This window comes from Seriola dumerili, unplaced genomic scaffold, assembly GCF_002260705.1.
Source record: "Seriola dumerili isolate Sdu_G_001 unplaced genomic scaffold, Sdu_1.0 BDQW01001731.1, whole genome shotgun sequence".
Lineage (NCBI taxonomy): Eukaryota > Metazoa > Chordata > Actinopteri > Carangiformes > Carangidae > Seriola > Seriola dumerili.
Genome location: NW_019175986.1, coordinates 337661 through 469267, shown reverse-complemented (window position 1 = coordinate 469267; position 131607 = coordinate 337661). Strand labels below are relative to the sequence as shown.

The following is a 131607-nucleotide window of genomic DNA, read 5'->3' as shown; positions in this document are numbered from 1 at the left end:
CACACCTTAACCATGTTTGGATCAACTTACAGCTGTGAGACAGCTTTCTCTACAATGAACATTATTAAAACAAAGTACCGTTCCAGACTTACCAATGAGCATCTCCACATGAGCATGAGAATGGCACTAATCCCATTTAAGCCAAGATTCAAACTGCTGGCAGGAAAGTTACATGCCCATTTCTCTCACTAGGAAAGGAAATTGGAAAAGGAGGAAGGAGAGGAGAGAGGAGAAAGGGAGCTGTTCAAAGCTCTGCACTTTTCTTTTGCTCAGTAAATTCTGCCCTGTTCTATTTTACTTGAAATGTAGGCATTAAGGTTCCTGTGTTATTTTATTTTAAATGTAGTTAATACATGTTTAAAAAAGGGGGTGGGCAGCTCAAAGGTCTTTTGTTTACATTTTTTCTTAAAGATGCACTTTTATTTTATTCAAAAGATTCTGAATGTTTTTACATTACTCTAAGTTCAGGCTGCTCAAAGCTGTGTTTGCACTTTTTATTTATTTTATTCAGAAGAAATTCAGTTACTTGAAATGTAGTAAAGACAACTACAGTAATGTTTTCCATTCAAGTGCCATAGAAGTTCAGACTTATCGGTATGTTTAAAGTATATTGAAAACACTTGAAATTTGACAATAAATGATATAGAAAAGTGCGTATGTTGTTTTTTATTTACATCAGGGTACACTATTTCAAGTGACAATATAAGATTCGGACCTTTGCTGGGAGGACATTTTTGTAACTGGACCTCTTTGAATTTTAATCGAATACCCCTGGTTTAAAGGGTCCTATTCTAGTTTTAGTAACCAGGTTGGAAAATCGGATAACTGGACACCATTCTAGACGAATTACAAAATCTTCTTCATTTAAGAAATAAGGGAAAATATTGACAAAGTAATAGTAAGGGTGAGCTTAAAAGAAATTGATCAGTATCACTGAAGCAAACTAAGGCAGTAGACACATATATTGTCTGCTTTATTTTAGTGTGCTTATGTTGATCAAAAAGACTAAGGGTCCGCATGAGTGCATACAGTATGTTTGTGGCATGTCATAAAAGGAAAGTAAAGATGGATTATTGAGCTGGTGATAAGCTGTAGCGATACACAGATCATTAAAGCCACTGTTCAAGCCACCTGCAGACTCAGAAGCAGTGGTTACCAGCACAGTTTCAGATGGGGAAAATTTTTGTTAGAAAGTTTTGTTAATTCAATTTAACTCAAGAATTGCATAGATTAACTAAATTATGACAGAGGGAAGAATCATGGACTCACAACTGTCTCTCCTAGCTCCTGGACACTGATGGTATCAAACAACTGAGCAAATATTATTTATCTTGTTGCTGTTGCTTGTCAGGATATGTCACTATGTAGGTAAGGCTGGACCCAAGATGCAGCCAACACAAGGGAGACGGTGCAGAATGTTTAATAAACAAAAGAACTTACAGCACAAGCACAGGGAACCACAAGGGATGACAACAGGAGACATGAACAGGCAACATGAACAGCTCGGGGAAACCCCAGAGATCAACAGACGAACCGACACAGACAAAGGGAAGCACAATGACTATATAGACACCAGGGAGGCAAGGGTGATTGAACACAGGTGAAACACATTAGGGTGGGGCAGACAATCACCACACAGAGAAACAGGACCATGACAGGAAGTAACATTGAGACACACAAGGAAACCAATTACAAAATAAAACAGGAAGTGACAAAAGTCCAAAACAAACTAACAAAAAGTGCAATGGCAAACCATGACATTGCTTAGCACATTAAATTGATTTACAGCACACAAAGAAGAAAATCCATCTGCAGCCTTGAAAAGTGACAATGAAGAAAGATTTCTCATGCTGCTGCCTATCCTGGATCCCGAGCAGGGAAACTACTTGTTTCTGTCTGCTCGGTGTGCTCATTGTTCTTTACATGCTGGCTGGCGCTGCCATATTTTCTTTCTTGGAGAGTCCAGCAGAGTTACAGGCACACCAGCTCTGGGAAAGGAGGTTAAGGGACTTCAGTCATGAGCATAAAATTAGTTGCGAAGACCTGAAACATCCGTTGCGCCACTATGAAGAAGCCAGGACAGCAGGTATCCAGACAGAGCAAGGCAGAGCCCTTTGGGACATCCCAGGTGCTTTCTATTTTGTGGGAACTGTAGTCTCCACCATTGGTGAGTCAAAATTAATGGTATATTAACCCACAAGCCGCAACTACTAACCTAAAACAGAATACATTGTCATTTCCCAGATTGTCCCACATAGCATAAGGGTTATTTTAGGGTAATGTTCTTCAAATCACACCACATACATATGCAGTTTAGCAGATTATTTTATATTACCATCCTGTCAAGTTGCAACTTGAATTCTAACTTAGTCATGATTTTATAGCTGCTGTTGATTAGCAACATTTGATAACTTAATATACTCATAGGTAAAGTAGTTTTCACAATCGATATAAAACATACCCCATCACCCAGTGAATTCTGTATCATTCTGACTGTGACAAATAGAAACAGATAAAAATAGAGGTGAGTTGTTCAGTGTGTCCAGATACAGACAGGATCCCTTGATGATCAACCAATACCATGTCCAAGAAACATGAATCTATAACAATTAAACACAATTTAACTAATCATAAAAACCTAATTATTCATATGAAGCCAACAAACTCCACAATAGCCTAAAAATTTAAACCAGCCTCATCTCTGAGAATCAATTTACAGCCTTTGTATTCTTTACACTATCTTTTGGCACCCTTGGCAAATGGCACTGACCCAGATCAATTTCCTCTCCATAACAACTTCTGTATTTACTGACTGTAGGAGCCATACATGTAAGTTTGCATATTCACAGGCGTGGTTTGTGTGGGCACACTGCATTGGCACTTTGGTGGAGGGTGTGTCACTGTGGGTTGTACTCCGAGATTATTTCTAACTCCACTCCACCTCTTCGTTCGGCTTTGGACCATGGTGTGGGGTGAATGTCGGAAGTGAAACTCTCTGTTGACCGCTTCGCTTTGAAACATTACATGATGTAATCTGTGTGCTTTGCTTTGTTATCTTTAATATTGCGTCTGTAAGTTATTGGAGCTGCATCGCTATGATGAAGTAATAAATGTGACAGAGCCTCAGAAACAAGAATGGATGTTTATTGTGCGCGTCAACAATTATCTTCCGTATTTAGCCCACTGCGGCTCATTGAACTTTAAGTGATCACCAGTTTAGCCGCAATACTGACTGAAGTTGTTTCATAATGCAATTCCACATCTGGGGTTTGTGACACTGAAAAGGATATTCCCAAGGCAAAACATTTAATACATTACATTACTCACAATGACTCCTGTCTGTGTGCCCTAACTAATGTGCTGCCTTTCCTTCCTCTTATTCAAAACACTGTCCCAAAAACATTACTTCAACATCTTTGATGTGGAACTCACATCAACCAAAACATACATCAAAGCACTGTTTTTTGTTGATTCTCACTTTCAGTTCAAGAGTGGGTCTATGATAAAGAGTCCATCCATAGCACCATGCCTGGCTTGGCATGGCTAAAAGTTTGGAGGTTTTCCAGCACTGTAGTGATCTATCCTGATTGATGTAAACGGCGGAATCAATAAATGGATATCCTATATTTAATGCTGATTTATGAGATCTTATTATATATGAGTGAGGGAGAGAGTACACTGTGTGCTCAGTGTGCTCTGACTAAATAAATGATTCCAGTCAAAGACAGCAAAGTGACCCTATGACTAAGGCAACCTTATTGTCTCATCTAGGATGTATCCATTTTCACCCCTTCCACAGGATCTCAGAAATCTGAGAGAAAATAGAAACCACAGGAAGATTACAGAGGGTGGGTGGTAGACATTAACAGCACTGGGAATTGGGTATTTATCTACATGACACTTTTTGATTATGTAGGGGAAGTGTGAGTAAGCAATAGTGAGTATATTAATAGCAAGCATCTGTGAATAATCAATTGCCTGCTGTTCAGTAAGGTGACTGCACTCACAAAGATAATGTAGCCTAACAAATGACACACTTCTATTGACACCTACAAATCTTCCCAAACAGCTAATTACTAACACTAACATTTTTATTAATATTGTGTGAATGTCAAATGCTGTACAACAACTGCTGAAGTGTTACTAGGGAAAAGTCAAGAGTTCATCAGCATTAATACATTTCCGTAATTTTCTCTCTCTCAAATTAAATCGAAGGCAACTGGACTTGTATTTGTCTGTGGAAGACGTTTCGCCTCTTATTCAAGCCAAGAGGACAGATGGTTTGAAAGGGGAGTCAAGGAAGCCATCTATGTAAAAGTGGAGAGGCCATCGCTAAACAGGGGAGGGGGTCTGCGACACCATCTATCCCCCATCTACAATGTCGCCCTTTCATCGGTTCCCAGGAGAGTCAACAACATAACCTCAGACGACTCTCAACGATCGTCATCCACCAGGGGCTCACCTGACCCTAACGACGGTCGTCCACATGAGACCACAACAATGGTCAGGTGAAACCAGTACTTTCACAGGTACTTTGGTGGACCCACCCACAAGAGGTTCAATACCTGGGTCCTCTCCACTTTCTTGGTCAGACTAGTGCGGACTAGAGAGACCAATACATGATGAACTGATGAAGCAACTTGGATAAGAGGCGAAATGTCTTCCACAGACAAATACAAGTCCAGTTGCCTTCGATTTAATTTGAGAGAGAGATAACTATGACCTGGACGAATGAGAACATTCACAGACACATTTCCGTAATTTAGGAGTTTGCTCATCAAATTGTATGTGGAAATGACCACATGTTTACTCATACAAAGGTCACAGTATAGTTTAAGGAGACTTACAGTAAAATAATCGATACATCTGTGGTCAAAACCCCAGACTGGGCTTTAAAATCGTGGCGCCTCAAAACTGAGGAGGTTCAGCTCAGAGAAACGCCGCCTCCTGCTGTACTGACAGGAGGGACTGGAGAGAGGAAAGCACTGCCTCCACTATGTTTAACGTGATGATTACCTGATGCGCGAATACAGTATAGGATTATTAAAAATATATGTACTGTAGGTTAATAATAATTGTGCCCTCCCATGCATTTCCCCTGCTAACATTATAGCCGCATTTTGAACAAAAAGTAGGCCTACCTGGAACTTTAAGTTAAGCAAAAGTGTTACTTGACATTACATTATTCACAGCACTTGAGGACATAACATGAACGAAAATACGGGACAAATTGCGTCCTGTATATATTCAATAGTCTACAGGACGCAGCATTTTATTTTCAAATACGTGACGATCCCGTATGATACGTGACCGGTGGTAACCCTAGCCACTCCGGTTGTTGTGGTCCTTTATTTTTTTTGAAGTCCTGTTTCAGTTTTTTTACCTTCTCCCGGACCTAATTGTGTGTGGAAAATGTGTTTGCTCTCTCCCTGCAGACTTTTAAACATCACAGTACATCTGTGTACTAAGTAACTCTCGTCCTTTTTGTTGCTGTCCTGCTGGTTGCATGTGGGGCTGCCTCCCTCTGTTCAGCCAAGGAGGGCTGGACTTACTTGGAGTCCCTCTATTTCTGCTTTGTGGCATTCAGCACAGTGGGCTTTGGAGACTTTGTAAGTGGCCAGAAGGAGCACCGTGAGGACACATGGGCCTACCAGGTTGCTAATGTCTCCTTATGCTCTTGGGAGTGTGCTGCACTTACTCCCTCTTTAATGCCATCTCTGTGATCATCAAACAGGGACTGAACTTGATGCTGAAGACACTGGCCTGGATATACAGCAGTATCTGCCACTATAGACTTCAACTCAGACCCCTATTCAAACTCTGTTTTTCTGACTCTGAGTCACCTATTTGTTATTGTTAAGATAACCCTCTGCATAGTCAACAGCTGCAAGCCATTTCCAGTTCAGCCCTGTAGCACTCGTGTGGATGATTATATCCAGTGTTGTGTGCTTCCAAAATGAGTGACTATGCCTGTGGTTTGGTTTTTGGCACATTTATGCGTGGAAAATTCCGAAAACTAAGACACAAAATCATCAACAACCGGTCCATGTTCTGTTTCATCTACGAGTATAACAATTACATCACTTTCAGCCATCAACAGTTTTTTGAACTTGCTGATCTAAAAAAAGATTAGAAATGAGGCAACAAAAATTCCAGAGGTGCAATTTCAAGGATAACGCATTACTGAGCCTAACACACTAGAACCTCATAAAATATACTGTCCAGCCAAATGAGATTTTAATTTACATTAAAATCAAAGAAGTTTATCCGTATAAAGATATGGCCGGTTTTTGTTGAATGCTGTGGGAATATCAGTGGCTTAAGTTTTGTAACACCATTTGTATATACAGGTACAGAACATAACTTTGGACCACTCAGCAGCAGTCCAGTCCTTTTTGTCTGTAGCCCAGGCGAGACGCTTCTGACGCTGTCTCTTGTTCAAGAGTGGTTTGACACAAGGAATGCAACAGCTGAAACCCATGTCTTGCACACGTCTGTGCGTGGTGGTTCTTGAAACACTGACTCCAGCTGCAGTCCACTCTTTGTTAATCTCCCCTACATTTTTGAATAGGTTTCGTTTCACAATCCTCTCCAGGGTGCGGTTATCCCTATTGCTTGTACACTTTGTTCCACCACATCTTTTCGTTCCCTTCGCCTTTCTATTAATGTGCTTGGACACAGAGCTCTGTGAACAGCCAGCCTCTTTAGCAATGACGCTTTGTGTCTTGCCCTCCTTGTGCAAGGTGTCAATGGTCGTCTTTTGGACAACTGTCAAGTCAGCAGTCTTCCCCATGATTGTGTAGCCTACAGAACTAGACTGAGAGACCATTTAAAGGCCTTTGCAGGTGTTTTGAGTTAATTAGCTGATTAGAGTGTGGCACCAGGTGTCTTCAATATTGAACCTTTTCACAACATTCTAATTTTCTGAGATACTGAATTTGGGGTTTTCATTAGTTGTCAGTTATAATCATCAAAATTAAAAGAAATAAACACCAGAAATATATCAGTCTGTGTGTAATGAATGAATATAATATACAAGTTTCACTTTTTGAATGGAATTACTGAAATAAATCAACTTTTTGATGATATTCTAATTTATTGACCAGCACCTGTATTGCTATGTAGCAGGGCAGGATAGTGAGTAGGAAGTGACATCACACACAAGAGGAGGAAGGAGGGATTACAAATTGGAGACACCTGACCTGGGAGAGGGGGGAAGCTCAAACAAAGGAGAACAAAGGAGGCTGAAGCAGAAACAGTGTGAGAAGTGAGATAAGGAAATGAAGGAAAAGAAACCAGTACTGGGATCTAGAACTAAAAACTCTGAGTAAACTGGAGGTGGCAAAAGAAAAAGAAAAGAAAGGATCAAAGGATCGGTTTAAGGAGAAGAGGATTGAGCTCCGGGGAACAGGCGACAGTCTCAGGCCGGTTTGGATCTCAGCGAAACTCCTCTCTCTGTCCAGGTCAAAGGCCGCGTTCCTTCAGATAAGTCCCTTCACCCCTCATTCTCCAGGCTTCTCCAGCTGACTGCCCAACTCACCTGCCCCCTCACATGCCCACAAACACTTACACTCATCCTCAAACCCCCCCCCACTGACTTCCATTGCATTCATTCATTCAATTGCCTTCATTCTTCCATACACCCTCTCACCCCATCCTCATACACCAACACCCCACAGAACTCCTATGAACTGAACTGAACTCTTTCGACCTGAACTGAGCTGAACTGCTCGGTGTTCATTCATAAACCACACACCTGGCCACTCACACTCATTCCCTTGCACACACACCCTCTAGCCTTTGACTATAATTATTATGAGCCTGATTACTGAGTGAATTTAATTTCTGTGAATTAACTATTTAATTTCTGTAAACTGATTTCTGAAAACCGGTAGTGATGATTAACTTAAGATGATGATGATGAATTGTTTTAGTTGCTGACTGATTTCTGAAGACCGGTATTGATGATTAATTTCAAATGATGATGATGATAATCGTTTGTGGTTGCTGACCAATTTAACATAAGAACAATGAGACGCCTTTGGTGATGTTATTTTTTGTAGCACTGAAGTAAGCAAGCAGCTGGGTTTTTGTGCTCTCTCCAATGGAACTTAACTAATTTAAACATTTGATTAGGTTTATATGTGTGTATATATATATATATATATATATGTGTATATACACATATATATATATATACATATACATATATATGTATATGTATATATATATATATATATATTGGTGTTTGGTAGTGTATTTAGGATATCTGCCAGAGAGGGCAGTAGGGGGTCTGAGTGATCACCTTTTCAGACATAGAGTAAGCAGCAGCAGCTTGATTAACCCGTAGGGAGCACCTGGGCAGCCCTTTGTCTGCCCTGGGTGTGATGTGGGAGCAGAAGCACAGAGATGCCATTGGTATGTATGGATCTCATTCATTGTCTTCTAGGAAGATATGAAATTATATGATTGATTTGGTTGAGGATTTAATTCAATTTCATTTAGAATGGGGTGTGTATGATCCTGTATATGATTTAAAATGCTGATACTAATTTCTGTTTATTTCTTTTAAGGTTTTCAACCTAGCTATCTATCCACTATCTACTACCTACTTCTACTATCTAATGATCAACTGATTTGGTTTTGAGAAATGGAAATAAAAAAGGAAAAGTGGAATGAGTTGACTCCTGCGTCCTCCGCCTGGTCGAGTTCAGGCAGTTTTGAATTAAATAACTCGACATTATCCCTGAACATACTCTTACTCATGTCTGACAGAACAATGCACATTATATCACTACCAGCACATCTCTTCATTGGGAAATAGTAGAGTAATGTCTCCATCTACTGGAGTGCTTTGTCACTCACATTCTTCATTTGATGCTTTCTTTATTTCTCACCGTCTGGATCTTTAAACCATGCAAGAATCCATTACTCAGTGCAGATAAAGTCCATACAGCTTTGTTCACCAAACAACAAACAAACGTGACAGCAGCGGAGCAGGGCGTACCGTAGCGGTCGAAAAACTGTGTGCTCCTTCCGTCTAGCAACACCTGACACCTGCCAGAAGAATCCCACCCATATGGAATCCCCATACGGTGAGAAATAAAGAAAGCATCAAATGAAGAAGCGAATCCGGAAGCTGTTTGTTTCAATGGACACAAGTTATAGTCATGCAGTAGCAGCAAACGCGTCGATTCGTTTTAGCCCGTCTATGCAGCCCCTCAGTGGCTTTAAGTTTAGGGTTAGCCGCTACACTAAGTCAAAAACCTCTGTGCTCCTTCCGTCTAGCAACACCTGACACCTGCCAGAAGGTTCCCACTCATATAGAAATTCACACAAAATACAATGAGGACACCTACTGGCCAAATTTGGTATCTACATATATTCGCATAGAAATGGCTCCTACAATAATAATGCCATTATCCTTATTATCATCATTGCCACTACACTAAAATAAAATAAAAAATAGTAGTATATAATTTAAAAGCAGTGGAGTAGTGATTACAGATTATATTCAAAAGCAAGGCAGCAGTACTGGCCCAGAACAGAATCACATGGCACTCCAATAGGACTTTGTTGTGATGAGAAACTTTGAAATTATACAAAAATGTTCATTACTCAGTGCTTTTTATTTGAAAATTGTGTCAAATACAATATGAAGGGGTCCCATAGGTGGGTGTTTTGCATCTGTGCCCAGGGGGCCATTGTATCATAATCCATCCACAGTGAGTGGTCAGCAGTAAATTAGGTTAAATTTTAAATATCCTCTCCACAATTGGAACTCTTTTCATGACTCCTGCCCTAGTCCTCCTTTTGGCCATTCTGCCCATCTCCTACCATTTTTCCATCCAGCCACCAGATGTGTCCAGGCTTTCCCTCCTGTCCCAGTCAACTGACACCCCTCACCTATCTGTTCACCTGTTCACCATTTCACCATTTCCAATCACCAGACCTCCCTCACCATACATACACACCTGCTTCCATTTCCATCATCAGCTCCCTTGCATTTATATCAGTCCCCTTCCTCTGCTTCTTGTTAGTTCATCGGTGTGTGTTCTGGCATGTACTCCTAGCGTCTGCTACCTGTTCAGTGCTTCCTTGTAAACCATCTACCTGTGTCTTGTATTCTCTTGTCTGTTCCTGCCAGTTTGTCTGTCTACTTGTCTGCCTGATTGTCCACCCATTCCACCTGTAAACCTGTTTATCAATTCAATTGTTTAATTAAAGTATCTCCACTGCCTTTGTGTGTCTGTATTTGGGTTGAGAAAAAACCAAACCAAGACAGACAAGAGATGTTTGTAATTATAATTTGTTTCTGATGTTTTGGTTTTTTTTCACAAAAGCTAGATTACTTATGTAAATATATTACAAATTCTTAAAGTTGCATCTTCTGCTTCTCCCTTATTGAAAACTTTTAAATTTGCAAATATTGTTATTTTCATTTCACTTCTCAGTGTGTGTACACTGGAGGTTTCAAATTTTCACATTACACTTGGGTAAATTGCATATTGGACCACCACTTGCTTCAGGACTATTTATGTCAAAGTGCTTGTGCTGCATGTCTTAAACTCAGATTAAAGGTGAGCAAAACCCTCTATTGTTTACTATGCACGTACATCTTCTGCACCTTTGTATCTGATAAAGAGTGGGACAGCCCAGCTAACCAACAAAATTAACAACACAGGTTAATGACAACAGCTGTGCTGTATTGTTGGCTATATCAATATTTAAAATGTGTGATTACAAGTTAGAGATCACTGAAAGTTATCTTAACTTTGCTGTCACACAGCCCCAGTCTGTGTGTTCAGTGCCCTTCTGCTCATTAGTCACCTTCACATGTTTTAATGCAGCTTAACTCACAATATTGGCTCATTTACACATTTTTGTTTTTCTTGTCACACAACTGAACAAGTAGGCTATGATATAGGGATTTATTTGCAGCCCATAAACATTACATGTTAAGCAAAAGTAATTCAGAGGCAAAAATGTATCTTAAATCTTGACTTGAATGTATCTTATTATAATTATAAGCACATATTTTAGACATGGTCTTGACATTGTTAATCTTCCATACAGTGTCCCCTCTCGAGACGGGGTGGTAGGGTTGGTATCTATGCGCGCTTCGTTTATATAGAGCAACAAGAAATGTGGTTTTGCTCTGTGTTAAGTGTCAAATTGACATTCAGCGATAAATTATAAATGTGGATTGCAATAAAAACACTTTCACTATTCAGTATTTCAACATTTTCACGATGCATTGTGTGGGACGGGCCATGATGTACCGGCGGAAGGATACGGTACTCAAACTGAGGCATAGTAGCACGCCGGCTTAGCTGGATTGAGGTTTCCGGGCAACTCTACTGCAACGCAGGGATACAGACTCCACAGATTCTCCTGAAGATATATTTTATTAAATTTCGATATCATTTAAATACTTCATTGGAGTATCAATCTCCTAAATAAGTTAAATACAGAACCATACATTGGGCGTTTTGTCATCTACACGGAGCTAGATAAGTCAACGGGACAATGGTGAGTACAGGCTAACGTTACCGTGAGTAGCACTCCCAGCAAGCGTTAGTTGTGTATGGTTAACGCCGACTGTACTGCTTTGGTCTGGAAGTAGCTAATTGTTGTTGCATTCAGTCGAAAGCATGAACGGAAATCTTCTACTCATCTAATAACCCTATATAAAATTCCATACGAGCTAACCATAGCTTTCTGACGTTTTACAAGCTAGAAAACTGCCGAGGTGCATTTAACTTTACCTGCAATCACTTAACCTAGTTGTCAGTTTACCACAATTATGCTCAGTGGTTTTCTGTTTAACGTCCCAGAGCAGACGATCAAAGAAAACCATTTTCTTCATTAGTATCAGTCAGTTGCGCAGCATGCACGTCATGTTGTGAGAGGAAACATGCGGTCTGTTCCCTGCTCTAATGTAGTATCAGTCATTAAACTCATTTGCTCAAGCGTGTGTAAATACTGTGGTTTTAACCTCAGTGCTTTGATCAAGGTTTGCAGCGTTTTTTTAACGTTAGCTTTGAGTCGAGAGTGGGCGTGGTGGTGGTGAAAGGGGTGCTGTGTAAAAATAGACTGTCCAGTGTTAACGTGATCTTGAAACCCATCTCGTTAATCTTGCAAGACAGATATCAGAACTCTGGCTTGAACTGTCTTGCTAATTACAATTTTGCCATACCACATAACAAGTTGCTGCTGCAACATGGGTAGCACCTCCTGCAGGCACATCAGCAGGGTAATTTGAATGTAGTTTGACATGCGCAACAAGCGAAAAAAGGTTGTAATCGCCACCAATTGCGATTACATAAGAATACAGCTCACAGGTGGTAGAATGCCGCTCGCCTTTAGCAACAATTGTTTGTCATATTGCAAGGAGTTCAGGAGGGCGGTGTTGCATCTTTTCTGGACTGTGTGTTCTCGCAACAGCACCATGACAGCATCTTCTCCGTTACGTATTGCGCCATAGCGTTGAACCGCATTCTGCTCCTGCTGAATGATCCTGTTTTCCACCCCTCCTTCTGCGCCTCCCTTCCCCCCGCATTGAACCAAACCATGCTTGGTGCAGTAGGCTGTAAGGACCCGCAATGCACCCTCCAAAATGGGAACTAACTATATATATAAAAAAAAGCCCTGTTGTGGCATTACAAATGAATCCTCTCTACTGTTCCTTATCCTTTTATTTTTCACTACTGTTATTATCTGTATTGTAAAAGAACAGACACATGGTGTGTGATAGATATTGTCCTTTGCCAAGTAAGGAAACTTGGATCATGCTACAGTAGCCTATCAGTCGCATGCTGCCCAGACAGAATGTGCTTATCTTGACTGTGTGATTGAATAAAGAAAACAACAACCTGCAGCCATTGTAGTTCTCTGTTCTTGACTTGAGAATATGTGATACGATCTCTTATTTACTGATGAGTTGAAAGCTAGCAGTACTGTCTTGCTGAGCACTTTTCACAGCAGCCGTATAAATCCTCTAACATACAACTGTGCTCTGCCCTGATCCAGACACTGCTTGCTTCAGCACCACCAAATTGGCTGGATGAATACTCTGCAGTCTCTCTTGCTCTGTTCTTTTTATCCCCCCACCCCCAAACCAACATGGAGACTCATTGAAATCGACTCGAAGAACACACAGCGTTACCACCACCTCGAGCTACAGAAATGTTATCTTTAATCTCTTTGGTTTTGAAAAAGGCAAAGGATAGTTAGAAACTTGTTTTTCCTTCATATGTGATGCAACATCATGTGGACACAGTGGAGGCAAGAGTTTTTTCTTGTTTGGTGCATTAGCTCTGGAGCTACATGTTTAATTGCCGCTTTTGATTGAACTTGGAAAAAAATAAGCCCTTGGGCATTATGATGATATAACACAATCGGTTTATCTTCATCACTTAGCTAACATCAGTACTGTAATGGTGTAGACTTGCAGGATTTATTGTGTGCAGCATTTAATTTACTGATCATGCCAGTTGTTTCCCAGTCATCTGAGAATCCTATCTTGACAATATGAAGGAATACACACAGACACAAAGCAGTAAACACTGTCAAGCAACAGTTGGCACAGGGGTTAGTCTATGGTAATGAGCCGAGCCTCATGTTTGTTCAGTAAAACAAAAAAGATATAAAGAGGTGGTTAGTTGCAGTGATATTCAGTGTGCTACATTGGCGACCCTGTTCGTGTCTCACTAATTATAGCAGGCGTGTGTATTTCGGGCTGTGGAATATTTATACCCGTCCCTCATCACACTTTCTCAGCCTGAAGTGGGCATGTTGACTGACTTAGACAGGCCTGGTAAGACCTCAAGAGGAGGACAGAGTGACGTCTCAGATGAAGTTGAAAAATGTGTTGGGTTTACGACTGCAACACATTCATTTTTTGTTGCAAATAAAGGTGGTAAATCTAAAAGCAGCAGGTATAGATAGTTGTGTTTTTCTTAAAAAAGAAACTTGCATCTTCTGTGAGGTTTTCTATTTGATGATCTCACTCCAATAATGCAACAAGTCTTACATTTTAGTTTAAATAGAATACAAGAGGCCCTTTCTTGTATTGTTTAAAAGACCAGCGCAGCCAGCAATTTATCCTTTACTAAGCGCCAAACTAACAAAGGACAGCGAGGTTAAACAATAGTTTAATCGTTTTTTTTCTTAATTTCTTTGTATCTCTAAGCACAGTCCTTAGCTAGGTCATAGGCAACAAGTAAGTCCAGCTCTCGGATCATATATCCAGTCTGTTTTGAATTAGTTTGTTTTGGAGTGCATTTGCATTGGCAGATTTGTTTAAGTTGTTTACACAGTGGAGTCTGCTGCAAGTGCTCTTCATTGGCAATTAATTTATATCTATATTTTTAAGTCACATCCACCCAAAATCGTTTTTTATTAGTATTAAGTATTAAACATGAAACACTCAACCTCTGTAAATGTGAAAGTTGGCTGTAAAAAGTGTCTGTAGTTTCCTTTTTCACAACCAACAGCAGCTCTGAATTGTCCTGTTATGTGTTGAGTTGATGCAATAAAGAAAAAAATGTCTGGTTCATACTGCAGTATACTCACAGTCCACATCTTAGCGCAAATGTAACATGCAATTAAAAGTGAATTATGAAGCTTTGGCTATCTGTAAGTTTTTGATAGCAGTCTGGTTATCCCTGCCTGTGCTGCTAGTATCGTGTTATGGTGAATTCAAACGAAACCCCAGATCTTGAGGAGATCGGGAGTTTTATGGTTTTCACAAGATTCAGAGCAAAACTAGACAAGGAGTAGTGAATTGGATGGAAACAGTGTGTGTCAACAGTTTTCTGAGTCAAGTTGGCTAGTGCCATGTGTTTGGAAGTAGCTGGTAGTGAGACTTATGGTTCTCTGCCAAAGTGTTCTAGCTGTAGATGCCATAAGTGAAGGAATCAAAATCGGTTTTTCAGCTTGTGTGTGCAGGTTTTGAACTATTCACAATGGGGTGTTTTATTTTACCCTGAGAACAATGGTCTGTATAGGTTTATGTAGCCAGTGCTCACTAATGAAAAAACGTTTTGATCTTTTTCAGCACTCAGCCAACAAATCTTGTATAGGGTTGTTAAGAGGGTCAGGGCCTAGTCTAAGACGGAGCGCAGGTGGGTCACTCGTCTTAAGCAATTATAGCAGAAACACTATTGCATTTCATTACACTAATATGGTGTAATTTTATTGCTGACAGCATGATATATTATTCAACTCTTGCCTGTATAATGTGACTGTATGTTGCTTACAATGTCATTTTTAGATGTGTATCATTTTAGGTCTGCCCTGTCTTATCATGCTTTCACACATGCACTGCAACCCTGAACCTATCTAGACATTACCTAAAGGAGCTGTATGTGAAGACGCAAATTTCCGAATCAGTTGGACTGGACATTAAATGGACCCTGCCAGTTCCTTCGTACAAAGTCTGTGTAATGGCCAATTGAGCCCATGTGAGAATAGAGCAGGTCATTGTTTGGAGAATTCACAGCAAGCGAATGGGCGTGTCGATACTGGAAGAATACAAACATCCAAGGGTGAGGATGAAGGTCATTTACATGAAGATGAAAATGTCTGGCTGGAGAGATGATGAGATTTGGGCTAGCAGACAAATTCAAGGAATAGTAAGATACTCGGTTGTTTTCTCTAAACAAAACACTGTGACTTACCTAGCTTATTTTTGTGTCATATCCTGCCTCCTGCACGCTCTACCCAGGCGCCACCCCATGCCTAAACCAAACAGAGCACTTCCAGTAGGTGAGAACACATCTGACACGGACAGTCGCTGCTTGTGGGCTGCGTGTGTGAAAGTGCTCTGTTGTCCGAAGTTCATATGAGAAGCTATAGTGTTAAATAAACTCACATTCTACTGCTTTTTTCAAGATTGCATCAGTCTAAAGAACCAAGTCTGTCCTAAATATATCCTGGTGATTAAAAAAGATTAACATTAACAGGGCTTCCAAAAAGATTATTTTCATTATGGACCTGTCAGTGCTTTACCTGTGTCTTATTCTTTTATTAACAGGCTGATCAGCTGACTGAGGAGCAGATTGCTGGTGAGTGCATACCTTAGATGTGTTTGATTTCTTTCCTATAGTTTTAGCAGGTCCTTAACACACCATCAAACCAAAAAATCAAAGGCATCTAAGAGTATGAGGATGTAAGCTGGTGGTTCAGGCCTGGTTCTGTTTATGGTCCTATCCTGCTTACTAGTTAATTACACACACATGAATTCACTAGATGCTAACCAGATCCCAGTGATGTGGTTAAAATAAAAAATTGGCATGATTTTGAGTCCAGAGTCTCAGAATAAAACCTCACATGAAATGCTCCCACTGAAAGATGGATTTCTTGTCAGACTACTTGAAAGATTAACTGCAAAGTGTTTGTCTCAACCTGAATGCTGATGGCATACTAACAGTTTTATTTCTGTGAATGTACAGAATTCAAGGAGGCATTCTCGCTGTTTGACAAGGATGGTGATGGTACAATCACTACCAAAGAGCTTGGGACTGTGATGCGCTCTCTGGGACAGAACCCCACTGAGGCTGAGCTGCAGGACATGATCAATGAGGTGGATGCTGATGGTGAGGACACAAAAAATGATATGTGTTAAAACCTAAAATTACCTACAGTTATCTTCTTCCAGCACACGTAGAATGGAGATATTTTTAGGGTACTTGTGCATTTTCTCTGTTGACTGCTATTGCCCATCATATCAGCCCTCTCTGTTACCCATGCAAAAGGCCAAAATCTAATTAGATACATCTGTGACATTTATTTTATGCCAAATGCACAAAACCAAATTACTTCGATGAATTTCCCAATTAGAAATTTTCCAACCCTGCTGCCCCACAATGGCAGTATCAGAATGGAGGCTGTGGCAGCAAGTAGGCCTGTAGCGTTTATGAATGACCTTTGTTATGTAGCATCTTCTCAATAAATTAAATTTAAAGTGTTTGAAAATGTAATCTTATCTAATTTATGACTTTCCTCACAACTCTCACAGTCCTCTTGTAATTCACTTAAATCACATGATGCCATACGATGGAAGAGCATACCTCATTAAATTTGGATGAAATGTTATACACTGCTGTATGGTGATTGTGCTTAGGACACAATCAAGGCGATAATAAGGACATGATGATAAGTCCAGCCAAATCTGATGTTGATACTTGAGTGTAAAAAAAAAAAGTGATCCCTCACATTTTGTAATGAATACAATAAAAACCTCTTTCTGTGTAGGTAATGGTACAATTGACTTTCCTGAGTTCCTGACCATGATGGCCAGGAAGATGAAAGATACAGACAGTGAGGAGGAGATCAGAGAAGCCTTCAGAGTCTTTGACAAGGTATATTAGGATTGAGCTGACTGAAAATATCAACTGGTACTACTTGACTGAATTAACAGCTGTGTGTTTTGCCACAGAGCCAATTTGTGTATCCATTGTGTGCTTGTGATGGCAAGACAAAACGGGTTCAAAACGTCTCACGTTATGCATTCTTGTATGTTTAGAGAGAGACTGTTCAAAGTTGATTTGTGCATGTTGTTTGGGTGTCACACAAGATTGACGTTTTATTTTTCCTTTGACCGTCACTTTGGTTCATTAAAAGGCTTTTAGTCGGTGTGCAACGATCGTGTTTAGCATGCAAACAACAAATGTTTAACAATCACTTCTAAGTACAGGTAATGCAAAAGAACTGCAGTTCAGCCAAATCATAAATGTTACTTACACCACAGGTGAAGACAAGCGTAAACTCTTGTCTCTGGCACTGAGAAAACCGCAGAGATTATCATAGTATAGACACTGAAACTGACCAGTGGTATTTGAGGTACTTATGTAAAATGGTAAATAAATATAATAACCGATGTTCTTCTGTTGCTGTCTCCAGGATGGTAATGGCTACATCAGTGCAGCAGAGCTACGGCATGTCATGACCAACTTAGGGGAGAAGCTCACTGATGAAGAGGTGGATGAAATGATCCGCGAGGCTGACATTGATGGCGATGGTCAGGTCAACTATGAGGGTGAGATTCTTTTTGTTTGAGTCATACGTCTAATTCGCAGATGTTAAAATTAACAGTGATGCACTAATCTCTACCCTGTAACTACTTGTGTGTTTTTTTGGGGGTTTTTTTTCTCTTTGCTGCTTGACTTGTTTTCACTAAACACCTTTGTGTTTTTGCTTCAACCTTATTAAAACGTATGTATTGTTGTATTAGTAAAACAGAGACCTGGAAAATGGTAACATAACTTTAACAATAGGCATTCACATAATTTTAACAGTGTCTTGTAACAAAAGTGTTAACAGCTTCCAAAATGTCACTATTTGTTTTGTTTCCTGCTCTTTTCACAGAGTTTGTCCAGATGATGACTGCCAAGTGAAGAGAACACTGAAATTTCTCTCAACATTGCTTGTCCTCCTAAGATCACTGTCTTTAAGAACCAAAAAAAGGAACAATTATCAAATGATAAACTAACTTACCCCCCAGAATCACTTATCTGTAGAATTTCGCAATTTGTGCTTCAGTACATCCAACTACTTCTAAGGTATCTGTTTAGCAAACACCAACAGAATAATCCCTAGAGAAGTTAATGGACCAAGCTTTAAGAGGGCCGAAGCCCCCGTACTTCAGACCAAGATTCTGCTGAGTCACCCAGCTCCTGATTAATTTAGAGGAAAGAGCAACACTGAAAAGGCAGAGGGATAGGAACCCATGCCACAGTTCGTAAAGAGAAGTTGGCTATTTAATTCTTTCCAATTAATCTTCAACGGTGAAAATTGACTTTCTTGCACCAGTGGTGATTCTCCAAACACTGAATTGAGTACTCTTCTTGCATGCACCCTTTCTGTGGCTGTCTCTTGTCACAACAAGGAGGCTCTGATCCCACTAGAGGTAGTGGTCAGATTGTGTACACACTGGAGGTATATACATAAATATATAGCTATATATCTGTAAAATTTGTGTCACTATTGATTATTGCAAGAGCAAATAGTTGCAATGTAGGGTGTTCATTGGTGCTCGGTTTCAGATGAGAATTCTTATACCTTGGAGAGTTCGGACAAGAATGAGAGACTGTAAAGTGCTGAAGGTTTTTTCCCCCTTGGGGATGTTATATTGTCTTGTTTTGAGTCGTGGGCTTTTCACTGCCTGCAGCACTGATTGGAGACAGTAGTATGTTGTATTGCTTCAGGACGATTATTGTGAAAACCCACTTGAGGACTGCAGTTAATACATTTGTTCTGCAAACAGATATCCTGATGATACAATATTGATGTAATGCTTTATAAATGTGTTCTCAAATATTAATGTATTGATGACAAACTTTGGTCACAAAATATATCTATATATATTAGTGTATCGTAAAGTTTGCATTGCCTATTGTTGTAGTAAATGACCTGTGACATGTTTTATCTTTGGTTTTGAAATGTGCCATAATACTCTAAAAACGCCTCAACCTTCTTGCAAGACTCGTAGTTCATTAGAATATAATAAATCTACTTAATATAATAACATAAAAATACATGCAGTTGAACATATTTGCACTTTGGTATAAACCATGTGGATATTACAAAGGATTTGTTCTAAAAGAAGAAAAAGAAACCAAATGTCACTGTTGCTGCTGCTATAACAACTCATATGTTTCACTCATTTCTCGTCCTTGTTGGTGTCTGATCTTCAATTTGTAGTCCAGTGATTCAAACTTCAATCTGCTTGCTGTTTTATTGAACAGAATACATATACTGTATATTCACAAATAACTACTTGTAGTGGGGGTGCTGTGTTTCATTTGGGCTATTAGAACGGGGCATTCAGATGGGGATGAAATAGGGGTTGTAGCAAGGAATTCAGCTTGGTTTCAGTGTTAGGTTTTTGAACAGTTGGCTAAATTTGAAAAGAAGGTTAGCTGAGGTATCTTTGATTCCTCAAAGTACTGAACTTAAATACCGCTCTGTTTGAGGCATTTTAATTGGTTACCTTTGATTAAGATGTGTGGAAGAAAATGGTAAATGGACTGTTAACTTTTGAAGGTATCTCAAAAATGTAAAGATGTGATATATTTTCCATAAATCAATAAATTGACTGAGCTTTACTTCACCTACATTTCATTGTCATGTTTCATCTTGCTTGAGTCAGTTTTACACAGGCATACACCCTGTTGGTTTCCAGACAATGACTGAAAAAGAGATTCACTGCCACTGCCACTTTATAATATTGCACTATATCCTTTCTCTGCCCGTGTCCCTGTGCCAGAAAGGCGCACTAATCCCATCCAGACAGCCTCAGATTGGGTCAGGGCAGAGCAGGTCACCCCAGCCTTCACTGGAGAAACTATCCCAGGCACAGGCTATATTTAGCGGCTCATGAGATTGCTACAGGAGTCTGGTAATCCAGGTCAGAAAGGGTTATGACCTCTCACCCAAACATACTAAATGCAAACAAGGCATGCAGGTGTTGTCGCTGACAGGCAAGATCAAGAGCCAATGGGATGAGGTTGTAACTGGAGCAAGCAGCTGTGATTGGATGTGTGTCCATATGTTAATCGTGTGGTTAAGTAGATAAAGTTAAATGACTTAGGAAACAGGAGCACACTCAGCAGGACAATAAGAACGCCAGCATCACAGGCACAGGCAGGTGTGATTATCCCTGTCTGGTTGTGTAACTCTAACAGTGTTGTGCAATAATGGACGTCTCACAGACGGCAGTGAGAAAGATAATGCTTTTTAAGTGATATGCTGGCTTCATCAGCTGTACTTTGAATATAAATCAAATATGTAAGTGTCCAGTGTTAATATTTGGGTCATAAAGTACAGAAAAACACAGATCTAGAGTATTTTCTCCAGTGGTGGAAAACAAAGTCTATTTACTCCATTTAGTCCATTTAGTGTATGTTACAATTTTTTGTGTGTTACTTTATACTTCTATCTAAGTACATGTCAGAGGAAAATGTACTTTTAACTCCACTATATGTATTTGACATCTATGGTTACCTACCTTTCAGATTACAATTGTACAAAATATATCATTGTGCAAAATATATTATCTTTACAAAATACAGTATGATGAAATATAGATTAAACTACAGTATACTGTCTAATGCTGGTAAGTAAAGTTGTCTTCACCTCAACTACTTAATACTGCTTAACTGTTACAGTGGATATAAACACCCCTGTTAAAATGGTCGGTGGTGTAAAAAAAAAAAAGAAGATCAATCTTTTCAGGACTTTTTATGAGTCACTGTCAAGTGTGACTAGTAAACGTGGTAAAATTCAAGTAAAAAACAAACATCACACCATAATAATCTGGTTGCATAATTGTGCAGATCCTTAAAACACAAGTTTAAAGTTTTTATTATCAACACAAGTTGTGTCAGTTCCCAACACAATAATGTATCTATATAAGGAAAACATATTTTGTATTACTTTTAACACAACTACTGTGTAGAGAGTTTGACATTTGCGATGAATTTTCCAACACAGTAATTGTGTTAAATGTGAAACAAGGTGTATGGCCTTATTTAGACACATTATTGTGTTAAAAAATGTGTTAATTTTATTCCTAAGGATTTGATTTTAAATATGTAGACGCCCAACTGAATAAAAAAGGTTAACATTTATTGTACAATTTATTTTACCAATGCAGACATGAACATAAAAGATTTCATCAGCAAAAGTTTAAATGCATATGATCATCAACTTTAAATCATTCTAAAATTCCTCACATGCATCATTACCATGACAAAATACATTTTCCCATTCTATACTAGCATTTCTGAACACATTCATTAGGGGTCATTAGGTTTTTAGTATAAAATAATTCCATATAAAATTGCTTGTTCATAAAGTCTATTAAATTATCAACACATTTTCCCAGTCTAAAATTTCTTCAAATGGGTCATAAGCAAATATTCTGTATGAAATTTGTTCTCATACTGTATGCATATGGTCATTAACATAAGAAGCACATTCTGTAAGCAAAATGTGCACCAGATCCTAAAAGGTGCAGAATGACCCTACACAATTTTTACCTGGGATTTAAGAAAACTGTCTTCCTGGAAAAAATGACAACAGGCTTAATGGTCTGAAATTTACAAGGTCACGCATGCTAACCACTTCAAATACATCTTTTTTGTCCACCACATAATCATAGTAATGATGGTCTAAAACATTCAAATAACAAAATTCTGACAAACATTAACACTTCTTCCTTCTCACATTCTGGAAGAATGTGAACAATTTCACATATCCTAGTTATACACTAGTATAACTATATACACTAGTTAAGTGTTTCCTAGTTGCACTCCTTGTTCTGTATGTCTGACCCAAACACACTTACTGTGCGTGCAACATATAGCGCTTAAAATGCCAAGATTTCCATTCTTTGTATGTTGCTCTTCATGGAGCAGCTCACTAAGTTACTAAAGATCCTACAATGACAGGAAAGGCACAAGGAACTCACATTCTCCGGTTGGATTCTGACATTAATACACATTTTGTTAAACTGTCCAACACATGAAGTGTGTTACGCCTTTTTTGTATTTTTTCACACAAAATGTGTTATATGTATAGCAACACTTTTTTGTGTCATTTTTTTGACATCCTATCTAATGTATATAAGTAAACATAATGTTATTAGTACTGATGCATTCATCTGAACTTTAAGTAGCATTTTACTGTTGTAGTTGGTAATGTAGTACCAATTTTAACCTCACTGTGTAGTTTAACAATATTTTTGTTTATTTGATCATGACGTTGACCAAAAAGTACAATATTTCCCTCTGAAATGTAGTGGAGTAAAAGTAGTGGCATATAATTTTAGCTCTTAAGTTTAAGTACATCAAAACTGTTCAGACTTACAGAGCTTAATTAAATGTAATTAGTTACTTTCCACCACCGTTGGCCACAAAATTCAACAATTCAAAAAATTATTTTTGCCAAGTATCCTATACACACTCTTATCTCTAACCAAATACCTTTGACTTATTATGAGAATATAAATCAACTTATTCAAGTTCTAGACACCATACAGACTGTGGCCCATAAAGATTGCCACCACAAACATGATCCTAGTTGGAAAGGATTTTACCACAACTTCAACACTAGATGGTGTTGTTTCATCAAACTCAATTTGCAACATCGGATTTGCTTCAAGAGCAACACATAAACTCCAGTGTGACTAACACAGGAAGGAGATAAGACACTGTAAAACTTGAATGAGCAAGTGTTTCAGTGAAGTCTTCAGTTAAATGTGATTAAACACAGCCTGCTTTGAGACAGCATGTGTCGATCAAAATACAGAAATGTGTGTGTGTGTGTGTGTGTGTGTGTGTGTGTGTGTGCGCGCGCATGCATGCAGGAATTGTATGGTAACTCGTTCATGTGTTTGCCTACCACACCCACTACCCATAATTGTGTACTTTGCAGTTGTCGTTATGCTTAGGGGAGAGAGGGTTGTGGAGCATTATGTAAACTTTACTGTGCAATGCAGCCTCCTGACTAATGTAACAATTTTAGAAAGAACATGTTTGTATAGCTCATTTAATGCATAGACAAAATCCCTCCCCTTTCAAAAATATACCCACTGTAGACCAAATCTCCCTTTCTGTCATCGTCTTACGTCTCCTTCCCCTGAAACCATACACTACCACATGTTTGATGCCACCCTTACTCACTTTGCATGTGACCAAACAAACACTGTCAACCCTCTTTGTTCTTCTCTTCAAAGTGACACGACATCCTACAGCTACCATTACTATGCTTTCTGGCTGTGAATATTTGGGCGTTTGAAAATAGGCTTTTCTGAGTTGCACCTGTTTGGCATGACAAATAGAGGTAAAGTGAAACAAAACAATGCACAGCACTGTCTCTGCTCAACTAGCCGCAGGCTGATTAATCACCACGTTCATGTTAAAAACAAACATACACACATAGTAGTGTTTAAGGTGTGGGTATGCCTTGTTTCACCTGTTTAGTGCTAGCTCTCCTCACATTTGCAGCCATTCTTGAATCGCCCCTGGTGAGATATCTTCCCAACATGTCCCATACATAACTGAACTATTTAAACAATGTCTTCTACAACTGTGATTCCCACCCTTTTCGGCTTCTGATCCTGATCTTTTTTTTTCTTTTAAGATTTTGGCATTTCCATCTTTTTTGGACAGTTGATGGTACGACACAGATGGGGAGATTTGCAAGATATAGTAAGTTCCTGCATGGCTGGGATCAAACCATGGAAGCTGTGGTTATACAGTATCCGTCTTAGCCCCTTGAGCACCAGGACACACCCTCTTTTAGTGGGAATTTTCTCAAGAAGCACATAAAAAAAAACGCATTTATGTATCACATTTTCCATTACTGTAAAAACAGATGTTCAAGTAATAAATTTGCCAGTCAAATTTTCAACTAAATGCAACTATCTGATAACTACAATGTGTTCATGTGATATTTACTCATCTTATAAGTTGGTGAAGAATACCATTAACACACAAAGTAACAAATTGTGGAATAATCCTCCAGATTTTGAGGTAACTTTTCTAATTTTACACATTTATATGCTAAATTGTAATGACTTAGCTGATTATCTTATTTGTAAATACATGACTAGTACAGAATACTGTTACATACTGTGAACTTTATGAACCCCTTCTCTTGGTTTTTATGCTATGTTATATTGTATGTGTTCATGAAATTGTGAAATATTACACTGGGCTAAAAAAAAAAAAGCTTGTCATTCAAAATTGAACTTCTCAACAACAAGCTTTTACTGTTACTTCAAAAAATGTGTCACTTTAAACAGACAGGTAATCAGGCAGGGAAAAAGGCTGAAAAGCTACGACAGATAAGACACAGCAGACAAACCGGGCAATTATAACCAGTGTGAGGCTAATGAGGGAATGGAGAACAGGTGAGTAGGTGGGTGTGATAATCAGGTGGCAGGGCCTGGAGTTACAGTAGAGTAAATGAAAGGGACAGGATCTGGAAAGACAGAAGAGTTAGTAAATGGGCAAAAATATGCAGAGGTGGATGACATAACTAGATAAATGAACAGGATCTGTGACATCTAAGACATGCTCTTGGGAAGAATCAGTAGTGTATTCCAGTCACAACTTGACTGAGAAGATGACTAAATAGATAGATATCAAAATAAACCGTAACATGTATTGATATCATGGTACATGCTTAAATATGCTTGTATAATGATGCCTCTTTGCCAACATTTCAATCAACGTTATGTGTCATCATCAACATCGTCTGATGTTATGACTGAAGCTCACTATTGTACAAACAATAAATAAACAATAATCTGAGAAACATGTTTTCCTATCAGTTTTCAAAATTAAAATCACTTATTTAAATGTAATGTTAATAAAAGATAATGTGATGATAGTCACTGTTTAGAGAATGATGATGGTATCTAATGACATTATGGATGAGTCACCCTTGGAAAACTATGCGTTTGACTCAATAAAAGAAATTAATATTGGATGCTCAAAGAAACCATTATGCATGAGAAAATTCTCTCTTGGCCTGATATGGTTGGTTCTCAGAACTTTTAATCTATCAATACAACAATGAAGTGGTTTTAGATGGGAAATTCCAACCAGGACCCTTTTTGTAGTTACAGACCGCACTGGCGCTCTGTGTGGTGTGTGTCCAGTAAAAAAACCACACAGGTATATTTTAACAGAGGAAACTTACTGGATGCTGAAAAATGCTTAACTGTAGTGATTGTTTGGTGTTTGATCCGAATTCACTTGTGTGCTCAGCACAAACACGAAAACACATTATAGACTCACGTAGTTCACTGACAATATCATTAACCTGTTAACTTTAAAGACAAGATCTGTGACCTTTGGTACAGAATACATGCAAATACAAATATAAATACCTACTCTCTGCAAGATGTTGGTGTTAGAAACAATATCTGACACAAAGAAAATGTGGAAATGCGTTTTTATGGTGGTGTGTCCACCATCACAAGAGAATGGCACAAAAATCTATCGTGTTTTCATCCACAAATCAGAGCCTGTTTCTGTATTCTGCTGAAATGGACACTGGGCAGTGAGACTTCAATTACTGTCTGTTACTGGTGAGATTAAGCAAAAGAGAAACGAAAATGTCTTACTTTCAACACTACTAGAAAGGGGAACTCCAGTGTCGTGCACATAGCCGTTCCTTTTTCTGTCTTGAAGAGCAAGGAGGGATTAAGTGATATTTCACTTTAGGCTGACTGCTGTCACTTTCACTTGGTGGTACGTAATGTAATCCTTGTTTTACTTGTGCGTGCAGGGGTAGATTTTCCTGGGTATTATCTGTTGTATGTCATTTTTCATTCTTTGGAGCTCACAATACATAGATTTGCATATGTGTAATGGTCACAATATGCTTCAAACAAACTAGATCCTGTACCACGTGTGGTCTGACTACATCAAATGGGCACGCTCAATCATCATACATTTTCTCTTCCCAAAGAATTAAGTGCCTTTTGTGTGTCTTTGTGGTTTTGATGCAATGAATTTTTCAAATGTGGATGCTGGGAAACAGAGGTCACTTTCGACAGTCTTTCCTCCATAGCTTTCAAGGAGCAGCATTTGTGTCTGCACGTGAAAAGTAGCTGTATGAGGACTGAAACAGCGAAAAGTTCAAACCCTGTTTACTGTCACATCTCTACACACCTAGCCCAGTCAGTGCATGAGGACGCTGTGTTTGTTGGATTTTTTTGCTTTAGAGTGTTACAAAAACTGTCGCAGCCCCTCCGTTTCCAACAATGTGAAGCGGATTATAGACACTGTTAGCTGATTTGACAAGACGATGTCCATGCCAGCTGAGGCCTGTTTAGACAGAGACTACAGCAAGGGAAGTCTCTGTTAGCAGAGAAAACATCTTCAAATTCCATTATGGTTTGAATTACATCAAACAAGGTAAGCCAACACAGGCCTGGCTCATTATTTCTGCATTATAGGTGTCTGTGTATTGTCTACAGGATTGGGAAAGCCCATTCTGTTTTTGAATTTCCACTGTACCATAACTGTATCTGTGGCTGTGTTACTAAATGACTCAAGACTAAATCAAGAGTTTGTAAACACTCTGTATTCTACCATTTTTGGGGTAAATAGTTCAATCTTCAAAACTCTATAGATAATATAAAATATAATATTGTATATCTAATATAATGTACAACACAAGAAAATGTATATACAGTTTGGTATTCTTTATTTTAAGATATTGACTAAGCTAAGCATTTCATTGTACTCTTGTTCTGTTGTGTAAGAGTAACCCTTGAGTCTTCAGTATATAAGATCTCTGATGGAACTCTTAATTAGCACTTTATTAAACGCAGGTGTGTTTGAGAGGTCACCCAGCTGCTGCCTCTTCAAGTGATTAATCTGTTGGGACGTTACAAATAAATTCTGCATATGTAAAGATAAAGTGAACATGAACAATACAAACATATATTTTGATACTTTAAATATTGTTAAGTAAAAATATGAAGTCACAACTATAAATGGACTTAAGCAGAACTGGTGTATATTAGAAGCTCTAATACAGCCAAAGTATTTTTTCCCTGTGTGTGTGTGTGTGTGTGTGTGTGTGTGTGTGTGTGTGTGTGTGTGTGTGTGTGTGTGTGTGTGTGTGTGTGTGTGTGTGTGCATTTGTATGTGTGGTCTCCTGTCATCAGCAGCATCTCCATCACCATCTTTCACTTAAGTCTTTAGAGTCGACATCAGCTCCGACTCACTGAACAATGTTTACCGTTAATGGATCTTAAAACCAGTTTTGCATTGCTGATCTTCTGAGTGCAAAAACAAACACAGAGGAGGAACTGAGGCCCTGGAAGGCATAATCTCATGCCTTCCACGACTTCATGATATGCACAGCTGAAAACATGTGCTAGCTAATTGAATAATTTGGTTATTAACATTTCCATGACTTAGACATTTGATACTTATCAATCAATGAAAACACATGGTAGTGATGACAGCGGACATGCCAGGCTAATATGGCAATCACCATCATGAATAAAAATAGAAAAAGAATATGCAAAGACATGGAAACTTCTTTTGTTCTCTTACGCTCTTTCTCTCACACACATGCTGCTATCTTTCTCCTTAGGGTGAGGTTCTTTGTGGGGTTGGACCTATTTTGAAATATGATAAATAGCCCATACACAATATACATACATCAAATGTAATCCTTTTCTTAATCAAATCAGAACATTGTGGGAGCTTTTTCAAATCTCTATAGATTTGAGTTAAACCTCTACTTTATATTTAGCTGTCATCGGAAACATTCAATTAGGAATGAGAAGGTCACACAAAAATATCCAAGACCAAAATTCCCTGAGCGCTATATTTTTGTAATTCTGGTCATGGCAGTCTAAAGTTACAATTCCATTATCCTCCAGTGAGTTATGAATTATGGTAAATGTTTAGGTTATTAGAGATTGTGTATGAGACATTTATGTCAGTAACTTTGTTCCATGCTGCAACTCTCAAATGACTTTCCTCTGTGATTCAACTGAAGGAGGAAATGATGCTTGCTAAATCAGGCATATCCATATGTTGAAACAGCTTCTATTCCTGTTTAGTCAGTTCTTGAATGTAATTGAAAGTAGCTGTATCGTGGGTAGTTACTGCAATCAGTTCAGTAAAACAACAGTCATCGGGACTGTCGATCTCCAAATCTGCCTTCCAGGAACATGTGCAGACAGACCTAAGACACATAAAAGTGCTTTCAATATTATGTAACATGTTTTCGTGTTTCACTCCAATAAAGACATACCATGACGGAGCATGTGAGTAGTTAATGTATTTTATGACCTCCTGGTTGTTAAGCCGCCAATGTTTTTGGTAGAGCATCTTATCTTTCCTTCTGTGTGTCTGTCCATCCATCCATCCATTCATCCATCGATCCATCCATCCATCCATTCATCCATCCATCTATCAAGCTCTCTACCATTTTTAATTAATCAATCCATCCATATACTTATGAATGATCCATCCATCCCATTACTATTAGCCATTAATTGATCCATCCATCCATCCATCCATCCATCCATCCATCCATCCATCCATTCATCCATCCATCCAGTCATTACTCTAATGTGTCTTTCTGTTCATCCCTCCATCAATTTATTAATCCATCTACCCAACCATCCATTAGTCATACATTGATCATTGACTATTAATCTGCCCATCATCCATCTCCTTCCATCTATACATCTTAATTCTTCTGAGTATCCATTTCACTGGAACTGTGTGTTTGGCCTGTATGAAACCTGAGTCCCCACACCTATCCACTCATGAATTAACAATATGCACATACAACCAAACAACAGCAGCTTCTATTGTAAATCAGTGCTTCACTGCACTTGTTGTCATAACAAAAACTTGTGTAAATTTACCAAGTGTTATGATCTCTGTGTCTCAGTTGGTATGTTCACAAACTAGACTCCTGCTTTGGGGAAAGTGTGCAAGTATGTCTGCATTTGTATTGAGTGTCTATGTCTGCTGTATATTTAAATGTGCCAGGCTCGTTTGTTTTATGACCAGTGCAACTGTAAACACCCTGCATGCCATCCATGTCTCAAGCTACCCCGTGGTAGTTAAAAGTAAATGAAGAGTTTTGTTTGTCAGTGAAGAAGTGAGGGCTGGAGAGGTGGAGTGAGAGTGAGAAAAAGATTAAAAGACAACAACCTGCGTGTTTTTGTTTAACAATATCACAGTAGCCCATTCCAGCAATCTACTACCCACTAGCAGCTGTGCAACTGTGCATCAACACTTTCATTTACAGAGTGTAAAACAAGGAGGGACTTGATCTCCATTACTCCATCCAGAAATGAAGATTGGCACTTCACTGTTATCAGTATACTCATTTACAGAAACAGGAACCAGTATTGAGAGAGGAAACTGAGCCACAAAATTTAATTACTCTGCAGCAGTTTGTACATGTCTATTTTCCTGGTTGTGATGGTGTCATTAGTGCTACATCTTATTTAAGGTGTCATGAAAAGAAACCATTAGCAAGCATGGAAATGGTTCCACATGATTTCATCCTGCGTCTGGGGAAATGGTGACGTCTTTGTGTCATTTTATGTTCAACCAACATATCATCACAGCAATTTTATTTGGTTTTGTGTTGTTCTGTAATTTAACCGATTGTTGTATGATCATACTTGAGCTTGTTTTCTTACAAGGGTGTAGTTTGCGGGACACAATTAAGAAAATTCTTACTATTTATTTCCTGCATTATATATATCAAATTAATCTAGCAAATAAACAGCCCAAACAGCATTCACCAATAAAGTGGGACAAGCCTTTATGGTGCCTGAGAGGCAAAAACTCAGGGCTAAAAAAAAAAAAAAACCCAAAGAACTCACTACTGCTTGTTAAACACATTGCTTTGAGCAACTGAAGTCAGCTTAAATTAGTGAATCAACAATTTTACATCAGACTGCAAGTGGCTGGACTGTCAGAGGACAATTGGTCCATGTTTACAGAGACTTCGGTAAGAAAATCAACAGTGAGTGGGGACAAAATTAGGATTTTGAACAGTGAGGGATAAATGTCCCCCAGTGCACATGCTCAGGTGTTTTTACTTATCGTACCTGATTTGACCAGCTTGTTTTGAAGTTGTGTGGCGATGCGTGCTGCGAGTCATGTGTGTTACATTTACATTAAACAAGATTTACTGTACTAATAGGAATATCAAAGGTGTGAAAAAATGAGACGAACAATAACTATAAAGGTGTATGTTGTAACTGGTGAAACAATGCTAACAGATGGGTGGGTTGGGGGATCAGACACAATCTGCGTGCACAGTCCAAGTGATGAGGTCTAATCAGAAATATTACACCCCTACACCCCTGTGTAGGTGTACCATGGCACGGTCTTTAAAACATCCACATCGCGGCCTCCAGGAATTAAGGGTTTATCACAAAGAGCAAAATGTGAATCAAATATGATTAAAATCAACACAAACCAACAAAGCAGCTGCAGGCTGTAACTACAGCATCTTCTCTGGGTTAAAATAAGCATGAACATCTATCAATGGTTTTTTAGACATCACACATGGGTGAACATGATGTCATACCTCCTTGGGGCCAGACTAATTAATTTAGAAAGTGACACAGCAAAGCACCAAGTCATCCTACCCTTGCAGTAATGGAAAGCACATTTTGTCAGGCACTGTGCTTAAGTAGTTTTTTTTACTTTACTCCAACACATTTTGGTGGAAAACTTTAGACTATCTGACTAAACTTTATCTGTTACTTTGTAGATTTTCCTCCAAAACATATGGTGATCTTAAAAATGATTCATTACTGTTTATAAAATGACAAAACAAAATAAACTCCACCACCAACACAACATTAAACTACATTAAAAGATTAAAATGCAACTTAAAGGTTAATGTTTAACAATAAAAAATACAAATTAAATGATAATACTACTCTCTGAAAAGATAACTTTTAATTAAGTCAACTTTTGAATGCAGGACTTCTATTTGGAGTTCGAGTGTTTTTTGAACTGCTTCTCTCTTTTCCACTTTTGTCAGGCACTCAACTTGTTCAAATATTTGATAGCATATTCAGTATTCTTAACCCTGGAGGCTAAATCAAAGCCATGCAATGCACACACACTCTCACACACACACACACACACACACACACACACACATACACACTGTTGGAGAATTCACCTTTCTCTCTGCCTCAGGTATTTTTTTTATATTTTTAGGGCAAGAGAAGCAAAAACAAGTAAGGAAAACATGCTTTCATGACATTAATGTTTAGCCAAAGCGCACTGGTTCTCCCTTTCTCGGTTGAGCTGTACCAAAGGCTGCATGAAATGTAAACTAGCCGAGATTAAGGCTATTCAAAACACCTTTATAAAAAACCAAGAAGCGACACTGCCAAACAAAACACTTACACAAAAGACAAATTACATTTTTTTCCTGAGCTCAGAGAACAAGTCAATACTAACCAAAGAGTCTGTGTCAGTACAGCTGGGCCCTATATGAAACTTAATTATAAAAGTTCATTATAGGTTACCTTTAAAGTAATGTGGTTTGAGTTTTTGTCTCTTGAGAAAAAAAGATTATGAGATTATTATCAGATAAAACTGATTATGGGGTATTGGATATTGATAGTCAGTGTGCTCATGATGCAGCTCCGTCTGCTTTTATTTCTGTGTACATTGTATTGAATCAAGAAATAAAAGGGCAAGTTAACCTACAGAAATCTCATTCTTATTCACGTCCAGTAGAAAATCACTACAGTTCTGTCACGTTTCTAGCTTTAACCCCAGCTACCACACGACTTGTTCTTCTGAAGACGATAACGTCAGCGTCTTTCGGTGTGTCACAGTGGTGGGTGGGACTCTGCATAGAGAGAAAGTCAGCTGAGGAGAGGCAGAGTTTAAACAGTCTCACTCTCTCTGTCAGTGAGTTCACTGTGTGTTTGCCTTTCACGATGCCGGCACGTTACTGGCAGCGGCAGGTTTAAACCATGTTATCCGAATCCGTGGGATAAGAAGAAGAAAAAGAAGAAGAAGAAGAAGAAGGAGGAGTGGGAGTAGTAACTTTGTTTGGTCGCTCGTTGTATTGCTTCTTTCCGGCAAAAGGTGAGTAATTACTTCTAAAAGTTTCACAGTGTATCAGAACAGAACATGAGCAGAGGTAGAAAGGTATTAATTTATCAAAAAGAAAAAGTTTAACATGATGCCACGTGGTGGAATGAGTTTCGTTTTTCTGTATTTCGTAAGGTGAGCACCTGAGCACTAAGTAGCTTTTTTTTCTTTCTTTTTTTTTTTAAATCCTTGTGTTATTTGTTCCACAGAAAGATTTCAAGACACTCAGGAGAGTGCAAAGAAGACAGACAGACAGACAGAATCATGTTTTAAGTCAAGGCATCATTATGGGTCCCAGCATACATCCCTGCCTTCTGTGTTACCAAATGATGGCATCAAGAGGTCAGGATTCCCTTTTGTTGTCTTGGAGTTCCATATTAATTCCACACTGAGCCGGCACGTTTCTTTTTCATTATGTTAGACATGAACAAAAGCATGGTTTCAAACGAATCATGTCACAATACCACCTGCAATGATGTTCTGGCTGTGAATGAGGATGGCAAGCCAGCGACTAGCATCATCATGTTTTTGGCTGGTGTGGTGGGAAACCTCCTGGCTCTCTTCATCCTCGGAGTGCACCAGAAGGAGCATCGCTCTCGGTCTTCTGTCTTCTGCATCCTGGTGACTGGCCTGGCCCTCACCGACCTGCTGGGCACCTGCCTCCTCAGCCCACCTGTGTTCATCTGCTACGCCCGCAACATGTCGTTGATAAGTCTGGGTGGCAAAAATCTTTGCAACCTCTTTGGCTTTGCAATGAGTTTCTTCGGCCTGGCGCCCACGCTCATCCTTTGCGCCATGGCTGTGGAGCGCTGCCTGGCCATAAGCCACCCTTACTTTTACTCTGTCCACATCCGCCGCAGCTTTGCCAAATTTGCTCTTTTCTTTATTTACTTCTTTTCTTTAGCCTTTTGTCTCCTGCCATACAGTGGCTATGGCAAATTCAGACAGTACTGTCCCGGGACATGGTGCTTCATCGACATGGATGCGACAGGGGATGACCAGGTCAACTTGGTGCTGGCCTTCTCTCTGTCCTACTCCTCCCTCATGGCACTGCTGATCTTTGCAGTGTTTGTGTGCAATGGTTCAGTGATTGTCAGCCTGTGCCAGATGCACCGCAGCCAGGTGATGCGGCGCGGCTCAGTCGGGTCGACGGGGAGAAGGAGGCGGCTGAGCCTGGCATGGTTTGGACAGGGAGAAGAAGAGATGGACCACCTGGTGCTGCTGGCGCTCATCACTGTCATCTTTGTGGTCTGCTCCCTTCCACTCACTGTAAGTTTGACCCTCCCTCAATGTATGTGTTTGTGTGTCACACAATTCCCTTTTTAATATGTTCGCTCCTTCTCACTCTCTGTTTCACCTCTACAACACATTTTGAGGCCCATCCAGTCATCTTTTTTTTTTTTTTACAGCTTTTACTACTGAATCAGAGACATGACGAACTGATGTGTCATTTGAACCAGACCTCCCAGTGAAAGAAGTTAAAGCTTTAAAAAAAACCCAAAAAAACCCCCGAAAAGTTTGTACTGAAAGAGTAACAGAAAATGGGATTTTTTGTGGTGCAGGAAAGCTTTAGAAGTTGTTATCTTTAGCATGGGTCTCTGACTGACTGGATGTATATCTGCTCACTGTTCAGTAGAGGGAAGAGTTTCCAGCATTTAGTGGGTTTCTTTGGGATAACAGAGTTCCCTCACCTCCTGTGTGTCTGCACCAGCAACTTTAATTCCTTCCCCTCATTCTTTAGTCATTATGTACATAGAAAGCTCAGCTGGCATAGCGACCGTTAATCTTTTTGTTGCTGCGGTATGTGTTTGTGTGCCCTGTTGGAGTCTCTCTGACTGTGGCTTCGCCTGCGCTAATAAAAGGTGTGCCTGAAAGTGCAGCCTTTGCCACACAAGGCATGCTGTCACTGTGTGTTTGTGTTGTGCTCGTGTCTGCTTAGTTCCATATCTGTCCGTTCTGGCCTGTCTGTTTGAGAGGAGTGTGCCAAACCTGACAACCCTGGAGGACTGGTCTGGCCCTGCCTCTCCCGGAGGGCACAGCTCCTCTGGCAGGACTCCACGTTTAAACCAGCCTCCATCTGTGCCCCTAAACATTAGCCAGAGGTCCTGAGGTTTGGGAAATAACCAGTTGGAGGATGTGATTAATGTGATGTAAATTACAAAGGCATGTCTGCCTTTATATATTATAAAGTTGACGTATTAAACAGCGTTGGTCTGATGATCGAGCAATTTACAGGAAACAGTAAAAAGTGTTTGTGCATGTTTTCACTCTTCACCATCTACTCACTGTCTGCATCTGGATTGTTTGTGGTAACGCTTGTCCTGAAGGTTTGACGAATCTGCGGTGCATGGCAATGGTATTTGGCCCCGGGGGGAATGTACAGGGATGACGATATGTACCTGTCAACGCTCTGAGTAACACTTCAGGAAACTGAAACCCCAACTTCACCGCTTGTATACGATACAGTCCTCATTGCTTTTTCAATACGGTTTAGTTTAAAAATAGAATTGAAAAGCTGTTACCTCTGTAGTAAAATGATTTAGAAATGGCACTTTGTTTTTTGGGGTTTTTTTTAACTTCCACTTTGCTCATCTAAAACCAATATTTGTCCTATAAATTGATTTGATTACTATACAACTCAAATGTATCAGTATTCATAATTTACTTGTCTCTGCTGAATAATCTAGAGTTGCAAGCCTGATCTGTAGCATATCATTCTGAATAATTGAAGACCCTGTTAAGTGACTAACAATTCATGCATCATCTCAAAAGATGTGTGTGTGTGTGTGTGTGTGTGTGTGTGTGTGTGTGTGTGTGTGTGTGTGTGTGTGTGTGTGTGCGCGCACTTGACTCAGATGCATTGATGCATGTACATGCTTGTGGTTGTTTTAACCGAAAGAACTGAGACAGAAGTGGTGAAGTATGTGAGTGCATGTCAGTAGACTTACCATGTTTCCAGACAGATGTTGCTTCGTGATTAAGATCGCTTAGTTTGCCTGAAGCACAACAGATGTGGGGGGGCAGATTGTGTTCTACGTTAGAAATAATGTGACGCAATCGATATGTAGTTGATGCTGCTCTCAGTGGTGACACAGTTCAGACTTTTGCAAGCTCTCTCCTTTGCATACACCAGTATACAAGCTGCAGTCATCATTCTTGCATATACACAACGATGTGCAAACACAAACCCTCAAGCACATGTTTCCGGTCAGTCTCCGTGTACTCAAAGCACTTTCATGTAATTGAATATACCCTGGAGAATTATGCTTTCAGGCCCTGAAGACTGAACCCTGTCTGGCTGCATGCTGGTAGATGTGGGTGAGATGCAAAGTAGGTGCTGGGAAATTGATGCTTTGGCAGAGAAGATTAAAAAGTAGTAGAATCAGAAAACATTCATTGTTCTCCGTGTTTTTTGCCTCACGGGAATTAATAATGTTGTGGCCTTTGTATTTAGAGATCAAGTTGCAAGATCATGTATTTGCTACGATGAGCAGTGTTTGCTCTGAGCATTTCTGAGGTGTGACTCTTTCTCCAGTCCAGCAAGGAGGCGGAAGTTCACATGTGGTGGTGGTGGTGTGATTGGAGAAGTGGTAAACGATCCTGAATCGTTTTGTTTTTTTCTTTTTCAAGGTGGTGGGCTGACATAATTTCTAAGAGAAATCCATTGGCTGTGAATGTTTGTCCTGTTCATTGTTACCTGAATTGCCAGCTTCTCAGGCTTGTCACACTACAGCCCTGGCCTCGGATGAAATATGTCACCTCCCACTGATTTAAACCGACAGTACAAAACTATGCAATTACAGTCGACAGCTGAAAAAGATAAGGTGCCATTAAGCAATAGAACTCGTTGTGATGAATATCACTGTAGCTGTTCTGTGAAATGACGTTTGATTTGTTTAATCTAGCATGAAACATGAGATCCTACTTGGTTTGTTCTAGGACGGACTATTGACACATCGCTTGAAATTTAGTGCCATATTGAAGATACGCTTACTGCCTGTTAAACACTTTAAAATACAGCTACAAAAACACATCTCCAGCTGAAGGATGGGATTTAAAGCCTCTCCTCTCCCAGTATAATCAGAGTTAGAGCTACATTATGTAAAATTCCACCACAAAATTTGCAATAAAATTAAGATGCATTAGATATGAATATAACAGTTTGAATTGATAGCACTGAAACAGTAAGTTGATTAACATGACATTTCTGTCAAAAATAACTTCAAGTCACTTCCTAAAAGCCCTAAAAGGACGTACTGCCCTTTCAGTTGATCACATTTGCCAATGAGTATTTAGGGTCAGTAAGTCAAAACCTTGACAAAAGGTTTCCCTCTGAAAGAGAAATCAACAACTTCTCCATTAGGCCTTTCTTCGCTCCTCTTTGTTCTGTCAACCTCACTTTATAAATGGTCAAAGCTGTCTCCTGAGGGGGACATCTACAGACTGAGAGCTTCCTTGTGATGATCACCATTATCCCTCCTCCCTGCTGTTCCCATGGGAACCACAGAAGTTGCCTGGGAGCCATATGTTGCTGGTCAATACCTGGATCAATAAAGTGCTGCACTTGTATCACAAGCTATTCACAAAACTGTTAGTGGTTTAAATTCTACATTTTCATTATCATATTAATCCATAGTTGGGACTAGGAAAAGAAAAAGTGTCGAGAAGATCTCAATAACCTCAGGGCAGGTTTATTTTAAAGTGACTGTAGCAACTTTAATCTGCAGCAGCAGCACAGATGATTTCACTTAATGAAAAAATGTTTCCATTAGTATAGCTGATGTGTGTGTGTCTTAGTCAGCAGATTCTTATTGGCTTGTGTGAGTGAGGTTACATGACAGGAAGTACAACAGAGATCCATAAACTTTGCTGCATTGTTGAAAGTATTGCAGGCATCAGAATAGTAGCTGTAATGTGATTTACATGTAGGGTTCAGAAAACAGAGTAACAAAACAAATTATTTTTGAATGAAAAAGTTGTGTTTACATTCAGTGTTTCCCACCATGTGAGGAGCCTGTGTGTGTCTGTGGGCATGCTTATTTGCATGCACAACATAGTAGTAAAATGGAGACCTGCTCTTAAAAACATTGCTTCATAGCACAACTATTGGTCAAAAACTCCACAGGGCACTTTTAAAGAGGTGTCACAGTCAGGTTTTCAACTTGATTGAATTGGTATATATATATATATATATATGTTTAGATGTTCCATGATTTTGTAGTTTTGTTTTTTGTTTTTTTTAATAAAAAAAAATCTACTTTTCATTTTTTTTTTTAAATTTAATTTATAACTACTAGACTCTGATGGATCGTAGTAACCACTAGGTTAAGTACATTAAAGACTTTGTGATCAAGTCTGGACATTGTCCTCTTTACTCAAGCACAAAGTACAGCCTGGGATTTGGAAAAAGAAAAAATGAAAACACCAAACCACTTCCAATACTCCTGAGCCAACTGGGCAAGAAGCCTGATTATCAGGAAGAAGATAAACAACAGCACGTAGCTCTGACACATCTGCAGTCACAGGGCATTGTGCCTCTGAGAGTCACTGCAGCACTTCATAAATCTGGGCTGTCTGACAGAATGGGAACTGGGAAACCACACTGGAACAAAAGCAGATGGAACAACGTTTGAGAAAAGTTATGTGAATGAGCTGGAGGCAAAATATTCTTCCGTTTGAAGGTACAAAACCTTCACCCGTTAATGAACTTGATGAAACTTAATAAAGATTGAGAAACCAGTTATACCATATGAAGACAAATTCTAGATGAGATCGTGCTTTAAAACCTCTTAAACATTAAGACTCCGCAGGACTTTAGCCTAAAGCATAAAACAACAGCCGGGAGCTCTCAGGTCCCTCGACAGGCCCAGTCAAGCCCAGGCTCAAATGCCATTGAAAATGGGCATAATGACAGAATGATATCTATTCATGGACACTCCCCAAATCCAACTGGATCCACACTGTGTGGAATAAGAGGGGAACTCCCAAAATCCAGACGTATCTAAGATAATTGTAATGCTTTCCAGACGTGGTCTCAGATGAGTCAACTTTTGCAACATGTGGAAATAATAGTTGAATCCCTTTTTGAAGGCAGACTGGTGACATGACTTTCGCATGTGAATGAGGTGTCAGATGATTCCACACGTCATGGGAGTGGTACAGTTATTGACGCAAAGACCCACATGCTGTGACAGTCAAGATAGGAGGTAGCTTTGTCTCTCAAACTGTTATTGTGCTACAGGTGCTCCAGGTGCTGCTGGGAGATAAATGTCATTGTGAGCTTTGTTCAGGTTTCTATAAGGAAAGATGATGCTCTGCAATCAGCAGCTGGCTTTGTGGACTGAACAATGAGGATTCCCTTTCTTAGTGGATTGAGGCTTAACCTGCATTCAATACATACACAGCACACACTCGTTTACGTGCACACATTTACTTTCATTACAGTAGTCACAAGGCTGCAGGCTTGCTAAGCCTGCTCTTCATATCCTGCAGTTTCATCCTGGATTGTTGTGCTTCCTCACATTTTACTCGGTTTATAGCGGGGAAAGTGGACATCAATTGACAGAAGATCCTGAAAGTAATGAGCTTCAGATATTGGACCCTTTTTTTTAAAGTGTCCTTGTAGTGTGTGGGAAAACATGGCCCCAGGCTTCAGTCGGAGCACAACAAGGGGAGAGCAGCTGCTGAAAAGATTTTTAATAGCTGAGGCACAGAATGATGAAAAGAGGGTAAAGACGGATGTGGAGGGCAGAACACAAACAGGAAAAACAACAGCGCAGATCATCGTTCCATGATGTGTTCTTAGGTATCCAAATGAAAAAATATGCATGAGTCAATGACCCAGTAACAGAGTAACTGTAGTTTGCATCCTTATCGTAGCTCAAATAGATTCGACCACACCCTCTGCTGTCTCATGTCAAACTAACTTTAATGCCATTAATGGAGATTTTGACTTAAACCTGGAGCACACAAGCTATAAAGAGCTGTAAATACTAACATATCATCTTTTTAAATTGATAAAGCAAACTTTACAGACAAGCAGCTGCTTATTTAGACATCTGTCAGATATGGAGCAACATTAGCATTCATTTGAAGTCATGTTTCTGGTCACAAGATGATTTTGTGCAAATCTTAACACTCTTTTGGCTCTGATTTTGCTTCTCCACCCGATGGAAATATCTGGCTCCTTAGCAGCTAAACGCTCCAGTATGTTCACCTGATTGTTGCTATGCACGCCTGTCTGCCGTTTGATGTTGGAGTGGTAAACCACAGCAAGTTTTTTGAGCTTCTTCTACAGAAAACAGCTGAAGTCTCAAGTTTAGTCAAAAATGAGGCCATGAGAGTGGTGAGAGTAAACCAAAACAGTAAAGTTGTGGGTCAAAAAACGGAAATGATGAGCGGAAAGATGCTAAAATGCTCCTTTGGACTGAGGCCAACTGCATAGACGGGGGATAATTCTCTGTGGGTTCATCACCACAATCAATGTCTCACAGTCACTTGGACTGATTAGAATTGGATGAATTGATTAGAATTTGGTGGTCGAAAGTCAAAGGTCAAGGTAACTGATTTCACAAAACATAGTTTTGGTCTTAATTCAATTCAAGAATTCATGCGCCAATTACTCAAAAGCAAATTTCTGATAAGAAATTTAAGTAATGACATTTTATATCCAAATCAAAGGTCAGCTTCACTGTGTCTTCATCATGATGTTCAAAAACACTGGCCATCATCAACTCTAACTCAAACAGAAGCACAGATTGTGATCATATTTCTAGCAAGTTTCTCAGTTTCTTACAAGTGAAACAGTGAAAGGAGACCTTCTTAGATTATTCATAATGCGTCACAGTTTTACTGGTAAACCTGCGGCAAAATCATTGTGGATTGCATTGGATCAATACAAGGTTAAAATGAACACTGACATTGCAATGTTGAGCAACATCTTGTTTGTGTGTTCATGTGTAATGCAGTTATACCCCGTCCCTTGAATGATCTGTCCTTTTGTGGTCAGATCGCTTGCCACATATTTTCTCTGAAGCTGTTGTGGTAAAACTCGGGCATATAGATTTGAACTGCTGAACTCCCATTAACTCTTTAAATAACAGGCCCTTGGTTGTGCGGTAATACCTGATAATAATAGATAATGAAATACATGTAGATACGATTATATATGTTCGTTGGAATCTAACAGTCCTTCGTATGTGTCCACGATAGATCCATTGTGTGTTTATGAATAATTTCCTTTGTCCATTTTGGAAGTATTGCATGTAGTCTAATTCATGATTTAAAAGAATTGAAAATAGCCCCACCTCCTGCAATAAGCCCAAATATTTCTTTGATGTGCATTCATACTTTGACTTTCATCTTTGAACAAAAGCCCAGCAATGTTGGCTATAGATGTTTATTTTGCAGCAGGAAACATTCCTCAATCTGTTGCTGGCATTTCCCGGGAGTGAGTGTTCAGGAGTCCGCTTCACGATTTGGCCGACAATTTAAAAGAGATTTATTTTATTGTGTGTGTGTGTGTGTGTGTGTGTGTGTGTGTGTGTGTGTGTGTGTGTGTGTGTGTGTGTGTATTAGCAAATACCAGTTTTTCTAGTTATCACTGCATAATGGCAGTTGTTTTAAATGTTACCTGAAAGATTTACAGCTAGAATTAACACCAAGATTTAGCTGTGTACTGTAAAAAAAACAAAAAAACAATAGTTTTTTCTGTGTCAGATGGTTTCATGACATGGAAAAGGAAAGATGTAAACATATCTGGATAAATCTCTCCAGACAAAAGTAGAATCTGCACACCTGTAGCTGAATGTGTGTGTGCCTTTCAAAATTGTACACATCATTAATCACTCTAGTTAGTCATATAGTTGATGAGGTTTCTTTCCTGACAAACATCCATGTCAGCTTGGAGCAACAGATTATTGAAGTTACTATGGAACCTACTGGAATCTAATGGAGGTTACCAGTGGGTTTATAGCTCACATCTAACGGTTTATTACATTGACTCAATAATAAAATCTTATTGATCCTGGCAAATGGTGTTAGTTGTGGATCTAGCTTGTTTCCTCAGGAGACACAGCAGCCCAGAATAAACCTGTCTTCTCCAATGGATATATATCCATTATATATCTGCCTCCATATTGTTTAGTTACAGCGGGCTGCTGTCAGGACCTGCATGTTGTTAAGCAGTAGGTGTTGTTGTAGAGACATACAGGTAGTCTTCCTTCAAATGCTTCTATTTGAAATACGCCTTTTCAAATGATTTGATTGATCCGGCTTCTTTTAAATGATCTTAGATTATTCTTTTCAGACAAATTTAATTCAGTTTCTCATCACACAACATTGTATTTTCAATATGAGTAAAAAAGGAGAAAAGTGAGACGAACAACATAAAAAATGAAATCCCCATGAAACAGAACAAGGACCTTGATCTCACGTTTAAGCAGTTCTGTTAGTTTTTAGTCTGTTTGTCTTCTTCATCATCATTTATGTGATTTGAAGTGTATATTTATGTACAACATATATAACCAGCAGCTTTTGTTTTTCTTCTATATCATTTGCTACGTCCCGGTTGAGCTCCTCTTCTTTTTCCTCCTTGCATTTTCACTGACTTCTCCTCATTACCTTTCTTGTTCTGGTTAAGGAAATTAGGAAATGTGTTTCTTGCTGATCTGCAGTTTTATTGATTTCTGTGCAACAGAAGCTTCAGTGAATATTTTCACTCTCTTCAAGGCTCTCCTAAGCGTTATTTTCTTCTTCTCCTTTTTTTTTTTTTTTTTTTTCCAATGCCGGTTGTGTTTGGAGGATGATTTCCCTTTGAGTAGTTGCCAAGACATACAGAATATGTCAGCAAACCTTTCTCAACCAGCCGTTTACTGTATGCACAGTTGCATTATTTAGTGCTCTCCATATTTGCCGCCTTGGCTTCTTGCCATGTGTGTCCACAATTATTTGTCCATCCATCAGCAACTTTTTATTGTTCACACAGCAGTTGCATGAAAGGTGCTCCACACCCAAGTGTAGAGTTTCTCAACCTTAGGGTTGGGACCCCTCATGGTATCACTTGATATGCAGAGACGGATATTGATGTTTTTTGTGTGTATTTAAGATACATTTTTGATCATAAAACCTGTTTTAAATAGGTTTGAAAAACAGGTACAGGCCTAGTAAGATTTCCTTATGATCAATTTGGAGCTCCATTCGTGCTTTTGAAACCGTAATATATGAGTATACCATGCTGACATTTACACAACGACTATGTGATCAGCAGACTCACTTTGAGAAATAAAGGGTTTTGATCAAACAGAGAGTTTGCAAGCATTTTAACGTTCAAATTCAAATCCACATGAAAACAACTTAACATTTGTAGTTTTTAGAGTCACTGTAACTCATGTTCACAACCTGTGGTTACAACTTTAAAATGAGATGAGCAGCGTAATATATGAAATGTTAATGACATGTATCTGAAGATAAGCCACTCTGTTGGTCCCTGTTTAAAACACAGTCCGGCTGTTATAAGCCCCTTTTCAACAATGCACATTGACTTTAATCTGATGGCAATTTAACATGGCGCTCTCTTTATCTGAATATGGTTCACAACAACAATGTTTCTATGTTGGACCTAGTAACATATCACTCTCAGCATGACACAAGTCTGAACTGAATGCCTCAGATTAATGTTAAGGCTGCAGTAGCAACACAAGGTGAAGAGTAAAGATCACTACAGTAAATGTATTACCTCAATTTTCATCTCGTATGCACAAAGGAAATAAAATAAGTAATAAAACACTGTGAAAGAATCACTTTTAGGTTTAGGCTTTTTTAAAATCTGACCAGCATTTTCTTTCTCTAAATTTTCACTTTTCATTTGTGCCAAGGTGCATGGATACACAAGTCTGAAAAGAGCTACAGAGAGATCTCCTTTTTCACTCACAAACAACCTTGGGCTGAATACAGACACCAGTTGCTCATTAACCAAGCAGCAGAGCATTAATGCCATTAAGGAATTAATTTAAATCAGATAATCTAATTTGCCATTGGTGATGTCCGTCATTCTAACCAGTGACAGTTGGCTACAGATGAGGGAAAAAGTAAAGAGAGGTAAAGGGTTTGAGAAGAAATAATGAACCTAGGTATTTTCATCAACTAGATATCGGATCAAAAATTATAACCTGCTATCCAAACCCATCCCTGGTGTTGACTTAGTGATGACACCTTCCAGTAAATGTATAGATACAGAAAGGAAAAAATGAGATTCTTGCTTCATATACCTCACCACCAGTCTCAGGAAATTATATATAACCTAATCAAACCTGGCTGAGATGCAGCGGTGAGAGACAACACCCTCACATCAAACAAAAATGAAGTGAAGCAGAATGGTGTCATCTGTTGTTGGGCTGAGGGACTCGTGAAAAGAGAAAACAGCTGATATCCAGTGTGACAAAAACATACTTGCTGTGGCCAAGAAACGTTTAAGAATGACATGGGATGAATGCACCCCATGTGGTCAGTCACAAATCTTTCATTAGAAGTAGAAAGATGTAATTAGAAGGTTGTAATTAATCCACCCACACGCTTCTATTCACAAAATGACATCTTCTCTGGTGTGACGGAATCACTGAGTAAAGGAAATGTGCATGTTATTGGGGTTTTCAGTGGAGTCATAAACGTCCCCGTTCCTCTCCCACAAAGGTGACCTTAACTTGCATCAGAAAGGTTATGATTCATCATTAATCTTAAAAAAAACATATTAGATGGCCAACTGTTCTATGGCCTGGTTGGGTGTTGACCCCTCTTACACAAGTAGCCAAGAAATGTATCGAATACTGATCCAGCTGATTAAGCTTGACTAAACGGCACATTAATCACCCAGCTTTGTTTCAATAGCTGATCATTCCTGCATGTTACAACAACAGAAAACGTTGTAAATAATTTTTGGGAAGCGGCGTCAGTAAATGTTCTTTGTGAACTTTCAAAATATGTTTTACTGCTGCGAACAATTGATGTTGTTCCTTCAAACAGCGTCTTAGCCAGAGTTAGCAGACAACAGGGACTAAACAAAATGAACAGGATAATTATAACCAGGCAGCAGAGAGCAGATTCTGCGGTTTAGGATTTTACAGAACTCTATCTGTTGTTTACACAACAGCAGAGCCTGAAAATATGTTATGGCCAACAAGAGAAAAAAAGTGATGGGAATAATCCCACCCCCACGCCCACCCCAAAGTTAGCTCTCGCGTTTAGAGGTTAGAGGTTAGGGTTAAAAATACCTGTAGAAACGTACAGTATGTATGGAAGTTGATGATTGGCTTTGTATAATACTTTGGGCAAATGCTTAGTTATACATTTTTTGATATGTGCAGCTCATATGAAATTGGTTACTTGGAAAAAAAGAAAAAAGGTGAATAAAAATCAAATGAACCCAAACTATCAATCTGTTTAGTAATCAGTGAACAGTTTACTATACATATATGTCATTTGAAATTATATAGTATAGTAGTATGTACAGTATGTGTTACTGGTAGACGGATATTTCTGATGTTTTTTAATGTAGGGGTGTATTTTAATGTAATGTTGGATGGGTTCAATTTTGGTAGGACACAAATAAAATGCGCTGAAAACTGAAATGATATTTTTGTTTATAAAGCCCAAATTCCTCCTTGATGGATTTACAGTCTATTTTAGGTGTCAGCTGTTGTGTATAGGAAGCCTCTGTGCACCTGCCGTAATCCAGGTGTCCATCTCTGAGTTTGCGAGCTGGCAGATAACTGAAGATAGAAAAATAAAAACCCAAGCACAGGTGCATGTGCACTTACTTATAGCATTCACTTTTCATAATGAAAGTGCTATGTGGTTGTCTTCAATTCAGATTTACACCATAAAGAGGAAATGGGTTTGTTGAAATATGTAATCCTACACAGTCACGTTTGTTTTTTAAATTCCCAAAACAAAACACAACCATCGACAGACCCTGTGTGAGGCATCCTGGGAGAGTCATAAAACTACAAGCTGGCCATGCGTGGCAGTGACTTGTAGTTCTAATGTACTGCTGATTGTTACAGTACGTATCCAGTTATCTTTGCCAAGAGAAAATGATCTGGAATATGAAAAAAAAATAGAAATAATTACAGCAGTATTATGTTTTGATAATTTAAATGACTGACATGCAGCAACCACTTAATCAGAAACTTGTTTTCAATATAGTTATAATTTTGTACATTTCCAAGAGGTTGAAGTGTTAATAGTGTTAATAGCAGTGCCACAAAGCTGAATGCAGTTACTATCAGATAGAAGCTGAAATATGCACATTTGGCCATTATTACTACATATTATAATAACAACAGTTAATTTCTGAGAAATCAGAACAGGGTGAAGTCCATGAAGTCTAGGATGGCAAACAATACGAGCAGTCAGACGTTTAGACAGGTCTCCTAATGTGGTTGAATCACCAGTTCAGCTTCATTATAAAAGCTGATATAAATGTCTGTTTTCCAGCGCTTTGACCAATTGTAATTATACACAGTTTTCTATGCAGTGGAAAACTTTAATGTACTTTTTTGCTACAGTTTTAGTATTTTTTGTGTTTTAGAGAAATATAGTATTTATCTAGGAATTTCTTTACAACCCATCTGACCCCTTGTATCGCTTCCCCAGCTAACAATGTTATTGCAGATGTTATCGCATCCCAGAACTCGGTAATGAAGTTGTTGTCATAACCAACTGGAGTGATGGATAAACCTACAAAAATAGGACACAGGCTTTAAAGCAACACAAGTGGACGTTGTTCATTGCCAGTGAAAATAAAAGATGAAATTTATAATGCTCAGTTGTTGGCAAATGAGATGATATATTGTGCACGTGGCTGGGAATTAGAAAAGTGGTATGTGGTCATTGTACTGGGGCCTCTCTGTGAAAGAATGTGTGTTACAACCAACCTAGAATTGGCTCTAATGGTGGAATGAAACACAAGTACAAGTCAATGATAATACTTCCATTCAAATTACTAGGTTCAATCTATCAAAAGATGGTCTGCCACCAATTTCAAAGTGTACACATAGTATCATCAACAATTCCCCACCAGCAGCATGTGTATAATAATCAGATGGCTCTTACAGCTTTATTACTGTTGAAGGGAACCTGTTGTTGAGCTTCTGTTGCAACCCCTATACAGTCTATGGTTACAACAGCTGCAAGGTTTTGCAGTACGACCAGTGTCGAACTGTTCTTATCTCGCATAGACACCCATCAGCCAACTTCATATTTTACACAATTTATGAAAGTGTGTTTTTCAGTCTTTCACAGTTGCTTCCACTTCCTCTTTGGTGTTGCTAGTGTTGCTTTGTGTGTGCGTGCATGCGTCTATCATGTTCTTTTTTCGGTTGTCGAGCAGACAGCAACTCCTTACAGCTCCGCACCCCACGCATGTGAGACAGTTTACTCATCAGACAGCCCACAGGGACAGTTTTAGTTTGCCCTACACTTTTCAACGTAACACTCCTCACGAGAAAAGGAGGTGATAATTATATATACCAACAGAATAAAAGGGAGATGCATAAAACAACATGGATGATTTATAGCAGGAAGCAGTTGTGTGAATGTATGTGTGCATGTGTGCGCACATAAAATTTTTTTGTTATGTTACCACTGCGGTCACTTCTCCTTCCACATAATTGTCTGAATTGAGTGACAACAATTGAAGTCCATTTTGGAAAATGCTGGTAAAAGTTGGAATAGCTGCAGGTAACTCACCGCAGCCTGAAGCACGTTTTAAAGAGGGAACTCACTAATGGACTTTCAGACAGGATAATTCCCCTAATGGAAGTTGTCTGAAGACAGACACAGACTTATTAATGTTCAATGTTTTCCTTTCTCCTGAGACTGAATCCATTTACATTTATACGTTGCCTGTAGTGCTTCCTAAATTAACAGCTTTTTACTGACGGACTTAAAATGCTCAGGAGGCTTGAGATCTGTTTTCTGTGTTGAAAAAGTCACAAAACAAAATCAAGGGAGAAATCAACACATTGAACAAACTGATTGCATGCACCAGATGCACATGTGCTCTTGGTTGCCCACGCCCACCAATCTTTCCTCTCAGTATCTTTTTCTGTCAATCTCAGATGACACAAACCACCTCCTCACTAACTTCCTAACTACAGATTATGTAAAAGTGAAATCCCCCTCCAATGTAGAAACACTGTGCTGATACTTACATTACATATCTGCACCGTGTGACTCATCACACAGGTCCTTCAGGAACTAAATCTGGGGCAGAGGTCACTGTGGTCAGACTGCCCTGGGACAAACATGTATATTTGATTGCTGTCGTTAGTGAGAAATTACAGCTGTGGCTAGAAATCCATTCAACTCGGATGCACTTTATTGGACTGCTCACCGTCATAGTGTCCCACAGGAACAAGCTGCTACACAGCCATACTGTGTGTGTAATACCTTTTTTGTATTTGTGTTGAATTTTCTCTTGAACTGCGCCCTCAGGCAGTAAAGAAATAGGGCAGAGCCACAGTGGAAAGACTTGATTAAACTTGAGGTATGAAGATAAATCAGAGGTGAGAATTTAGAATTAGATGATAACATTGATTTTAGTCTCATGCCTTTACATTAAGCACAGGAAGTCGGGGTGTGTTAAGCCATAAATCATAAAGCCTGTATAAGCAGGGAGGAAACAGCTGTAACCTAGCGCTGTCCAAATACACCAGAGGCTCTCAATCTCACGAACGAACATGGTGCACGTTCAACTGGTACATAAAACAGAAATAGCAAAACAACATTTTTTGGTTTTAGGACAACTTACTATTTGTAGCTATTTCCTCCAGCTGGTTGTCAGTCAATACATGCAACGTCCTGGGGCGGTGTTGTCATAGCATTGGCTTAGATGTGGTATTGGGTAGACAATGAAGTCAGGAAAATGGAAGTGCTTTGTAAATTTGTATTACACTAACCCTATAATCACCTTTAATTTCCTTAATAGAGACCTGATACTTGATACTGTGTTAGATAATGTTAAAGAAAAGAGGTTTAAAAAAAAAAATAAAAAAAAAACTCAATCAACAATGAATCTTTAAACTCAATAAAAGAGCACTTTCCTTTCTTTCTACCATCTTTTTAGGAGAATTACCTGTAAATAAAAATAAATGAGATTTTTTTTCTTTTGAGAAAACAGAGGAAGTGCATAACATTTTCCAGATCTGATTAGTCATTAGTGTCAGCAGGTCTTCTTTCAATGCTGCCTACAGAACCAGGAAAGTAGGGCAGCTTATATATAAACATTTAGGGTGGGAGTCTGCAGATGACTCACTGTTGCATGTAACGGTTACCTGAGACCACATTGTAATACTGTTGGCAACTCAGGCAAGCAAATGAAAAAGTTTGGGCACTTGTGGGCATTGCTTACTCTGTTTTTTCTGTTTGGTGCTGAGCAGATAGAGTACTGAAGGTTTTTAGGGCTTTTTTTTTTTTTTTTGCTGAACAAAAACATCTGCCTGCCACATACGAAAACAATGAGCTGAAAGTCAGCGTAGACCTCTGTAAAACAGAGGCGAGCTGCAGATTCAGGTGATAATGCTATAGGTCCCTTTTACATTAACACATTGTCATTTGATCTATTGTCAGCTTTAAAGCTGCTATAATCAATACTTTTATATTTGCAATGTATCAAATGACAATGTTTAATGTTAAAAGTGACCACACAGAATTACCATCTGCCTTTACATGTCCTTTTTTGGCTCATTGTCAGTCATGATTCACTCTCAATGCTCTCATCAGCGTTTTTTCCAGATGCAAGCTGCTGTTTTCAGCAAAAAAAAGCTCTAAGAACCCACTGTACGCTGCCTGGCCATCACCAAAAGGCAGAATTTCTGACTAGCCCTTAAACATAGCGGATTATTTAGCCTGTAAAGAGCCAGATATTGACTTCATGAGTTTGGAGTCTGCTGGATGTGTAAATAGGCAACCGTTTCCTATTATGTCCTCCATATCAACTTAACCGATTATATGTCTCTGTTGTATTTATAGCCCATTTCCACTGCCTCCAAGTGGAGACACACATGAGATTGATATTGATCTTCTCATCTTACTCTTGAAAGCCTAATGATTAAGAATATTTCCCAAAACATTGAACGACTCCTTTAAAGACCTGTGCAGCGCTGCATCTTTTCTCTCTCTTTCTCCCTCTTTCCTTGCTCACTGGTGTAAACAGTCACTCTCTAAAAGGCCAGTAATCTCTGCTCTGCCTCCTCTCATCTCCATGTAATGATCCTGCAGTGAAACAGGATCAGGAAGAAGGAGTTGGGAACAGTCCTCCAGGACCTCGAGATGGAAAATAACGGTTCATACAGCGTAGACATCCATTAAGTGGTTTGTTTCCTGAAAGACGCAGCAATCATCAGCCCCAAATAGCATCTTGTGTGTCTCTGCCAGGATATGCACATTTACACCAGTCGGACTGGGTCCAGGTACATGAAGATCCTCATTCAGCAGGATGTTGAAGCTCTAAGTAAAATTATACAGACCTGAAATAAATGGGTGTTTAATCAATTAGTCAGCCCGCAGAAAAAAATTCGACAACTATTTTGATTATTTATTAACCCTCCTGGTCAAAAATGCCAAAACATTTCCTAGTTCCAGCTTCTGTATGTTTAGGTTTTGGACTGTTGGTCGGTAAAAACAAACAATTTCATGATGTTAGGTTTGGCTTTGGGAAATTGTGATGCTTTTTTTTTTTTTTTTTTTTTTTTTTTTTTTTTGATGACTATTCTTTGTCAATTCTTAGACAAAGCCTTCTTCTGTTTTATTCTTGAAGATATTTTTCCACTTGTTTATGTGACAAAGACAGGTGAACAGTCCAGTTCCCTTTGACCCAGTTTTTGTACATACAAGCAGTATAGTTTGCAGAGCAGTAGATGTTGATGGATGAATGTGTATGTGTTTACACATGTACAACGTGCAGTGTACTGTATGTGCATCTGTCTGTGAATGTGCTGCAGGCATCTGTTTATACAGTGAATGTGTGGACATGCTTGCTTTTGCTGGATTTATATGCCGATAAGCATGCTCCCAGTCCTTCAAAGCTTTCATGCACCGGCACAATTCTCTGTTCTCCTAAATAATCACCCCGATCCCCAACTGCTGTATAGTGTCTCTGGCGTGCTCTTTAACCACAGACTGATACATTAATATGCTTCTGTTTAAGGAGCCTGACATCTCATCAGTTTTGGCCCCACAGCCTGCAGCACTTGGAGAAGACAGCTAGTGATTTGTGTCTATCTCTGCGGGGCTTAAGGTCTGCTAAGAGGACCATAAGAGGCAGGGTGGCATGCAGGAACAGAAGCAAGGGTGAGATTAGCAATATGGATTGAGACAGCAAGGGTGAGGACGATAGCAGAGCGTATGAGAATGCATGTCTGTTTGAAATGTTTCTGGCAAGGCTTTGTGATGGATAAGGTGTATGATAACCGCACGATGAGCACAAGAGATGTTTGTCATTGTGTTTGTTATTGTGTTCTATGCCAGTAAGCCTGGGATTCATTTTTACCTTGAGTATTGATTCAAATAACAAATTGTTGCCACCATAAGGCCTGTTTAAAGCCAAGGCAGTTAATGCTGTTGTGATTCTTGTCATGAAAGAAGGTCCCAAAAGGACACGGTTATTTTCAAAGCTTCTGAAACATTTATTGGATCCGCTGCCGCTTGCCTCTACTGATATCATGGCAAAAACCCCTAATAGATCTGTAGCAGGTTGCACCAGCTCTTCATAAACTCAAATTTAGCCAATAATACCTTGTGTTAGAGATATATGCATCACTGGAATGGAACTATATGCAACTGTAATTTTTGGAAGTTATGTTACAGCTTGTGATGCTATAGGGACTTCATGTTTACAAAGTTGATCATTTTTTATTGGACTGTGCCACAGATGTTTCCTGGCAACAAATTTGCACATTACTAAGATCTTTACTTGCTAAAATGTTCCTTAACTCCTAACCTCATTTAGTAAATTACTAGTTTAAATTATGCAGATGAGTACAGTGGGGGGAAAAAAGAAAAATTGACAAAGAGGTGGCATCAGGTCAAATTGTGAAATGTTTGGTTGGCCTTTTGCAATTGCTGTTGCAATAAGCTGTTTTAAAAAGGAAACATCCTGTAAAAGGAACACAACACTGCCTCTTATGTGTGTATTGTGGCCATGTGTGTGTCTTTGTAAGTATTATCATAATCAAACTGACCCTTCATGTATTAAGCCTGTGAAATCACTGAGAATCCAACAGTCATTCCCTCATGATCGGTTGCGCAATTCAAGAAAAATTCACACAACATTAAAAGTAACATGATTACTTCCTAAAAAGTCAGGAACATCTGGACCTTGTTTTGTTCTACTTTGGGTTGTAACCACTTCTGACACACCTAAGATGACAACACTTTTCCAGGATTGATGAAAACTGTTGTGCCACTGAGCTCAACATCTTAGACACATCATAAGATAATTGCTGTTGTTTTGGGTTTGCATAGACTTAACATCATCCTCTCTCTGTCTTTCTCATGGTGTATTTGTAGATCAATATCAATGTGACCACATCCGTGCGAGCTAGGGTATTGTCAGCCTCATGTCTGGTCCCTCTGGTAGTCTGGTTTGGCCTGGCTCTGGACTTGCTCCCAATGGCCCCTCTCACTCTGTCTCTTGCTTATTAGTGTTCTGTCCAGGCCCTAGCAACAGGGAAACATTTACACCAATGCACAAAAGCACTCAATCAGCACAGGCCATTAATTAGGCCACTGTTTGTTGGATATTTAACGGAGGAAATGGAGCATTGTTGATAGAGAAGAGGAGCAAGGTGACAAAGACGCTTCCTGGGCCAGCTGCTGCTTCTCTCTCTGCCCAGGATGAATAAGCAGCCAGCTGCTGCTGTCTGCAGTCTGTCATACCTTAAAGGTCAATGCAGAAAAAAGTTGTGGTTTTGTCATGTAGACTTGTCATCAACATCTATATTCAGGACACTTTGTACATCTGAAAATTAAATGTGTACTCTCAGTGAGTTTGTTTTATTGGTACAAAGAGACGGATGTTGATATTTGGTAAAGCCTAACATTAGAAAGATGAACCACAGTTGCAACTGACACTGATACTAAACACACAGTCATGTGTTCGCATCTGGTTAGAAGACCAAAGTGCCGACTGGTCCATTACGTTCTGCTCTTACAGAGGTTTGAATCAGGTTTGATTTGGCGCCATCCAGCAGACTAAATGTTTAATCTTGTGGGATACCAATTCACTGAAACTCTATTCAGTGAACAAGTTACCTGTGAATATTATTGATTAATATATGAACTTTATGACGAATCAATTGTTGTTTAATCTATATGTTTAATCTATATGTAAAAAATAATGACAAATGTTCACCACCATTTACCAGAGGCCAAAGCAATGTCTTCTGGTTGTTCATTTTTTCTGATGAATATGTCATCAGTTCAGTTCAGCTCAAGCTCTGTCAGGTTCAATGGGGACCGTTGGAGGACCACCATTTTCAAGTCTCCAGAGATGTTTGATTGGGCTCAAGTCAGGGCTCTGGCTGGGCCACTCAAGGATATTCACAGACTTGTCCCTAAGCCACTCCTGTGTTGACTTGGCTGTGTGCTTAGGGTCATTGTCCTGTTGAGGTCCTGAGCGCTCTAGACCAGGTTTTCATTAAGGTTATCTCTGTACTGTGCTCCGTCCTGCCACTGAAAAACTCCCCCACAGCATGATGCTGCCACCACCATGCTTCAACGCTGGGATGGTGATGAGCAGTGCCTGGTGTCCTCCAGACATTGAGGCCAAAAAATTGATTTTATCAGACCAGGGAATTTTATTTGTTTCAAAACAAAGGGCAAATCCCTTGCTGCAGCGTTCACTGTGACACTGCATGCTTATTTCTTTGAGCATGGTAACGGTTTTCATCAACTCCTCTCATCTCTCATTTGATCTGTGGTGGCTGGACACTTAGAGAACAATCCCTGGAGAGAAAAAAAAAATCAACCTGAAATACAGTGTTAAAAGTGAGGGGGCATGCTTCCAAATTACAGCCAAGGGCACAACTTTCTAGTATTTTCTTGACTTTATATTTTTTATCAAGAAAACACTAACCCCCCCTTTTCTGTCTTCAGATTGCAGGCTTTATCAACGCCATTCACCCATTTTGTGGTGACACAGAGAACCTAACAGCCTTCCGCTTCTACGCCCTCAACCCCATCGTGGATCCATGGGTCTTCATCATTTGCCGCAAGTCTGTGTTTCGCCACCTTTGCTCTCTGCTGAGTTGCAGCTTCAGCAAAGGAGCTGTGAAGACAACAGCACACTGCGCTCTGTCTTTACCCCTTGACAGTCACATACAGTGCAACCCGCCAGACAGGCCAGTTTCACAGACCAACATGTACTCTAATTTACCTCTGTGACCCAGAGGAAACCCTTGGCTGTGGAGGGTCAGGGACTGGAGGCCGGGGAGACTTTCGTGTCTGAAATACATTGGGGCAAAGTTGTGAAATGAAACTTTTAACAAAGAAGTATCAGACTTTGAGAAAGAAGTATCCGTCACAATGGAAATGTTCTGTAGATGGTCAATTTAAGTTTCTCTTGGAACTAACTTGATTGCAATTGGTCTCAAACTTCCACTGACTGATGGAAATGTTTAAAGTTGCAGGGAGGGTTATGCCACAAAGCAAAAAGCACTGTAACTAAGCACTAAGGAACACATCAATCCACATCAAGCCTATGGATAATATACTTCTACTCAATACATATATGCACTATGGTAAAGCTATATGGGTAAACAATATGCATGAATGTATACTGTCTTCTTTTTTCCTTCAATCAGTCGGCCTTTTCTTTAAGACACAGCCAGGTGACTCTTGGATAAACTGTCCACAGCATCTTGACACTGTTGACATGAAGATATTATTTCAATACCTGTCACCGCTGGGGTTGATTACATGTTTATCCATTTCACGTGACCAGTTATAATGTGAGTGTGATCTAAAAGAGACACACATACAGTACCAGTTAAAAGTTTGGACACGTTGTCCGTGTGTCTAAACTTTTGACTGGTACTGTATTTTGTAAGGACGAGTTATCATTATACTGTCACGTGTAGCCACTGATATTTTCATATTTGTGATATGTGTGTACAACAAGAATTAGCATAAATTAAACCATTAACGGGCCTTAATGCAGAATGATCAACCACTAAAACTAACTCTACAGCAATGCTAGAGGTCCTTTAACGCTTTCACTTTGGCACAGCGGTACTTTGAGCTAAATGCCAATGTTATCATGCTAACATGCTTGTGTTTAGCATGTACAGTATTAACAATGATCACCATCTTACTTTTGTGTGTTTGTTTGCTAACATTTGCTAATTAGTACTAAAAGAGTAGAGCCGAAGCTGATGGGAATGTCAGTAGTTTTAGGTATGAGGTATCATAAACCAGAGAAATGAATGCATTGAGATTTTGACCTTGTGATGGTGTTAAATGAAAAGTAAAGGGGCTATCAAAGTGAACAGCTCATACAGTAGATCACTATAGAGCACTGCACCAAATTTCATGGCAATCCATTTAATTGTTGTCGAGGCATTTCACTCAAAACCAAGAATGGTATTAACGAAGAGTCAAGGGGTCACCAAGAGTCAGTAATAAGCTTCATCCTCCCTGGAATATGAATGTCTGTGCATTCAATGTCATTCTGTGGCCACTGATCAGTCTCGACCAAAGTGGTAGGCTATAAAGTCTCTAAAGTGACACCGCTAGTGTATCTAAAAACAAGAATGTAGATTTTCAAGTTAGAATAATTACTTCTTGACCACAGAGTGCAAGTCTGGGTTCCAGCTGTGTTGCTTTTACATTGTTCCTGTGAAAATAGCCTCTCAGTAAGTCTTTCAGTCTGACACATAGTGCTGGTTCGTGTTTTGTTGAAACAGAGCAAATAATCAACATGTTTCCTGACAGAAAGCATTAACATTTTACCACCCACAGTCCTATGTGCAGGACAAACTGCCACCACTATGAAAAGTTGCATGGATATGAACATTTAATTTATGAGAGATAAGAATCACATCTTTTCAAGTTGTTGTCGGTTCAAAAAGGAACAACCTGTCATAGAAATGATGAAAGCACTCTGGCCAGTCCAAAAATGCAGTAAATTAAAAGTAAAAATTGGTCATTTATTTTGATTTAGGCTTAGGTTAAAGGTTTAACTTCTGAAGTTCAAGTCTAATCCTCTGTCGAGAAACCAGATCAGTCAATCCGAAACTTAAAGCCACTTAAGTCTCAAGGCTCAATTTATGTTCCTGTCCAGCCCATAATATAAATGTATTGCATGAACATTGGATTCCACCTCACTGATTTCTAAGCTACCTATTATAAATGTCTGTGAATGTTCTTTTAAGAGCCTCTTGCTTTTGAAAAAAGAACTGCTGCTTCAAAATGCACTGTGATAATTAATCTTTTGTTGTTGTTGTTGTTGTGACTTTAATGCTGTAGCTGCATTTAAATGTAGTGTATTTATGCCCTTACACTGTGCTATGATGTTGTGTATGATTGTGTTGGTTTGGTGTATACGGTGCAGAGACACAGGGATATCAGATGGAGTTCAGGTTTTCTGGCTGTGTTGCACATTTTTCTGCACATTTTTCCCTGTTTAGTCTTTAATGCTCTGTCACACGAGCCATCGAAAGTCAGACACATTACCATTTGCACATTTTGTTCTTTGAGGGTATAATTATTTGACTCTGAATAAAATAGTACATTTTTGAAAAAAATAGTACGGTACACAGTTTGTTCATGTGAAATAAAATATTAACAAAAGAAACTAGAATTACCGGCTTGCAGTTGTATGCCTCCGCAAACCAGTTAAGTAACAATTTACATTCATGTCTTTCCAGACTCATATAATACTGTATATGTAGTTAAGGCTTTGACGGAATTTAATAAAAGGTATTACATCAAATTGACTTGAATTAAGATTAGAGTTAAATTTACTCAATTAAAATAATTAAATTGAATTATTTTCTCAATTAAATTAGGTTGATGTAAATGAATTTAACTATAAATTTAATTTCCTTTAAATTAACTCAACTTAATTTAATTGAGAAAATTTTATTCAATTGAATCAATATAATTGAGTAAAGCTAATTCAATTCAAATACTTGATGAGTAATCCAGAACAATAAAGTTCTGGATTACAACATGATTATATTGTTGAATTTACTAGATTTAAATATTTTTGTTTTAACACCCTTAACCAATCATAAGTCATGGTGCAGCCTGATGACAGCAGACTGGTGGTTTGAATTATGTGTGGTTTGGTAGCACAAAACATACAGGTTCTTTAGAAGTGAGATAATGCTAATTTCTAAAATGTGACATGTTTCAAATAGTAACATGATTCACTGTAAGTAAATGTTAACAATGGCATAAATATTTATATTTGAAATTTCTGGTTTGTGTGGGAAATGAGGAGGGTTTATTCAAATAAAAATGACATGCAACATAAACAATACTAAATTCAGGAGATGAATGACAGCTTATCCGGTAAACAGTCTCATTCTTATGTATTAATATTGGTTTGCGATCTTTAGAAACTCAATTATAAATATATAATAATAAATATAAAAGTTACAGTCAGTGCAGCAGAGCAGTGACCAATACTGTAGCACCACTATGTGGTTAACCAGTGCACACAAGTGAACATTTATTTCTAAGTCATACAGGCATTTACTCTTCTGAAATAGTATAACAGTACATAAATGGCAAGAAAGATTAAGATAATATGCTGTGAACCACTGCCAAGCTTCATTTGCTTCCCAGATTTGAATCAACAAAGAGGTTTGAAAAAGATAAGAATTCACATACAGGAGTAATTAGTATGTGGTCCACAATGTGGTCAGTAGCTCATACAAGTGATGAGTAATTGCAAAACCACTGAAGTGGGGTTTCACTTTGTTTATAACACAGCTTTTCCATGGAGAGTAATAGTTAACCTCTGGAGTTCAGACTTTGCGTCTGACTTTTGCACTTTTAATTAAGTAGGATTTTTCATGCAGGACTTTTATTTGTACGTATTTTTAGCCTGCTGTACTGGTACTTTTACATAAGTAAAGTATCTGAATACTTGTTCCACCACTGCCTACAAGTCTTTGTGACTGTCATTTTGTCAATGCAACAAAGGATAAAGCTGCTTGGAACCCAAAATACTATAAAAATGTACAAATATTTAGTTATAAATCACAAATAACGCTACAGAAAAAAATTCAACTGGTTTCCTCATCATATCTCTACCTGATATATAAAGTTATGTTAATGCTATGTTACCAGAAATAAACCATGCTCAGTGTTTTCCCCTAAACAGACTCCAGAAGGTTAAAGGGAATATATCCTGACAACAAATGATGCCACACACAACACAAATTCATCGTTTTATTTTTAGTGACATCTGAGCGTATACAGATCAGAACTTTAAAAAAAACACGTGTCAGATACTTGTCATTCTGAAACCCCAGCACCTAAATCTCCACACAACTGACAACAGAGAAGCTCTACGAGTAGCTTCCTGCCTCAAACAGTTTGATGACGATGGCTTCGTGGGGCCGCAGTTCCAGTGTGTACAGAGATGTCGAACCGAGGCGATCCATTCCTGTGCTGGCCACAAACACTCCAGCCTCGGGCAGGCTCGGGGCCCAGGCAGGATCCAGAGTGTGAAGTTCAGGCCCAACATTGAGCAGAACAAGGAAGTGGACACAACCCCAGGAGCGCAGGAAGGCCAGGATCGTGGGAGGTGCAGGAGAAGCAAGAGTGGAGTTGGAGATGGAAGAAGAGGAGGAGTTGGCTGAGGTGTTGAAGGGGAGGAAGGTGAAGCTGCCGTACAGAAGAGCTTCTTCTCTGGCTCTGGAGTGACTGAGGGAGGTGAAGAGAGCTACAGTTGAACGCTTCACCTTCTTGTCCTGAGAGAGAGGGATTATAGAGAAAGAAAAGTGTCATAGTTAAATATCACCTACCCAACTAATACTTGGTTTCTTTATCAACAGCTTTATATGATAAAGAGGCAGCAGACAGGACAACCAGCTTTATCACTCACTGTATTGGCGTCTGATGGTTCATTCTTCTCTCCATGAGACGAGCCAACATTCAGAGACACATTCTATATGGCAGAAAGCTTTTATTTGGCAACTTATAAAATGGTTAAATTATGAACTCAAAGTCTCAAACAGGGTTTTATTTTTTTTAAACCTGTGTTTGGTCGAAGTCCTCATCATGCTGGACTGCAGGTGATCCTGGCAGAGTCATCATCAACACCAGGAGTAATTTCTTCAAGTCAGGAGACGCTTTGCCTCCAACCTGCAGAAACACATTGCAGTTGTATAATGACATCCTACCTAAACCAAATGGCAATTCAATTATACTCAAGATTACTTACGCCATTCAGTAAAGTTGATATGACATCACTAATGCTTCAATGCAGTTATAGACCTAGTGTTCAAGTTTCTGTAATGTGAGACGTACAACTGTAAACTGTTGCTATTCTTTGTCATATAGTTTGTTGGTGAATTGAATATCTGTAGACTGTTAATGGGACAAAACAATAAATTTTTCCAAGAAAATAATCATGATTGATTGATGAAAGTAACAGTTATTTGCAGCCCGACATTCAGTACATTTAACTTCTGCATGCTTTACGTCGAGTAAATCCGTGCTAAATCTCCCATCTGTGTTGCTGTTGAGCTGTATCGAATTATACAAAGAGGTGTGTCTGTTGTTTAGCCTGCCATCACTGATTTGAATGGGGGTGAACAAAATAAAAGTAACACCTGCCAACATAAACGCAATGCAGTTCAACACCCCCACAACCTACACCCTCCAAGATGATCACACAGTTCAATCAACGCCTCTTTAACACAGATTCAACTAGAACAACAACACTGAAACCTTCATGAAGGTAGGATGTAATGCAGGACTGTTGTATTAGACTCAAGTAGTTTTGACTAAGTGTTCCTACTAAACTGCCATCTGAGTGTATATATGCACATGTCTTACTGTCCAACTGGGCCATATCTCATCTTCTCTTGTCTGCAAGTGTGTCTCTATAGCATCTGCAACTTCCTGGGCAGACAGGAGGTGATGCGAAGATGGCAGAATTGACCTCATGACCACATCCACCAGTGTCTTGTTAATCTGGCTGGAGTTGTTCAGAGGACGTGGGACTTCTTGCGTTTGTTTCACCACCACAATCCTGAAGAGAGACGAGGGTGTGCAGTTTCCAATTACTCCGTAGCTTCATTTTATGTTAGAAAAACAAACATCTATCCACATCTGCACATGCAGTACCTTTCCTCCTCCTGACTGCTGAATTCCCTGAAGACGTCTCTCCACTCCAGCAGAGTCTGAAATATAAATACTTTATTGGAACCACTGCTTATAAAGAAAATTTATAACATTAATGAGTATCATTTACCTTTTCTGAATATGCTGCATCTGTATCACAGATTGCAAAACCCGCCACACCCTGCTCCAACCAGAACCGCAAGGTATGCTGTGGAAATGGTAGTAATGTTTTAAGGAATCCAGCATCACCGAGAACTTAAGACGTTTAGTAGCATGACCAGAGGTTTCACCTGCAGTGTGGCTGATGATGGCTCGTTTCCTGCTACGTCTAGATCCACTTCACAGAAGTCCAACACCACTTTGAGACCTGCAGCACCAGTGAAAAGGTTCATTAATCATCAAACCATGTAGGAAAAAAGTCTTCTATCTAGCTATGCGGGATGTCTTTCACTCACCTGCTTTGTTGCTCTCTGTGAGCAGATGTTGGATCTGAGGCAACGTCCCCAAGCTTTCACCAGTCGCAGTGAGGTTTGAAGGAGACACGTCTTTAACAAACAGACCCTCCAGGATCAGAGCCCCTATACCCAGGGACCTGAGGTAGGGAAGCTGCTCACACAGCACTTGAGAGATTAAAACATGAAACTGATTTAGTCATATTTCATCTGTCACTGTTCAATTTCCTTCTCTCCCCTCCTTTTTTTGTATGTTTTTGTCTCAATACACTTTGTAGTTACCATTTGTGTTTGGTGAAAATGGTATTTAGTACTTTGTGTATGTAGCAGATGGTCATAATACATGTAGTTTAGTTTTTAGGTTACTCATCTATATTACAAATCTGTTCTTTTACCTCTTCTAGTTGCTCAATTTCTCTGCGTGGGAACAAAGAATTGCCTTATCTTTTTTTTTTTTTTTTCTCTCAACGCAAACACAAGAAAACCTCTTAATCTCTTTTCTGAGTGTTTTGCAATCATGTGGTGGCCCACAGCTTTAAGCCTGTGATGTCCTGAGACAGTCTGTGTGGTAAGAGACATCAAGCAGTGATCTGCCCTGAGATAAAGGCCAGGTGCCAGTATGATGAAATTTGGACTGCAAAAAGGCAATCTTACAGTAATCAAGAACCCCCATCTGGGTTTGAAAATTGATAGAATTTACATTTCAGTGAGACCAAATGTTGTCATACAGTGTGAACATAATGCTTTCATTAACAATCAAGAACTTGTGCGTCAACTAGTTTGTGTTTAACTGAAATGTGTTGATAGAAATTTCGTTTGGGAATGTCCAAGACTAAACCCACAGTATCGAATGAGAGTGGGTTCTACTTTATTACATTATGCTGAAGTCATGTCTTTATTATGCATTTTCCTAAAATTAATGTGTTGGATCAAAATACCACATAGCAAATCCGAAACTAGGTGTTATTCTAGAAAAACCTGTAGCACATTTCAAAGAGAGTGGGGAGAACAGGGAGTATTCTGGGGCCCAGCAGCTCTTATTTTTGGTCGATCTGACCCCTGATAAAATATTGAGGCTCATTAATGTCATCATACATATTCTCTTATGGCATGCCATGTTTATTGTGTGTCCTTAGCAGCACTATGAAGTTTGCCTTTTAATGTGCAAACATGGTAAAAGTAAACTTTGAACAAATGTGTGTCTCAGCCTATGAAGACTTTACAAAGATACTGTAGTGATAATGTCCTTGCCATGCCCCTAACTGACCACCAGGAGACAGTCAAACTGTGATTAAATGTGTTCTTCAACAAGAAATTTAGCTGCACATGGACTGCAACTGGAACAACACACAATGTACTTGGGGCTAAGGCAAAAAATAATATCTAAATGTTTTTTTTTTTTTTTTTAATGAAACCATTATTTATTTCCTCACCATTTATGCCCCCTGACCCCTCCGCCTCCATGAACAGGTCTGGCTGAAGCTGGTAGAACAGCGACTTCTGCCACCACTTGAGCGGGGTTACGACCGGCCGGGGGCTTATCGCAATGATGGCGATGGAGGTGGCGAGCATGGCCACCCAAGCCAGCCAGAACAGCAAGACCATGTAACAACGCACTCTCCTCCAGCCCGGACCCCCCGCCACGACTTCCAGCTGCTCCTTAGTCAACGGCTGCCACTGCTGAACCGGTTCCGGTTCAGGCTCCGGGATGAGCAGCGGCGCCGTCTCTGAGCCGCCCACACTGCCCGACAGCCCGGGGCCTGGCACGCTGCCGTACCCGGTGTCTCCTGCGTTCAGAGGCATCCTGTCCGTCTGCAGGTAAGTGATACGCGGTCAGATAATAGGGGTTTAATTTCAGTTTGTATAAACATGCACGCACCCAAGTTGTAGGAGGTGGGAGTGGGCCAACTGCTGGTGGGCTGAAGTTTTGTTAGGACTTGTTTGGTGTGTGTCCATACCGTTCTGCCCGTCTCCTCAGCGGCCTCCTTAACACTTTGTGCCATGTAAACCACAAGACGACTACAGATGCCAACACAAGTGCTGCAACAGTTAGCGTTTCTAGAGAAAAGTGCACACACACTCAGCAAGCAGCTCTGCCATGGCCAGCACCCTAAATTCCCCTGTTGCTACCTCTTTTCCACAGGTGTGTTTAAATTAATTAAATTTGACATATGCTACAGGTCAGGTGTCACTTGCGTCTGATTGGCCAATCCTGTTCACCCCCTCACCCAATTGGCCTTTTTTCAGTAGGACCAATAGGTTAAGGGACTGTAACTTTCTAAATAAGTTTTTCTTTCAGGCAGACTTATACAAAGAAAAATTCAACAGGAACTATGAAGGTTCATAAAATCCAGCTTTTGACTTCAATAACAAGAAGACCTAGACGGTCCCTTGCATTTTTTGAAGTAAAGTTTCTGTTAGATTCCATAAATAAAAATGAATCCATTCAATGATTTGCTTTCATACATGGGAAGTTTGAAAGACTAATATTCACCAAAACACAGAGCAATGATATAAACACACCTGCCACCAAGTTAGCACACAAATTCAAAAACGCTCTAGATGAAATTGGTTGAAGACAATCAAATGAGACCCTTAATTTATTTTTTCATGACAAAAATCAGGCTATAATATTACTTAAACTGGTAGATGAATGCAGCAGGACTTAATAGATCGTCATTAATCAGCGAAAAAGTTGTGTTTCCAATTTTCAAGATTCTCTTGCTATTGAATAATAGTGAAGATTACATGTGTCTTATTCTGCATGCTAAGATATTTGTTGAGTGTTTTCATATTCCTTGTAATTACATAACGATTACTTTTGTTTTATAAATTGTACCTTTTGGTCACATCTGCCTTGTAGATTTTGCCTTTTTTTAAGTCTACCACAATATGCTGCTGCTGTCCTGTCATTTTCAGTACATTTGGCTCATAAAACTCTATGGCATTACATAACAACGCCAAAAATGCATTCTCCAGTCTTACTGCAATTTTTTACAAGGTTTTCCCCTGACAGCAGTTGTTGGTTATGGGCCCTCTGGTGGTCACTTAGCACTAAACAGCTAATAGGTTGGTGATGCTGAGAGTTAGCTCTATACAACATGTCTCTGGACTGAGGGAGGAAACCAAAGGGAACACAGACAAACTCAACACAAGTCTCCAGTTAGTTCAAACCAGGATCATCCTGCATTGAGGCAGAACTAATTCAAATCTGTTATCGTGCTTTTTATCTATTCACAATCTAAGTCATTACTCACATTTTCAGTCTGAGGTTTCTTGCCTTCCTCTCTGGCCCCTTTTTTTTTTTCTTCTTTTCCACTCTCTACTTCCTCTTTAACTTTGTCCACCAGTGTTTCCGCAGAGCAGTGCCATCCTCAGTTGAATATTTGAGTGATCCGACTTGTGAGGAGTGAGGAGGTGAGAAGGACACTGTCCAATGAAAGCTCTGCTCAGCCAATTAATACAGAGGTGCCGAGCCTCACCACACCCTCGCAACACATTCTGAAGAACCCATGACTGCCAATGAGAGCCCCCTAAAGTCCCTCATGTGGTAGTTTTGACTTTGACTTGAATGATCTTGTTTTGTTTTTGATACTGAAGAAGTAAGGAATATGTGTTTTTTAGAGAATTTATATCTATGTCCTGTTGTGGTCTCAGTCTCTGTTTCTGAATGGTGTACACCCTTTGGCTGGTTGGTCTGAATGGAAGGCAGACTTGTACACTCAAATGTAGATATGTAAATGTAAAGCCAGCCTTTAAATTTCAAGGCACAGTCATACAATGATAGATTGAGACTTTGATCTGTTGTCACATTTCAAGCAAAGTCAATAGCCCAGCTTATTTTTCTTTTCTGTGTGTGGAAAAACAAGAAATCAGCTGAATAAAGAGCTGCAATCACTGGCTGAAAATAAATGTGCAAGTAATTTGATGAATAATTTTAGTAAGTGTTCAAGAAATGCCGAACATTTCCAGCTCCCTTAAACTTGAGAATGTGCTGTTTTCTTCTTTTGTATGGTCTGATAACTAAACACAATTGTAAAATGGACTATTGGTTTGACAGAACATGTGAAAATGTCACATTGTGTAGACAAAATGAATCAGCCCTAAACCATTGTAAATCTCAACAACTCATGTTAAAAATAAGTGGCTCTAAATATCACTAACATAAAGTTGTTAAATGAAAGATTTATGAGAAACACTTGTCACAGCATAAATGAATAAACAGCTTTATTTTATAGTATCTATCTATAATTTTAGATTGATAATAACGGGATCAACTATCGATGAGCTTTAGCAGGCTGTACAGATGCGTTGACTATAAAATCGCCTGCAGGAGAACAACTTTTGAATCGCATGGTGATGTAACACATCACACATCTGCTCTAAAGAGCCACAGGGTGCGTGTTTAATGAGGTCTGTCTGCTAATTCCTGGGAATATCTCATCCTTTTCCCCCAGCACGGCCCCCTCTCTATCTCTTTCTTCAACCCTCTCTGCATTCTTTATCCTTTTGTGTCTCTCCCTCTGGCTTTCCTCTCTTATGGCACACGTTTATGTTCTTGCTATAACATGTCATTGCTATCCACATAACCTTTGCTCCTTGACAGCATTGTGCAAACTAATTATTTACAGAGGGACCCTGCATTCCATCATGAGACTCTGATACACATGCAGCCCACGTGTGGAGCACATAAAGTAAGTCCAAGTTGTTTTTGTGTTTTTTTTATTTTTTTTTTATTTGAAGAATGCAATGTTATTTTGGTTTTTGCAGGATGTATTGCTTGAGAATGAGGAGTGTCAGCTCATTTGTTTTCCATATGTACAGTTTGTATACAGTATTACACAGAATTGTAAATGAGCTGCCATATACAGAAGCCTCTAGCGTGTAGTAAATATCTATCAGTTTCCCTCCAGGCGCTGTATGGATAAATATTATGAAGAACTCTTGGTCAGTAACAAATGATTTTAGAAAATATATTCCCAATATTAAAAAAAAAAAACAAAAAAAACACAGCAAGTATTTCATTTATTATAATTTCATTTTAATTGACCAGACAAAAAATGCTCAAAGAGAACATAGTACATAAAGAATCAGTCATTAGTGCTCATCTAAAATGTAAATGCGGTTTAAGCTTGTGGCCATGGAGACAGTGAAGCTGGTGGTGGGTCTGTTTCCATGGTAATAGCTTTAGTTTGAGTCCTCCTCCGATCCTTCAATGTCCTGAAATGTCACAAGACAAGATGTGATATTACTATCATGGAAGTTTCTGCATTTTGTTCATATAACTTAATTTTACAGGCAGATCAAGCTTACAGGAAGTAGACTACTTTCCAAAGATTATAAATTTAACAAAGATGCCTGACATTTCCTCAGATGTATGTATTTGCTGTTTTGCTTTGCTTTGCTTTGATGGATTTTGAGCAAACCAAGCAATTTGAGGACATCATATTGGTCTACATTTTTCACATTTTATAGGCAAAACATAATGTGTGCAACATAATCAATTTACTGACATAGACAACTACAACCTTACAGGCTCAATTTTTCTTAAAAAATTACCTGAGCAATTAATCAATGATCGGAAGTGTTGCCTCCACCAGGGAGGCTATGTTTTTACCTGTGTCTCTTTATTTATCAGAAGGATTAGACAAAAAATACTAAACCGATTTGCACTGAACTTGGTGGAGAGATGGGACATGGACCAGGGAAGAATCCATTAAATTTTGGGGGAGATCTGTAACATTTACTATGAATTTAATTTTTTTTCTGTGAAGTCTGGTGTATGTTGTTTGACATTGGTCTTGGCAGAGGTCTGAGCTCTCTAGTTTCAATTTTATTTTCTGTCAATCAACTATTGACTCTTTTTTGCTATAACAATAATTGATTAATTGATTAGTCAAGAAATTAATCAGAAGATAAATCACTAATAAAACTAATAGTAAGTCGCAACCATACTTTTGTGTGACTTTAAATGTCAGGGGTCATGACTTATGGTCAATTTCAAGATATATTCATCACTCAAAAACTGTTTGTGTAAATGAGGCATATTAGTTTTATTAATTTATGAATTTGTTGTAAATGACGGCATCTAACAACATGTTTATTGAATGAAATGTGTCTCATGTGTCTTACCATAGGTTCCTGACTTCTAAGAGCCATAACATGTTTCTGATATGCAGAGATAATGCAGTCTCGCCTGCAAAGAGAGAAACAGTGGTAGCACATTAAAAAGATTTCTATTTTGATTCCACAAAACTGATTCCACCGTAAACATATCTGTGTATTTTGGGGGTTAATTGTTCAGACTCACTTGCTGGTGATGCCTCCTCCCGGTGGAAGTCCTGGCATCTCTTCTGCAGCCAGGAATTTGATCACATAAAGAAGGTCAGGGTCCTCATCTCGGGACCTCATCATCTGGATAATTTCTGTTAGGGGAGACAGTCAAAAATATGTGGTAATAAATTAGGGAGATGACATTTACCCAAAGATCAGTGCGTTTTGTGGTGTGGGATTTAAGTCTTAAATCAACTCACCTTCCACTTTCACATCAATCTGTTGCTCCAGCTCCGCCTCCTGCTGCAGTGCCTCTTGTGACACCCGGGGGGCGCCGGGGAAGCAGACAATGATGATGCTGATGTTGTCCAAGCTGCCCTGAAGAGGGAGACAGAGCACAGCATTATCAGACAAGTTTGATGGAAAGAACTGAGGCTTCAGTTTTAATTCCACAGTGGTGGAATGTAACTTGAGTTTTACTCAAGTACTTACTCAAGTAAGTACTTTACTCAAGTAAAATTTGAGGTTCTTCTTCTTCACGTGAGTATTTCTATTTTATGCTACTTTATACCTTTACCTCACTACACCTCAGAGGGAAATATTGTACTTTTTAATTCACTACACATATTTAACAGCTATTGTTTCTGATTAATTAGCTGAAAGAAACCTATAACGAGCATGTTTAATTATGTATATAATTGCATGTGATTATGTATATTTAACTAAGTAAAACTATAGAAGGTTTATATTATCCCCATTCAACCAGATATTACATTAAAATGCTGCTTATGTGTTAAATCAGTAATTATAATCCTGTAATATAATAATGCAATAATATAACTCTGGCACAGGCCCTTCTGCCTGCATAATGACTACTTGTACTTTTGCTAAGTACTTGAGCACTTTCACACTGGCACTGGTACTTTTACTTAACTACAGGATCTTAATACTTGTTCCACTGCTCGAAATCACTTGAAATAGACCTGCTGAGAGGGAAAAAAGCAGGGGGCGGAGGTCTGTGCCAGGCTGGGTGCAGATATATTTTGGTTGATTTTATGGGAGGATTATCACATGCTGATACATTTGCTAAACAGAGTTTGGACAGCATATCAATCTCCTATGATGTCACAGTTAAGTAATTATAGAAGATTATGACAGTCCTGGTTTACTGGACAAAATACATTACTTTAGTCTGTGGCTCTGAGGAAGTGCACCTGAAGTAAAGAGCTAGTAGATGAATAAATATTAGCTTATTGCAGATATATATATCAATATCAGTAAGTACCAAAACATTTCAGCTATAAAACAAAGCTCTTGGCTGATAGACTGGTCTTGGATTTTTTTTAAATATCCCAAATGTCAGTGTCAGTATTAGCCTTAAAAATCCAGCTGTTTTATGAAGTCATTATATTGTCATAACCATCAGCCTGTCGGTTATAACGTCAGAGATGCAAGCAGAGAGGCTCCTTGTGTACTGGAACACGCAGTCTTTCAGCAGTTACTTTAAACCTTTTTTGGTGAAATAAATAGCAGCCCATCCCGACCAGGATAAAACCTCTGAGCTGGTGTGTGTGTTAAGTTCCCATCAACACACTCACGTTCAGTCTTAATCCGAGCCATGTGTAGCTTTTCTTCCCTCCTATCCCATGTCCCGGGATGCCATAATACAGCTATTTATAGGGCGGGAGAAGGTCTCGTCAGTGTTGAGACGGGCAGTTACCAGCAAGTGTTAAGAAGACCTGCAGCAGAAATCTACTTGCATAACAACATCAGTGTAATTCTTGCGCACAGAGACCCTGCTCACTAGTCCCCCTTCTTAATGTAAAGCCTCCCATTCATGAATCCACCTGCTGTAACACTCTGTGTCCTACTGCAGCGTCCAATGAGCTGAGTTTGGAGAAATTAGTGGGAGTAGTGCTGAGCTAAGACGCCAGGATGATGTCACTGTGCTGGGGAATTAAGTAGCTCAGTATTTAAATGGACTGGATTTGAATCTGTGCTTGTAGTGAATAATAAGAATCAGAATTTAACAATAGTCTGGAATTTCATTACTGTCACTTTGTGGACATATAAATTATAGTGTATCCACAAAATAATCGCAGGGCCTTTTTCTATCTTCATCAATTCAGGATATTCCTCTGTGTTGGGACGTCCTGTGTTTGTTTGTGTTTAGGTTCCTTCATAGAGAATGAATTGGCCGAGAGTATAATCCACTGGAACTTTTAGATATTAATGGAAGGAAATCTCCGTTCACCCTGTCCACCACCTGTGTCACGATTAGTGGTGGGTGTCATTCCTCAATACCTACTTTGATTATTTATTAATTTGCTAATTATTGTGGTAATTGATTGTTTGGTCTATAATGTGTCAGAAAACAGTGACAAATGCCCATCAAAGACTCGTATAGAGCCCAAGTTGATGTCTTCATGTTACTTGTTTTGCCTGAACAACAGTTCAAAACCCAAAGATCTGCAATTTATTATTATAAAAGACGGAAAAAGAGCAGCAAATCTTCACATTTGACTTATTCTTTGAGATAGTTCCTGATTTTGTATAAAAGGGTAGAGGTATTGATAATGTGATATGCCAAGTTCCAGCTGTCTTTATGCTGAGGGAACACCTGTAAATCATTTTTTCCTCATAAATTTGGACTCCACTACATTTGTCATTTCAGTGCTTCCTGTTTCCTGGTGCAACATTTGAAATCTGTGTGATTGTTTCTCTAACTGTCAAAACATTAACCACGCGAGGGTTAAAATGTATCCGTCATTATCAGAATGTTTTATCAAACCCTTTATTTTCTTTTCTTATTAATTCATATTTCTGCACCTTGTTGATGCACCCTTGTGGCCTGACATCTCACCTTATAGAGGCAGAGGTCAATGACTTGGGTGCAAATCTCTCTCAGGTCGTCGCACACCTGCAGACGGCTGCGCACAAAGGCACACAATTCCTCATTGCCGATGGCGTCCCACACACCGTCACATGCTAGAATTAGGAACTCGTCTTCAGGTGTCCTCTCCAGCTCGTACACCTCAGGCTCCGGTGACACCAGCTGCTCAGTCTGCGGCCTCCAGTCCACCTCCTTGAAGTCAAAGTCCCCCAGTGCTCTGGAAACGGCCAGCGAGCCGTTGACCCTCTGCAGGGTCACCGAGCCTCCAGCGTTCTGGATGCGCTCCTTTTCTCTGGGGTTGAACGGCTTGTGGTCCTCCGTGTAGAAGACCACCTGGCCGTTATGGCAGAGCAGAGTGCGGGAGTCCCCGCAGTTGATAAAGTAAATGTAACGCGGTGAAATCATGACAGCTGCTGCAGTGGAGCCACTTCGGTCCCAGTTGTCTTGGCGAGCCAGTTTGTGCATGTGGCGATCAATGTCCAGGAAGCCCTCACGGATCCCGTCCTTCACCTGCTCAGGGTCCTCACTCACTTTAACCCCACCTGTGAAACACGAGTGGGAAACATTTGGTTTTAAGTTACGTATTGTATAGTTTCTGGCACTGCCATGTTGTTTGTGAAGAGGCCAACACATATGGATCCTGGTACCACATAAACTGGGGGGATTGTGTTTTGTTTGATTTGTGAAATCAACATTTAATGGCATACTGCAAGGTCAGAGTCCTAAATCCAGCACTGCGCCTGTGTTGTTGGAGTAACACTGCAGCTCAGTGCAGTAACATGGTCGACACAGTGTTTCTGAAAAAATAACATTAAACTAAGAAAGCCGAAAAAGTGTCTGTTTCAAGGGTTTCTGGCTCCTGATGCACAGCTGCAACAAAAGTTTATTGAAGGTTTTCATGTAATTATGATTATTAATTTTCTTTTCTTTTTAATTTGCACGTTCATTTTCTCTCAGATGGCAAGCCAATCAGTTTACACGCTACATGTCAAGTATAAAACTTAATATCTGAATGAACATCAGCAGCTGTGATTTGGTCTGATCCCCCCTGAACCTGAATCCTGTAAAATACAACAATGTTCAGAATTCTTATTGTGAAAGTGCCACACATTATATTGTATGCATTTCTATCAACTTGTATATACACTGGGGCATGTTAGTTATCTCAGGTAATCTCATCTTTAAACCTGTATTGTTTGTTAGCTTTTATAACCTGCTCTCAATAAGCTGCTTTTATGGACTTTGCGTTCGTAATTCAAGTCTATTTCTATGCTTAAAACGATGCCACCAAAGGGTCTGTTTGCACATGTGTGTTGAAAATCCAAATGCAGTATGTTTTCAGTTTAAACATTCGACATTGAATTCATTTTGCAGATGCTTTCGTCCAAACTGACTTACAATGAGTGCATTTAAACTTGGTATGAACAAGAGCTAGATGTCATCCCTTCCGAACAAACAACTAAAAGTGTATTCAGTGCTACAGTACAAGTGCTTAGAGTATATCTTCTTGTACATCTTCATTAGTCCCTAAGTGTTCTGTACCTGTCGCCAGGATGTGATCCAGCAGGTTTCTGGAGCAGTACTGTGCCACTGTGGTGCCTGCGTGTCCATCAAAAACAGCAAAGTATCCCCACTCTGTCAGCTCTCCTCTCAGCTGGGGCATGCAGGTGTGGGCGTCCTCCATCTGAGCCCTCCAGCCCTGCATGCTCGCCACAGCGTAGTTCAGCCCCGGCTGAGACCCCCCCTCTGACACATGCTTCTCCAAAATGGGATGCTCCAGGTACGGGCTCGGCATCGAGTCGTCCTCATCCAAATTGTCCTCCTCCCCGGGCCCTGCTTCCCTGGACCCCCCTTTGAAGAAGAAGGTGACCATCTTCTCTGTCTCTTTGACCAGCTGGCGGAGGAATGAGGGCACCTCCACATTGCTCGCCCTCCTGGCTGTCCTCATCACCCCGCGGAGCCTGTGCTCAAGCTTCCTGCTCGACCTGGCAGCGGCCCGTCTCCTCCTGGTGCCCCTCCTCCGGCCCTGTGTTTTCCTCAGCAGGTCCAGCGCAACAGTTGTGCCGTGTTACTCCAAGCAGGTAAAAAAGAAAAAAGGGACTTTTAGTAAGAGTTGTGCAGTTAAATGAAAAACCGAGCTTGTTTCCTGTTAAAAATGATTAAGGCCATTTCTTCATCCCTTTGCCTGCTTGTAGAGTCAGGAATTCCTTCCTCTGTCCTATTCCTTCTTTGACAGTAAGACTATAAGCTGCCTGTCTCTCTCTGTCTTTGTTTCTGTCTCTCTCCTTTCTCTGCTACCTCTCCTGTATCAGCCCTGCGCTTCTATTGGCCTATCTATTAGTGTTGATTTATCCCTCTGCTCTGCCACCACCTACTGCCCTCCTTCCCCTCCCTCTGTCTGTGTAACACTGCTGGATAATCACCTGGCCTTCAAGGCAGCCCATATGACTCGTGTCTGCACACATGCACAGATTATGAGCGTAGCATCTTACGCAACACAGAGGGATCCCCAGTCACTGGCACATTTCTATTTAGGGATTTTATGTCAGATATAAGACAGTTTGAATCCAAACAACTTCATTCTGGGCAACGTCATTCAGTAATAAATTTGTTTTATTGAATGACTATTGCATCAGGCTTAGTGAAAATATTAGAAAACACAGGGTATAGCTTCTGTATTGTGTTAAAATATGCATTAAGACTTGGGGTTCAAACTCCACTCTTGACCCTGGAAGCAGCAGTTGACAAAACAATCAAATGCCACACTCCGTTTAGTGGCTGTTCTGAAGCTTTCGGTCAAATCGCATGGTTTGCCCACTTCGACCTGAGGTGAGATTGTTTTACCAGCTGCAATTTCCAACTTCAAAATGTTTTTTAAGATTTATAATGTCATGACAACTTTCATGACTACCATGTGATGTGATCAAAAGCTTCATAACAACTACACAATTTACCTCAAATTTTATATTGTAGTCTCGTGGTCCAGCTTCCAGAGTTGTCATTTACTGTGATTTTCCAGTTTTCTTTTGCTGTGTACTCTCTGTTTAGGGTCAAATAAAACTCCAACTTATCTGAGATTTAGTTGTTTCTTTCCAAATATGTCATTATCGTACCTTATTGATGAAGAATACGTTGGTTGGAACAGGACTAGAACAGTTTTTTTGCAGGCTATAGCACCTTTCAGAAACAATTTAAAGTGCTTCTTTTTGCATCGAAATAATAAAAGGACAAGACGTATAAGAAATGCAGGGGAACATTAAAATGCACATATAAATACAACTGAAAAAGAATAAAATAAATTTGAAGATAAAACAAGCGAAAATGGAAAAAAAATTCATTCTCCATTTAAATAAGGTTCGTTCTAAAGTTGTGTTATGTGTTGACACGCCTACGCAAACCTACCCTGTACTATATGTGACTTGCTGATTCCCTGTTGTCCAAGCATGACAGTTGTGACTTTATCTCATTATCTGCTGTGTATTTCTAGCCTCTGACCTGGTTTATATGCAGGGACTCCTGAGCTATAATGGTGTTAAAGACTATATGTGTTATACTTTGTTCCTATTCAGCCATAAGTAGGACTAAACCTTTTATAAGCTGATGTTGGTCTCTGCTGGAAATGTTTCAGATGAAGCGTGTTTGTTTACCTTTACTTATCCTGTTAAGTCAGGGCACACACACACAGCAAACAAGATGACGCAGGAAGTGCATCGCCACGTCACTGTGTTGATTTATTGTGATTCGTGCAGCACTTTTCAACGAGGGTGTAGAGTTGTTAAATTAAATGTCATGCATCAACAGTCATCTAGCTGACTGGTAGAGTCTTACGTGGGTAGTGAAGTGTTTTTTCTCTAAATTACGACCACGTTTCCTATGAATAGCCTTGGTTAAGGTCTGTAAACACTATCGATCACCAGTGTGTGTCATTTGAGTTTTATACCATAAAGCAATCCATCGGTTTCCTAACAAATCAGACCCAGGCACACACACAGTCGTTCCTCTCAACTTGACAGATTTGTTGTTGATGCGATTTCTCAAAGGTTCATGACCTCAGTACATCAGCTCTCCAGCTTCATTTTGGCCATTCCCAGTCATGTGGAAGCAAAGGTAGTTATTACGCTACACTGGAACAAATGTCCACAGAAAATAACACTTGCTGCAACTCTGACCACCTTTGAATTAAGGTAGGACCTTTTATGCTTTTAACTGGGGGAGGAAACATTTAACAGGTGGTGAAAACAGAGCTACTGTATATGTAGGCATGGATTATTATTAGTCATATTTATTGGGATTTACACAAGCCTTTAAATGTGACCCAAAGGATGCTATATTTGCCCACCACTCACATCCACCATCAAACAAACTGCACTTTTGTTCCACTTGCTCTTTTTATTTTATCTTTTTATTTCTGTACGGTGACTCAGTAATGTCACTTACAAAGCAATAACTCTTTAAAGGTTGCTGACATTAGCTAACATTAGTCATAAGCTAATGGTGATACCAGACCAACTGAGGCTTTAGCAGCAGAACTCCTGAGTGTACTGAACTGAGCAAAGGTCCATATTAATCAATTATGAATGAATTATGAACAACTTTTTTTTTTTTAAGAGAATTTTTTGTTCCTACTTTCAAAAAATTACATCGTCTTGCATAACATTGTCTTATGCTGTTTTTCTTATTAATATCTTTAAGACTTTATTTATAGTATTGAATTACCTTTGTGTATAAAATGTGATGTATAAAGCACAGGAAAGAGGGCATACACATTTTCCTTCAACTCACTATTCTAACATTTTCATTTACAGCTTTACAGCTACACACTACTGCCCCCTACTTTTCTCTGTTCCACAGGTCTCACTTCCCATTATAAAAAAGCTTTTAGTTGAGTCTGCACATTATTTATACTTCAGCGTTGATTATAGACTTTGGTGTGGTTTGTTTTTATGATTGCACTTTGTGAAACGCAAATATTCCTTATATGTGTATTTGTGTTATAATCTAAAACACAGTAAAGCTGGCAAACATGCTGGTAATCTATGTGCCTGTCTGGGGCTTTAGTCTGTCCTGTCCATCCTCAAATGCATCCCTCTGTGTGTATGTTTAGTATATGCTCATGCTCTTATACATTATTAATGACTTATTACTCCCTCTCTTACAGCCTATAAGATCCTGAGAAAAAATCACATGACGAGGGAGAGAGGGACACACAGACAAAGATTAACTATGAATGGGAGATAACAACAGGCTCAGACAGACACAGGGACACACTCATGCTCCTCTTCCTTTGCTGTAGCGCACACTACTATGCCGCTGCAGTCATACTGATGCAAGAGGAGATGAAGAGAGGAGGGAGCAGAGGGGAGGATGGTGGAGGGAGGCAGGGCGGGGCTGCTGAGTGACAGAGCGAAAGGCAGGAGAGGGAGGAAGCTGCCCAACAGACGACCAAGAGACAGTGGGAGGAGGAGGAGGGAGCAAGAGAGAGAGAGAGTATGTGTATCCACAGGGCGTGAGTGCCAGTAGCAGAGGAGGGGGGGGGGCCTTCCAGACTGGATGGGCCCAGCGATGCCTTGATGGAGTATGGGCCAGGTTTTAGGATTCTCCCACTGCCGTGAGTCTGCTCTTTTTCTGCTGTTTCCATCCATGTTTGCATGCGGGAGGTCTGCATTGGTTTGCCTCACTATACCATCGACGTACATATATATTCCAGCTCATCATCTTTTCTTGCTGTGAGCATCGTATGTGTTAGCTCACCCCTCCCTCCCTCCCCTTCCTGCCTACTCTCCATTCCTCGCTCCTGCTCTTACCTTTAATAAACACATGGCTGGATGGATGGATGCAGTGCAGAAGCAGACCTTGTTTGTTGTCTCTCATTGATTTTGCAGATGTTTATGTGGCTGTGTACGAGACGGCTCTTCCCAGCACGCATTACAAGAACACAAGTTATTTGGACCTAAAAGCTTCTGTTGTGCTCTCATATCTGTGTTTTATTTTATCTTTTTGTCAAAATATTCACCTGATATTCTCCGGTTCTCATTCTTCTATTGCATGTGTTCAAGCAGAGGAGAATATGCTGCATTCATTGCTCTGCCTGGGTTGATTTATTAGCTAATGTCATGCTGGCTATCTAATATAGTGGAGGCCTTTACTGCTGCCAGTTTAGCTGTGTGAGGAGATGAGTCTGTATCCGCTGACCTACAGTATGCTAACTTAAAGTGTCACGTTCCTATGATCTATAACTGATATACACACACTTTTCTGTTTAGTGGTATGTAATATTATTTTGTATTGAGGTATAATATATTTATTGATCAGGTCTACTACCAGTAGCACAGTCTGCTGTTGTAACTTTGGGGGAAAAAATGACTCATAACAAGGTACTGCAGTGCTTGTTGGTGCTTTTATCTTATTCCTCATTTGACTTTAGTACACATACTTTGAATGTTTCGAGAGGCATGCCATTAAGATGAATGTGAGATGGAAGGAATGAGTTTCCAGCATATAAAAGCAGCAACAACACATTTTTATTTCTGACTTTGTTGTTTTAGCTACAGCGTGTTTACGAGTAGCTTTATCTAAGATTTTGACTGTTTTCTTCCAGAGGAATATGGCTCTGTGGCGTCCACTCCAGACTCAACACCTCCGTGCACCGATGGTAGGAAGAAGACACTTAATGCTTATAATACTAGAGATTCCTGTTGATTCTGACACATCTTTCATTTGAAAATGTCATTGAAATTATTTCACCTCAACACCCCTGTCATGTAACTCCTCTAATACCGGCAGTGAAGAGCCACAGGTTAGAAAAGAAGCGCTGTTACTGTTGAATTTTGGAAGGAGAGACGTTTATACACTTATCAAAGAAGATTTCATCTTTAGATGTTGCACACCTTTTTCTCCCCGACATCAAATGACACACTTTGGTGCTTTCATCTGACATATCTATTTATTAAAAACAAAATCACACTCTTTGCACAACTCTGAACTAATACACACAGTGTTAGCCACAGTCTCTATAATTGAATGAACTGCTAAATGTTGTAAATTGCTCCTCTGCCCAGTGAGTGTAGAGTTTTCTATATTTTTCTCTACTCTGTCCTCTCCCTGTCTCTATCTGTCTTGTGTCTGTGTGTCTCTCCGTGCGTTGGGTTGACCACTTTTCTTGTTTTTGTGTCCATTCAGGCGGAAACGAGGAGTCCGAGATGTACGAGCTGCAAACAGCCAGGGAGTGGTCTGACGACGAGGAGGGTGGGGACGGAGATCCAGATGATGACGAGGGACTGGCTTCATCCCCGTCCATCTGGGGCACGCCGCGACAGAACTCCTTCGAGCTGACTTTCTCTTATATCGCCATCGCCGAGGCTGAGGCAGTGGGAGCCTCAAGACACCTCCGTGACAGACGCAGGGGCGGCTCCCGGACTCGCAGTCCTCTGGTCCGCACGGACACCTTGGAGACACTGTTGGACTCCCCCGATGTAGACTGGGACCCTCAAGCCTTCCTCAGTCGAGAGGAAGAAGAGGAAGCCTTGGAGAGGAGTGAGCAGGAGAGGGTGGAGGCCACGACAACAAGTGCGGCGGGAACGATGGAAAGAGAGCAGCACAGGCAAATTGAGACTATTACAATTCAGCCCTCTCCCCAAAATCTGGACCCAGAAACTCAAGGGAGAGATGCTGGAATCCAAAGAGAGGAGATTCAAAGCAGTACGACTGAGACTGTCCAGCCTCCCTCTCCATCCCTGTCTTCCCAGCAGCAGAGCCCCATACAGACACTTCAGGGTGAGAGAAACAGGGAGATGAGGAGGTTGTCTTTTTGATTGTTGTCCCCTAGGTGTCTTAGCTTCTCAACAAGTGACACATAATTTCAAGTAGGCTGCCTAGTAAAGTAGATGATTTAAAGCTCTTTCCTTCACTCATCTGTTTTTAACGTTCAGAAGTTCATTAGTTCTCCAAATAAATCAACCATCAGTCCGATAGTCATCTGGTTGGGCTCAGTATATTTTCAGCGGATGCTTCCCGACTGATGATTCGCCAAATAATGTGCCCGCGTTTGCCCGTCTTCCTGGCACTGGTAATTCCTCCTCCATGTCAGCAGTCATGAGCATCAACCCATGGTACGCCAAGAGCTGATTATATAGTCTGACTTACGAAGACCTCTCCTTGAGGAGATCGTCACGTGATGTGGCACAGAGGCAGGAGTGAGCGGTGGCCAGAAGTCATTGGGCCTCTATTTGGAAAAACCACTCGAGGCATTTTCCTGTGATGGAATGTAGTAAACATTTATGTGTTATATTATCAGATATTTTCCCAGTTCTTGAACTAGCTGGTGTTGGGCAAAACGGACTATAATATTATGACAAATCACAGACAAGACGTGATTTTTAGAAATATTTATATGTATAAAGATGAAATTAAAATTCCTTTTTTTTCTTCTGCACAGGAAAGTCTTCTGATGAGATACAGTATGATCTTAGATGCAACAAACTCACCACCCACCTATTCTTCAGTCCGTGCTTATTCATTTAGATCTGACCCATGCAAAGTGTATTTTCAGCTGTATTTTGATAATGATGAACAATCCAAACCATTTATTTATAGTCTTTTCAATGAAATGATTTTAGAATGAAGTAGAAACTTTAGATATGTAAGCATGTTCTGTAAGAAAAAGTACAGATAAGTGATAGATAAGGAAAGTCTAGACTTTAATCTGGGACCACAAAAAAATTGCAGTCCAGACACTTTTAATTTAACATCTAATTTGAGATCTTTTGTCAGTTTTAGTTCAAGCTGAGCATGTACAACAAGTCAGTGCTGATATCATCGTGATAGTGACATCATCTTCTGTTTCCCGGCAACAGCAGCAGCAGCAGCAGCAGTGGCGGCGGCGGCGTCACCACCGACCCCAGAGCCAGAGTCTCCCCTCACCAGGGAGACCATCTCAGTCAAGCTGCTCACATCTGTGCGACCCAGAGGCCCAGCGTCCTCGTCGCCAGCTGCCATTGGTTTAAACTCTCAGGAACAGCTGGTCAGCGATCACTGGTTTTCAGCGCTTAACCTATCAGAGGACTCGACAGTATGCACCCACATAGCAGGTACAACCCCATCATCTCTACATTTCCTCATTCTTCTGACCTCTGATCTTTTATAATATCAGATTTCCACATGGTCCTTCAAGAGCGGGCAGACAAAGATAGACACACACACACACACCCCTCCTCTCTCTCTCCTCCCCCCGGAAGTCCTGGCTGTCCATTGTGTCTCCATAGTAACCCTCTCCCGGGATTTCAGGAATGATTGGCTAATTGCGGGGAGGGCATTGCTGGCTTACTTTTTCGGCTCACACGGCATCACTGCTGATATCAGAGTGTATTACTGTTTGACACACACACACACCCACACACACAAAAAGAGAGACTGGGAGGTGTATGTGTGTGCATTTGTGTGTAGTTCCTTTAAATGCAGATTTGCGGTACTTTGTTGGCACAGTAGGAGTGAGTGAGACACAGATGAAGGGAGAAAGAGAGAACAAGAGATAACATCTTGTCTTCCAGCTTGATGGCACTTTAAGTGGACTGTCACTCAGAGTTGAGCTCAGACTTATTTTAGTTGATGTGGGGGGGGGTGTCGGACTGTTGATAAATGTGTGGTCAGGTTGATGACAGAGTTTAGGGTGTCCTCAATAAATAGCACACATGCATCTATTGGAGCATCATGGTTTTTTTTTTGTTTTATGGTTTTATTATTTGTTTTTTGGGCTGTGTATCAAACCTCACCTTTTTTTGGCAACTGAAATGCGTCTCTTGCACTGAGTATTGAAAACTGGTCAGACTCAACGCATAACACATCTTGTTTGGGTGAAGTCCTTGTTCAGCTACAGCTCTTGTTAAATGAAAAAAATAATAATAATATAAAAAGTCTTTTGTAGAACAAGTAAGGTTTTTAAAAACCTTTTGCCATCTGTGTGGAAACTCACACTCAAAAATTTGAAATGATACCAAACCCTACTTATTGAACTTTTGTGCTATAACCTAAATACATATGTTTCAGCAGGCAACTACATACTGATTCTTAATGTCTAGGTAAAAAGACAAAGTAAGTCTTGTCCACATCTAGAGATAAAAAGAACTTTATTAGCCTAGTTCTGAATCACTGCTACCATTTTGCAGCAACTGAAATAAGTGAATAATTCAGTTAGATGTAATTGCAATTTTGCCTGATTGTCAGGATATTTCTTTTTTGCCAAGCACACAGAGCTTCTCTGGAGTTTTTACAAAGAAATAAGAAACCTTGTCCTTAGAAAATCGCACCAAATGATGCAAAAACTCAAGTCACTCATCTGTTTATTGTCAGTGGTGGCACCAGAAGATTTGGCTGGGTGACATAACAGAAAATAAACCCTGGTTCTCCTGTTTCAGTTGTCGGATGAGACCTATATATGAACACAACTCTAAAGAACCTTTTCTAAGTTCAAAGGAATCTCATAAATTCATTCTGCTTCACAGTGGATTTGTGCTTTAAGGAGGAAGATGTAGCGATTTTGAGATTCTTGTGTGATTGCTGTGAATCATTTGAATCATGTTTGAAGCTCTTGGAGTCTTGAAGAGTGGTGGGCGGTGCTGCAAACAAGATTATTTTGGGCTGTCAGGCCTTTGGACTGCTGAGTGAGCAGGGGGTGGCCAAAAACAGCTCAGAGGGGCGAAGGGGAGCACAGCGGGACAGAGAGAGTGACAGAGGGCGCGAGGGGGAAACACTGGAACGGCAACCAAAATGGACAGCAGAGGTGAGAGCCTGGGCTTGAGGTGAAAAGAGGATGATTTGAGACAGCAGTGTACACCTACGTAGATGATGTTTAGGTATTTGCTTACAGTCGTGAGCTGACAGTCAGCTACTGCAAAGAGCTGTGTTTGATTTCGGTGAGAAGAAAGAAGGAAGAGGAAATCCTCAGAGGAAAGCCACAGATTCTAGTGTGAATGGCTGTAAACCACTTCTAAACTCTAGTAGTGGACTCTTTAGCTTTGTGACTTTGGTGTGGTGGAGAAAAGGCCAGGCTGTCAGGGTACCGAAGGTGTGAACTGAGCGGATTTCTTGCTTCTCTTTGATCATTTTACAAGCAGAGTCTCTGGAGATGGCAGCTTCCATCAGCTTAGAGGTGTGTATGCCTTTTAACTGATGAGCTGCTCAGATGTAGCAGGGGAGTCTCCATATCAGCTGCCTTCATTTAAATGAGCACCAGCCATTCAAATGAATCTGAACTGTCATCTTGTGGTATGTCATTAACAGATTATTGTTGTGGTCGTGTAATAACTTTGCCAGTTGGATTCTCTTACATTTCAGTCTGCAGCCTTCAGTCTGCAGTACCACCAGATACCCTGGACACGTGATTGACCTGACGTGACCTGGGTCAAATAACGTTAATGTTAAAATGGATTTGTAATTTATGTTCTTATTGGTTAATTGACTGGATGGTTAGTTAATTGCTTGATTGGATTATTGATTCTTCCATGCAGTCGCTCCCGTGTGGCTCATTTTAAAAAAATATATAATTCAGTCAGAGGATCTGTAGCCTGAAACTCTGGTATAGAGATTAATGAATGTCCTAATATTATATCCCAGCCATTTATAGGTGGTGAACAGTGGATGTAGTAATTGCCTCCTGATTAAATGGCAATTATTACTCACTAATTTCTGAGTCATTTATTACTTTGCACCTATGGATACAGCTGCACATGAAGCCCACTTGAAATGTATTAATTTAAGTACAGAATCAGTTATAGGTCGAAATAGAAATAAATGAGTCCACCCTCAGGGAACCTAAAGGCTGCAATATTTATTACACATAATGCAAAAGTGTTACAGAAAGATATGCACACTGCAGACTGCAAATTTAGCTGCTTGTTAACTTTAGAAAAAGCCAGGTTATGGTGCATATGTGGTAGCTTGTATGGAGTTTACAGAAAGAAAGAAAAACAAAACACTAATTTTCTTACCAAAACTTAGATGAGAAGCTATGAACCACTATGAAATCTGTATGAAGCTACCACCAGAAGGTAATTAGCTTAGCTTAGCATAAAGGCTGAAAACAGGGGAAAACAGCTAGCCTAGCTCTGTCTGAAGGTAATGAAATCCTCCGACCGGCACCCGTAAAGCTCATTAATTAACATGTTATCATGTTTGTGTAATCTATATGAAAACCGGTCAAGCCCAGTCAAGAAATAGTCAGGAACGTAACCCCTCTTAAAATCACAAATTGTCTTTTTTCCACCAGTTTTGTACAGATTAAAAGAGCAAGATACAGTGTGTTAACTAATAAGCTGGTGCTGGTAGCCGGATTTTGTTACCTCTGGACAGACCCAGGCTAGCTGTTTCCAGCTGCTTCCAAAACTCTTGAACTATTCCTTTAAAATAAAGAACTCCAGGCTTTACAATATGCCCAGCGATCTATAATTATTAAAAATGCAGTACATGCCTCCTGCAGTAATGCTGCATAGTTGCTTCACTCCAGTGTGTTAAGAAAATACTGGGTGAGTAAAGGATAAATGCAGAGTTTGGGTAGTTCTATAATACAGTGCAGTGCCTGAATATAGCAGTGTCTTCCATGTGTACTTTGTTTAACATAGACATTGTCTTCAAGTGAAGTGCTTTCAACAATATTATTTCATCAAATTAGTCGCCTGTGCTGAGTAACACTGTCCCACAAACAAACCCATTGGACAGGTGTGTTCCAGGGGCATCATGGGTATTAATTGTGTGCAGTGATGTTTATAAATAACCCACCTGCTGTCAGTGCACTCTATTCAAAGAGGCTTCCCTTTATTCTAATGCTGAGGCTTAGCATTTCACTGAATGACAAGCACAAAGGGCTATGCCTGTCTGAAAGTGCAGCGCCATACAACAGGACCCGTAATTACACAGAGCTTTAGCACTGCTTTAACTACTCTATGGACTGTGCTTTAGTTTGATCTGTTTTGTCCACATTGTCTAATGCGACATGGTCATTCATAAAGCTTTTACACTGACAAGAATGTCATTTTTGAAAGAATTCAGCTAGATAAAGTTATATTCTATTATATATACTGAAGTTGTCCACTCCAGTAAAGCATGACTCTATGGACGCCTCAGTCTCCACGGCAGCTGTTGCTGGGTGACCGGGAGAGAAACCAACAGGGTGCGGAAAAGGGGCTGCTGAAGGCCTGACGTCTGTCAGCAGGTGCTGTGAAAGCCTGCACTTAAATTCTCCTCGACTGCTCGCTTCCCTCTTTCATCCGAGGGCTAAATTTAGCCCAGGCCGGAGCCTGACGTGTCCTCGTAGCTGCTGTGTGTGTTCTCCTGCTAGAGGCTGGAAATCCCTCCCTGAATCATATCTCCATCTACCACTTCTCTTGCCTCCTTTCCCCTTCCTATCACTATGTCAGAACTACTTTATCTTCCTTCCCCTCTTCCTTTCTGCACTACCCCTTAAAATGAAAAGACCTTGTGGTCGGCCAAAAGCTGAGGGGGCTGAGGGGTGATGTTACTGTAGCTGGTCTGTTCAAACCAGGAAGGATGCATGTAATCAAGACAAGTTTGTTGATTGATCCAGTACCTACAGTATGTAAACAATCCAGTCCGTATGCTGCCTCTAGCCTGGTTCAATGTCAGTTTTTCATCCATTCACAGTAAACTTCAATAATTCAAATTCAGATTCAACCCCTCACTTGTTTTTCTTAAAACCTTTTTGTTTCTTTTACCCTCTCTTCTTCCACCTTCCTTGTCTTCCAGTGATGGACCTGATCTACTGGAAGGACACGGAGCGCACAGGCATGGTGCTAACAGGGCTGGTGGTGGGCCTGCTGTCCCTGTTCCAGCTCAGCATCATCACTGTGGTCTCCACAGTCTCCCTGGCTGTCATGTGCTTCACCATCTCAGTGCGCATCTACTACCAACTCCTCTACGTCCTCAGCTGGGGCGATGGACAGCACCCCTTCAAGTAAGTTGCTGCGCCTGCATTTTGTGTAGGACAGTGGTAAAGTGGTTGTCTTTTCCTTTCTTGTTCCAGCTTTTCTAAAAAAAGGAACAGGGAGAGCGGTCAAGACAAAGAGGAGAAAAATTACGTATCACATAGAGCTGGATTCACCCCATTAAGTCACAGTACATAAATCTTTTCCAAAACAGTCTGAGTTCATTCAGCCAAAAGTCTTTTCAGTCCAAGTTCTATTTTCTTTGTTCATTTCAAAATGCAACATTTCTTTATTGTATTTCACCAATAATAAAATATGCAGTAGCTGCACTTATGGTTATTAATTGGTGGTTTTCTATTTGCATAGCATATTTTGGGTTATGTTGAGGTTCAGGCAGTGAAGTCACTGAAAAAAAAGGCTTTGCGCAATAAGCAACATGCAGTTTTTTGCTGGGCTTTCATTAATAAATAGCAAACTTAAGTGCCCTCTTTATTATTGATCAGTGATACTCCTTCTTATGTATGAAATGACAGCCACATAGACTAAATTGATTGTAAAAGCCTGGTGGTGACCCAGCAAATTGAAAAGCTTAGGCCCTTTGACCTTTGGACACTGAAGGAGGGGACAGATTTATATTTGGGCTTGAAGGATTACATCACTATCCGGTAAACAGTAAAGGAAGAATGACAAAATTGATTCTACACAGAGGCAGAACTCACATTTCTGTTTTTCAGCCTCCCTTTTTCTGCATCTCATGTCCTCTTTTTATTGTCTGATTTTGTCTCAGGTCATACTTGGACCTGGACATCAGTTTCAGTGGAGAGCAGGCTGACCTCTATATGCGGAAAGCCATCGTCATGGTTCTGTCTGCTGTTGACACTCTGAAGAGTCTCTTTTTTGTTGGAAACCTTTTTGATTCTCTCAAGGTGAGCTAAGCTAACAAACTAAGTTAGTTTTACTTGATTTGTGTGTGCAGGAACGTGTGTGTTTGTGAGTGCAGGCTGTTCAGTCTCTTGTTTAGTCTCTAAATTATCTCTCAAATATTTGCTTCACCCTGTCCAGAACATCTCCCCCTCATTAACCCAAGCATCAGTGCATCATTGCATCTCTGCATTCTTCCATTCTATTCGCTCCATCTTCTGTCATGTTCTTCCTTCCATCACTGGATATGACAGTATCGCCATGCCAACTGTCTCTCTCATTATGCTAGCTCAGAGCTGAAGACTCTGCTCCTAAATAAGGGCAATATTACTGACAGTAACTGTCTGTCCCAATGACATATCTTTGGTAATCATGTGGAAAACAATCAGTCCCTTTGGAAAAACAAATCATTCCAAATTAATTTGAATTGGTACTAACTAGCATAAAAAGGCAGTGTGCTTCGCTCTTCTCATCTGTGCTATTTATCCAGCCTCTGGATCTGCCTCCCTTACTACCAGAGCCAGAGCATTATGTTAGTATTCATCAAGTCTAAGTAAATGTGACAGTATTACATGTCATTATCTGTTCATTCTTTGTTCCCACAGCCTGTTTACATTCTTTGTTAGACAGTGTTTGAATGTTATTTCCCTGCGACCTAATTCATAAGGTACTAGTAACTTATGATGATACATTGATTAAACAGTTTTTGAAAAGCATTAGAAAGGGGATGTAGTTCAGGTTATAGAGTGAGGAGGCCATTAATCATAGCATTAGTATGATATGTGGGTCCTCATGTCCACATGTTGACCACAAGCTTGACAAACTTAGACAAAAGAGACTTACCACAACGCTGAACATGATGTACAGAATCTATATTTGTTCACGTAATATACATGCATTTTTTTGTGTTGCTTTTAATTGTGTGGAGAATATTTAAATTCAAAGGGTTGTTTAAGTTTATTTTACATGTTATAATACCGTACATGCAAAGACTATCTGATTAAAGGAGCTATTTGTAAGTTTTGCCATTGCTACATAGCCAGCATTAGTATTAAGAGCTGTTTTCTTACCAGTCTAAAAGAAACGTTTCGAGTTCAGCATCAAACTTCATCCCTTAACTCGCCAAGAGCTGTTCTCAGTGGTGGAAAGCAACCCTCTAGTATCACTACTTTTCTTCGACTGAAGTTAGCATGCTAACCAGCCTGGTCGGACTGTCCCGTCACTTTCCAATACCAAGTCACTGTAACGTTCAGTCTGCCCTGAAGAAGTAGCACTGCTCAGAGGTCATATTATAACGTCTTGTCTTGTAAACACTATGATGGCTGATGCTCTTGCCAAGACTGGTAAGTAAACAGCTATTAATGCTAACGTTGGCTACGTAACAATAGCAAAACTGCATACTGCATTCATTAAATGTAAGTACATTATACACAAACCTAATGCTAATAAATGCTAAATGTTGTATCTGTACCAATATCAGCTGAAATGTCCTTATAAATCATTGCACATTATATATGAGCAGAAGAATCAGTTTAGTTCATCCCTAAAATATTTACGGCATTTCAGTAACGAACAGCAGCAGTTTGTGAGCGGACAGAGTTCACACATTTACAGTAGATGATGAGTTAGTGTGAGGTGACTGAGCCCGCTGAATCCCAGGACCTCGGAGTCTCAACCCTGACCTGGCCGGTATGTGACATGACACACAGGACACCGTAGGCTGAACCCGCCCGGGATAAACTGGAGTCTCTTTCCATCTGAGACAGGGGTGTCCCATATCAGGGCATCACTGGATCCCATACACAGTGACTGAGACACTGAGAGATATAAGGGGAAACACAAACCTATATTGGGAGTTATGTACTTGGAGCATATTTCTTCATCGAAAGGAAAGCGATGGCAGCATGGATAATTTTTATTGAGCGCTGTATTAGATATCCACAATATGATACAGGGAAATAAGAAATACTGCAGCATGATCTACTGCTTCCGAAAGAATGAAATTAAAAGCACATGGAGTAGTTCTGGAGGGTTTTTCTTGGCATCTGCACTGATCATTGATGGGAGTCAAACTAACTGTCTGCAGCTGTTTTCTGTTTTTCTTGGTCTTAGTTCCTGGTCCTGATGTACCTTGTGACGTACCTGGGAGACTTGTGCAATGGCCTTACTCTGCTCATCATCAGTAAGAAACAAATATCTGCTGCCTGCTGGAAATCTGGAATGTGTTAACATACTGTGTGGCTATCATGTTAGCTACCCTACTTTTCCATCTTCTTTCTCCTCCAGGTTTGATTGCTCTCTTTTCTCTGCCACTTTTCTACAGACAACGCCAGGTAATGACTTCAGTCTTTATATTGTTACTTTAACTGGTCCTTCATTTCTCTATTTATGAACACATATTTTTGGCCATTTCTGTTATGTCACAGGAGCAGGTGGATAGCTTCATTGGTAAAATCCAGGCCCACATTGACAACGTCAAGGACACGTGAGTATGGCGCCATCTTCTGACACAATAGTGTCATCAACACAGCCTCACTGCTGTTTTTCAACTTAAACGCTTAGCCCTCCACTGATACAAAGAATCTGTCTGAATCCCCACACTTATAGTGCCTACTTGTGTGACTTATTTCTAGTAGCTGCCAAAGTAATGCAATTCATAAAGCAATTAAACTTAAGTTATCTGAAAGCATGAAGACCTACTATACATATTGCCATATCATTTCGGTTCATTCATTCATTTGAACCACTGGACAAATCATAGATGAGGGTTGCGATCCATAACCTGCATAAGATGTACCATGTTATCATGGTGAATGATTTCTGTCTGTTAACGTTTTTAGAGAAGGAAGATACTTCAAAGTATTGTTCATAATAATAATAATTTTACAGTGTAGATTTACGATTTTATTCTAAACAAGACGGATCAAAAAACACCTGTGGAGGTTAACTATGTACTGTTTAGACATCATAATAATATTCATGCTGATTCAAAACACCAGCTTAGAGACTGCTAACTCTTGGAATAATGTTGTGCAGTAGACAATGGTGAACTTTCAGATACACTTAGCTCTAAATAAATCAGAATACATTTGCCTCAGGTGCTTCCACCCACCATTAGCAGTAATGAAATTTTAAGCCTGGTTGTTTTGTTTTTTTGTTTTTTTTGCTGAAATGCACCTTTGGTGTCATAGTTAATGTCAACCTCAGTTTTTATGTCCACAGGCTTGTACCTTTGACTTCAAATATTTTCCAATGGGGTTCTTTATCTTTTTTGCTGCTGATTTAACCAGGAGAGTTTCATGCTGATCCATGCCTTAGAAGTGAGTCAATTGTGAGTCACAGACTGTTGTCTGCAGGAAAAATGACTGGGACCTTTATTTCCAGAACCAGGAGCAAAATAGCTCCTCCCACTTCGTAACTCTATGTCAATTCGAAGACATCCCAACATCCTAATATGATTTCTGACAGCGATGATATCTCCCACCTGGTGAAAAGAACCACAGATGTGTCAACAAACCTCTGGCAAAATGACAGCAAAGCCGCTATCTCTGGCTTGTATCATATTAACAATGATACTGTTATTTCACTAAATGCAAAAGGACCAATATGTTCATTGTTTATTTGTATCTGGTTTCACTTAAAAATCACTCCAAATAGCACAGCAAATTCAGCTAATTTATGTGATTAAAATATTTGTGACTACAGGGCTAGCATTATGTTTCCTGTTCTCCCCATTCTGCAGGCACACTTGCCTTCTGTCTGGTGGTGCGTTAATGTGGACTTAAGAGCTCAAGAAACAGTGTGGGTACTGAGGCAAACCCTAAATTTGATGATCTGCTTAAGCACTAAACCCTCCTCTTTTTATCTTCCCCAGCTTTCGAAGACTTGCCCAGGGCGGTGGCCCTCCTCCTGACCCAACCCCTGGCGGCGCCAAACCAAAAGTCCAGTAAACACTGATGAAAAAGAACTTAAAGACAAGCTCCCAGAGTTACAGGCTGTCACTCAGATGTCTTACCCAGCCGTCTGTGCTCCAGAGAACAGAGCTTCAGAGACTGGGGAAGGGAAGGGATATTACTTAAACGGACGATGATGAGGATTACGCATGGTACTTTATTCTCTAACTGTATCTAAATTATGGGGTTAGAGGTCGGGGTTTGGGTTAAAACATAATCAAGGTGAAATCAAGGTGTGTGAATCCTGGATGAGACTCTTGCTGCTGACGTCGGAGATGGAAAGACTCAGCGATACAGCTCGTCATGTGTGACGGTCTTTGGAAATATTCATTGTTTTTAAAATGTTAAAGTGTCTTAGATGGAGCTGTAATCCAAATGAGCTACTAAGACCAGAAACGGGAAGTTCTCACACTGACAGCTACACACCTGAGAGAAAGGGAAGTCAGTTTCTAAAGTGATTTAGACTACAGGAGAAAAAAAAACAAACAAAAAAACATTATTATTCATGGCAGCATAAAACTGGCAAATAAGAATGCATGTGTCAGCACATGTACTTTTCTGAATGCATATTCATTCTCATGACTGTTTATCTGTGTGTATGCAAGTATGAGTGTGTTTGTGTGCGTGTAATTCCTGACATACCGCTTGCTGAAATGTTACCTACAAGCAATTAAAGTCACATTTCTTCTTTATTTTCCAAAATTTTCTGTTTCTTCTCATCCACACAGACATTCACTTTCATTCACATGATCATTGATTTGAGTTTTCTTTTGGTCAAGTTTTCTCACATTACTTCATCGCTTACACTGCTTCACTTTCCCTCATTCATTGATGTAAATGGAAAGTTGAAACTTAATATGCAGAAAGAAAAGTGAGTTCTGCAACAGGTTCAAAACTTGAGATGTATCGTAAATGGATTGAAGTTACATGACAGGAGGCTCATTATTGACGGAGCATCAGAGGTGTTGGTGTTGCTGAGTAATTTTCTGATTGGGAAGAAGTGTCATCACTTCAGATGGAGATCCTCTCCGAGCTCTTAAAGTGTTTATCTCGGCCTTGGAGGAAACTTGTGAAGGGATGTGGGAGTGAAATACAGCAGGTGCCTTTCAAACTGCAGGTTATAGTGCATGATCTGATTCACAGTATTTACAACTCCTGACAACCGCTTACAGCAACCTCTCCTTACAGCAACCTGACCATTGCCTTCCTGAGAATGGTGTTTTGTACGTGTACAATACTTGTGTGATAGTACATGTGTACCATGACAAGGTATCTTATACAGAATTGTAAGTAGGTACATTTTAGGATTAATAAAATTATTCAGGATACACATTTCCCTTTAGCGGTTGCTTTTAAAGCTCTCACCAAAATGTGTCTGTTCCTATGCCTTATTATTGCGTAATCTACCTGTGTCCTGCAGTGCAAGCCTTGTTATGTTAACAGACATGATCCATGACATCCAAACATGTGACATCATGTGCTGCTTAGTATTGGACCTACAGTAGTTGCACGCACACTGGCCTCCTGTAGTAGTTTTATGTACTAATACAATTGAATTTTTTGTCTTTGTCTTTCTTCCAAGAGGAACTTCAGCAGCGTGAATGGAGATAGCAATGAAATTAAAGGCACTAATTCTCTTATCTACCCACACAGCTTGGTACATACAAAAAAGTTGATTCCTCGAGATCTGTCTTGCCAAATTATATTTAAACAAAACTGCTGTTAATCAAGTCAAACTCATCACTTTTAGAACTGTCTCATTAAGTCTAGACTAATACATGCTTAAGTTTTTATATTTGCTGTGTGAATCAAAGATGAAATTAAATCGAAACAGGGTTTTAGTTCATTTCATTTAGTTCATAATTTTTAGTTCATTTAAAAATCAATCAAAATCAGTCATTACATACATGATAGTAGTACACTGATTATTTTGTATTCTTGAAAATAACTAGAGTTTTAATCTTGGAAAAATAAACACTGAAAAGCTAAAACAAGCCTAGTGTGAATTTCTGATAGATATTTTTACATATGTTTTATCATAAGATATATTACTGCCTATAATAATATTATTAAAAACTCTACCATTCTCTAAATACACTCACTAAACACTTCATTAGGAACAACTGTTCACCTGTTTATTCATGCAATTATCCAATCATGAGGCAGCGGTGTAATGCATAAAATCATGCAGATACAGGACAGGAACTTAATAAGTTATTGTTCACATCAAACATCGGATTGGGGGAAAAATGTGATCTCAGTGACTTTGAGAGTGGCATGAGTGTTGTTGTCAGGTGGGCTGGTTTGACTATTTCTAACTGCTGATCACCTGGGATAGAGTTGTTACTCAGGATGGAAACATCATCTGATGAGAGAGGTCAGAGGAGAATGCACAGACTGGTTGAGGAAACAAACAGAAAGGCTACGGTAATTCAGATAACCACTCTTTATAACTGTGGTGAGCAGAAAAACATCTCTCTTGAACCTGGCGGATGAACTACAACAGCAGAAGACGCTGTTGGATTCCACTCCTGTCAGCAAATGCTGGAGTGGCCACTGGTTCACCAAAACTGGACATTGAAGACTGGAAAACAGCCTGGTCTGATGAATCTGGATATCTGCTGAGGCTCGCAGATGGTACAGTCAGAATTTGGCGTCAACAGCGTGAACCCCCCAACCTAGCTTGTGCCAACAGTCCAGACTGGTAGCGGTAGTGTAATGGTGTGGTGAATGTTTTCACACTTTGGGCTCCTAGATACCAACCAATCATGGTTTGATTGCCACTGCCTGTCTAAGTATTGTTGCTTACAATGCACATCCGTTTACGGCCACAATTAATCATCTTCTAATGGCTACTTCCAGCACGATGATGCACCATGTCATGAAGCAAAAGTCGTCTAATACTGGTTTCATGAACATGACAATGTGTTCAGTGACCTCCCCTGTCACTAGATCAACTCTAGTAGAGCACCGTTGGGATGTGGTACAACATGAGGTTTGCAGTATGACTGTGCAGCAGACAAATCCTCAGAAATGATGTGATGTGGTCAAGTCAACATGTCAACATGGAGTAGAATCTCAATGGCATATTTCCATCATCATATGGAATCCATGCTGCAAAGAACTGATGCTGTTTTGAGAGCAAAGAGGGGCCCTACCCAGTATTTGTATTGGGATTCTTCAGATAAACTGTAGCCTTTAGCGGGTGGGATATCATGTTAATTTCCAAACTGCATGGCAGGGCCACTGATGTCTCTACATGATCTTTACAAACACCTCATCCAAAAAAAAAAGAAAGACCATCTTTGTACCCTTACAGTGTACAGCTTTTGTAACAATAGTCCATAAAAAGGGGCATTGCTTAACTTTTCTGTATAATAGGGTAAGGTCAGGAAAAATGTATTTGTCACTGCTATTAAACCACTCACTGCTATTGTTTGAACGGACAACAGGAGGGTCAATTGTGATTTTTACCTGTACGACTACATACTCTAATTCAAAGTCAATTACATCTATAACTTGAGAAACTGTAGCCTCTGGGCCACAGTATGCCCACTCGCCATGCAAGTAATTCAGACGTGTAAATTTACTCGTCGTTCTTGCTCTCCGCCACAAGGGGGCGACCAAAGTCAAGACATTACTTCCCATCCCATTTTCCAGGTGTCAAATGTGTCTCACAGCTTGGAACTGTGTGACAAAATATCCTCAGGACTGTTTGAAAAACTACCCAATTTAGAAAGAAAGTTAAGTTTGAATTTGTCCAATTCTTACACGTAAATCTCTCGACTGACTGTATTGATGTAGGATTCCACATTCTCCTACAGTTTGTGGCCACTGGCTGCTCCTTCTGGGCTCAGCTGGCTGCAAATTAAAGTAGGTCAGGAGATCTGACTGGGTTTGATATTTCAGTACTTTATGTCTCATGTTCAAAATGGACATCAAGGTTGTCTCCTTCTCCCTGGCGAGGACAATTTTGGACTTGCCTGCACAGGGTCATGGCAGCTTCACAGTTAGTTGGCCCTAGAAAAGGACACAGTCGGTTGGGCTGATATTAATTGATAAGAAAAAAAAAGAATACAAATAAAAGCGAATCATAAACAAATTGATTCTTGGCTCATTGTAATTTCTCCAAAGAGTCCGGTACAAGTAATCGTCTATGTTTTTTTTAAAACATATTTTGGTACTTATTTCACAACTTCAACCTGTGTCTGTTCAGCCCTCCGCTAGGGAAGTGAAGTGGGTGGGACTAGTCAAATCTATCTGAAGATATAACGCCGTTTGGATCCGCCCTCGCATTTTAAACTGCAGAGCTCGGGGCTGTGGACGGAATGGTAATTTGCCTCACTGGATTTGACAGCGCGCAGGGCAAGAGGAGAGGCTTTACGCACGAGTCCCTCTCCAGATCATAAGCATTTGACCAAACTTGCAGTACAGAAAGGAAACCTGTTCTCATGGTGGGTGCTTCATCTGCCCGTCGAAGGAGAGCGCGGTGAAGTGCTGGCCGATTGAATGTCACCTCCATTCACCATGGATTACGGAAGGACCATGGCCCCTCCGGTACCCCCGCATAAACCCAATCCCGCCCGGCCAGGACAGGCGCAGGAGCGGCTGCTGAAGTGCGTCCTGCTCGGCGACGGAGCGGTGGGCAAAACCAGTCTGGTGGTCAGCTACACAACGAACGGCTACCCAACCAAATACGTCCCTACTGCATTTGATGACTTCTCGGGTAAGTAATGTCAAGATATTGCTACTTTTATTTTTTATGATGAATTCTGTAAACATTTTTGCATATGCACAATCAGTGTAAGAGAGGAATACAGCATTATATGCATAAGCAATGTCACCCCTCATTTGCCCTGATGAAGGGTTCTCACAGGCAGAAACCCCGGGATTCATTCTGGTGAATTAAACCCGAATGGCATTTTTTTCCACTTCAGGGGCAAATCAATTTGTTTCTACCTGCCTGACTGTCTCCCACTGAATTCTTCTTGAACTTCTCATGTTTTGAGTGCACCCGCCCATTCTGCCATTTCCCCCTATTATTCCACTGTTATGATAGATGTGTTTGTTTTTCCTATTATCTGTCCTGCACCAGTGTTAATGCACATGAGTTGTCCTCCCTGGATCGAGCCAGGTTTCCATTTGGCACAGTTCCACTTTCCAAACTGTCTCACTAGCCCCAGCAGGCTTTGTTTAATGAAAAATAAGGAGGAGAGAACAAAATCCTTCAAAGGGGGCACTTGTTTTAAACTGATCAGTGTTGGCATGAAAAAAATACACCTCTGACCTCCTGATCACCTTTATTTCTTCATGGTCACATCTTCAGAAAGTCCCTCTTTAGCCTTTCTTAAGACACTTAGTAAACTTTACTCTTCTGAGATGTTTTATCTGCATATGATAGTATTCACAAAGGCCTATGAAACCTTACATTAGCAGATATTTATGCTTGTTTAGGAATTTAGGAAACAATACTTGGCATTGCATCACTGCACACAAACTTGTAGTATAACTAGTGATGTGTAGTAAAATAAACAACTTGGCCAACACAAATCCTGTCAAACACTCACTGTGAGCACACACCGCCCTCAGACGAACACTGGCTCAACCCTCCTATACAGAGCAGTCTCTGGTTCAGGGGTTTTGGATTGCACAACTCTGCCTATTGTTGTCAGCCTTGACCCGTGAGCCCTCTCCTCTATACTGGAATGGGCACATCTGTTGCAGTGGCTCTGAGGCAGATATTGTCTTTCGCCGCGGCCTGACAGAGAGCGATTGTGCAGTTGGGGCCCTTTATGGTGATGTCATTTCTCCATGCCCGGGATCAGAGAGTACCCTCTTGAAAGCTGACTTCTGAGCAGTTACGCAATGCCACAGGTGGCAGGGACGCAGAGGAGCGGGAGGCTGGGAGAGGGGACGATAAGAGGGAGTTTTGGTCTGGAAAATCAAAGGACTATCATATATCAGAGACTAGGAAATTATTACACAGTGGCCGCTCTCTCATACGTCCTTTCTCTCCTCCCGCTCTTTCTCCTTGCTTTTGTTAAAGCAGAGTGCCATGATGCCTGTCCTGCTACATGAATAGTTCCAGCAGGCTCTTTGATCAGGTGGTATGACCGACCACTCCAGGCGTATTGTAAATGTTTCCATGTGCCTGCTGCTCTGCATTGTGCTCACTCTTCTGAAAAGAATAAATGGCCCTGTAATGAAACTCGCTGTAAGATGACTCACCCACTTTTCCAATCTGGAAGTGAGGCTGATTGGAAGAGAGTCACCAAGCAAACAAAATCTGCTTTGTTTTTACCCCCACCCCCCGTTAGTCAGCCTTGGAATGGCCTCTGTCAAAACACAACAGAGAACAAAGCTCACCGAGTGGTCCGAGCGACAGTAAAGCGTTATGGTCTCGACAGTAACTGGCAGAGTGGGTGGGCGAGACAGAGCAGGCCGTCTGTGAGCTGCAAGAGCAGAGCAGGGGGTCTTTGTGTTTTCAACTGGCAGACTTTTGTTTATTCCAGAGAATACTCTGGCGGTTAGCTGTGTGTATGTTAACTACTGAAGTGTCAGGTGGGGGGCTGATGCACAGGGTTAAAGTAATGTTTTCTCTGTCTGTCTGTTTCTGTGTCGACAGCTGTGGTTCAGGTGGATGGAAACCCGGTTAGACTACAGTTGTGTGACACTGCAGGACAGGTGAGTTTTGTTCGCGCACGCACACACACACACACACACACACACACACACACACACTCTGCATTACCATTTGGCACCTTACCCGGATCAAAATGTGTGTGCCACACATGTCTCTCTTACACAACTTTGGTCCAGAATGAAATATCTCAACAACCGTTGGATGGATAGCCATGAAATTTAGTACAGATATTCATGGTTCCGAGATGATGAACCCTAATTACTTTGGTGATCCCCTGACTTTTCCTCTAGCGACATTATGAATTCAAAAATTTTCCTTTGTTTCTGACTAAATACCTGGAAAACTAATGACATTCCCCTCAGCATCAGCAGTACTTTGTGTTTAATGCTAAGTAGCACGTGTTAGCATGCTAACACACAAAAATATGATCGTAAACATTATACCTGCTAAGCATCAGGAAGTTAGCATTGTGATTGTGAGTAAGTTAGCATGCTGATGTTAGCATTTAGCTCAAAGCACCATTTAGCCATTTATTAAACATAAAAGCGAAACATTGACTGTTCCAGTCTCTCACAGGTCAGGATTTGGTGCTTTTCTCTGTTTTATATAATTATTGAATCAAACAACTTTAAATGTGGTGCTTTTGGTCTGATAAAACAAGCCATTTGAGAGTGACACCTTGAGCTCTAGCACTTTTTGAGGGTCATTATCACTGTTTTTGGATTTTTAATAGATTGAACAAATGATTTGATTAATTGAAAAAAAAAAAAATCTAAGGTGAATCAATAGTGGAAATATTCCATAGTTGGAGCTGTGCTGTTTTTGTGTTCTGCCAATGTTGCCTTTGCTTTCCGCCTTTCCTTTAGGGATTCTTGCCTGTTACTTCAGGTAGCGCAGCAGTGTAGAAATAGCTGAATTCCTGGGCTCTGCTGTCACTCTTCATCTGGAGTAGAAATAACACTGTCTCAAACAGGTATAGCTTGTGGTGGAGGCTAGACTGGAGGTGATATGTGAAAAATGAAAACTGTTTCTTTCTGTCTGTCTTCCCTGTTAAGGACACGGTGGTACGAGAAACTTGCCAGGCAAAAGTTATTGACTCATTATCATGTTTGTGGGGCAATCTTGAAAGGAACAGCTTGTGAAATGGTCTTGTAATTTCTCTGGAGCATGGGTGGTTGTTTGATAATCCACCTTAACAGAACCCTGCCCTGGGAGCAGCATATTTGACATTCACAAATGCTGTGAAGGCACTGCCAGTTCTGCACAGAATCAAAGACAATTTGGCAGTAAAGTGGAACGAGGCATTTGAACAAGCCCCTAATACATGTAAAACCTCACAGCATGTTGCAGGCTGCACACAGTGTTAAAACTGCACTCACACACAGACGCACACACGCAGACAAGCTTGGGCAAATATGGGCAGATAAAAGTCAGCTAACACTTAATGTACTGATGCAATTTCATAAGAGGGGAGCTTGTGCCAGAAATGGGTCGGGGAGTGCCAAAAAAAAAAAAAAAAAAAGGACAAGATGACTAAGAAAGAGAGAGGTAGAGAGTGAGAGAGTGAGCCAAGACAGAAAGACGGAGAGGGTTTGGAGAAGGGTGATAACAGCTGCCGCCAGAGCTGATAAACAAAGTTGCTCCTCACACACAGATGTTGATATGTCTGTATATTCTGCAGATGGACCTACGTCATCAGATCACAAAGCAAAGCCAAAGTTTGTGTGGGAAACTCACAAGTTGATAAGTGTCCACTGCAACTGTTGAGCTTCAAATCTGATTGTTTCTGCAGATTTGCGTCGGCACAGAGCATTGTATAGGCAAAGAGGGATTAGGAGATGTGTGCTGGAAAGGAGAGGGTTAAGAGAGAGAAGGAGAGGTTTGTGTCAAGTTTCTGCCAACCTTAATCTGTGTACTCAAGGATGTGGGAGGCCCTTGTTAGTCAAAGCTACGTGGCTTCAAAGTGTTAATTTAAGAGATTTACTGTAGATGATATAAATGAGCGGGCAGGACTCATACGTAGACCGTGTATCAGCACAATATAAACACTGTTTAGACAGGTTGTTATCGAATGATTATTGGCGCAGTTCCTTTTCCTGTGATGTTAAGGTGCTTGAGTGTGTTGACCAGTGAAGTGATTACTGGAAGTGCATTTGTGTGTGGTCCTTCTGGGTGAGAAGTGAAGGGAAATAATTCATCGCAGTAAAGATTTTGAGTGGGGCCTAATGGAAAATCTTAAGACCTGTTCGATTTTAAATCATGAGCATCACCGCATAGCTTACCATCTGTTTCTTTCTCCATCAGGATGAGTTCGACAAACTCCGCCACTTCTGCTACAGTCGGACTGACGCCTTGCTGCTCTGCTTCAGCGTGGTCAGCCCCGCTTCCTTTCAAAACGTCTGGGAGAAGTGGGTGCCCGAGATCCGTCGCCGCTGCCCTCTCACGCCCGTCCTCCTCGTAGGCACACAGTGCGACCTGCGGCAGGACGTCAAGGTGCTGATCGAGCTGGCGAGGCGGCGGGAGAGGCCGGTGGCGGAGGAAGACGCCAGAGCGCTGTCGGAAAAAATTGGGGCAGTGACATACGTTGAGTGCTCGGCGCTGACACAAAAGAATCTGAAGGAGGTGTTTGACGCAGCCATCGCTGTGGGGCTGCGGCACTCTGACAGAAGAGCACGACGGGAGAGGAAGGTCCGCAGCACAGCTGATAAGATGAAGATGCTCTCCAAGTCCTGGTGGAAGAAGTACGTGTGCGTCCAGTAGGGAGGGAGGGGATGACTTTCCAATGACTGATATAAAACTGGAACTGCTCACATGTCTGCTGGGACTCACTTGGATGTACGAACTTCTATTTTCACGTTCACCTGGACGACCCCAGATGTGCTGGCCAGAATGACTTCAGTCCAGTGGAGCAACAGCTCAATAGAGGCAGAGTGTGCCTGCCTGAGCTGTAGAGTGGTTGCGGGTTTGGCATGGTTTCATTTTGACCATAAAATATCCGATGTTGATGCCTAAAAGACAGAGAGCATAAGACTGTAACCACTGTCTGCTGCTCAGAGCCAGTCTGAACTGTTAAATATGACTGTGACCAGAATTCAACCAAAAATTATGGAGCTAATAAAATTTTATGGCACATGGACTGCATATCATACTGGACTTGTCCAAAGGAAATGTGAGCTGACTTGGAGGGGAGGTGTGCAGGCGGTGATGTTATGTACTAAAAGTATACTCCTCCTTTTTGTCTGATTTGATACCCTTCTTTAACAAAGTATATTATTCTATGTGTTCTACACTGTAATTCAGCCCCCAACACTTCTGATAGATGCTCAGCTGAAACCCCCAATCACAGACGCAATAGTTCTGCTATTGAAAATCAAAGCCAATCCTGCACCTTTGTTTCCAAAATCAGAAGCGTCTATAACTTCAATGACAACTTGTTAAGAGTCGGATCAGATCAAATCTATTTTAACTCGTTCCCTTCTAGATTACAATCAAATGTACATGAGTATAAATTTATGTGAAATCAATGAGTTCTGGTTTGAATGGTGTATGTTGTTCTATGAACTGTCACATTAGTCTGGCCATTCACTTCTGTTTAACTGTGAGCTAGTGTAGGGTGTATGTCTCTACACCAGCTTGTGTCTGTGCCACATTTCATAGTGTTGCTACAGCTGTCTCACTGTTAGTCAACCACACATGTAGAGGTCTGTAAGCTCCTCACTGACCCGCACCAACCATCCTATACTGGAGAACACACACGTATGCTTCAGCTTCTGGAAGCTTTAGAAGTTTCAGTTCTTCACTTTGACTGAAAAGCTTCATCTGAAATGTTTCAAGACTTTTCAAGTTTTTTTTTTTTTTTTTGTGACTGTTACAAGGTTGCAGCAATACGTTGGGCAGTGCCACTGTACATTGCACTTATCACACAGAGTCCAAACATATCACCGAAGTCTTGCCATGCAATGGCCTTTGGACCAGTGGTGTGGAAACTTAAGAATCAGACACAGAGCAGGGGAATGCATCCGTGGCGCTTGAGCCATACGTTTACTCAGTGTCAATGAAACAAAAATGGCTGATCTGCATGTTCCCTGCACTACACCACTGGTCTGGATGATCACAGGGTCTTTCATTGACATTGTAGTCAGGGCCTTATAAGGATAATTACCCATCTTTGTCGGTCAGTGTACTGGAGCTTTCTCCTCTTTTGAAATTACACAGTAAATGAGGTGAAATCACCAAAGAGACTGATTCTATGTTTGCTTCTTATTTTTCAGAAGCCTGTCATTCAGCTCTGTCTATTTATCTGTTCCTTCTGGGCCAATAACTGATCAACAGCAATACAGAGCAGTTGTATGAACCATGATATGTCATTATGTATGTTACATAGTAATCACTTATGATGTTTGTAATGTCATCAGGATAAATGTGTGTGTACATATAGAAGTGACTCAGTCATTGGCTGTGCTGTCCAACTATAAATGGTACTTAACAATATGAGTGATTCAGTTGGTGTCTGACTCTGGCGTGAGAGCAGTTTGTTGAGCTGTATGAGCGGAACAAAATAAAATGTGAAATATTTAACCTGTTTTCACTGTTGGCGTGTCCATGGAGACGTTATCTCGACTGTCACCCTGTAGAGGATGTGATATGATGATAAGAGTGGAGGGGGAGGGAAGGGGAGGGGGCTCATTCATGCTTCGTTTCAAAGATCAAAGGTTATCATAGTATGAATAGGTGTTTTGACAGATCTCATATGTTTTTATGTGCCTCAGTAATAAATACAAAAAACTGCCAAAAAGAAAGAGGGAACCAGTTTAAATACAGAGGTTTCCGACCAAAATGTAGGTTAATAGGCTATTGCCAGAAGTGTTCCTGCAGTCTTGCAAAACTTTAACTTGCTTTAAGTAGAAAAACACATTGTGAGTAAAGATACACTAAAAGTAGACCGAGGGTCTACTTAATCATTCACTTTCTGGTTTATTTTAGTTTGACATAAAGAGGACATTAAATCACACCCAAGTACGAGTCGGTGTTAATATAAAAGCATTCACCATATAGGTCGCAATATAGCATGCTCACTATTGTTGTTGAATGCCTAATAAAAATTATTATACACTATATAGTTGACTCCAATTATTCCATAATGCAAGCTACAAAGAATTGCACAACTGATGAGGACTAACCATGACTAACAATCATCATGCATTGCTAAGAAAAGAGTTAAATATGCAGTAGCGACCTGAATACTATTTCAATTTTGCCATGTGATTCCCCTACAAATAGAATTCTCTTTATAATGAATAAGTTAACACTTTCATCCAGTTTCTAAAATGAGCGAAAAAATACAATTTAAAAAAGTTAGGAAAGAGTTAAATGAGACTTTAAAGATTTAGTCTCAGAGGTTTTGTCGGCACCGAGACTTCTAACTATGCAAGATCGGATGATTATAATTGCCTCAAATAGGCTTTTCCTCCTATTCATAGCTACGTGTCTACGCCACAGTATACAACAATGGGCAGAGAATGACAGTTAGCAAGGTATCTTGTACTTGTTTAGAAGCGCTAATGATAGGGTAGACAGCTAAAAGAGAGTTTGTGTCGTCTGGCAGACTGCAGATGAGTATGTTGTCCAGCCTCAGAGTGGGTGCAACTTAAGTAGGAGTGGTGCCAAGTGGTCTAATTATGACAGTCAGGGTGGCTCCACTTTCCACCAATACTTCAGCAGGAAAGCCCATTGTTGTGTCTTAGCAAGGCAGCCATCTTGTGAAACGTCCACTGATTTAGCACTGTGGCTTGTGTGTTTGACTGTAATACGTACCTGTCTGCTAGAAGTACAGTTTATTGTCTGTGGTTGGAATTTGGAGCTGTCAGTCATGAAACTAACAGAAAGGAAACATATCAGGGGCCGAGGTCCCCGCATCTCTCAAATTTCACAGTGAGACCGTTTGACTGTATGCCCCAGTGCATGTGTCTCTACACTAATTTAGACCTGCTCTGCTTAATCCAAACACCAAAATTGTCCCAGAGGTAGAAATGTGAATAAATATTCTACTGTATAAAACAGAAGAGCTCAGTGTTAAGCAAATATATACGGGGGTATTTGTGTAACCATATGTAAACGTAAAACACGTCAGTGCGCCAACATCATCAAACCCTTGAAGACTACGGAACTCGTGTGGAACAGACATAATATTATCACTCAGTGGTAATCTAACTGTATGCATTTCACGGTCACAGGTTCATGGAGGCAAAACCAACATTTAAACTACCTTTGTGGGTCGATCAGATGGCTTCCACTGTGGCAGATATTGGCCAATAGAGCTGCTCAGTTCTGTAGATCTGGAGCTTTGGTATCTATCCTTAGTTTAAAGGGGACAACCACAACTGCTGATGTGAAAGGGCCGTAGCCAGGATCATAGAAATACGGAAGCCATGAGTCCAAATTCCTAAAGCACAACCCTCACCGAAGAAGGTTTTTGATTAGTGGTGAATACCAAGAATTAGATGAGAATATCAATACCATTTTCATATCTATCCATTTAACATGACAAAAGAACCAGCTAGCGTTGAATAAAGACTATAAACTAGGGGAAATAGTTAGCCTGGCTCTGCCATTTGCATAGCCCTCCATAAATCAATACATTTTATATTTTTTGCATGGATAACACAAACAAACAAGATGGATTAGAGATGTTGGTAGGCTGATTTCATTACCTTCAGAGTGTGAGTTTATTTCCTGAAACGTTGAACAAACAAAAGTATCAGATTATGCCTATAAAATAAAAACACGTGTTATATGTGTGTTATCGTAGAATGTAAAGTCCTCTTTACGTCATCCAACTCCACAGATTCCCAGAAAATGTTTGAAAGTGTTACTGGTGGCTACAGCGCTGGATGGAAACAGTTATCCCTGTTAAATTAATGCTAGGTGAGATAATGGTGTGAAATGGGTGGCCTAGTCAACTGTAGCCTGCTTCAGCTGTTAAAACGCAAATGGTCATTGAACTTTTCAGTCCTGTAAACCCACATCATTACATAACTCCTGGGAATCATTTAGGTAACAAGTGAACTCTGACTCCACATGAAAGAGCACCACCATAATCAGTTTTGATGTCTTAAAGTTGGTGACGGATTTTTCCTGCACCCCTTGGATAACTGCCAGCACAATAACTGGAGCTCAGTCCATGGGGCGGGATTACTGAGGAACATAAACCTCGTCGATCGGGTCTGTGGGGTGCGAAGGGATCCAACCAGTAGACTGTAGTTCACTTTGTACATTGTCTTTAGGATTAACTGTTGCCCAAGCTCCTGTAATACGATGCAATATGTCTGGGGCCCTGATTAAAAGACACCCACACATAGATTTAACTAGTAATTGAGTACAGTTCATTATTCTTGACATAAATCTGCTTTCAAAGAATGTTTAAGACCACTGCCTCTTCCTTGTAACCCTCCCGTTACAAGAGTTGTTCTCATCTTCTCATATGTTTAAATGACTGTAAGCAATAGGAGCTGGATGTCTATGTGATTATGACACACAGGTTGACTGAGAGGTGAGACTGGTGTATAAGAATTCAGTGTGCTTCAAATGAGCAGGTCATGTGATAGTGCTCTACAATAGAATCCTAAGGTATTTGGGAATCACTGTAGGTCAAATTGAATTCTATTTTTTGAATATAATCTTGTACCTTTTTCACTTTTCAGCTATAGCTGAATTATCACCAGACTGATTGGACTTAGTGGCCACAACGTCATTTCCATGTGATGTTTCCTACTCTCCTGTCACTTCTTGCACTCCCCTGCACTGTACTTTACCAGTTGTGGGGGACACAGAAATTCTGTATTATTACAGTAGAGTAGAAGACATGGCAAAACTAAAAGTCAAACAGTGGTTAATAAAAAAAGAGATTAAAGTCTGTTAGAAAACATCTATAAAGTGAGATTACTGGAGAGAGATTAAGTCTGGTTTTATCCCAAAACGACAGCATCAGCCGTGATGTTCACATATAAAAATATTTCATCTGACCTCTCTTGTCATCTCTGAGGACCACAGCCACCAACCTGCTGTTAGCTAACACAGTGGTTGCAGGAGCGGCCTGTCTGGCATGCTACAGTACGGCGTTGTTGGCAGGATTATGTTTTAATAAGCTTATGTAAACACCCCCCACAGTGTGGTCTCATTATGGGAAGCTAATTGAGTCGCTCTGTCCCAGGTCAGCAGGGCCTCTTTGAACAGCTCAGTGTTTTGCTATAAAGAGGCCCATCTCTGCCTCCAGAACATCTGTCCTGTGGTCTGTGGAACATGTGTCTTCCCTTCAGGCAAACTGTTTGGACGTGCACATCTTCGCATCTTTGCACTTGCACATGTACAGTACATCGTATTTATGTAAACACAGGTGCTTCAGTTGTAGCCTTGAGGCAGGGGTAACTGTAAAAGTATTATAAACTATGATACCTTTCTGTTCAAGTAGATTCTTTGCACAAGCAATTCAGCCATTTGTCAGCCTAGTTTTTTGTCCTTTTTCCTCTCAGTCTCCTACTTCTCTTAGTTTCCTGGAGCCTTGCTCATGTTGTGATCTGTCTGTACACGTTTATATCCAATATTCATTTTTATTTTTAGCCATACCATCTGCATTGCAATCAACACAAAAACAACTAAGCAATAACTGGATTGTATTGTCATCAAATTTGATAGAGATACTCATGCTCTCAGACGATGAAACCTACTGATGATTTCCTGATTTTTCCTCTAGAGCAACCGTGAGACGGACATTTAGGGCTTTTAGTGAAATGTGTCAACAACTGTTGAGTGGGCTGCAACGGAATTTGATATCCATTTTCACAGAGGATGAATCCTACTGACTTTGGTGATCCCCTGACATTTTCCTATAGTGCCACTTGTATGTCAAACCTTTCACTTTGATACTTATACAGTCAAATTACTCAACATCTATTAGACTGGCTCAAAATGTTACAAAAATATATTCATTCATGGTCCCCAGAAGATAAAATGCTGGTGAACCCCTGATATTTCATGTAGTACTGCCACTAAGTTAAAATTTGTAGTTTTCATGTCCACCTCAGGGTGAATTGGACTAACTTTGGTGGTCCCCTGAAATTTTATAATCATCAGGTCAAAATTCATTCATTTGGTCAAACTGATGTAAAATTGAGGTATAATCCAATCGACAGCAGATCAAGGAAAAGTCTTTTAAAAAGTGCTTCTACGCTGACACCACCTGACCAGTAGTACTTTGGTTTATAACCAAATACTTGCAAAACTGGAGACACTCCCAACATCGTCAGATGTACTTTGTGTTTAGTGCTAATTAACCAATGTTATCACAGTAACATGCCAAACTATGATGGTGAACATGGTAATCTTTATAACTCCTAAACGTCAGCATTTTAGAATTGTCATTGAGAGCACATTAGCATGCCAACGATAGCAGTTAGCTTGAACCACTGGTCTGAAGACTCATAGTCCTACTTAGGTTGTAACATTTATTTGTCATTCTTGTTATGTATAAAATAACATCAGTATTCTGATAAGTAAACTTTCTGATTTCCGTGAAAATCCAAGTTACCACATACGACCAGTTGTCTCAAGCGATCTTCTTATCCTGGCTCATACATAATACTGTATGTTCTCCTGCACCTCTGTGATAAGTCCATCAGTATTAGTCGGTATTACAGAGATAAGCTTCAGTCCCCCTCATACACACAACTTTTAATTGTACTCACTCACTCACTCACTCACTCACTCACTCACTTTTTTATGTAGTTTGCGTTCAAAACACCTGCTCTGTGATCAAACTTAAAAACATAGATCTTCTTTTCAATGGATAGTGATTCCACTAGTTGTGAATGTAAACAAATTGCCAGCGATTCAAAGAGTTTGTTGCTTCATAAGCAAATACACACACACTTGCATGTGTGTCTTTGTCACGTGGCGTTTACAACATATTGTTTTTTGAAGAGGTAAGCACGGAAGGAAGGTGTTTAATTTCACTCTGTTTATGGTGGAGCACAAAGATAATTAGACTGTATAAAACAGAATGAGATGACAGAAGCAGCTCCATATCTGTTCCTTATCTGAAACTCTGCTACACAATAGAAACGCCTCTCCATTCAAGACTGCCGTTAATAATTAGCTTGAGTTATGTCAGAATTTCACATGTCTCTAAGGACGAGCTGTAAATATTTTGGATTTATATTCTCTGGAGTTCAGACACTAACCAGATGCTGTGTGCTTCCTGATAAGAAGAGCATCTGCTGTTTGCAGAATGTCTCAAGTTGCCTGCAGTTCACTCGGTTTCGCTGTTTAGTGCCAAGTTGTATCTGGGGCATGAAAAGTAGTCCTTCTCTGACTCTGTAAATTGATACTGCTGATGAAGCACAGGAGTAGAGACTGAGGGGTCTAATTCAATAAAGCTGTAATTTCGGAGAGGAACCACCTTTTGTAAAGTTTTTTTTCTTCCCTCAGCAGATCATATTCTCTGGTTTGAATCCAACTGTACATCTGATGTCACTAACAGAGACTGTGATTGGCTGACAGCTGCAGCCCACTTGGCTGATGTTATCTGATTGGCCTCCAGTGACATACATTGTTCCCTGTGTAGCAATGGCTCATGGGTATGGTGACCTCATTTACTCTGGGACATATGTGAATATTTTCTTCTCCTTTGCTCTTGTTTATGTTTCTTTACCATGTGCTTCCCCTTTCTTTCTCTTACCTCTATCACTTGCTCTCTCCTTATCAGTTCATTTTGTTGGTGCTCCCTCATTCTTTGTTTGATTGCTGACAGCCTGCAGTGCTTTGATCTCTCATATGGGACAGATAAGGGTACAGGGCGTGTGTATGTGTGCATGCCCTTGTATCCATATGCATACACACACATTTATGCCTGGTTTTCCCCTGGCCTTGATGTACGGGTGGTTTACCGCTGTTTGGACTGCCAATCCAATAGCCTTCAGTTTGACTGATTTACACAGGACAAAGACACCTCCAATAACATCTGAGTGACTCACAGGTTTTAATATTGATCACACACCCTGACTGAGCGTTTCCAAACATCTGTGCAGATTTGACATTATCAACAAAAGTGCCATTTTATTCCTAAAATAAACAAACCCAGATGAAATCAGTCTGTAGGTTTAGTGGTGACTGATAATGTCGGAGGTGGAAGCTGATTATTTACCCAGCCCTGTGACTCATTAGAAGCCTGACCAGCTTGACCGGACCAATCGACCAAAGTGTTCCTTGTTGTGAAAGTAAACGCAGATAAGTTTGTTCCACACATGCAAGATTGACTCAGCTTTTTGGTCATCAATTCTACAGAGAAATGTTGAGACTGTCCTTCTGAGAAAAAAAATGACAGTATCAGACGTTTCAACTGACAAAGCCGTCCTAGCGGGCTGTAGGAGTCAGACTCTTGTCTTGTTAAGGAACAAAGTGGAAACAGTGTGACATTGTAAAAGAGCAACAAAGTCCACAGAGGGAGGAGGTTGGGTGGATGGATGGGTCAACAAAACATCTCGACTTTAACAGAGAAAGACTGCTAAAAGCAAACAGGATAAATTCAACATTCTCTAGTGCCACCAACATGTCAAAATGTTCTGTTTGCTGCGTTGGCACAAGATTTCATGCACATATTTATGGCAACCAGGCAATGTCCTGTAATGACCTTGGTGATCAGCAGACTTTTCCTCTAGTGCCAATGCCAACTATTGGATGGATTGTCATGAAATTTGGTATAAACCCTCAGAGTGAACTGTAATAACTTCTTTGATCCTGTTGTCACTTAGCACCATCAAAATTTCACTTTTAAGCATGACAACAATAGCTCTCTAACCTTAATAACATAGTCATTTTAAACTGAACCCTGATGTTTCCTTAACCACGTACAAACTAACCCCTAACCCTAACCCCAACCCTAACCTTACGACCCAAACTATGATCTTTCCACAATCCTAACCAAGAAGTTCTTGTGCCTAAACATAACCAATCCTTAACCATAGTGTCAGATCAGGAGACAGCTGTATGTGTTGTTCTTGCGCGTGACTACAAATAACATATTTTGTTGCAAATGTTTGAAGTTGAAACTGTATATCTTGTGGAATCACTTATTAACACTTATTACTTATTGCAGGTTTGATGGAATCAATTTTCCTTCCTCCAGCTTTCCTCACATCCTCATTTCATCCTCTTGCAATGACACATTGAAGATACACAGTTTACCTCATGTTGAAACATTTTAATAACCGGTCAGTGCCAGAAGGAATGAAGTGTTACATTGCCTCATCGTTTGTTTGAAATGAACAAGTGGGTCGCTGTATTAAAGTGACTGTGTGTGTCTCGTTTTCGGTTCTTGGCGCTCGATCAACACACATGCTCTCCTGCTCAACACTGAGGAGATGCATCCTGACAGGAAACAGAACCGTTCATGGCCGGGGACTCTCTGTTCTCCTCTCTGCTCTAATGTACTCATTGATGGACACAAGAAATCTGGATCTGGACACATAGAGGCTTTAGCACTGTAAGCCCAGACCAAGCCAGCTGTTGGCAGTTACGGGGCCAGTTATGTAAGTGTGTCCCTCTCTCCCTATGAGGCCCAGTACCTCGCCTCACGCCACGCTGTGCATAAAGCTCTTTATCAGTAACTGAGATAACACCTGCAGGAGCACTTCACTTCCCTGTCCCTGTGCAGTGGAGCAATTTTACAGCCCACTGGAAAACAGCAAGATTCAACTTGTACTTTGACGTACTTATAGTTCTTCCCTGCTTTTTCTTTTTGCACATTTTGTTATAGGTTCTTTGATTTGTGCTCCTCTGCACTCTCTCTCACCCTCTTTATCCTCCACACTCTTGGCAGTCTTTCTCTTGTCCTCTTTTGTTTCTTCCACACCCACATTTACTCCCTTTTTCCACCCCCCACTCTGCTCTTTTTCTAGAGTTGCCCTTTATCCCACTTCTGAATATATGCATTCACTTTCTCAATCGAATACTAAAAACAATGACTTATTCTTCAAGCCCTAGCCAACAGAGTGACCTTTACCTTCTCATCTCTCTGTCCTCCCAGTCCCTTTCTTTTGTATCCTTTTTTCACTCTCCACTTCCTAGTTTCTTCAAGTTTCAGGGTTTTCTCACAAATGTTTTTTACATTATTTTTTTTATTTTTTTTATCTACACTTCTTGGTCACGCTCAGTTGTCCTATACTTCCTAGTCACACTTTTATACGTCACGAATATTTATCAATCCAACCTTCATCCCCACCACCAAAATCACTAACATACATACATATACACACACTCAATCTGCCAGAGTTAGCAGTCTTTTATCCCCAACAGTGAGCTCCCACTGGGACTGTGTTTGTCCACTGAAGTCAAAAGCAGAGCTGCCCTCAATGATTGATTGCTCAGTAATCCCACAGTAACAACACAACACACACTAAAATCACTGTGGTAGCCTGTGCTGCACTGCACAGCAGGTAAGGAGCCCCCAGAGACAGATCACGTGATTGGCCGAAACAGCACTTCGATCATTACCAGAGGATATAAATGCTTCCATTTTTAGTGTTTAATTGCGGAAGCCATTACTGTGATTCACAAAGACACCGCGGCCCTAACTAGAGCTGAGCTACCCACCGTGACCCTGCAACCTCAGCTCCCAGCAAGCTTTGAAACCTGAGAAAGCAGCCCTGACCTCTGACCTCCAGCCTCCCTCATCCCACGGTAAGGGGAGCCCCCTCTTTCTCCCCCTTCGGACAGGATGTGACCTATGAGAGGAGCTCTGTAGGAGGGCCTTGACCCCAGACACTGTCCAGACTAAGTGTCTGGAGACCAGTACGGTGAAGGCAAGAACTGACAACAAGATGTAAGAGGTTCAGATAAGTGTTAAAAGAACAATCAGTGTTTATTTCATGCTGCATCTTGAAGACTTGAAATGATTAGTCAATTAAATTATTAGTGGAGCGACAGAAAAATAATCTGCAACTTGAATTCTTGTCTCCAAACTTTCCTGCTTGTTTTAGTTTTACCTATTTGGGCCTTGAAGATATATTCACATGAGATAATATAAGTTTAAAGGTCAAAGCTTAAACCAGTTTGTAGTTGATGGAAACCTTTGGGAAATTGTCCATGGACATCATAGAGGTTATTGAGGAGGAGGGTTTTACAATAGTATGTCTGAAAGACAGATGTGCAGAATTGCAATGATATTTAAAACTGTTTAATGAAATAATCTTCGTTTACAGATTGTAACAGGCGATTTTTTTTTGTATTTTCTGATGTTTTATAGACCAAACAATTAATCAGCTAATCAAAAAAATAATCATCTTATGACTCAATAATGATAATAATCACTAGGCAGCCGTATCATCTTTACTTCTATATACTTTAAATAGCTTTAAATTATTTTCCAAAGCATACATTTGTGTTTCATAACTTGTTTTTCCTACTTTTCAGGCAGCCACTGGTCACCGTTCATTTCTATATGTTACTTGAAACTTGGTAATCTATCATGAGAACATCGCATTGTGTCTCCTTTTATTTTGTTCAAGTGGCTGATGTGAGATCTCTGCACTGTACTACCAGTCACTGATAATGTATCTTTGACAACACACAGACATGTTAACTGTGATGGAGTACTGATCTCAAGCAGGTTTCAAGTGACTGCAAGCTTTCATTACATAGGGAAATTAAGGGGAGATTATGGCGGCCTAGCATGCAGGAGAAATGTATTCAGGTGTCAAAAAAACTGGTATGTGGAAAAATGGTTACAAGAAGTGTGATTTATATACTTTTTTTTCCCAGCAAACCTTTATCTTGTAATGAAAACCTTTACTCACACCCTCACATTATTGTTTTCCACTCTTTTCAGTGTCCTCTTAACCTATTCTTCGCTATGTCCCATCCTCCACTTGACATTATGAATGTATCAGTCACTGCCAGTAAAGTTTATAAGAACAAACTCTCTTTGTGATGCCACTGGGCAATGTGAATCCACACCATCCATTTGCTGTTGTCTTTCTATTTAGCTAAGGCTTTTCTCAGAGTGCACCACTGACAGGTAGTCAAACCACTATCCAAGCTTCTCTATTCAGTTCAGAAAGCAGCTTTGATGCTTTTGATGAAGATGTTTTTGTCCAGTTCCTTTTCAGGTCAGACTGTTGATTCTTGTCTTTGTTGGTCTGCTGAGCATCAGCCAACAAAACATCAGGAAGAGCTGAGTCGTTAAGAACAGGGAGAGGGTTTGGACGTGTTGGGAACGGGGTCATGACGTCTGGTGTGTGTCAGCAGTAAAGCTGCTTTCACCACCAGAAGCATGAGAACAAAGACCTGCTGCAGGATTTCACTGAGTCTAAGTACCTACCGTTTAATACTCTGATGTGTTGTTCTCATAAATGAAAAATTACCGGTTTAGTTTTGTTCCAGCAGTTCCTATTATGAAATGTCTGGATTGGGTTCAATAGTCCTCTGGCTGTGTGCAGACTGCAGTTTGCACACACTCACATTTTGAGCAGCTGAAGCTCCAGGATGAAGTGAGGGCAGTTGTGGAAGGTATATTGATTCTGTTTACCCAGGTGGTGTACTTTTTTGATGTATTTTTTGAAGAACGAATACTTTAATTGAGTGTTTCAACTTTTTCAGAGGGAAGAATTGTTTTTACTCCACCACATAGTAGCTACTTTGCAGATTAAAATTTCAACAATTTATGAGAAAGGGAAAACCTCCTTTGATACAACAGGAAACTTATCAGCATAATCATCAGCATCTTCCTACATTGTTACTGGTATAATTGTAATTCCCCAGCCCCCTCCCCACCACTCTGAGAGTGAGAGGGGACAAACTATAAATGGCACACGGTGACATGACGTCATTGACGTGATGTGCAAATGAGCTAAAGGAAAACCGGTCGCGCAAATGTAACTTCCTTTTTTTTTTTTCTTTTGAAAGCGCCCCCCCCCCCCCCCCCCAAGATGCTGCCCATGTCGCCCTTATCTAAATCGGCTATTAATTGGGCGAAGATGATGGTGATGATAATAATAATAATAGTTAAAATAAAAATTTCGTCCTCCATATCAGAAACTTGATTATGTCAAGTGAAAATAAAAGCAGCCAAAATGACCCTTCCAGCTAGCTTAGCGTAGCTAAGCTAGCTGGACCCCAGGGGGGATATACCTGTACTGTTCACTCCTCGTTGGACCTCGGTGGAAATCGTGGAAATTCGGAAATTCGCAGCGATCGGAAATTCGCACGGAGAAATCGAAGTGAACGGACGAGTTTTACGAACGCAAGTTGAAGTTTTTAATCGATGAACGAAGTTTTTGTTGTTTCATTGTTATTTCACACAAACACACATACAATCACACTTGTGTAATGTACCTCAGGTTGTCAGAGCCCAAGCTCGATCCCACGTCTCCAGGTTGAAGGTCGGCGTCCTACCATTCTGGACCAGCTTCAGCGCTGAGCGATTCCCTGACTCTGAACAGGTGGGTCAGTACACCTGGGGCTTCATGTACCAAAGCCTTGCGTAACCTAGGTGACTAATAAAAGTCCTTTGAAAAACCTTTAAAACGTTAACAGTTAATAAAACAATTTAAGTTAATAAATCAATAATTTAATTTCATGGTCAATTTAAATTTGTTAAATGTTTACAAGGTAAAAGACAATTATATTATTACGTCAATGTAACAGCCAATCATTTAACTCTAGCTCCGTATACCGGAAAGAGGAGAGATCAATAGCCTACAGAAAAAAACGCTACTGTAATGCTGTTAACAAGGAGAGGACAAAAATAAAGAGGAACGAAACAGAAGAAGCATTTTTTTTATGCTGTTAACTTATTTCTCCAGTTTGGGATATTTTTCTTGCTTTTGCACGGTCTCCATGCCGAGGATTGTACTTAACTAAGTTTAACGGGACTTGGACAGTAATTGTTTTCAGTTACCTGTAATCAGCTCAATTTCCCTGTTTTACATGTACAATGTTTAGTTTTTTCTGCTCATACTCAAGTTGCGGCAATAATATTAAGTGTGAATTGTGTAATTGTAAGTATTTGCTGTAAGAAACCACATGCAACAGGTTACATCAAGTTCAGACATGTTGGTAGCATATGTGTGAACTATGTTGCTAAAAGGCTGTATGTTAGTTGTGAAACTACTCAAGTTTTCAGTTAAGCTAATTAGCAGATATAATTATTTATATGTATGTTGCACTGTTACACAACAGGCCAGTTTTCCGGGTCGAAGAATTGTTGCACCATTTCGTTTCCACGCCGCCAGAACCGAGAGGGCGAGCCACCCAGAGGAAACATTCACTGGATGAACTGTACCTACCATCACGCACCAGAGGAGGACTTTGCTTCACCAGTAAAGTGGTAGGACTGAGACATTAGTTTCCAGTAACTACTGCAAACTGCAGCGGATGCTCATGGACTGAAGTTTGAATTTATTGGTTCTGCACTGAATAGTGACATTTTAAGTTGTGCTTTAGATTTAAGAAGAATTTATTTTATTTTGATCTGAGAATTTTGGTAATGCAGATTAGTATATTACTGTGAAATATTTGTTTTCTGATTAACATAAACAAACAAAGGGTTGAACCTAAGAGAACCAACTAGGATTAACGAGTAAAATAACGTAGAGGGATAAATTACAATAGATTGAGAAAATAAGAGTTAACTCAAAAAGGGGATAATTGAAGCAAAACTGTAAAAATACAAACATAAAAGTCCCTTAGCTTTAAGGGAGGAGTAAAAGTGAGTTAAAGGGAATAACACCTATCAACCTAAAGAAATTGAGAAATATTGTGGGTTATTGTTGATTTGACTGTCTAAATGTTTGTGTGAAGCATGTGTTGTTGTAAAAACTTATGTTTTGTCTATTACTATTAATTTTTCTATATAAACAAGCCGGCATTTAACTTATCTTCTGGTCTGTGGTCTATAATTACCTATGCTTTAATGAATCCACTGCTCCTCTGAACCTAGGTTCTGGTCCTAGTGAGCTGTTCACAGGTGCTACATACTCATGACGCTGGAAAGATGCATACGCACCAAAAAATTCACATGAATGAAACCATGTGTGAAACCATTTCGCACAGAATTATTTTTCTTGAACTTTATTCACATTCTCTTGATTGAAATGAGTCAAAATATTTGCAGTAGTGTTTTGTTTATTTACATCCATGCTCTGTCTTCAGTAGACTCTCACATGGAATGAGACTATCCAAATCTTTTCCAACTTTACATGTTAGTTTATCGACTGAAGTAAATGACCCACACAGACAAACAACATATATATGTATATATACATATAAATATACATATATATGTATGTATATATAAATATAAACAAGACACACACAAGAGGTGGTGTGAAGACTAGTTTATTATTTTTATCAATTTCACAGTATTATGAATAAATTGTGGTTCATTTGGTAGTTTTTCCTGTTGTGACTAATTTTACTAATTGCATTAGTTCTGTGGAGAGATAGGAATGCACTATTTGATAACACACACACACACACACAAAAAGCGGTCAATCTGTTCCTTTACTTAATAGTTCAAATGAAAGACTTAAACTTGTATGTACTGCTTTGATACTAGTATTTTACTTCTGCTTGATGAAGTGAGTATGAAGTTCATTGTTTCACTCAAGGTTAATGGACAGCGTGTGTGTGCGTATGTGTGTGTATGTGTGCGTGCATGTGTGTGTGTGTGCAAGCGCGTGCATACGTGCATGTCTGATCTCATATGGGACACTGAGCTGATGGGAGTGAACCACAGAGAGACGTGGAAGGAGGGAGAGAGTGAATGAGATATTGAAGGTCTGGGAAAGGCAGAGGGGAGGGAGAGACAGAGCAGAGTAGACAGTGAGGGAGTGTGATGTGAGTAAAAATGAGAGCGTGAATGGAAAGCAGTGCCATTTTGCCCGGCTATGGGAAAAGAGTCATATGACAGCTGCAGCCAACAGCCAAATTCAAGGAGAAGCTGTATTTATTGTTTTTAGGGGTTTAGTAAAAATGTGGATCATTTCCGAGGACAAAGTGAGGCTTTATTCCTGGTGGGATTTGAGAGAGGGATGGAGACAGAGAAAGAAAGAGATTGAATACCTCCTTGCAGCAGCCTCCTAATTGGTCTCATTACTGTGTAACTTCCTGGTGAATGCGGGCCGCTCTGACCTTGGCCTTTGAAATATAGACCCATGGCGTCTCAGAGCTGCAGGCCGAGGGAGGACTTGTAGGAACAACCACTCTCTCTGTCAACCACTGCATGCCTCTATGTGTGCGTGTGGGTATATGTGAATGAACATAATGTGTGTGCTCATGGGTGCCTTTGTGTTTCTATGTGCTTGTCTGTTTGCCCCAAGAACAATGGGAGTTAGTGATGATCCTTGTAACGTAAACCTGGTACACTGACACAGAATCTATTTCCATGTCCAGTCTGCTGCTGAATATGAATACTACAGTGGGATTCATGGAGTCTGAGCCCTGGATTAGACAACTGGATTAAAGAACAGTTTGTGTCTGTCAGTTGGTTTCCCAGACTGACTGTGGCTGATGACTGCTGACATACCCCCTACTTGGGCCTATAACTTGCACATTTTCGTTTACTTCCAGGATTAAAAACTTCCAAATACACATTCCTCCTCACTTGTATTTTCACTCCAGCAGCTCAAACAGGAGCACCGTGCACATGGTGCAGTTTTACAGTGTTTTTCTCTGCTGTTACTGGATGCTTGTCACTTGCTTGATTGAAGAGCAGGGAAAAGTCCCTCAGGCCAGTCGACATCCCCGCTCACACAACAAAACAACTCTGCCTGTTACAGCCCAGCATGAACAAGTGCTCTATAATCATACATCATTCATAACATTCTTCTAGATCGCAAAATCCTTCCATCGTTCTCCATCTTTGTTCAGGTCCATCTCTTTCCTTTTATCTCCCAATTTTTCTCTCTTTCTTTCTCTGAATTTCAGTCTATCCTCTTTCTGCCAACCTACCATTATCTTTGTCCTTGGGCATAGTCGTGGTACATTTGTGGAAATGATGCCTTATACTGTATTGAAATTGTAAATTCTTGCAGTTTGCGAACAGGGGTTATCAGGCTACATCTCATCATCCTATAGCCAACCCTGTCTCCTTGAAATTCACTCTTATATTCAACACATTTCATTTCTATTTTTTTATTTTTTGAGCGAAATACATTTGCTGTCTGGATTATGTTCCCTGGTAATGTTTTTTTTCCAGTGAAGGAATTGCTAAGATTTGGTACCACACACAACTCACAGGAAAGTGGTAACCTTACTCTGAATGCTTAAACATAACCATAAAAATGCTGCATTGGAAAAACAAATTAAATGCATTGTCAATAAGTGCTTTGCAAATACATTCAGTATAATAATTTTGAAAGTGACAGTAAAATCAAATTATGGATTGATGTACTTACATTCTCTCTCTATAATGCAATTTTCACTCCTATTGGCCTCCGTCCTTGTGGTGGGAATAGGGCTGCGTCTTCAAAAAAAACATGGTCTTTTTGGGCCTTTTTTTTTTTTTTTTTTTTTTGGACACAGTGGATTAGATTTAAAAAATTGCAGAGAGTAACAAAAGGACAAGCTGCACAGCTCCAACCTCTTTTTACTGTGTCCTGCTATTGGGTGGAAAACTACTGACACCATGTGCAGCTTGAAATCAGATCTCAGTTTTAATGAATATTGACTGACTTCTTCATTAAAACAACGTGAGTTTGTCTGGCTGCAATATAAACAAACACACAGAGACAAAGAGTGTAGTGTTAAACTTGTGTTCTTGGTATTGTTACGTGAGCCGTGACTGAAATCTTAAGGATTATAACTTTAAAATGTTTCCTCATTATCTTGACAAAAACATAATTCATATGGCATTACCTGTCGGTCAAAAGGATGTTGAAAATTTGTAGTGCGTCATAATTGTCTGTCCACTGCACTGCTTCACCTCTCTGTAATTTAGATAAATACATTATTTATTTGCGATGCATTTTTTAACATAAATGTTAACAGAACTTCTGTTGTGGGTTAGCCCTTTAGTTTGTTTAATTCTAATGAATTAGAATTAATTAGTAGTTTGCAGCTTATTCTCTATCTCATTTCGTATTCATTTCCCTGTTTGCCTTAACAGCAGTCTTTACTTCTCCACTGAGAACAGCACGCTTATCCTGTCTGTTCCTTCTCTCTCATTTGGACATCCTGCCATTCTGTGTAGCTGTCTGTTGCCCAAAATGAATGTTTGCCTGGTGACTGTGTTGGCCAGCTGCTGCAGATGTCTCAGGGGGCCTATAGATAGAACCTCTCTCTAGACTGGCAGGGCAATCTCTGTGCTGAAATCAGCATCTAACCGAACTCACACACACACACACACACACACACCGTGGAAATGTGGCCCAGTCAGGAGGCAAAATTCAGACGGCTTTAAGGCTGCAATACATAAAATCAGCTTTTACATTGCAGTATATCAAATACCATAGTAACCCGATTGTTGTCATTAGTATCACGTTGCCACTGAGTGAGTTAAAGTCGAGCTGTTAGCCATGGAAAATCTGAGTCCAAGTGACACCTGACATCTGTTTAAACAGTGTTGTCATCAGGGCGTCTAGTCTGCTGTTCCACCTGGGTCTGCATGACTGACAATGTGTCTTTATTGTACCAAGCTGGCTCGTACGTTCTTATCTAAAATTATACAAGCCCCAAGCAAGCTGTTATAGCACATATAAGAGTTTGTGGAAGAGAAACCAAAGAAATACGGAACCCTCCTACGTGTTGTTTAAGAAACATGGGTGGGATGCTATTTGCAAAAATATTATTCTCAGTATGATGGAGTTTTTGAATGGATGTTTTGTTTTGGTTCGTGGAGGTGGGACGCAAATGGGAGTGTAGAGGGGTTTAGGGGTCAGCTGGTAGGAGTGAGCAGCAGGTTGACGAACGACATACAGTGTATCTGTGTCTCTGTCAAAGAGCCTTATTGACGAGTTGGGGAGCACAGACGCAGATAAACAAGAGGCGGCATTCTCTTATTCCAACATGTCACAGCATGGAAAGACAGTGTGCTGTATGTCTGCCCTTATGCATTACTCTGTCCTTCCATCACCACCACCCCCCCCAACCACCCCCCCTCCGTTACATAACCGACACCAAACTTCACTGTAATCTACTATTCATCCACACACACACACACACACACACACACACACACACACACACAAACTGCAGTGAACAATGGACCGACTGATAGGCACACAACCCACAAATCTCTGCAGACAAAAGCAGACATGCTGTACGTACTGTACTGTACTGTACCAATTTTAAGCAACACTTGCACATAATTTAAAATGTCCTCAGCGCTTTATAGTCCAAATGTATTAAACAGACTTTTATCAAATAACAGCACTCGCAGCTGTTTCAGACTCCACAAACTGGAGAGTGAATCAGACTCTAGAAACGACCAGTAAAACATAAATATAGTAAGATAAACAGACCCGACAGGCTGTTGGATGAGGCCACTGCGTTATATAAAGCCGCCGGCCTATTTAAGACATGGTGGCCTATGCAAATGCTGTCTCATCTCTTCACCCAGAATTAGACACTGTAACTACAGTAACTTACAACTTACTACTGAAGAAAATATAGAAAAGAGGTCAGAAAAACAGCATGGTGACACTTTGTGTGAGTGCCTATGAGCTGATGGAAAGTGGGCAGGGTTGGATGAGTGCTGTTTTATGGCCTGTTGATTGACAGAAGCCCTGGAGCCACAGACAGAGGGTATGACATAACTAGGAGATGTTAAAAAGGTAAATGATGCATGGTGCATAATGGTGCAACTCCAGGCAAGACACCCCAAGCTTCGGGGGGGGGGGGTTACACAAAGAGAGAGAAGAGATAGAGAAGGATACAAGGGGGGCAGAGAGAACTGATAAGAAGGTGGGAGGTGAGATTGAGTAAAAAAAAAACTGTGTCAGTTGGGTGGAGAGAGAAGAAGAAGAAGAGGAGTGGGGGAGAAGAGACATTCTCATAAATCTTCTGTTCTTGAAACAGATACAGGTTGTAAAAACTGTCCCCAGAATGAATTGCTGTGAAACATACACTTCAGCCGAGTCAGTGCCTCTGACGTCAGAGCCTCTCAGTGAGAAGGAGAACAGTAAATATCAGGCCAGTTTTGAAAGAGGTTTGTGAGGATTAGGCCTAACAAAGGACACCTGCTTTCCATAGCCGCTGCTGTGAAAAGCTGTGAGGCCATTTTACTGGAAGTCAAACACACATACACACACACTCTCTGTCTCTCTTTCTCTCTTTGAGGGGTTATTGTGGTGAACCTAGAGGACTTTGGAACAGAGGGGAGCCCCTTCCAGCAGTATAGATAAGACCAGAGAGGCCTGTGTGTCCGTGTGATCATGGGACCATGCAATAAAAACAGCCCTGGAATGCCTGTAGATGTTCATTTGTTTATTTAAGCCCACTGACACACACACACACACACACACACATCACAGCACACCTGAGTGACCGCAAAGGTGTGGTGACACATTTCAACTTGACCTGATGAGTGTACTCACCTAACCTGGACCGTGTGTGTGTGTGGGGGGGGGGGCATGCCAAACCGAAAGAGTGTGTTGAGACACTGTCAAGAATAACTAGTGACACTAGGGTGACTCAAGGAGGTGTAAGATGACCAGTGTCTGCATTCACACCAAGGGCCTCAGTATGCTTTAAAAAGTGCTTGTCAGAGAGGGTTGGTTTCTAACGGTGTCTGAGCGCCTGTTTCTGACGGGGTCCTTAACAGTTAATCAAACAATCAAGCCACTTTCCACAGTGTTTGGCCAGGTGTGCAGGTTATGATATGCCACTGTCCATCACTTTTATGTTCCACTGACATACACCACTTCTTATATTAGATTAATAAATAAAATAATACATAAAAATGACATTTTGATATAATGCCCATTGCCATATATAGCGAGCGTTAATGGTCACGCTGTGACATGCTGGTTTCATGTGGCACACGGCAGTGAACACAGTCAGCAGCAGCAGTAAAGCTGTAGTAGCAGTAGCAGTAAAGAATCTTCATAAGGGCTTGGGGAGTTGTACGTGGCAGCAGACACTGTTTTCTTGTGCCATAAGCCAGTTAAGCAGCAACATACCACTAGTCAAAGTGGCAAACCGCTAAGAATCAGCATATGACACTAAAACAAGGCTGATATGCTGGTGGACAGCTGAATCTGCCTGTGAAATAAAAGTCTTAAACTGTAAATGACTTGCACACAGCCTCAGAATATCATAATAAGCAGTGACATAAGAAGAAGCTCATGAAGTGGTATAACACTGGATCATGAGTGACATGCCGTTTGTAAGTGCCACAAGCTGGTAGGACGGTCGCAGCATATCAAAAACCAATGGTGATATATTATTCAGAATCAGCATATGCTAAGAGTGGCATATTGTACCATCAGCTGCTTCTACTACTACTTAACAGCTGTTAATGCTATCGTTGGCTATGTAGCAATAGCAAAACTTACAAATAGTTCCTTTAAACCACCTAAATCTGTAGTAGTGTGAAAACATCGGGTGTTTCTGGGGTGTTTTTCAAGTCCCCACTAAAATGCCAAAACACAAAGCAAATGTCTAAATCTCTTCTTTATCCTATTTTGGCAAATAACAAAACTGCAAAACAATCAACATTTGTTTCTCTCTCTGTTGTCAGGCAAGAGTACAAGCAGAAAACAGTGATTTGATTATGGCTCATAAATGCTAATGAGACCTAAAAAAAGGAAGAGACTTTTGTCCTGTCATCACATTGACGTGCTGATCCTGGTTCAGCCAAAAAAAAACATTGGATAAATATAGTAACATCTGCATTTTTTTCATGCAGGTTAATGACAACACCTATTCTGTTGGGTAATATTGACTAATAGAAAAAGATTTGTGTTCAAATTTAGCCAGCTGACTGTGGACGCAGCTTTACATGAGACATGTGATAGACTTCACTCTTTCAAATTTGTCCCCCAAAACTCCCTTGAGAGGGGAACAGAATGGGCAAGGACGGCCAGAGAGAGGAGAGAGATTACACATCCCTGCTGGGGCATTGAGGACAAATAAGGGGCATGTCACACTGCTGAGAGCAGAGCCCCTTTAAGCCTAATTTCAAGGCTTTATCCCACAGCTCAGGGCTTTAAACCACATATCAGTGTTCATGCCAAATATCAGATTTAAGGCTATATAGGGCATCCTGTACATATTACTGAGCACATTTTTGTTATGTTTTTGGCTCTTGTTGATGTCTTAATGTCACAGTGGCAACAGGCTGAAGTCATATCAGCACTTTCTTGTTCTGTGGAAGTTTTCATATCAACTCCATACAAAGCGATGAGTGGAAAATGTGTTGCTATATTTGGTGTTTACTAAGAAATACCACTATAATATCTTCTATGCTCTACATAGCCTTCAGTCTAATGTTTGGCATAAACGCTGACATGTGCCTGATATGAGCCACAACAGTATCACTGTCCAGAAAATGGTTTCATTCCCTAGACAAAGATATACTGCCCATAAGGTTTTAAGGTTTCTGCTTATGAAAATCTCTCCTGCTCTCTGTCCCACTGTCTCCATTATCCTCCCTCTTTCAGTCCACTGTTTGGAAAATAGAGACTTTGTCAGTGCCTTCCTGTTTGCAACGTGACCTTCTCTTACAGGACACACAAACTTTGCATTCGTGGAAACACACAAACACAGGCACGTGTTGATGGCAGCACACACACAAACAGGGAGACAGATGCAGGACTGTGTCATTTAATGTTTGTACTCAAGCAGTGTGCTCAGGACTGCGTGATTCAGCACTCTTGTGGCTGTGCTTGGAGACCACCTACTATCAGTGTTATGCAAGATGTTAAAGATTCTGCTTAATCGTTCTCTGTGTGTCTCCTTTCCCCGGTCGTTATTGCCATGAGACATAATCCAGTTCATTTCATTTCACGTGGTCTCGTGAGGAGACAAGTGCATCGATTATCCATTTGTGAAACTGTGAAACTTGGATTTCTTGAGCTACGTGGATCTGATTCAAGGATTCAGAGAGCAGAGGCTCAAACTAAGGACTAATCGATCCTTCATCCTCTTCAGATTTAGCGTGGGAATCTCCTGACAACTGGCTATCTCTGTGTCAGGCATCTGCCCTGTACACTATCATATGTCACACATGTATGCAGCACACACAACATATGCACATATGTGAAAAATACACACATACCATGTTCCCCCAGCTGCTGTGGGCCACTTGTTTTTGTCACTGTGACCCATGTCGTCTGCCGCTTGGGAGAGAACCGAGCTCGTATCAGGTTACACTTTAACATCTGCCACACTTGATGCACATCTTTCCCTTTCAGTTTTCTCTCATGCAGACACACACACACACACACACACGAAAATTGTCTCAGATTTGTCCTAATAAACGGTAGAAAATGTGCTGATATCCTATGCTCAAGAAGCAATAGCACCTTTTAAATATATTCTTTAAAAAGTAAAATTCCTGAATTCATAATGTGCCATAGTTAAAGTATTCAGGAAAACATAGCCAAAACTGTATGAACATCAAAAAATTACACACTACAATATGTAATAGCTGAATAAAGACATAGACATTAATATGCTGCTTTTCTGGGAAGGCTTTCCATAAGATTTTGGAGCCTGGCTCCAGGGACTCCATTCATCCACCTGAGCATCAGTGAGGTCGACCTCTGACGTTGGGCTGGCTCACAATTCATTCCAAAGATTTAGGCTGAGGTTAAGGTCAGGGCTCCGCACCGGCCAGTGAAGTTCTTCTAACCAAACTGGGAGAAGTGTTTTATTATGGGCTTTGTGCTCGGAAGTATTGTCATGTTGAAACAGGAAAGGGCCTTCCACAAACTGTTGCCACAAAATTGCAGGAACACTGTTTTCTATCAAAAAAAAAAAATTAAAAAAATGAAGGCCCCTTTAAAAGAAAGAAAGTTTTACATATTAAGAAAATGTGCTTATTTGCTTTGTTGCCAAGAGTTGGATGAGAAAATTGATAGCTTCATATTTTCATACAAAAATGAAAATATCAGTTGTCTGGCAACCAGGATAGACCCCAGGAAGTTAATGGTCCCGACCAGAAATAGTCCAGCACATAACTCACCAATTTGCTGTTTTTACACCTTGGTTTTTGTATGGAATGAACAATCAAGATAAATGAGTGAACATTAAAGGTGCAGGTGCTGGGGCTAGCTGTTTCTCCATGTCAAACCTTTGAATGTGCATGGTGTATTATTGTTATTGATGCATTAATGGGTAAGCAGCATTTTAATGTAACTCTCAAAGATGGAGCTAATTTAAACTACTTTACTCTTGTACTGCCCTTTAATCTATGGTAATGCATCTTCTAATGCGTTTTATAAGATGATCATATGTTTTGTATATAAAATCTTAATTTGCTAAATAATTATAGCTGCAAAATGAAAGATGTGGAGGAAAAAGCACCATTTGAAATGCAGTAGAATATAAGTATAAAGTAGCTTAAAATGAAAATATTATATATAATATATAAGTACAAATGCCTCAAAACTGTCCTTATAGTATTTGATTTTGTTACTTTCTCAGTGTGTTTGTGTTTCTTTTTTGTGAGTAGAGTTTAGTAATGCGAGACAAATAGGGCAAAACATTTGTTTTTCAGGGGGATTTTGAGACTTGGTATATTTATATAGACTTGTAAAAGCTGTCTTCATACAAGGAGATCTAAATCAGGAGGAAAAAAATGAGAAACATAATATCTCTGGTGTCAGACTGTTCACCAAAATCCCCCTTGTTTCTCCAAGAAAAATCCCTAAAACAACCCCTACTCCTCCACTTCATTTGCCGACACCGAACGTCTCGCTCACAGAGACTCATGTAGCCTCGTGCACAAACATCATTACCTGCATGTCTAAATGAGATGTTTGTGTGTGATGGCGAACTCCACATCACATCCTTATATGAACTTCTCTCTGTGTCTGTGCCAGAAGACGTGTTAATCCACTCTGTGATTTGGTGTAATTGAAGAGCAGATAATTTGAAAGAGTTATTACACACAGGAAATTACTTTTTTCACACTTTTAATTTAAGTTTGTCAAAACCACTGTTTATTTTAGAATGCAACTGACAAAAGTCTGAACGATTTCCGCCCCACCTTATCTTTGCATCAATTAATCAACAGCTCATGTCTGTTGCCCACATGCGTGCACACACACACACACACACACACACACATTCCTGGGCTGATATGAATAGCAGCCATTGATGTGACTCCCTTTGAGGCCTGCTCCCAGAGTGAGTGTTGTGCTGAGCAGGTAAGTGGTGGTGGGTAAACTGATCTACCCCTGGGCTCTGCTACACCACACCTCCTAACCCAACCACAAATACACACACACACACACACACACACACACACACACACACACACACACACACACACACCGCCATTGTTCCCCCCTCCAAAATTTCCCATGTCTCCCAGCTTCCTGGGCCCCTGCACTACCTGCCGGCACATTCCTGCTGCGGCCCTGTCAAATCTCTTTGTGTTCACACTCTTTGTTGCTCTGTTTCCGCTGTCACTCCTTCTTTATTACCTTGTTTGCCTGTTCCTCTCTTCCCCTCTGCGTGTGCTATATCTGTTATGCTCTCTCCACCACTGACCTGCCATACTCCACCAAACCCAACATGACACACAATCAGGACAACATGACAGCAGCTGTGTGCAGGCTGATGAAACAGTATCAGAAAGTCAACAATAATTTGTGCTCTTTCAAAGATCTTTATTGTATATTTTAGGAATGTGTATCACTTCTTCAGTTTATAACTCGTTTCATCTGTAGTCTGAATGTGTAGCTATAATACATTTTTAAATAATGTTTAAATAGTCCAAAGCCTGATATAAATTTTTCTTCTGTGTCATATGCTCCTCCTATTTTAAATACACATCAGTGACTCACACCGTTGCCATGGCTGACATGTTCCTTCATTATCATAAACATGGACACTAGTTTATTTTCAATCAGTCCCACATACACCTGCTGCTCTAAATACACACAAAAGCACCAAATGTGTATTAATCCACCACTGAAAATAGTGCCCAACAAATTCACTTCTTATTCCTGTTTGAGAAACATTTGCTGAAAACTACAGTGTGCAGCTGTTTTAAGAAAATACTGGGCCTTTAAAAATTAAAAATTAAACTATATGTTTGTGACCCATTTCAAAGATTTATGTCTGCATTAGGAAACCAATAGGCTGAGCGCCACAGACAGGGTGGGGGAGACAGAGAGGATTGAAAGATGGACTAACTCATTGTGGGTTTTGGTTTTTCATGGGATTTGTTGACTAAGAAAGATGTAGAATAACACCAGCTTTATCCTTTAAGTGCCTGTAAAATAAATTTCCAAAGCACACATGGTAAAAACATACAGGCTGGTTGTCTATCCTCCCGGCTTCAAGGGTTCATTTGGGAATAAAGATTTTTAGACAACTATTAGAAATGTGTGGGTTTAAAAAAAAAAAAAATCAAAGTTATATTATTGTCTGTCATTGTCACAAGAAAATAAATGGTCTGAAAATCAAATCTGGATGATAGCATGAGAAAACAGATAAAAGATAACAGGGAAAAAGATAAGGTGATATTTGAAGTCACTTGGATGCAAAAACACGGGACAACATTACAACAATGCATCAAAAATGTAACTGACAGGAAAAAAAAAATCATGGTAAAATGTGAATGACTGAATGCAGTAACTGTTCAGTAACATGAGTGAGGCTTGATGATGTGTTGGCACAATCTGGCAGCTTTATTGGGGGCGTTTTCCTGCCTCTGAGAATGCCCTGGGACCATTATTTGGTAGGTGATAAAGAGAGGTTTACAACCCAAGGACAGAATCAGTCTATCTTCACTCCATCAGTCCTACTCACCCCTGCACTAATGTTGTCACTTCACCCTCTAGCACCAACTGTAACTGACTTCAATCAGTGAGATTCTTCATCTCCCAGATACAGAGTGACAAAACCACATAAAGTGGTGTGGTACGAGAGATACAAGCTTCAGGACGAGCATTTTCCCAGATGTCAGTGTTTAGTGTTTGTCTGTCTGTCCTCTGGTCATTTAGTAAAGCACTTAGTGACCCCAACACCCATTCACAAACTTTAAAGCCCCTTTCACCTCTTCTTCACTGTTTTTTTCCCCATCCTCCGCTCAACTCCAACCCCTCCACCACCACCGCATAGATGTCTCTGATCTTCTCCCCCTTCCTTAACCCACTATAATGCTCTCCCCTGAAGTCTTAGCCCCACACCCCATAGCTGTCCCATCCCCAGGGGGCCCCCCCATAAGAGCCTGACTGGGTGGTCCCCCCACCACCCAACCACCCCAACCCACCCCCCCTCAGTAGGGTCAGAAGTCAGAGGTGAACCCCGTCAGTGTGTGGGAAACGTGCTGTGCCGTGTGCTGTGCTGGGCAAGGCAGGGAAGAGAGGAAGGACTTCAGGCTGCCCCATTTCCTCCCTGAATCCTACTGGAGCTGGTTAATGGGGCTCCTGGGGTCAGCAGGACAGAGAAACAAGCAGGCGTGGTGCTGGTGTTGGTTACAGTTTTGATTTATTGGACCAATTTCTTCTCCAAACGTGAGCTTGTTTGGGTTGAGAAAGGGAGGCAGAGCAGACTGGCTTAGGCTGAGGGGATCAAGAGAGACGCCATACAGGATGATGAGGGAAGATTGTGTGTGTACTTGTCTCTGTTCACGTGCTTATGTGTATAAATGATGTCTGATGTCTGTATATGTGTGTGGCAACCTAAATCCCTTGCTGAGTGTGCGTTAACTTGAAGCATTTATTAGGGACTGTCTAGTCAGTGCCGTGTCAAAGGAGTTTAAAGTGATTTATTTGAAGGGGCCAGTAGAAGCTGGTTATTTTACTGGCAAATTGCTGTGTATTTTAGAAATGATGGCCTTGATTCTGTCCAGCGGAGGATAACAAGCCTGGCTGGCTGGCAGGCAATACCTGAGCACCACTGGAAAATCTGTGATAATAACAGCTTCAGGGAGCTAACCAAGATGATATGAGGCCACCTTTAAAATGTTTCTAAAAAACACAAATAGTCTCAAGCTGGAGGCACAAATGTCGGTTTACATATCCCACCCCAACTTTCTTATACACGTGCCAACACAACACTCTATGCAGCACGACTATGAAACTTGTTTTTTTTTTTATTAATAATATGACAACAATAATGCTGCAAGGTAGGATAGATAAGATTGATTGCCTTGGACATCACTATCTGCAATATAAAACCCCAACCCAAAAAGAAGAAAAGAAAAAAAACAACAACAAATACATTCATCTATTAATTTCACATGCCCATCTACATGAAGAAAAGTTGATACAACAGTGATCAATGACAAAAAAAGGACAGATAAAGAAGATAACAATAAAGATATTACTACAAAATAAAAGATGAAAATAAAAAATAAAGGAAAAATTTCTTTGAATCAATTGGAAAAATTTTACAGTTAAACTTAATCAACGTTGGTGTTGCTTTCCATTGCTGGACACAGCTCTTGGTAAGTAAAGAAATGAAGTTTGATGCTGAACTCGCAACATTTCTTCTAGACTGGTAAGTAAACAGCTGTTAATGCTAACACTGGCTATGAAGCAATATAGCAAAAAATTACAAATAACTCCTTTAAAGCTATCAAGGACATACAGTGGGGTTTTTTTCACCCTCATTTGAGCAAAACTATATGAAATACTAATAGTGACTAGTGTATATTTATGTTGTGACTTCCATGTATGTTTGCACAACCAGAGTGAATATCAAACTTGTTTTTGGTATATTAGATTAGTCCACTTCCCTTGGCTGAGGTGCTGCCATCAGGCTTTACAACACCCCAGCCAAAGGAAGTGGACTAATCTAATTATTATTGTTTATTTATTATTAACTGTTTTTATTATTATTATCAACAATAAGCTAATAGACACATGAATTTCCCCTAGGGGATAAATAAAGTATCTATCTATCTATCTATCTATCTATCTATCTATCTATCTATCTATCTATCTATCTATCTATCTATCTATCTAATAAAGATGAGAACACTTGCTGAGGAACAAGCAGCATTAGGCATTTTTTCCCCAACACATAAAAACTTGATGAGTTGCTGTTGTATATCTAGGCTCACTGCTGTAATTGTATGGGAGTCTTCTTTTTGCCCTCCAGCTGTTAATAAAACTTCAGATTATTGTCTCTCTTCACAAGCATGCGCTCTCTCAACCACACACACATACTAAGAAGCACATACAAGTATACCTATAAACAAACTTATTATTGCAAAACACATGCCCATAATTCAAAATCCATATGTGCTGATAGATTTGCTTCTTGTTCCACACACACACACACGCACACACACACACACAAACACACACACACACACACACACACACACACACACACACACACACACAAACACACACACATACACACACACACACATTTATGGCAGTGAAATGCTACCCTCCAGTGAAGACACTCATTTATAGCATTTCATCGCTTCTTCCCAACATGTAAAGAATATACATTGTGTTGAAAAGAGCACTGTGAATGGATCAGAAAGTAACTCAATGTTTTCCGATGTTTTGTGGATGATGTGATGTTTCCATTAAAGTATCCAAGTTGTTGATACCGAAAAAAAAGATTGTTCAAAGCCAGTAAAGTAAAACAGGTGTCCCAGAGTGAGTGGTGTTTGCTAAAATTTTACCTAAAAGTATGAGAGGAGAATGGAACGACGGTACTCTGCAGTTTGGTTTCTTAAATGAAAATGAAAATGAAAAGTCTTGACTGATGTGATTATAACTATGACTTGTTTTGACTGGCGTGTAAGAAAGTGAAAAAACAATAATTGGTGAACTAAAATAATGAATTTATACCTAAATAAATGGTAGAACATATAAATCAAAACAGTTTGACAAAATAGTTTTTAAAAAAGAAATACTTCAATTTGCATTTTTATTTTTTACATGTTCAAGGTTTGATTAGGACAGACACTGCCAACAAAGTCATAGTTCCTGTAACACTTGTGTCCCTTTAAATGTCCATTAACAAACCAGTTTCTACTCTTCTGCAAATCTCTTTAGATTTTCTATATTTTTTTATTTATCTTATGACCAATTGTCTTTGGAGAGAAGCACAGTGTGTGGAAACCCAGAGTAAACTTCCTGAGTTTCTCTCCCCATTCTCCTCTCTGTTGAAAATAACAACAACAAACACTTAAAAATAGCAAGACGTAATGTGAGAGTCTGCTCCGTCACGTGCAGCAGTGTTTTGTGTAGCTTGAACTTTAGTCACTTTTGTCAGTTAACATAATGCAAATTTTAATTCCCATCTTTTTCCTTTACACTTTCACAATGAAATGCTATCACACAGTTACTATATAATTAAATAGAAATCCACAATACAGACAAGGAAGGTTACAGTTTGAAAATAGGAGGAAAAAGTGTAAGTGGAGTTTTTTTCAATATGTGTGTGTGTGTGTGTGTGTGTGTGTGTGTGTGTGTGTGTGTGTGTGTGTGTGTGTGTGGGAGGAGATTCTGAGAGGGGAAGTGACATCATGGAAAGTGATTGCTGTGCAAACAGAGGCTGCAGCCCCCAGGTGGGCTCTATGATTAAGAGATTACAGAGGAAATGAAAGAGCTTCACACACACACACACACACTCACACACACACACACACACACACACACACACACACACACACACACACATGCATGCATGCATACCCGTGTACACATGCAATAACCATGTCTAGAAAGTAGTGAAAATTATACTGTATGTGTGTGTGTGAGTCAGTGTGTGTCTAGAAGGTAAAGGAAGTTAGGTCACCGGGGTTGCCTGTCCTGGCCGGCAGCCACTTGTAGTTCTGAGTCAAGAATGGAGGGAGCTGATTCAGCATGGCTGAGGGAAAAAAACAAGCCCAAAATGAGTCTCCTCCTGTATCAATTCATCCACACATTGAGAAAGGATGCCGTCTCCACCTGACTTTCCTAAGACTTAAATTTTGAATCCTTGACAGTTAGATTTCACCTGAGAGCACCACCCAGCTCTGACATTTTCCCACTTTGTTCCATTGTATGATTATTACTTAGCTTCATATGCTGTGTACTCTGTTGCTATTAGCTACACCTGTGCTGATCAAAGGAAAGATCATACACTGCTTTGCACTACAATCATAATGTCAGGGTAATGTTTGGCTTGGAATCTAATCAATGCCACATTTACACCAGAGAGTAATTGAAAACTTTTGCGCATAAGGCGAAGAAGCAGGCATCTAGTGAGGTGCTCTCCACATGTCGTCCATATGTTCTTATACTGTTTACTGTAAAGTAAAGTCACACTTTAAGCAGATAAGCACCAAAAGGTTGTCATCTCTTCATCTGCTGGACATGAGAATATGATCAGCAGCTCTGTACCTCAGCCTCCTGCTGAGAAATCACAGGGGAGGTTATTTGTTTCTGCCTTTGGGGGGGGGGGGGTCCCTGTAGACAGACAGTCATAGCCTAAAGGTTTGCCTTTGTCTGAAATGATGAGCAGGTTAATCAGAAATCAAGCGTGTGAAGAAAAGTGTCTGAAAGTGGTTGCAGGATTGAGTGGATTATAATGTGATGCATGTTTACACTCATGGGCGTGTGCGTGTGTGTGTGTGTGTGTGTGTGTGTGTGCATGTGTGCGTGTGCGTGTGTGTGTGAAAGAGGGTCATTGTTGTCATAGTAACTAAAGAAGGGATCGGCTAAATTGCCACTTTCCCAGGTGAGCTCAAAAGGACTCCTGACCCCCCTACTCAGCCTCAAAACTTGTCACTTCCACAAAAGATAATCCCCCTGCTCCATTGTTTCCTGCTCAGCCACCATTCAGGCCCCTAGAGCTGAGACACTCAGAGCGGTGTGGCCAGCTAATTTAATCCAGGGCCTTTTAAAGGCCCACGGTTGGGCCAGGGTTTAACTTTATTAACTGAAAAGTCCTTTGAGGCAGTCAAGTCAGCTCTGACCCTTCAAGGAAACGAGCCTTTATGAAATTATTCAGGAAAATGGTGACAGAGAGGGCTAAAGAGTGAGCGAAGCGGGGGTGGACAAGTTTAGCCAAGTTTACCCTGTTAATTAAGCCAAGATGACAAGTCAATGGCTAATGTTTGCAGTGGGGACACGAGGCAGAGAGAGAGGGACAATGAAAAGGTGGTTAAAGAGAGGAGGTTCAGCAAACACACAGAGGCATACTCCTACTGGAAATGAGAGACCGTTTTGTTTGCACAGACCCCATCATTTGAGGTGAAGAGCAATGACAAGTGAGAGGAAATAAGGACAGAGCTGCAGCTGGACTCCTTTAAACGCAGAGAGCAAACTTATCATCATCACCTCACCACAATAAGGTGTTTTTATCCATAGCTGACCATGGAGAAGTGATCCATGTTATTATAGCATTTTGTTTAGACTCTATAGACTTTGGGCCCAGTCAGAAATCTTATCCACAGCTGTTTAAAAGTACATCAAGCCTAAATCAAACTAAAAATCTAAAGAAGTCACAGTGAACACACATTTTAGTCTCATTGTACAGTTTTGCTGATTTACATTTTATTGATTGATTCATCATTGAAACAACTATTTTCAAGTTATTTGTTGACTGACCCTGAAGCAAGAGATTTTTACTGTCAAACATGATCATGGATGGAGTATTGAATGGGTTTAGAGATAGACCCAAGGGGACAAGGGTCTCCGGCATCAGAGCTTCTGATTGAAGTGACTTTTAACTGCTCTTGTTGGAAAGTCAATCAAGGATGACAAAGAGACACAAACAACCACAGCTACACAGATAACTACAAAGAGACACAAAATGACTCCAAATAGAAAAAAATATCTATAAACAGACACAAAATATGTGTGCCCCGGGGCCTGTCGTCTCATAATCTCATTTAAGTTTGAAGCACAACCACTCGATGATTTAGAAACATTTAGTGATGAACCCACAGCGAATAATCATCCAACTCTGCAGCTCCACTTTACTACAAAGCTTTAATGTGACTTTCAGCTCACTGTTTTGGTTTATCAGCCCATAAGTGTACTTTTCACTCTCACTGCTTTGTCATTAGGCGGACACAGTTGGTGACTAGATGGTGAACATACTGGAGCATTTAGCCACTAAAGAGTCAAAACATTCCCCAGTTGCTAGAGATCCAAATGGAGCTAAAAGGAGAGTAAATATTGGACTACTGCGCTCATAATGAATACAAATGTTACTCTGTATCTGCTAGAAACGTAAATAAGCAGCATTTTACCATATATCAAGTTAAAAGGTAGTAATGTGTCAGTGTTGGTTTCACAGGTTCCTTCTTACTGGTGAAGGAACCTGTGTTGTGTCTCTGCAAGTTTAATCAGTGAGTTTGTTCATGTGGGGAGGTGGATGTGTATATAAGAGTAAAGCACATCACTGAG

The 131607-nt window shown here is 40.2% G+C and overlaps 6 protein-coding genes across 11 annotated transcripts; 4 read left to right on the top strand and 2 right to left on the bottom strand.

Moving 5' to 3' along the window:
* The first annotated feature begins 11320 nt into the window (after positions 1-11320).
* Positions 11321-20122, top strand: calm3 (calmodulin 3). Its single transcript, XM_022768592.1, has 6 exons — positions 11321-11532; positions 16040-16070; positions 16458-16601; positions 17260-17366; positions 17908-18043; positions 18373-20122. Exons 1-6 carry the CDS (start codon positions 11530-11532, stop codon positions 18399-18401), a joined length of 450 nt encoding a protein of 149 aa, XP_022624313.1. The 5' UTR covers positions 11321-11529; the 3' UTR covers positions 18402-20122.
* A 12331-nt stretch (positions 20123-32453) lies between these two features.
* Positions 32454-56502, top strand: ptgir (prostaglandin I2 receptor). Of its 3 annotated transcripts, none has more exons than XR_002665833.1 (3): positions 32454-32639; positions 32855-32987; positions 53799-53862. XR_002665833.1 is itself a non-coding variant. In XM_022768623.1 (3 exons), exons 2-3 carry the CDS (start codon positions 33069-33071, stop codon positions 54084-54086), a joined length of 1134 nt encoding a protein of 377 aa, XP_022624344.1. In that variant the 5' UTR covers positions 32454-32639; positions 33067-33068; the 3' UTR covers positions 54087-56502. The 3 variants fall into 3 exon arrangements, 2 of the variants coding, with proteins under 2 accessions (XP_022624344.1, XP_022624343.1); XM_022768623.1 differs by lacking the exon at positions 32855-32987 and adding an exon at positions 33067-33914 and having other exon boundaries at positions 53799-56502; XM_022768622.1 differs by having other exon boundaries at positions 32855-33914; positions 53799-56502.
* Positions 56503-58188: 1686 nt separating this feature from the next.
* On the bottom strand, positions 58189-62460 carry LOC111238884 (4F2 cell-surface antigen heavy chain-like). The gene is made up of 9 exons (XM_022768595.1): positions 62416-62460; positions 61891-62269; positions 60461-60625; positions 60296-60372; positions 60136-60213; positions 60009-60064; positions 59718-59913; positions 58914-59021; positions 58189-58621 (listed from the first exon to the last, which is right to left on the bottom strand). The coding sequence occupies exons 1-9, from the start codon at positions 62458-62460 to the stop codon at positions 58223-58225; spliced, it is 1503 nt and encodes a 500-aa protein (XP_022624316.1). The 3' UTR covers positions 58189-58222.
* Positions 62461-65510: 3050 nt separating this feature from the next.
* Positions 65511-71970, bottom strand: LOC111238888 (protein phosphatase 1A-like). The gene is made up of 6 exons (XM_022768600.1): positions 71166-71970; positions 69594-70165; positions 66991-67108; positions 66768-66882; positions 66590-66653; positions 65511-65677 (listed from the first exon to the last, which is right to left on the bottom strand). Exons 1-6 carry the CDS (start codon positions 71569-71571, stop codon positions 65645-65647), a joined length of 1308 nt encoding a protein of 435 aa, XP_022624321.1. The 5' UTR covers positions 71572-71970; the 3' UTR covers positions 65511-65644.
* A 3180-nt stretch (positions 71971-75150) lies between these two features.
* Positions 75151-89120, top strand: LOC111238893 (reticulon-2-like). Of its 4 annotated transcripts, XM_022768610.1 has the most exons (10): positions 75151-75231; positions 76222-76275; positions 76803-77396; positions 78476-78709; positions 83376-83583; positions 84342-84480; positions 86588-86657; positions 86762-86808; positions 86902-86960; positions 88350-89120. In XM_022768610.1, exons 1-10 carry the CDS (start codon positions 75201-75203, stop codon positions 88423-88425), a joined length of 1512 nt encoding a protein of 503 aa, XP_022624331.1. In that variant the 5' UTR covers positions 75151-75200; the 3' UTR covers positions 88426-89120. The 4 variants fall into 4 exon arrangements, with proteins under 4 accessions (XP_022624331.1, XP_022624332.1, XP_022624333.1 ...); XM_022768611.1 differs by lacking the exons at positions 75151-75231; positions 76222-76275; positions 76803-77396; positions 78476-78709 and adding an exon at positions 80358-80397; XM_022768612.1 differs by lacking the exons at positions 75151-75231; positions 76222-76275; positions 76803-77396; positions 78476-78709 and adding an exon at positions 82782-82824.
* A 3623-nt stretch (positions 89121-92743) lies between these two features.
* On the top strand, positions 92744-99560 carry LOC111238886 (rho-related GTP-binding protein RhoU-like). The gene is made up of 3 exons (XM_022768598.1): positions 92744-93154; positions 95054-95112; positions 97376-99560. Exons 1-3 carry the CDS (start codon positions 92938-92940, stop codon positions 97829-97831), a joined length of 732 nt encoding a protein of 243 aa, XP_022624319.1. The 5' UTR covers positions 92744-92937; the 3' UTR covers positions 97832-99560.
* The last annotated feature ends 32047 nt before the right edge of the window (positions 99561-131607 follow it).

What these genes read in the sequence shown, in the direction of transcription:
- calm3 (XM_022768592.1), top strand. An exon ending in GACTGAGGAGCAGATTGCTG is followed by an intron (nt 16,071 to 16,457) that starts GTGAGTGCATAC and finishes GTGAATGTACAG; the next exon opens with AATTCAAGGAGGCATTCTCG. An exon ending in CCTTCAGAGTCTTTGACAAG is followed by an intron (nt 17,367 to 17,907) that starts GTATATTAGGAT and finishes TGCTGTCTCCAG; the next exon opens with GATGGTAATGGCTACATCAG.
- ptgir (XM_022768622.1), top strand. Translation starts at nt 33,060, where the DNA reads ATGTTAGACATGAACAAAAGCATGGTTTCAAACGAATCATGTCACAAT. An exon ending in TCTGCTCCCTTCCACTCACT is followed by an intron (nt 33,915 to 53,798) that starts GTAAGTTTGACC and finishes TTCTGTCTTCAG; the next exon opens with ATTGCAGGCTTTATCAACGC.
- LOC111238884 (XM_022768595.1), bottom strand. Translation starts at nt 62,460, where the DNA reads ATGGCACAAAGTGTTAAGGAGGCCGCTGAGGAGACGGGCAGAACG. An exon ending in GGGGTCAGGGGGCATAAATG is followed by an intron (nt 60,626 to 61,890) that starts GTGAGGAAATAA and finishes TAATCTCTCAAG; the next exon opens with TGCTGTGTGAGCAGCTTCCC. An exon ending in CACAGAGAGCAACAAAGCAG is followed by an intron (nt 60,373 to 60,460) that starts GTGAGTGAAAGA and finishes CTGGTGCTGCAG; the next exon opens with GTCTCAAAGTGGTGTTGGAC.
- LOC111238888 (XM_022768600.1), bottom strand. Translation starts at nt 71,571, where the DNA reads ATGAGGACAGCCAGGAGGGCGAGCAATGTGGAGGTGCCCTCATTCCTC. An exon ending in TTGACCTCTGCCTCTATAAG is followed by an intron (nt 67,109 to 69,593) that starts GTGAGATGTCAG and finishes CTCCCTCTTCAG; the next exon opens with GGCAGCTTGGACAACATCAG. An exon ending in TTAGAAGTCAGGAACCTATG is followed by an intron (nt 65,678 to 66,589) that starts GTAAGACACATG and finishes GTGACATTTCAG; the next exon opens with GACATTGAAGGATCGGAGGA.
- LOC111238893 (XM_022768610.1), top strand. Translation starts at nt 75,201, where the DNA reads ATGGGCCAGGTTTTAGGATTCTCCCACTGCC. An exon ending in TTTAGGATTCTCCCACTGCC is followed by an intron (nt 75,232 to 76,221) that starts GTGAGTCTGCTC and finishes GTTTTCTTCCAG; the next exon opens with AGGAATATGGCTCTGTGGCG. An exon ending in CCCCATACAGACACTTCAGG is followed by an intron (nt 77,397 to 78,475) that starts GTGAGAGAAACA and finishes TCCCGGCAACAG; the next exon opens with CAGCAGCAGCAGCAGCAGTG.
- LOC111238886 (XM_022768598.1), top strand. Translation starts at nt 92,938, where the DNA reads ATGTCACCTCCATTCACCATGGATTACGGAAGGACCATGGCCCCTCCG. An exon ending in TGCATTTGATGACTTCTCGG is followed by an intron (nt 93,155 to 95,053) that starts GTAAGTAATGTC and finishes CTGTGTCGACAG; the next exon opens with CTGTGGTTCAGGTGGATGGA. An exon ending in TGTGTGACACTGCAGGACAG is followed by an intron (nt 95,113 to 97,375) that starts GTGAGTTTTGTT and finishes TTTCTCCATCAG; the next exon opens with GATGAGTTCGACAAACTCCG.